The 104,621-nt window shown below is 40.6% G+C and overlaps 5 protein-coding genes across 6 annotated transcripts; 4 read left to right on the top strand and 1 right to left on the bottom strand.

Annotated features, from left to right (window-relative positions):
- The first annotated feature begins 6,490 nt into the window (after nucleotides 1-6,490).
- Nucleotides 6,491-7,417, top strand: LOC149318241 (G protein-coupled receptor 35-like). Its single transcript, XM_089508316.1, has one exon. It carries the CDS (start codon nucleotides 6,491-6,493, stop codon nucleotides 7,415-7,417), a length of 927 nt encoding a protein of 308 aa, XP_089364442.1.
- Nucleotides 7,418-15,996: 8,579 nt separating this feature from the next.
- On the top strand, nucleotides 15,997-19,954 carry LOC149318240 (G protein-coupled receptor 35-like). Its single transcript, XM_089507760.1, has 2 exons — nucleotides 15,997-16,043; nucleotides 19,006-19,954. The coding sequence occupies exons 1-2, from the start codon at nucleotides 16,015-16,017 to the stop codon at nucleotides 19,952-19,954; spliced, it is 978 nt and encodes a 325-aa protein (XP_089363886.1). The 5' UTR covers nucleotides 15,997-16,014.
- A 20,083-nt stretch (nucleotides 19,955-40,037) lies between these two features.
- On the top strand, nucleotides 40,038-49,249 carry LOC149318239 (tubulin alpha-3 chain). 2 transcript variants are annotated; one of them, XM_089509279.1, is made up of 5 exons: nucleotides 40,038-40,147; nucleotides 43,392-43,614; nucleotides 45,084-45,232; nucleotides 45,734-46,414; nucleotides 48,006-49,249. In XM_089509279.1, the coding sequence occupies exons 1-5, from the start codon at nucleotides 40,145-40,147 to the stop codon at nucleotides 48,300-48,302; spliced, it is 1,353 nt and encodes a 450-aa protein (XP_089365405.1). In that variant the 5' UTR covers nucleotides 40,038-40,144; the 3' UTR covers nucleotides 48,303-49,249. The 2 variants fall into 2 exon arrangements, with proteins under 2 accessions (XP_089365405.1, XP_089365406.1); XM_089509280.1 differs by lacking the exon at nucleotides 40,038-40,147 and adding an exon at nucleotides 40,388-40,463.
- A 2,815-nt stretch (nucleotides 49,250-52,064) lies between these two features.
- LOC149318238 (G protein-coupled receptor 55-like) lies at nucleotides 52,065-56,498 on the top strand. Its single transcript, XM_089508315.1, has 2 exons — nucleotides 52,065-52,089; nucleotides 55,392-56,498. Exons 1-2 carry the CDS (start codon nucleotides 52,065-52,067, stop codon nucleotides 56,153-56,155), a joined length of 789 nt encoding a protein of 262 aa, XP_089364441.1. The 3' UTR covers nucleotides 56,156-56,498.
- A 5,653-nt stretch (nucleotides 56,499-62,151) lies between these two features.
- On the bottom strand, nucleotides 62,152-95,541 carry LOC149318237 (integral membrane protein 2C-like). Its single transcript, XM_089509278.1, has 6 exons — nucleotides 95,244-95,541; nucleotides 81,202-81,357; nucleotides 69,788-69,982; nucleotides 67,540-67,650; nucleotides 64,774-64,924; nucleotides 62,152-63,634 (listed from the first exon to the last, which is right to left on the bottom strand). Exons 1-6 carry the CDS (start codon nucleotides 95,364-95,366, stop codon nucleotides 63,543-63,545), a joined length of 828 nt encoding a protein of 275 aa, XP_089365404.1. The 5' UTR covers nucleotides 95,367-95,541; the 3' UTR covers nucleotides 62,152-63,542.
- Between the last annotated feature and the right edge of the window lie 9,080 nt (nucleotides 95,542-104,621).

Raw genomic sequence — 104,621 nt, 5'->3', positions numbered from 1 at the left:
TGCACTTCCCAGGATTCCCAATTCAGCATGGCTATGTTGGCAGAAGGAAACTAAAAGCTGAATTCCCTCACCCCAAAAAGTGTATTTTTAAAGAGCTTTTTTATCTTTTGAATTGTATTTTATTCTTTTATTGAAGGTGAGTTGTTTGAACGCTGCAAAGTGTTTAATTCTATTTTAATACTTTCTTTTTGTATGTTTTTAATTGTATCATTCTTTTCAATTGTGAACCGCTTTGAGATCAAGTTCTGGGGGGAAAGCAGTTTGATGATTATTATTATAATAATAATGTTGTTGTTGTTGTTTCCTGACTTCTTATGACTTCTTATGATCAATCATAAGAATTCGGGAAACAACAACAACAATATAATAATTATTATTATAATCATCATCATCAAACTTTCAAGGTTACAATTATACAAAATTCCTTTTCGTCTAAATACATGGATCTTAAGGAGCACTTACCTGCTTTCCTCTCATCAAATATGAGAACAAATCCTACTGTGGTGGGTGGTGTACATTTTTTCAGAGCTTCTGAGTGTATCATATCTGAAAGCTACCTTGAATCCTCTTCTGGGAGAAAAATTGGATATAAGTAAAATACATAAATAAAAACCAAAATAAATATTTTTCTGTGACTTTCCTAAGGAAGAATGATCCAATTCACTTCACTTCCTCTAACTCAGGTGGTGGGAACTGACAAGATTATGGAGCTAAAACAGTACCATGAAGAGAAAGAAGATGGGATCAACCTAGAATAGAATCATAGAGTTGGAAGAGGCCACAAGGGCCATCCAGTCCAACCCCCTGCCATGCAGGAACTCACAATCAAAGCATCCCTGACAGATGGCCATCCAGCCTCTGTTTGAAGACCTCCAGGGAAGGAGACTCCACTACACTCCGAGGAAGGAGTGTGTTCCACTGTCGGGCAGCCCTTACTGTCAGAAAATTCTTCCTAATGTTGAGGTGGAATCTCTTTTCCTGTAGCTTGCATGAAAAGACCTGTTCATGGAAACCTTGACCTTACATTCTACTAGAGGTACTACTAATGTAATGGACAAAGCAAAACTGCTGAATCATTTATATAAAGGTATAAGGGTATGGATACTGTCAAAATTATCTAGAATGTTCCAAGTGGGAACTCCACAGGGACCATGATAAAGAAATATATGGTAAGGGGACAAACTTCACAGAAACAGAGTTTGTAGACAAACTCCACAACTATTTGCCACATTCATGAACAGGAGAGGTTGTCTATGTGATGGTGGTTGCATACACACACACACACACATATATATAGGTTTAGCTATATAGCCAAAGGTCAAATACACACATAACAAAATTCATATTCCTATCATTTTATTATTTAGGCATTTTCTTTTGTAATCCTCACTAGATTCATTTAATTTTGTACATGGTAACAAAAATTTAAGAAATAACATCTAGAGTTGGAAAATGAATGAGGTGGAACAGACTGAGGGAAAATTATTCCTCAGTGATGCAAGAGGAAATTACTGCAATCTCACATTTTAGTCATCTCTTAAGGAAGAGAAACTATACATTTACTTTTTTTTCTGCCCCCTGTGCCCCAGAAAAGCAACACTTTAGTTTTCTGAAATGCAAGCCTACTTGTGGTTTAAAACCACATCATTGTTCATTTGGAATTTTTAGGTCAAGATTAAACCCTTTTGTGTTACAGGGACAAACAGAATGCACAAATTGGGCAGACGGCTCACTGACTAATTTTTAAGCAGGCATTGATAATGATCTTTGTAGCTTCCTGTGGTCTCCCACTTTGCAAGCAACCTTTACATAAGTTACTTGCAGCTTTACAGAACATTATAGATATCTGCTGGAGTGTGCAAATGAATAGAAAAAGATGCTATTAAATGAGTTTCCATACTTCAGAGGGGTTTCCTGTTGTTATAAAAATCTTAATTTATTAAGTTGTTTGATTTCTAGTATTGACAAAGGGCAAACCTTCGGGGGAGAGCATGCACATTTAATGCAAATAATCCCAGGCAGTGGGAACTGAATCTGACATGGTTTTCAGTCTGAATTTTAAAGAAAATACCCATGGTGGTGAATCATATTCCCAAAATAGGTTCAGCTATTTTCAAGTTCAAGTTCAAACTAAACACCAAAATGTCTTCACCATCCCACTGACAAGAAAGTCACTATTTATCCCATATTTAATACCAAGCATCTTCAGGTAAGAAATGCTAAGTGGAAGAGTGAGGATAAGTCACAGAGAATCATCCAGTGAGAAGTTCTGTGACAAGAACAGACTTGGTCACTCCACCACACCTCCTTCATTGGGAAGGCAATAGCCACATTAAAAGGGGGACAGCTGTAGTTGAAACATGGGATTTGGAAAATGAGGGAAGACAAGTACCTTTAATCCACTTGACAGAGCTTTACAGCACCTCATCCTGCTCCAAGATCTGTGAAGAATTACAGTTACAAGAACTACATTTTGATCCAATCTGGCAAACCTAAAGATAGTTTGTTTTTGTTGTTGTGTGCCTTCAAGTGTCATTTCTGACTTATGACAACCCTAAAAAGAACCTATCATGGGTTTTCTGGGCTGAGAATCTGTGACTTGCCCATGGTCACCCAATCGATCCCTGATCTCCAGAGCCATAGTCTGATGCTCAACCCAGTTCACCACACTATAAATAATGGGAAATACTTACCATTTGGGACTATTTGAGAAACTCTGGGCCCGTACAGACAGGCCAAAATAAAGCTGCTTCGGGTCACTTTGGAGGTATGCTGCTTAAATGACACAAACATTTTAAGAGGTCAGAAGCTGCGTCAAAGTTGTGCTCCAGCCCTTAGGACTGGAGCGTGGCTTTGGTGTGGCTTCTGGCCTCTTAGGACACATGAATCACTTAAACAGCATACCTCCAAAGTGACCCAAAGCAGCTTTATTTTGGCCTGTCTGTGTGGGCTCTCTGTCTCTCCATATTAACCTACCAGAGCCCTAAGATCTTCAGGAGAATGCTTTCTCTCAGTCCCACCACCATCACAGGCTTGCCTGGTGAGGACACAAAGAGAGCCTTCTCGGTAGCTGCTCCCATCCTGTGGAATGCCCTTCTACAGGAAGCATGGCTGGTCCCCTCCTTGTTTGGCTTCCGTCGGCAAGCAAAACCAGCCTTATTCAGGCAGGCTTTTAATGTGTGATCACAGGACAGCTTTTTGTATGGGGTGTTTGTTATATGGGGTGGGTATCGTGTTTTTATTGTGGTTTGAATGTTTGTAATTTTGTATTGTTTTTACATGAAGTTTTAATTGTTTAATTGTAACAAGTTTTTAATGTGTTTTTGTTTGTGAGCTACCTTGGGTCCCTTCTGGGAGAAAGGCAGCATAGAGATTAAATAAATAAATAAATAAAATACACTCCTCTGCTTGAGAGTCTAAAAAGTCATTCACAGGGAGAACAGAGAACAGACTTCAGCTGTATGTGTCAATAGTTTGACCCACTATAGGGAAGTTTCTCATGTGAACATAATGACAGAAACGTCTTACAGGAAAATCAGTGTGTTCCCACTATGATTTAAAGTGAATCGCTGATCGGGTTTGAAACCAGTTCTGATCCTACTTTAACAGATTTCTGTCATGATAAAGCGAGACAAATACAAAACCCCTGGTTTTTCCAGACACTAGTTTCCTAGCGGTTCTTTTGAAAAGAATGATTCTGAAGCGTGTTCAACAAGTGGGAACGATGGATCTGAATCACATCATTCTGGAGGGGACGGGCTAATGGCAGAGGGGGTTTACCATCCCTCCTCAGTTTTTGGTAGATATATTATATATATATATAATTGATAGAAGATTTGATTCATTGATTTTGGAACTACTTGCAATCAGTGAGGCAAGTAGTTGCAAAACCAATGAATTGAATCTTCTATCAATTTATTTAATATATATATATATAGTTCCTAAGCCAGGCTGCCCAGGCTGCCACTTACATCACTGATGATGCACAGATGATTGATATGCATTTTGAAGCAGTGCAAACTAGTGGGGATGACAATTGTGCCAAAAAAGAAGCAATTACATGGTGATAAGGAAAAGATCAGCTTTCATAGTGGGAACGATGGATCTTTTGGGATTGATTTACCAACACAGAGTGAAGACAAATCGCAAACCAGTTTAAATGTAAGTGGGAATAAGCCCCTAGTTAGTATTCCCAGAACTACTCTTTTACTCAAAGGTCTCTTCCTTAACCTACTGCTTCTGTTTAATACTACAGGTGTACCATATATACTCGACTATAAGTCGGCCTCATATATAAATCGAGGGAAGGTTTGGGGCCAAAATTATTGATTTTGATATGACCCATGGATAAGTTGAGAGTAAAACTCAGCGGCATGTAACAGCAGCATGTAACAAAGGATGTAAAGGATGAACCAAAGGAAAACAACACTAAAAATCTTTTAAGAATTTTACAGGCATATCTGTTTGTGCTCATCCTAAAGGCTGGATGGATGTGATAGTAGAGGAGGTTGATTCTTCTTTTAGGGGCTCAGAGATGAGATTAAAATCTCACCTTTCACCAAAGCATGGCTCCCTTTTTGATAAGAGTTAAAGTCCAGGACTTACAGGGACCGGTGAATAAGTCGACCCAGGTTTTTGGGTCAATTTTTTGACTAAAATTTCTAGACTTATACATGTGTATATACAGTATCTTCATCAATTTCAGCATTACCTTGGGAGGACAAATTACAAAGGTTATTTTAATTAATATAATGAAACACACACACACACAACCAACATTTTCAGGGGAAATGATGGTTTTAAAAAAAAAGAAAATGTGAATTATGAAAACAATTCAAGGAAACAAGATTAAGAGAAATAAGATTCCTAGGAGGGAAATGCTTGTTTGAAGCTTATCACATTGTGGAAAAAACCTTTCCCTGAGTTTCCACCTCCTTTAGTAGTTTTGCACAATGTTATGTCCAATAAAGCCACAACAATTGGTTGCAGAACTGATGTTTACCCCCTTTCTGAAAAAGTAGGTGGGATCAAGTACTACTATGAAACGACATGGTCTATGAAATGTTTCCTGTGACATCCAGATAATTGCAGGACATTTCTTTACAGACTGAATTGCTAAAGATCCTGAAGAAAGATTGCTATCAAAACATCAGGTAATCATTCATGTTTCCTTCCATTTTGCTTTGCTCTGCTGTGCTGAAGTCTTTTGCAATTAAAAATTTCTTGCTTAAAGACAGTAACTTGATAGCCAACATGAGGAAGTTTAGAAGCACAAGCAGTTAAGTTCAAGTTCTGAGTGCCTTATCTCTGTTTCGTACTCTGTTTACTTCTTGGTTTATTGCTATTGGCATTATATTGTATAGTATGCATTGCACTAGTTTTATTATTACCAACTTCCAATAATGGAGGACCAAACTAGAAAATATGTAGGAAATAGATGAACAGTTTCCAAATTCTTAAAATTTGGACACAGTCAGCTGCAGAGAATACTTAAAGGAGCTGTTTAATAGGATACAGCTCTGCAGAGAATAGTAATGGAAGAAGGTGTAACCTGTCATGTTAATATCAAAAATCACTTCCCTCACCAGCTGCCTTTCCAGCCATAGGAGGAAGGATCAGTGCCCCCCCTTTTGCAAAAAGAAAAGCTACTGGTTGTTGTTTTTTAATTTTAAAAATTGTATTTTTTTTAAACTAGGCAAATTAGTCAAACAAACTATCCTCCCTCATAGAGTGGTGGAGTCTCCTTCTTTGGAGGTCTTTAAGCAGAGGCTGGATGGTCATCTGTCGGGGATGCTTTGATTGTGAGTTCCTGCATGGCAGAGGGTTGGACTGGATGGCCTTTTTGGTCTCTTCCAATTCTATGATTCTACAATTCTGTATCAGTAAACAGAACTAGAAAAAATACAGGGAAGCAAAGGGAAATTGCAGAGGAAAATAGGCATTTTTTCCCTTTCTGTAGCAGTTTGCAGAAGCATGGGCAGGTTGCAAACCTGAAAAGGGTGGTAAGTACAGGAGCAACTGAAGAAACTGAACAAAGAGTCCATTATGGATATTTACTCATCTTCACTCACATATCTGTGTATCATTTAGTTGGCTACAAATAAAAAGTTCTTCCAAATGTTTACAGGGTAGCATGTGTGCATAAGTATTGCCATACTGGATTTACATAGTAACCATGAGGTAAGAAGCATAAAATTTGGGGATAAGAGACTTAAGGCACAACAAAAATCTGAAACTGTCTAAACAATATATGGATGCCTTCTAATCAGTTCAGGGTGGAGAACATGCCACCCATTCTGGTGATGTGTGACCCCCAACTCTATTTTTGCAGCCCCCAAGGCCTCTGCAACCCAGTCCAGTACTCAGAAAGGTTCAGAAATAGAGAAACCAAGCCAGTTTCTGTTGTCAGAATAATCAAACTTTAGGGATGATTCAGTATTTTTTATTTTTGATACTTAAATTAAAATTCTCTTTACAGAAATGCCTCATGATGGCGAACTGCAGCCTTGTTGCCGATGAGAATCTCGTCTCCCTTGAAATAATTCTTTACAGCCTGCTCACTTTCTTTGGCATCATATTTAATACAGTTGCCTTGTGGGTATTTTGCTTCAGATTCAGCAAATGGACAGAGACTAGAGTTTACATGATCAGCTTAGCCCTGGCAGACTATACGCTAGTCCTTACCCTACCATTCATAATGTATTTTCACAAAACCAGCTGGCCTATTGATACTTTTTGCATGGTCATATTTGTAATACATTGTATCAACATGCCAATGAGCATCTGTATTATCACATTAATATCATTAGATAGATACATTGCAATCAAGCACCCTCTGAAAGCCAAAGTAATAAGGACTCCACAGAAGGCAGCCATGATCTGCTTATTTTTTTGGCTCTGTTGTATCATTTACGGACTCACAATCCTTCCTTTTTTTAATGTAAAAGGATTTTGCTTTTTAAAGCCTTCCAATGAGAATTTCTTGCCTCATATCCCTATCAAATTTATCATTTTCTTTTTCATACCACTGGTAATTTTGTTGTTTTGTTCCATACAAGTCATCCGATGCCTCAAGAAGAAACAGAATGCTAGTCTGCATGAAGAAAAGTTAACCCAGAAAGCAATCCGTGTGATCTCAGTGAACTTGGGCACCTTCATCGTATGCTTTCTTCCTTTCAACATAAGCCTTCTGCTTGGATATTTAGCAGATGTAGCTGGAACTGAATGCAAGTTGCACCAGACTCTCAGCAAAACCACACATGCAGCTTCATTTTTGGCAAACCTGAACTGCTGTTTGGATGCTATTTGCTATTATTTGGTTGCTAAGGAATTCCAGGAAGCTGCATCTCTCTTGCCCCCCTTTAAGTCAATGCAATCAAGGTCCAATTTAACTGAAGATTCACAACTTCAGAGCTAAATTCTTCAAATGATGCTGTCATTTGAAGATGCCTGCAGTCTTGTCTTTGGAGCACTATGTCCAGTCAAGACCAGCCAAAACTGATTCTTCAGAACAAGTAAATCCTGACAGATTTACCAATAAAGAACCTGGATGTTATATCCAGTTTAATTTATACCTTTTATTTTTATGATGCTCTTCTATGTTGTCAATGACCCAGATGACATCACATTCCCTCTTACAGCCTTTTTTGAAAGATAAATGTTTTCATACCTCAAGTCTTATTTTTGTGGTTAGTTTTTCTGTTCTCTTTTTATATAACTTCTCTGAGCAAGAGTAAGCTCTCTTCTGTCAGCTAAAAGAGACTATTGGCTTCTTGGTGTGACCAATAGGGAAAAAAATTACTGGTTCAACATGTGAAAAGTGATGTAGATGTTAGTTATTTTACATATTATTTAGTGGTGCATAATGTTTTCCTGTTGATATAATGTAACATCGACAGTCCTACCTCTGAAGTCCACCTCTAAAAAAAAAAAAAATTGTAAGTGACCAGCCAGAATAAAACAGCAGAAATCTGAGAGTGGAAAAATCTGAGACTTGGCTGAACACCCAAATGCTAATCTTAAACATTATTGTTTTTAGAACTTTTAGACATGACTTGAAGTGTGCTATTATTATTATTATTATTATTATTATTCATTTTTAATACAGATGTAAATCTGTGATGGCCAGTTATTTCTCTTCCAGTTTCTATACCAGAATTAACAATGACCATATCATATGGGGGTGATGTAGTGGTTACAGGAGGACAGGGAAACAGGTTGACCTGCAGATGTTGTTGGACTGCATTTCTCATCCACTGAAGCTCACTATCTCATGATTTGGGAGACTAGAACTGGGGAGACCTAGGTTCACATTCCTAGTCAGCTGAATGATCTTAGGTAGGTCTAACGCTCTCTCGCAAATAAAAAGACAGGCAAATTAAGCACTTGTCCTAAGAGAATTTACATACAAGTTATACAACTCATTTATTTAATATTCATCATGGGAATCTGAAACAAAATTTCAGCAAACACACTTTGTGCCTAGGGTTAATTATTAGGGTGAACAATAGTAAAAAAAAAAAAAAAAGCTTGAGCAGTTGTGGAACAGATTTTCTCATTCTGGATGCCTCCTAAGCCGAATGCACACCTAACGCATTGAGTTAGCCTTCCAATATGAAGTGTATCCTGTTCAAGCTTAGTATGGATACACTTTAGGATTTATGTGCAGTTTATAAGCTAAAATGTAGGTACAGACTACGGCTCACTTAAAAAACCCAGCATTGATTGCATTTTTCAAAACTAGAGTGTAAATTTAGCGAAATGCAAACAGCCATATTTACAGCCAACCAGACCCTTGAATTCCCAGAAGAGTTCAAATTGTTACATCTCCTCTTTAATACACCTTGGTTGTCCACCCTCTCTGTAAATATCACAGTTCCCAGAGAAGGGTCATCTAACCAAGAATCTCCTTTTAATATACATTCCTTAAATTTCTCTAAAAAGTTGAGTCCAACTTATGTTGACACTAAAGAAAACATATAATGGGTGTTATTTTTTGTGGGGGTTTGTTTGTTTGTTTTGCAAGATTTATTAAAAGGATATTTGCCATTGTCTTTCTCTAAGTCTAAAAAATGTGAGTTTCCCAAGGGCACACAGTGGGTTCCCATGATTTGAGTGAGGATACAAAACCTTGTCTCTTGGAATCCCAGTCCAACACTCAGACCATTACACCACATAGGTTTTTAAAATGATGCCTTACTAACTTGTAGGTTGTAACAAAATATGCAGGAAGCTACCCAACTGTGTGAATATATGTCTGTAGAAAAGATAAGTGTACAAAGAAGTTTGGCTGTATGAGTACAAGAGTCTCTTAGCCCAAGCACAAACTACTGAGATAAAACAAAGTAAGCAGAAATGTAGGCTAAACATCTTTGTTAGGTAAGCAACAGGTTGAGGGAACCTCAGCACTGAGCTCTCTCTCCAAAACATCATAGATAAACTTTGAAGGAAATGAAGGAAAAGAACCAGCCAAGGTATATCCAGTATATCGCACAGACTATCACACACAGTAAGCCCTTTGTCTCCATGGATTCTTTATCCACGGATTTGACCATCCATGGCTTGAAAATATTTTTTTTAAAAATAAATTTCAAAAAGCAAACCTTGATTTTTCCATTTTATATAAAGGACATCAGTCATTCAAAGGGGTGTCACATTGAGGATGGAAAAACATGTTTTCTGCAGCTCCAGAGACTAGAACACAGAACAATGGATGCAAGCAACAGGAAACAAGATTCCACCTCAACATTAAGAGGAACTTCAGGACAGTAGGAGTTGTTCAACAGTGGACTCCCTTAGAGTGTAGTGGAGTCTCCTTCCTTGGAGGTCTTTAAGCAGAGGCTGGATGGCCATCTATCAGGGAGGCTTTGATTGTGAGTTCCTGCATGGTTGGACTGGATGGCCCTTGTGGTCTCTTCCAACTGTATGATTCTATGGTTCTAAGACAAATGCTCTTATATCAGACTTGTGGGTTTCACACAGGCCAGTTTTTTTTCTGCTGTGGGAAGCAGAATGTGAAACAAATAGAGGTTTTTTTTTTGGTCTAGCCAGACTCTACTTACATTTTATGGAATTTCCAAATCCAATAGAGGTCAGTGGAGAGCCCCATATGACTACCTTCCTCCTCCTCCAACTCTGCCCAGGAAGTCTAGAATTCTGACTAACTCTGGAGTCAAAGGTCATTTCTATACAACCCTTTGTCAGGGGGGCACACAGACAAAAAGATAAATTTTGCAGGTACTTGTGACTCTGTTCTTCTGTCTATACAATTTAAAGCAGTGTTTTCCAAGCAATCTAATGCTGGGGAGTGACAATTATATTTTGTCAGTCTGGTACAGCATTTATGCCCATTGGATACAATTGTTTATTTCTTTTTTGGCAAATGACCAGGGATCAGCAGTCAATGGCTCATAGACTAGTACTTGTTCAAGGACCACCACTCTGTGTAACACTGGCTTAATGTACAAAACCTGCAACAACCCATATTTGTATCTGCACAATGATATAGTTCTTTATCCTGTGCCTCAGCTTTGCCTTCCTCTTTGCTGTGACAAACAAACAAACAAAAAATGCAGTGGGCGTTGTAAGTTAAGGAAAAAACAGTTCTGAGGAAAACAGCTGCTTCTAAGAAGGAAGGAAGCTGACAGACCACACTATGAAGAGGAATGCTATAAGCACCTAAAAGATGGCACAGTTTTCTTTGATGATCCTGAATGCTGGGCAAACTTTATGCTGCAGATCCCTTTTAAATGTTGGAAGGAAGATGTTCTTTGAAGGATTTATTGATGGCTTTGAAGATATGAGATTCAATGAAGGTAATGTTTATAGCTTCTTCTCTATTATTGTTTCATTGTTGTTCCATTTTACTACATGGCTGCTTATAGCTAGTTGACTGGTGCTGATGGCTGTAATTAAAGCAGCTGTAGGCTAACCACAGGCCATGGTTCACACACAACTCCCAAGTATTATTTTTTTGCAGTGGTTCCCCCATCCATGCAGCTTCATTAAGACCGGACCGTGAAGCCCTCCATTTCAAAAGGCAGTTCTCCCCACCCCATGACAAATTGTTGCTCCTGAGCAGCATTTTACCCTGAGTCAAAGCTCCAGTCCCACAGTCCCAAGGTCCCCAAAAACAGCCTTACTAGAAACTGGAGGTCACAACCAGAAGTGACTTCCAATTTCAGTTTTTAGCAGATGAAGCCAATGGGCACCTCATTGTTAGTGGAGATGTGAATCCACTCTGGATTTTAATCTAAACTTTAAATGAGCTAACCAAGGTATTGAACTTGATCCACAAAATAAATTCCATACTTTGAATATCTCTTTTAAAGTTTAGACTGAAACCCAGAGTGGATTCAGTGATTCACGGACATGAGAGCCACGAGATGCTGTTTATGCAACTGACTGCAGGGCTGAGGGTTGAAATGTAAAGTTGACTGCCCTTGAATTTAAATAAACAACGATACCACATGATGTGTGAACAGAAACATGTGTGAACACAAAACTAATGCACTCATTCCACATCCCTGGAATGATGTGTGAACAGAAACATGTGTGAACACAAAACTAATGCACTCATTCCACATCCCTGGAATGAGGGATGACTGTCAGGACCTTACTGCACAGGCTCCCCGGAACGGAATGAGAATGGAATGGAAGGGCCCGGGAAGGGAACAGAACGAGTGGGGGATGCATTTTACTGCACACAGAAGTCCCTCACTCATTCCGTTCCCTTCTCTTCCTTTCCCTTCCCAGTACATCCCAGCAGAGGTGATTTTTGAGAACTGTTCAGAACAGTTCTCAAAAAATCGTGTCCTCTGGGACGGATTGGGAATGGAATGGAAGGGAATGGAACAAGTGAGGGACTTCTGTGTGCAGTAAAATGCGCCCCCCACTCGTTCCTGGCCCCTTCTGTTCCATTCTCATTCCGTTCCAGGGAGCCCCTGTGCAGTAAGGTCCTCAATTTCACATTCAAAGAGTTGTGAAACTGGCAGTCATCCTTCATTCCAGCTTTACTCCTGGAGTGCATTAGCTTTCTATTCACACACTTTAAAGTGCATTGTAGTTGTGTTTGTAAATATCAAGTTATATATTCCACCTTTCCAAATAAAACACCCTGAGAGCATCTAATGATAATATACAGGACACAATCAGATAAAAGCTGGAATAAAGTCGGACAATGGCAGGCAGTTAAAACACAAAGAAGCAGAGGGCCCATTCACACTATGGAGATTATCGCACTGCGTTCTGAGAACGTTCCTATCATCACGTGATGAGAACTTTCCTGGAACAGATATTACTGCATTAGTAAACTAGAACGTGATCAGACCGTGATCAGAACTGCATTTTACTGCACAGCGATTCCTGAAACCGTTCCGAGAACATATTCCACCAAGGCCGCCTCCGTCTCCTGATTGGCTGAAAGAATGACAGGCAGGGAGGCAGGAAAGCAAGCAGGCGAGCGACTGCAGTGAGGGAAGGGGGGTGTGTGAGAGAGAGAGGGGGGAAAGGAGGAGGGAGGGAAGGGAGGGAAGAAGGAGGGATCGGGAGGAAGGCAGGGAGAAAGAGAAATGAGGAGAGATGAGCCTTGCAAGTTACATCCCAAACCTTTGCAAGGCTGGGAAGAAGGAGGAGCTCCATGCAGGTCTCTTCAAGCCGAAGAAAAGCAAGTTGCCAGGGAGGGACTGGGCCAATGGCAGAGCCCCAGCAGCCATAGCAGCTCTTTAAACCGGTTAGAAAAGAAGCTCTTTAAACCGGTTAGAAAAGAAGAGTCCTCTGCTGTCATCCCAATTCCCCATTTTGGCTGCTTGTCAGCCTTTTGCCTCCTGTGTGTGTGCGCATGTAATGTGTGCCTTCATAGAATCATAGAAACATAGAGTTGGAAGAGACCACAAGGGCCATCCAGTCCAACCCCATTCTGCCATGCAGGAAATCACAATCAAAGCATCCCCAACAGATGGCCATCCAGCCTCTGCTTAAAGACCTCCAAGGAAGGAGACTCCACTACACTCTGAGGAAAGAGTGTGTTCCACTGTCAAACAGCCCTTACTCTCAGGAAGTTCCTCCTAATATTGAAGTGGGATCTCTTTTCCTGGAGCTTGCATCCATTGCTCCGGGTCCTAGTCTCTGGAGCAGCAGAAAACAAGCTTGCTCCCTCATCAATGTGACATCCCTTCAAATATTTAAACAGGGCTATCATATCACCTCTTAGCCTTCTCTTCTCCAGGCTAAACATCCCCAGCTCCCTAAGTCGTTCCTTGTAGGGCATGGTTTCCAGACCTTTCACCATTTTAGTCGCCCTCCTTTGGACACGCTCCTTTTTGAATTGTGGTGCCCAGAACTGGACACAATATTCCAGGTGGGGCCTGTGAGCTTCCCTCCCCGCTTTAATTCTTGTCTGGCTCTTTGCTATGGAATTCTGGGAGTTGTTTGCTTGCTTTTGTGTGTTGCTCCAAACAGAGGAGCTTTTGTGGGTTCCTTCCTGGAGGGAAGGAGGAGAAGGTCCTGGGCATTCCTGCCATCCTTGCCTCCTGCAGGCTGCCAGCACAGGAGCCCCGCTGGACATGACACTAGAGGCCCCCCGCAGAAGCAGCCAGACCCTCTCCCTCTTGATCTCTGCTCTGGCCCCCCTGTTTCCCTCTCTCTTTCTCTCTCTTTCCCTTCTTTCCTCTTCTCTCACTTGTCCCAACTTTCCTCCCTTCCCTCCCTCCTTCTTTCCCCCCTCACACACACACAGCTTCCCTCACTGCAGTCGCTCGCCTGCCTGCCTCCCTCCCTGCCTGTCATTCTTTCAGCCAATCAGGAGACGGAGGAATGCGAGAACGGATTTGAGAACACATAAGAATACCGCACACACCTCTGTTGGAACGTTCTCATCCCGTTCCAGCTCTCTGGGAACACATTCATATCTGTACCCTCCTGGAACACATTTGGAACGCATTTAAGCGTTCTGAGAACCCGATTGGAACACATACTGTGCGGTATACTCAAATGCGTTCCGTTCTCATCACGTGATGAGAACGGTCTCAGAACGCAGTGCGATAAACTCCTATGTTTCACACTATGGGAGCCGCCAATGGGCACTCAAAGTCGATTCCATTTGGAGCGATCTGCCGCCTCCGCTCTTCTTGCTCTTCCTTCTGCTCCCCTCCCCCCACCGCTGCTTCTCTTTCTCTTCCTCCTACCTCCTCTTCCTCTGCTGCCCGCACCTGCCCTGGGTAAGAGGACAAGTCTGCATTTCAGAATTCCCTCCCAATCTACTTCTATCTAGTTGTTTCTAGTTTCTTCGCTAATTAATCTCACTTGACTTCTTCTACACTGTGAGGTCGAATAAAAACAGACATTGGAAGGAAAAGAGTAGGGAAAGATAAGAGGAAGAAAGAGATTTTGTGGGAGAGAGTGCTGATGCTGACAGCAATGGAAAGAGGAAGATGAAGATGAAGTTTGGGTGGGGTAACCTGTAACAAACAAGTAATAAAACAAGTCAACAAGACATGATATTTATTTCTGTACTGTATTCTTCCAGGGGAACTCATATTGATACTAATTATCATTATTAACTTTATTTATACCCTACCTTTTCCCCAGAACTGGAACCCAGGGCAGTTTAGAAATTAAAATACAACATAGTTAAAAACATGCAAAAATCAACATTGAAATGGAATTAAACAATCATTTTTTAAATAATTTAAAACAGAGAGTGAAAAATGATGAAAAGAAGTTTTTTAAACTACCTTTAAAACAGTACTACTCCGTCTTAATTTCTTTCACATGTTAACAACTATCAAGATCAAAGTTTGCATTATAAATATTCAACCAAATTTTGTAGATAACATACAGAACCTCAGATTATCCCATGTGGTTTAAAATCAATGTTAGAAAATGAAAATCGGGCACATCTGTTGAGATCCACAGAAGAAATAACAAACTGCTCAAAACGTGGTTGTTTCATTAGCAGAAAAACCTGATATATTTTTGGCTTTTGTGTAGTCTTGAAGCCTTCTTCAGGGGACTATATAAAAATCATAAAAGTAAATACATAATATCACGTTACATTAAATCATTATTACATTTGTATATTGCCTGTGACTTGTACCTATCCATTTAGAATCAAACTTCAGAAATTCCTGAGCCAGGAAATCTAAAACCATTTGTTGGACAAGTGAAAACATGTGAGCAAAAGACTAGAGTTTGGTACATCTTGTAAGCAGATGGCAGGGGAAAAAAACATTCAAGAGTACATGGCTGTATCTGAGCTGAAAGGAAAGGGTTTGTCAAAAGACCATTAAGATCAATGACAGACAAAGAAAAGAAAGAGATAGAAATGTGGAAGGACTGACAAATCAGGAAACCTCAGACACTTGAAAGCTGGGGGATCTTCAAGAACTTTGTTAAACAAACAGAACCTAGGGAGGGATCTCTGAAATTAGAAGAGCATTAAAGGTTATTAGTTATCTATAATATCAGAGGCTGTTAGCATCCAGTTCACTTGTACATTTAAGTTAGTGCAGAAGGGCACAGCCTACTCTCTCCTCAGCTTTTACCATATTATCAGTGCTGAAGTAGAGACTGTGCTATGATAATATCAAAGTGGTGGTTGCACTTTATAATCTACATAACCTGTAGCCCTGATGATGTATAAGGAACATACGCCATTGGTAACAGCTTTGATGCATCAGCCAGCAATAGTAGCATTTTGTACAAAGTAAGTACAATTGGTCAGGTTCTTCACACCAAATGATAAGAGAGATAATATCTGGCAATGAGTATATAAAAAGTCAAAAGCTTTTAAAGTTAAATAAGGATTGACATTTCGAGAACTGAGATCAGTATCAGTATATACTGTTTTTTGACACAGGAACCTGACAGACTAAGGCTGGCTGGTGAAGACACAAGAAGAAAGGACTGTGAGAACAAGATCTTCACAGGAGCAAGGTGGACAACCAGTCTCATCACTTTAATAAACCAAGACAAGATCCAGTAGATTTGAATTCATAAACACTTAAGTTCTGCTCTATGAAGATATCCCAGACTATTGTTTCCAGGTAGGGCATTTATTTTGCAATCACCTTGCCTTGTTCACATTTGCAGGTTTCCAGACCTTATTTCTTTCATTTGTAAACCTCCTGGGTTTTCCTGCCAGGTTTCCCTTTTTGTTGTTGTTTCCACCAAAACAAATGTTAAGAGGGAAAAGACTGGATAGCTTCACATTACCTGTTTTGATGGTACTATTAGGAGATATCTGTCCAGAAGACATTTTACTCAGATAGCTTGTCTCTGCTGTGGATGATTGCTATTTAGATTTGTTTCCATGTACCACAACTGCCCATTTTTCAAACAACTGCCAGATTTGACACAACTGCTATGTCTATACAGGAGTCTATAGTTGAAATTTACCAAAAAGGTGGTTCCCTGGTTTTTCAAGGGCTGCAAGGTAAATATTCAGGCTTTGCTTTTGATCTGGCTATTGTTGAAAATATGCAGTGTAAAGCTTAGGAAACCCTTTGCAAGCTACAGTGTTGGCTTGAGATGTTCTATTTCCTTTTAAAAAGACACTCCTGCTGAGGCAATGCTCTGAATCTGTGATTTAATTAATTATATTTATTTATTTGTGACATAGTGGTTTGAGTAGGATCAAGATTCAAAATGACCTGAAGAGACTAGAAAACTGGGCCAAAGCTAACAAACTGAAGTTCAACACAGAGAAATGTAAGGTACTGCACTTAGGGCAGAAAAATGAAATGCACAGATATAGGATGGGCGACACCTGGCTGAATAAGACTACATGTGAAAGGGATCTAGGAGTCCAAGTAGACCATAAGTTGAACATGTGTCAACAGTGCGATGCGGCAGCTAACAAGGCCAATGCGATTTTAGGCTGCATCAATAGAAGTATAGTGTCTAGATCAAGGGAAGTAATAGTGCCACTCTATTCTGCTTTTTTCAGGCCCCACCTGGGATACTGTGCCCAATTCTGGGCACCACAATTTAAAAAAGGACATTGAGAAACTGGAGCATGTCCAAAGGAGGGTGACTAAAATGGTGAAAGGTCTGGAAACAATACCCTATGAGGAACAACTTAGGGAGCTGGGGATGTTTAGCCTGGAGAAAAGAAGGTTAAGAGGTGATATGATAGCCCTGTTTAAATATTTGAAGGCATGTCACAGGTGTGCACCGTGGACACATGCTCCATTTAGTCTCCCTCCATTTGCCCACCACAGATATGTGAGGGGCACGGATTTCAAATCCGTGAAAATGGAGGGGCGACTGTAGGTTCAGTTTAAAGTACTGAAGGACACTCTTGTTGCATGTGGTATGTGTGATCTCATTCAGCACAATAATTAATAAGGAAGAAGAGACCATACATTTCTTTCTTCTTTTTTTAAAGAGTGTGTCAACATGGGAATGGGAAGCAGCAGCCCAAAGTGGCATTAAATGAAGCTGCTTGTATTACCACTAGCACATAAATTCTGGGATGGCCAATCTGGACCAGCTCAAGGATTATGGTACAGGCCTATGTATACAATGTTTTTGTAAAGAAACGATGTGCAAAACATAGATTATCACATGAGAGGAAAAGTGGGAAGTAAAATATATGTTTCTGGTATAATGGTGTGATTGCAGCGAGGTTTTTTGCATGATGTCACATTTATATGGGGATTCTCCCGTGAAGTCCCCGGAATCTTCCAGCAACTAGTCATTCATGAAGAAGTCCCATGAATGCCTTCTCAACCATGATAATGAAGTGCGATTGGGCAGTTGCGAAAGTCAATTGTGTTTCATTCTCAAGATTGGCGAAGCAATCTGGAACATTTATCCACAATGCATTTCACTGGCAGCAGTTCCTTCTCATGCTTACGATCGATGTTGCAGTGGATTTAGGTCTTATTTGCAAGGTATGGGACATGAATTTGTTTGCATTGGATGAAAGTAATGTGTAAATTTTAATTTGTTTTATACTGCGCCCTTCCCTTGCATGGGGGATCTGTTTTGGACACGCACACACACACCATGTAAGGGAAATACCACATATACTCAAGCCCCATTAAAAACAATGGAGCTCATACACACACACACACACACACACACTCCACGGGCATGCACACCATTGCCTCTTCCAGTGCACAACTTTCAGAGTAAGCTGAAAGCTGTGTATGGCACACCCATGTATGACACAGGCATACTGTATTTTATTGTGTGGGAGGGAAACATCTGGTGTAAGGGATGTGCCATTGTGCAAAATGGTGCATGCACAAAACAACCAAAGACAATGTAATAACACTTTATTAGTGGAGATGTGTGGAACACAATCATGAGATTATTTGGCTTTTATATTGCCATTATTGCACTATTGCTCTCAAGTGCAAAAATATCAACCGCTGTAGTAGTACTGTCATGTTCTCTTCTAATGCCATGATTGTTGATGAATTGGCTCTGGTGTGATAATCTCTGTAGCCTGTGACCACATAAGATCACCCTGGCTGTTTTAGTGAGCCTTGCCACTCTTCAGTTGCTGTCACCGCCAAACCATCCAAACAAAAATCCAAGCCAAAGCAAAACAATAACAAAAACATCTACTCTTCTGCCATTCCTTTCTGGGAAAAGGAAGAAGGGCTCTGCCCTGCCCTCTGCTAGGTTTCTTTGGTTCAAAAGGGCACTCTGGCACATTCCTGAACTTTCCTGAATATGTTCAGTAGTATGCCACCACTTTGCCCAAAATTCAACCAAGTATGTTTAGACCCAAGCCATGTAGGGCTTTAAAGGTGATAACCAATACCTGGAAGCCAATAGGCAGCCAGTAGAGTGACTTTAAGATGGGTGTGGTCTAGATTTTCCGGTGACCAACCTGGCTGCCATATTCTGTACTAACTGAAGCTTACAAACTAAACACAAGGGTAGTCTCATGTAGAGCATGTTACAGAAATCGAGTAGTGAGGTTACCAGTGCATGTACAACAGTATGTACAATGATGACATTAAAGAAACCATAACTATATTTCTTTCACAGAATCAGCGTACTAATGAGCCAAGACAAAGAGCATGACACACACTGCAGCAACAAGAGTGGAAGTGAAGCCATATATGACACTGAAAAATCTGTTTATCTACCGCTTTTCTTCTGTGGACTCATCTTAAATGTCTGGGCCTTAAGGGTGTTCTGTTGCAAACTGAACAAATGGACTGAAACCAGAGTATATATGACCAATTTGGCTGTTGCAGACTGCCTACTTGTCTTGACATTGCCTCTTAGGTTAGCTTATAAGAAACAAACTGTGGATACAGTGTGTTTAGTCTTGGAGTCTGCATACTTTGTTAACCGCTACATGAGCATCTTCCTCATTACTATAACAGCAATCGATCGATACATCGCCATAATATACCCCCTCAAAGCAAAGACTATAAGGTCCCCTCTCAAGTCAGCTTCTGTCTGTGGACTTCTCTGGACCTTACTCATAATGATACTATGTACAACTAAACTTGTAGAAAGACGATCTAAAACAGAAATTTGTTTTAGAAAAGTGTCCAGAGAACCATCAGTACATCTTTTTGCCTCTGTCATTTGGGGATTTTTAATACCTCTAACTATCTTGAGTTTCTGTTCCATTCAAACCACAAAAAAACTCATGAAGAAGAAAAACACTCATCCATGTGAAGCAAAGCTCATCCAAAAAGCAATCAATATAATTATTGCAAATATGACTGTGTTCATTGTATGCTTTTTACCTCTTAATGTTGCAATCCTCTCTCGGTTCATTGCTGATTCCACAAAAGCCAACTGCACTGAAACAGAAAAAATTGAAATCTTTGTAAACCTGGCAGCAATTCTTGCCAACACCAACTGCTGCTTGGACGCCATTTGCTTTTACTTTGTAAACAAGGAATTTCAGGAGGCTTCCTTGGGACCATCTACCAATGTTTATCAAGAATCTGAACAACAGGACTCTGTAATTATTTAGTAAAGAAGGTCAAATCATGCTGAGAACTCCAGAGTCATTCCCAGCTGCTGTTTTTACTGTCCAAAATGACTATTCCTTTCATTGCTGCCTCAATAGCTTTTATTATCCCATTGAAGTTGTATGCCCTGTGACACCAGTATGGAGTCAATGTGTACTATAAGATATTTCTACACACAAAATACATCTTGAGCCCTTTCATGATTCCACTTTAGCATGATGGAACCATGGTGGTTAACGCAAAACATAGTTCTATAACTGTCTAGTGTGAAAGGGCCACTTGTGACTCACAGGGCCCGATCCAATATGCAGATTATCCTTATACAGAAACTCTGCTAATCATTATAATTCAATCTTCTGTCCAAAGCCTTGTCATCTTAACTGAGTTTTTCAGAGATATCATCTAGGCTATATATCAAGCCAATAATCTCAGTCAGTGGTTCTTAATTTAACAATAACAAATGAATGTGAACTATGAAATTCAAAAGCCTAGCCAGCACTGGTCATGTTGGCTAGGGGCTTCCAGAATTGTAGTACAAAAATGTACAGTAACTTTTCCAAATACTGCTTTTACTACTTGGCAAATTGGGCATCTTTGGAAAGTGAAAGTGAGTAAGGAAGATATTTCCTTGAGACAGTGTCGTGGTTAGAAATGTATTGTAGTTTGTCTTCCCTGTTTTTCTCCCTGCTTTTCATACTTCAAGATTTCACTTTTATATTCCACGTTTTAAAGTATATTCTGAATGTTAAAGTTTATTTCTTAAGAGGCATTTGTCATGCTGTATTTGCATTGAAATAATTTTTAATATATAAATGAAATGTCAGTTTTGAGAGTGTTGAGGCCTTCTTTTTTTTAAATCTATAAGGACGATTTTTGATTAGAGACCTGATTTTTGAGGTGGATTCTTATGAATATGTGCTTGCCAGCCAACTTCAAGTGCTTTCTCTATGTTTAGCCTTTTAAAGAATTCTTTATGCTTATGTAGTTACAGTTCTAGGTAGGCTTGCCATTTCCCGCCTGGGGGCGGGACTTTCCCAGTTTGGGGCGGGTCCGCACGGTCCCGCCCCAGTTTGGCCCCGCTCCTGGGATTGCCCCCGCCCGCGGGCGAGATATGGCAAGCTAAGGGAGGCTTTCCCTCGCAGCTTGGGCTAAGGCCTGCAGGGAAAGCCTCCCTGAACGGGAGGAGTCCCTCCCCGTTTGGGCTCCGCCCCCGCCGAGGGCGGGGCCCAGGCCAAGAGGGAAAACCTCCCTGAAGGGGAGGAGTCCGTCCCTGCTTGGGCTCCGCCCCTGCCGAGGGCGGGGCCCAGGCTGAGAGGGAAAGCCTCTGAGGCTCCTATTCAAATGTAGGGCACCAAAAAATGTGTCCTACATTTGAAAATTTTGTCCTACATTTGTCCCGGTTTGGAGGTCCTGATGAATGGCAACCCTAGTTCTAGGGAGGTGGAAGGCCTGGTTCCTAATTTAATACACTGTCCATTACACAGTGACCCCAGAGGACTCAGAGCCTTGACAGACCGGCATCAAAGGCTTGTGCCAAGGCAGATTGGGGGCATGGCATCACACGGCAAGTTACCCCAGAGGACTCAGAGCCTTGAGGCGCTCCAGATGACACAGCACCAAAAGAGTGCCAAAAGGCCGTGGTGACAGCAGTTATGGTGCTCTTTTTGTGGCTCCTTTTTGTGCCGTGGAAAGGCCAGATCAGGGCCACAGCATGTAATTGCCACGGCCCCAATCTGGTAAAGACAGAGCCTGAGAGGCAGTCTGTTCACTGCTCACATCTTGGGAATTTGTCTGAGAAAAAGAGCTGGTTGGGTATTGCTTAATATTATCTATGACATGTTGGCAAATTACATTAAACCTATTACAATCAAGCTGGTCACATTTGCAGTAGCAGCCTGAAAGTTCTATTGCAAATTTCTAAAGAGATCAGCTGCAAATTGCACTAGGAATCTGATGTCTTTAGGCCCGAATAGACAGGCCAAAATAAAGCTGCTTCGGGTCACTTTGGAGGTATGCTGTTTCAATGACACACGCATCTTAAGAGGCCAGAAGCTGTGCCAAAGCTGCACTCCAGTCCTTAGTAGTAGAGCGTGGCTTTGGCGCAGCTTCTGGACTCTTAGGATGTATGTATCATTTAAACACCATACTTCCAAAGTGACCCGAAGCAGCTTTATTTTGGCCTGTCTGTTCAGGCCCTTAGTTGCCACTATCAGTGTTAGCCTGTAGTGATATATTATTGTATTATGGTTTTGTTCTTTTATTTCTTACCCTATATGTAATTGTTATACATGAATATGTGTTCTGGTCATCTTTGAATTTTTTTTAAAGTAGTTATATTGTATTAACATAAAGTTTTATAATGGGCAGTGTCTCAAATACAAATAAAACTAATTGATCAATATCAATCAAATTGTATAGTCACTGTTTATTAAGAAATATAGCTGTTATTGGGAAATGCTGTGCAGAACCTAAAAAGGACTAGAAAGAAAGATCTAATGATTAGCTCCAATTAAAATAATAGCTCCAAATTTAATAGCAATGATGATCAGATTTTACCCATATACATGTATTTTACTTGTGTTTACTGGGATGGATCTTGTGATGTAGGGCAGGATAGAAATGTTTTCATGCATAAATACATTCTTACACTGAGCAGGTTTCTTTTATTATTTTTTATAAACAAAGAACTGTGGGTTTTTTCTCTCTGAAGTTTCCATGCTCTGTGAAATGTATGATAAGTCTGAATCAAAGTGAATAAAGGATAATTCTTTATTTTTAATAAAGTGTGAAATTATAGCTAATAGGTGGCTTTATATTATAGGCTCAAAAAGCAATGCAACAAAAGACTTCATAGGCTTAAAGCTCCTATGGTGGGGCCAAATGGTCTCATTAAGAGTACTTTATGTACAGTTTCAGAACTGATGCAAAAGAAGAAGCATTTTTGCTGATTTTTAAAGAGTATATCAAAATTCATATGCCAGTAGTAGTGCTGGTGGGTTCCTTCTAATTTTATGTTGCTGTTGCATCAAAATGCAAAGCCTCCCTACTGAAAATGGTATAAATGGGCACCATTTTTCTTTCCCTGGATAGAGGTGGCCCCACTGATGTGCACAATTCTTTCTCTTAGGTCCAAACCACACTGTAGAAATAATCCAGTTTGAGACCACTTTAACTGCCCTGGCTCAATCCTGGGGATTGTAGTTTATTGTGGCACCAGAGCTCTCTGAGAAAGAAGGCTAAATGTGTCACAAAACTAAACTTCCCAGAATTCCCTAGCACTAAGCCAGGACAGTTAAAGCCATCTTAAACTGGATTATTTCTGCAGTGTGTTTTGGACCTTAGTTTCTCTCTCACACACATGCCTTTCAGGTGGCTAACAGCACAGCTTTGCCATTGGTCCTACTAGCTCTCATGGCAAAATTATATATTTTTATTTTCTCATTTATTTATTTATACTTAGCATCCTACCTAAGAAATAATTATTATTATTATTATTATTATTATTTGTATCCCACTTTTTTACAAAGGAATCAAAGCAGATCCCAACAGTTAAAAACAGTTCAAACAATTAAAAATTACAATTTAAAACCCCCAAAACCCCAACCCTCTCCCCCATCATAAAAACAGTGATCAACTCATAAAAAGAGATTAAACATCCAAATTTAAAACTGTCCAATAGGAATACACTAAAATTTCAGGCAGATTAGCACAAGAAATGAGGCAGGGATGGTATCACTCAATTTTGATATTGGAACATAGATGTACCATTAGAGGGGGGAGGCAATTGTAATGGCTCTAACCTAATCTGGAAAGGCCTGCTGGAAGAGATCCGTCTTAATAACCTTTTTAAAGAAAGACTCTAGAACAACTAAAAACCTTCATAAAGTGTATGCAATACACAAATAGCACTAAAATCATAATTCCAAAACTACAGACACATAATAAAATATGATAAAATCACCAGCCATGATCAGCAGACAGGCAAGCGCTTCATTCATTTATGTCATGAATGATACTTAAATGACAATAACAAAGGGAACAGAACTCCACTGCACTTTCATAGCCAGTTACCAGTACTGTGTGTTCCCTTTCTTTGGTAAATGCCTGTCTAGTGTTGTTTGAACATGAAGAGGTATTGTCTGGAAATGGAGTTCTAGGTTTATCGTAAGCTGATTTGAAAACAACAACACACCTTTCTTTGCAGTTCCACACTGGCTGGACCATATATTTGTGGCATCTATGTGCTGACTGTTGTTCCATTAACATAGTTTCAGCCATGTGCTGTAAATTGTAAAGTGAAAATTCCATCTCAATCAATATGAAATGAAATGAAAAGTATGCATCCCTTTAGGAATTAAAAATATGAGGAGTCTATATTAATTAATCAACAATATAAACGCCAATAAGACTATTAGCCTACATACAGTTGTAAATGGGAATACAAAGATATAATAAACCAGCACTTGGCCATTTTCCCATCTGTGTGCTCAGAGTATTCTGAAACATGCTCGTGGTGAAACCACTTCTACAGAAACTATTAGGCAATACCAGTTTATTCAGGCAATCTACTTCAGAAAAGGAGGAATCAAAAATAGCAAGGGTTTTGCAACATATGCTTCTTCCACTTAAAAACAGTGATGTGTCATCTGATCTGATTTCTCTTAGAATCATAGAATTGGAAAAGAACACAAGGGTCATGCAGAAATACACAAAGTCCCCCAACAGATGTTTAAAAACCTCCAAAAAGGATGTTCCACCACACTCAGAGGCAGCATATTCCACTGTTGAACAGCTCTTGCCTACCAGAAATGCTTCCTTAATGTTGAGGTGGAATCTCTTTTACTCTAGTTTGAATCTATTGTTCTTGGTCCTGTTCTCTGGAACTGCAGAAAACAAGCTTGCTCCATCCTCAGTATGACACCCCTTCAAATATTTAAACAGGGCTATCTTAACTGTCTCTTCTCCAGGCTGAACATGCTCAGCTCCTGAAGTCCCTCCTCATAGGGCATGATTTCCAGACTCTGCATCATTTTGGTTGTCTTCTTTTGTACACACTCCAGCTTCTCAACATCCTTTTTTAATTGTGGTGCCCAGAATTGGGCACAGTATTGAAGGTGAGGCTGTGTCCACTTCTGGGCACTACAATTTTAAAAAGATATTGACAAGCTGGAGTGTATTCAGAGGAGGGCAACCAAAATGGCGAAGGGTCTGAAAACCATGCCCTATGAGAAGAGATTTAGGAAGCTCGGGATGTTTAGCCTGGAGAAGGGATGGTTAAGATATGATATTATAGCCCTGTTTAAGTATGTGAAGACAGGTGCGTTATAAATTTAATTTAGAAAGTCAGTATAATAAACAAGTAGTGTATCCCATGGAAGTAAAGCATGACAAATGTCCAGCCCAGGACATTTTTAGTGGTACCACCCAACCTCATAAATGCCTTCTCCACATATGATTTCCTGGCACAACCTTGATGTTAATGCAATACCCATGAAATGCCTTATTTTCCCAGACTGTTTAATTTGCCCCTACTTTAATTTATCTTTATCTGGACTATGGTTCAAAGCTGGTGTGGTGTAGTGGTTTTTGAGCATTGGACCACAAGTCTGAAGATCAGGAGTGGATTCCCTGCCATGCCATGGAAACCCTATGGTGACCTGTGATGAGTCACACACTCTCAGCCCTAGAAAACCCTGTGATAGGTTTGCCTTAGTATTGCCATAAGTCAGAATCTGCTTGAAGTCATACCTCAACAAAAATGATTCATACACTACTTTTATGTTTTACTGATTTATTTTATCTCTCATTCTTTGTTTTAAACCAGTGTAAGAACATGGTGATCAATAAGATATGAAGCACGTATGAAAAACATTCATTTTGAAAATACAGGTATACCTCACTTAACTCAGTAGATGTGTTCCAGAGCATTATTTTGTTAACAGAAGATTTGATACCAGAGGGAGAAATAACATGGAATGTATAGTTTTATCCAAAGAACAGGCGATGGGGGGGGGGGGGGCTGGGCATTCCCCACAAGCTGTCAGTCATACTTCAAATGTTGGGGAAATTAGCTTTGCAAGAGGCTCGGGCAACCTATGGGCCAATGTGTACCAGTACTAACTGGAAGGACTCCTACGTTTTGAGTGAATTAAGGTTTTATATAGAAAAATGCAGAGTTCAATCTCACATGCAAGATATCAGTTTAAACAGACACAGCATACAGAGCTAACCTAAATGGAAATATGGAAATAGGATAGTGGAGTTTTAGGGATTTGCTGTGTGGTCATAATTACCTGTCTGATGAGAAAGCAGTGGAAAGCAGGAGTGGCTCAGACTACGAGGGGTGAGGGCAACACAGAGCATACACAGAGTTCAGGAGTGTATGCTGGCTGTGTGTGCAGAGGTTTGGTTTTGAAACCATATTTATACCTTAAAACTAGCCCTAGGCAATAGGCTATTTGGCTAGGTAACAAAGGTTGGATGACTTGTTCCAGAAATGTACAATGGGATTCCAAACTGTTGATAATTTTAATTTTAGTGTAACAAAAGCAATGATTGGATCAGGATATCCCTGAGATGAGTGGATGGAGAGATTTGGCTGGGGACACAACAGGGAGTAGACAGAGAGAGACTGGTTTACGGCTTTAGGTGCAAAGTGATCCTTTGTGTCAAGTTTCGAGAAGAAATGGAGACTACTTGGGAGAAGGAAGGAACACTTTAGATTTGATGGTTTTGCTCACCTGGATGTACACATTTCTCGGGAAAACTATCCTTTTCTCCTGGGAACCTAACCTAGTGTTCCTGAAAGGTCATTGATCTTTCAAAAACATGAGCTATAAAAATATGAGGACCCCAAAATACAGCATGGGGCATGAGAGGTGCTTAACGATAGGGACAGGTTCTTACACCACAAAAAAAGAAAGCAGAAAATATTCAAGTTTTCTGGATATGACATGAAGGCTTTTTGCAAAATGTATACATAGATGACTTTTATTTCACCAGTCTCGGTTTTCTCAAGATTTTCATTTTGGTGGTCAAATTTATAGATCTGTGTTTTGGTGATCTGCTTTCTCTCCCCCCCCCCCCCCTCTGTTTTGCTGTTCATGTACACTCAGCAAGGGATTCTGAAAGCAGCAGATGTTTACCTTACCTATTACTGGCAGGCACATAAAGCTCCTGTAGTTTTCAGCTAGAGCACAATTCCATTCTTTCCCATTTTATCTCTCATTCTTTGTTTTAATCCACTGTAAAAATGAGGTTATTACACAGGCTTTATTACACAATTTACTGCAGGCATGGTATTGTAGCCTGCCATTGAAAGTCTGTATTTCTCCAGCCCTAATGCTGCCAAAATACTCCCAGCTAGATAGAGGATGAGGAACAAAGAATGGGCTGAGTAAGCATAAAAACTTTGTAAAAAGCAACTTTACTGTCAGAAGTTTTGTTAATAGAGGTATGCTTATTAAATCGAATAATAGGGAGCCCACTGATGTTTTCTCAGACCCTTTATCTCTCATTCTTTATTTAGCACAGGAATATGGCCATTGTTCCTTGGACTCTAGCTTTCATGCTTAGAAAAATAAGTCAAGAATCTGAATAAAGATGTATTTTGTCTTTTTGCCATCAACATCCACAATCTTTTTTTTTAACGCACCCCAGCAAAATAGTACAATTTAGAAAACCCAAACGGGAACCCCAGTTCAGTTGCTTCCCTCTAAAAAGAGGAAATACAATATGTGGAAGAGAAGCTTTTTGTTTCAGGAACATCATTCTTCTCACGCATATCTTATTTAGTACTAAACAATAAAAACTATTATTTTCATTGGTGGCTGCTACTCACTGGTTTTGGTGGAGTAGACAATTATATCTGGTTTGCCTGCAAAACATGGCACGATGATGATGATGATGATGATGATGATGATGATGATGATGATGCCGGCAGCAATGATGATATTATTATTATTATTATTATTAAACTTTATTTCTACAGCGCTGTAATTATACACAGCACAGTACAAAGTCGGTAAACTTAAAGAGTATATAAAAGCCTGCCCAAGGCGTACACTCTAAGATAGTAACAATTAAAAAGAGGAATTGATAAAATTACCATATAGAAAAGAAAAAAACAAATTAAAAACATCAAATATAAAAACAAATCACATCACATCAAATATTATCAGACAGCCAGATGACTATCACAAATTCCCTGAGAACGCTTCCCTAAACAATATGGTTTTCAGCTCAGCCTTAAAGCTGGTTAGGGAAGTGATGAACCGTGCATGCAGAGGAAGAAGGTTCCAGGAATGAGGGGGCAGCAAGAGAGAAGGGACGGATCCGGGATGGGGCAGAGAAGATCCTGGGTTGAGAGAGGAGACTTTGGCTACCAGAGCGGAGAGTGCAAGTAGGGATATAGGGAGAGAGAAGATCGGTTAAATAAAGAGGGGCCAGCCCATGCAGGGCTTTAAAGGTGAGTAGCAAAAGTTTGTACCTGATGCAGAAAGGAAAAGGGAGCCAGTGAAGGGAGGACAACAGAGGGGAGACATGATCATAACAGCGAGCGAGTGAAATAATGCGCGCAGCTGAATGCTGAACAGAAATTAATGGGTGGAGATGAGAGAGGGGAAGCCCTGCCAAGAGGAGGTTACAGTAGTCTAGTCGTGAGACCACTAGGGCATGGACCAGTGTTTTTGCGGTAGAAGCTGAGAGATATGGACGGATTTTGGTGATATTATAGAGAAAAAATCTACAGACTTTGGCTGTAGTCTGGATCTGAGGGATAAATGACAAAGAGGAGTCAAAGATGAAACCAAGACTGCGGGCTTCCTGGACCGGCTGGATAGAGATGTTATTGAAAGAAATAGAAAAGGAGTAGTGAAGGGTGGGCTTAGGAGGGAAAACAAGAAGCTCAGCCTTGGACATATTGAGCTTCAGACGCTGATGGTGCATCAAGTGGGAGACAGCTGTTAAGCAGGATGATACTTGCTGCTCTAGCACTGGCGAAAGATTAGGGGTGGAAAGGTACAGTTGGGTATCATCGGCGTACAGATGGCAGGAGAAACCAAAAGAACTGATAAGTTTGCCAAGGGAGAGTGTGTATAAAGAGAACAGAAGGGGACCCAAAACAGAGCCCTGAGGAACTCCAACAGATAAGGGGACAGAAGATGAGGTCTGACCACCCGAGACCACTGAAAAAGATCTATCTGACAAGTAAGATGTGAACCAATCGAGAACAAAGCCCGAGAAACCAAGGTCAGAGAGTACATCTATTAGGAGACAGTGGTCCATGGTGTCGAAGGCCGCAGACAGATCGAGAAGGACAAGGATAGAATAAAGGCCATTCGCCTTGACCCGCAAAAGATCATTCGAGATCTTAGTAAGGGCCGTCTCTGTGGAGTGCCGTGGGCGAAAACCAGACTGGAAGGGATCCAGAATGGAGTTGGTTTCAAGAAACTCAAGACAGCGTGAATAGACAACTCGTTCCAACACCTTAGAGAGAAAAGGAAGAAGAGAGATCGGACGATAGCTAGCCAAGGAAGAGGGGTCGAGAGAGGGTTTTTTCAGGATAGGGGAAACTAAGGCATGTTTGAAGACTGAGGGGAAGGAACCCGAGGAGAGAGAGAAAGATTAAGATATAGAGGAGGGAGGGTAACAAAGAGGGGGCTATAGAGATTAGAAGACAAGAAGGAAGTGGGTCAAGAGAGCAGGTGGTGGGTTTTGATGAGTTCAGCAGCAAAGAGAGTTCTTCCAAAGAAACAGGAGGAAACACAGAGAGTTTATTAGTAGGAGGGGTGAGGAGATTAATGGTGGGAGCCAAATCATGAGGAGTTAACTCAGAACGAATGGTAGTGATCTTTGTAATGAAATAATTGGTGAAGTCGGAGGGAGAAAATAATGGAGAGATGGAAGGAGGAGAGGGTTTTAACAGTGTGTTGAAACAGGAGAACAAACGCTGCGAGTGCCTCTCGTTGGCGCAGATCAATGATTTGAAGTAGTCTTGTTTTGCGCATGAAAAAGATAAAAGAATGAATTTATAGTGGATAAAGTTGGCCCACTCCCTGGACTTTCTCCAGAGACGTTCGGCTGCTCAGGAGCAGGACCGGAGAAATCTAACAATGGGAGTGATCTAGGGCTAAGGCCTAGTCGTAGAGGAAGAGGAGGACACACGCGTAGATACTGGGGCAAAGCTGTCAAGAGTTGAAGAGAGAGTAGAATTCAGTAGAGACATAGCTGAATCAGCAGAGTCCCCAAGATTGAGAGAAGCGAAGGATGAGTCCAAGGACTGAGTGAGATGGTTAAGGTTAAGAGAATGAAGATGCAATTATCATCAGTCTGAAGCTGCTCCTGAAGGATGCCTTCCTCCTGAGGTCATGCGCTCCAGTTTTATCTTTAAGGCTGGCTGAGGTTCTTGGTTTCTGTGTTGCTCAGAGGATGAACAGGAAGAGAAGGATCTGGTCTGTAACATCTGTTTTAACAGTTAAAAACAACAGAATAGTTTAATGCTGAATGTAAAGAAAACAAAAATAATGACCATGGATTGTTAAGATAAGTTTAATGTAGACAACGAAGAAATGGAAACAGTTAATGATTTTCCATATCTTGGATCAGGCATTAATCATAATCGAGATTGCAGTCAAGAAATGAAAAGACTAGAACTTGGAATGACAACTTTGAAGAAACTAGACAAGATCTTGAAGTGCAAAGATTTCACTGAATTACTAAGAATTGTCTATGCTATTGTATTTCCAGTCATATGTACAAATGTGAGGGCTGGATGGTGAGGAAAGCTGATAGGAAGAAAATCAACTCATTTGAGACGTGTTGCCTGAGAAGAGTTCTGCAGATACTTTGAACTGTTAAAAATACACACCAAAAAAAAAGGTCCTAGAGAAAATGAATCCTGAACTCTCCCGAGAAACCAAAATGACTAAAATGTAGCTGTTATACTTTGGGTATGTATGCCACAACAAGGCATGGCTCACTAGAAAAGACAATAATGCTTGGTAAGATAGAAGGCAACAGGAGAAGGGGGGATAGTCTCAGTCAGGTCTGCAAGAACTGAACAGGGCTATTGAAATATAGGGTGTCTTGGAGATGTCTCATTCATAGGGTTGCCAAAAGTCAAGAGCGACTTGACATCAGTTAACATACATACTGTACAGTTTAATACTGTCACCAGTCCCTGAATCCTTTGGCTGTGTTATCCTACATGTATGAGACTAGTAGAGCTTCGATTATCAATTGCAATCTATCTGACTTAATTTGAGAAAAGACCCAGCTTGGCTATGCAAGAGGGGTAACATGATATGCACAATCCAGCACCAATTATACCAGTATTCACTATGGAGACCCCAGAATTGAAAAACTATACACAAGCTTATTAAGAAAAATAAAAAGTAGCACACACACTAAAGTAACACATGCAAATCACATCATACAGAGCTTACAGAATATAAAAAATTGAAAGGGGAAAGCAGAAACTGCAGGTGGGTTGAGGCAACAGATACCTGTGTTGAAGACAAAGCTCCACAGAAAGCCAGGAAGTATGACAACTCAAGCCGCAACGTCTGAGCATGCAGGTTTTGGGAGAGGATGGGAACAAAAGACTCAGACAAAAACCTGAGGAGCCATGCATGTGGGAGAAAACAGACTGCTGCAATTGTAACAAAAAGGTTTTGTTTTGGGGGTGATATTTATACCCTCAACCCATGAGAGTTCCGTGGGAAACCAAAAGTTTGATTATCTCTGAGGGAAGCTGAGGTTTCTAAACTGAAGAGTTTGTATTAAAGTTTGGGAGACTGCAGTCCTATACAGACCGGCATATTGTGCCGGCCTGTGGGCATAGTCAGGACTCAGCATCCGCACACTGGATGCCCTAACTCCACCCACGGGCTATCATGACACCCCTCTGGTGCTGCATCCACATGATGCAGCACCAAAAGGGCGTCATAAAGCCGCGCCACCATGGCTATGGTACCCTTTTGCCATATACGCTTTTGTGGCTCCTTTTTGCACTCTCCAGATGCCAAATCGGGTCTGCAGCATGGGGTTGCTGCGGCCCTGATCTGGCCAGGAAAGGGGTGGCTGCATGCCGCCCATCTGTACAGCCCCTGTGATTGATGATGCTTCATAGACTTTACAACACTTACACAAGGTCTGGATTCCCAAAATTAAGAGGATCGGAGTGCTGAGTGGAGTGCTGGGGAACACATAGAAGATTAAAGGGTTTTTTGTTCTTGTTTGATCTGGCAGAACTCGTCCTTTGGTTGTTGGTTACCTGTCAGAAAGTACAGTAGGTGTGTGTGCGAGGTTTTGTTCTTTCTTGTAAGCTTCCTTCCCATGTCGTTCCACATGCCTGCAGCTACATGCAGTTCTCACTCCCTATGTCCGGTGCTATGTGGGTCATTGTGGAGCACATCCACTCATGCGAGCACTTTTAATTTTGTATCAAATAATATCTGAATTGATAAATGCATTGAGGGATGTCTGGAGCATTACAGCTGCTAATTTGATGTACCATAGTGCTTCTATCATTTGTTTTCCTAATGTGCCAGGGATTGATACCAAATTTGTTCCCATTGACTAAAATAGTTTCTTTTTTCCTAAAATCTTTCAACAGACTATAAACCTTATCATAGTATATAAAACTCAGTCCCTGGCATATACACCAATATAGTGGCAAAATTATCTGAAATGGAAATAACTATAAATACTCCATAATTAGTTTCAACATTTAAAAGGTTAATTTCTCCTCTTTAAAAGAGGCAGGGTTTATTTTTTTATTTTTTTGGTTGCACTTATTTAATAATAATAATAGGTTTTATTTTGTCTGGGCTGGGAATCCGAGCGGTTTACAATAGAGGGGATAACAGACAGTTCCCTGCCCACAGGCTTACAATCTAAAAGACACGACACAAAAGGAGAAGGGAATGGTGAGGGGGGAGGGAATCAGGTCCAGCATTCTTCTCTCCCTCTGAGGCCTGGACCAAGGCAGATGGACCGGAGGGAGGGCTCTTCTTCTTCAGGCTAGCCCCTGATGGTACTGGGCCAGCCTTCTCTCTCCCTCAGAGGCCGAAATATGACAGTTAGGGAGGGAGGAGCCTCTTTCTTCAGGCCAGCCCTTGATGGTACTTATTTTATTTAAGATAAAACCTATTTCAAATGTTAAAATTGGCACGCTACTGACATATCTTTTCAAGCTCCATCAGTCATATCTCAACACATCAGTCATCACATTGTATTATCTAAACTGTTTCTTAGACAAGGTACTTAAACTGTTTAACCACAAACAGTTTGGGAACTGGCCTTTCCCTAGAAATTAGAAATGCATGCACTGTGCTGACATCAAAATTTCACTTCTTTTTTCTGTGAAAAGTGGTACAAATAAATGGTTGGGGGATTGGGGAAATGGATAGCCTTCAATCCAAAATGTATATTCAGCTTTAAAACTCCCAACTAACACATCTTTCCCCACCTTCCACATTCCAGTCTTTACAATTGTTTCTACATTACAGGTAATTTTAGGGCATGATAAGAAAAGTACAATTTATCCCTGCAAAGAACTACTCTTGCATCTGTGTAGATTTAAAACTCAGATCAGAGCACAGCCATGTGTATAAGATTAAAATAGAGTTTGCTTTGGTACCCTGATTCTGAACAAATTTACTTAGAAACAAACACTATTTCACTGTAGAAAAAGGTAACATTGCAGAACATAAAACATGTTATATTATAGTCGGATAGCCTATGGCTATAATTTAAAGACAGAAGAGCTAGCAGGCTTTAGTCCCTGTGGGCCTTAGCATGCCTACACCATCCAGGTGTTAAACCAAACATGTTTCCTTCTCTCTTCTGTTCTCTGAGTACCATTTGAGGAGCCCTGGGGTTATGGGCCCTGGATTTCAACCCAGAAGTCTAGCTACTGCTTGTCAATCATAATTTCTTATGTATGCAGTGTCCCTGGATCAATGTTATAAATGTTTATGGCATCGGGTATCCTATTTTACAATGGAAAGGGGAAAGAATCAGAATTGATCTCTGTGGATCTGCCTTCAAATTGCCTGCCAATTTATAGCAACCATATGAATTTCATAGGGTTTTGTTAGGCAAGGAATACTTAGAGGAAGTTTTCTCAGTTTCTTCCTCTGAAACATAGCCTACCCTACAGTGTCTGGCATTTGTTGGTAGTCTCCCATGCAAATACTAACCAGGGCTGACCCTGCTTAGCTTCCAACATCAGACATTTTCTGGTGCCTTTAGGGTATTTAGGCCATAGTTTTGCAAAGAAATTCTGATCATTTTTCTTACTGGGACAGTGGAGGATAACAGTCCCAAAATTGTTAGTCCCTGCTAGAGCTGACCCACTGATACTAACTAGTCATGTTCCTATTGATTCAATGGATCTACTCCAGAACGAATTAACAATTGGATATGGGGCTATGGAATAGTGACAGTTTACACAGAAATAATATTTTTGGTGGATTTCAAGCAGTGTTGTTGCAGTCAGGACTTGCAGGTCAAAGTGCAAGGCCTTTTCATTAGCAGATATGATAAAAGACACATATTCCCTCTCTCAGGGGTTATTCAGACATTGTTGTTTTTTAACGTGACTATCCGAATAATCTCACCCACGCATTCTGGCTTTGTTGTTCACACTATATTTTTTTTATCAGAACCACACTTAAGGCACATGTCTGCGAGTTCTGATGCTCACTGAAATAAAAATGGAGCCGATGATGCGGATGTATTCAAGGCATGCAGAGCTTTATTCCAGTTTATCCCGGGTCTTTTCGTATTGGTTATTCACGAAGTAAATGCAAATCTTTTAGGAAAATTGGGGTGGGGGGGAAGCAAAATAAATTATCCTGGTTTAAGTGGGGGGGGGGTGTTGGCAACATGTGAACTTTGTTCAATGCAGCATGTGAAGAAAGATCACATTCTACTAGGATTATTTTCAGTCTAAATAACCACTTAGTTGCATTCATCATAGTAACAGGGTTGTGGGGTTTGCTTGATGGCAAGTCCAGAGTATCTTATTTTGAACAATGTATGCTGCAATGCAGTGTTTTGGGGTTTGCGTGATCTTGGATGCATAATTAATTTCCACTAGCAGCTCCTGTTGGACATGGTAACAAGAACTCATCTTAGAATAGAATCATAGAATCATAGAGTTGGAAGAGACCACAAGGGCCATCCAGTCCAACCCCCTGCCATGCAGGAAATCCAAATCAAAGCATCCCCGACAGATGGCCATCCAGCCTCCGTTTGAAGACCTCCAAGGAGGGAGACTCCACTACACTCCGAGGAAGTGTGTTCCACTGTCGAACAGCCCTTACTGTCAGGAAGTTCCTCCTAATGTTGAGGTGGAATCTCTTTTCCTGCAGCTTGCATCCATTGCTCTGGGTCCTAGTCTCTGGAGCAGCAGAAAATAAGCTTGCTCCCTCCTCAATATGACATCCCTTCAAATATTTAAACAGAGCTATCATATCACCCCTTAACCTTCTTTTCTCCAGGCTAAACATCCCCAGCTCCCTAAGGCGTTCCTCATAGGGCAAGGTTTCCAGACCTTTCACCATTTTAGTCGCCCTCCTTTGGACACGCTCCAGTTTCTCAATGTCCTTTTTGAATTGTGGCGCCCAGAACTGGTCACAATATTCCAGGTGGGGCCTGACCAGAGCAGAATATAGTGGAACTATGACTTCCCTTGATCTAGACACTATACTTCTATTGATGCAGCCTAAAATTGCATTGGCCTTGTTAGCTGCCGCATCGCACTGTTGACTCATGTTCAACTTGTGATCTACTTGGACTCCTAGATCCCTTTCACATGTTGTCTCCTTAAGCCAGGTGTCCCCCATCCTATATCTGTGCATTTCATTTTTTCGCCCTAAGTGCAGTACCTTACATTTCTCCCTGTTGTATTTCATTTTGTTAGCTGTGGCCCAGCTTTCTAGTCTATTCAGGTCATTTTGAATTTTGATCCTGTCCTCTGGAGTATTAGCTATTCCTCCTAATTTGGTGTCATCTGCAAATTTGATAAGTATTCCCCCAATTTTTTCCTCCAAGTCATTGATAAAGATGTTGAGTATCTGCATTTTTGGACTCTGCTTTGGGTCATGGCTGTGGGGACTGTCCCCATAAGTCTATCCTGTTCAGAAAAACTTCCATGAGTGATTTTAAGCTGCCACTTTAAGGATTTTTCACTTACATTTAACACAGAAAATTGATCCCTGCCTGGCTTTGCCAGACATTTTGAAACTATAGGCTGGTTCACAATAAACATTTATTCTGTTTAGAAAAATTCATTTAAATTGAATCGTTTCCTTTATCTGAGTTCAACACATATCAGCAGACAGAGAAATTCCTTGACATGCCATGAAGTTCTACTGAAGTTGGAGATTTCTAGAAAACAGCAAATTGTAACTATCCCAGCCTTTTAAATTCTCTTTTATCTCAGACGGTAAAAGCATCTTTGCTTAAATCCCATGCAGTTTCTCTAAATGTGGGTTCTGCTTCCTCCTTGTGGCAGGAGCAAAAACTGTTCCAGATAAATTTAGCATTTTGAATATCAGCTCTGAATGTTATTCTCCACACTATTGTGCTACATAGGCAAAATAGGGTTTTGCTATGTATTTTGAAAGATGTACGTATTTTGAAACATTTTTTTCCATTTTAAATAAGAATATGAAATGTGATGTTTTACACTAGCAATGTATACTAAACATTCACGGCCTTTTTTTCTTTAGTAAACATAATTAATAGGATTAGGATTAAGATTGTATCAAAAATAAATAGAAAAAAGTGTTATAAATAGCAAGTATGTCTGATACAGACTTTGCAACCTGCAGTTTTTGGGCCACTTCACTTTGTTCACTGAAAGCCATACAGTTTCAATTAACAAACTGAAGCAGCCTGCAGTTGTGTTTTACCATCTGATTTCTGGACAGATTGAAAATCGGTTGAGTCTCCCTTATGCAAAATTCCAACATCTGAAATGCTCCAAAATCCAAAACTTTTTTTTTCATGGTCGGCTGAGATAGTGACATCTTTGCTTTCTGATGGTTCAACATACACAAACTTTGTTTCATGCACAAAGTTTTTTAATGGCAATGGAGAATGCCAGTTTAGGCTTTCTAGGAAGGAGAGTCTGGAGATTGGGAGGACCCACCAAGGAGGCCCACTCCCTCCATGTTTCCATCTGTATCTGAAAGTAGTGGGACAGAAATAAAAAATACTAACTTTTAAATCATTTCTTTCAACTTTTCCAACTGTATAATCTTTTTTAAAAAATAGTTTAGATACCAGAACTGACCACAGCATTCCCCGTGTGATTGTGCCATGGATTGTGCATGGCTGCAATAGCCTATGGCTATATGTGATTTTAAATAATAGTGCAGTAGTGTAAGGACAGCATGATACTGTTTCATTCTTTTATTCCTGTTCTAATTGTACCAGCATGATGTAGTGGTTTGAACATTGTACTAGGATACTGAGACCAGAGTTTGAATCCTTGCTCAGCCATGGAAACCCATTAGGTGACCCTGGATAAGTCACACTCTCTCAGCCTCAGAGGATGGCAATGGCAGACCCCCTCCAAAGAAACTTGTCAAGAAAACCTGATGGTAGGGTCATCTTAGGTTTGCCATAACTTGGAAATGACAAGGCACACAACAGTTACACCCAACAAGGAATCTGTTTTTGTTTTACACAAAAGAAGCTATACACAAGGCCAGTATTTTCATTGTCTGCCTATCACAACCTGAAGTTTCCTTACTTGAGCAACTGTTCATCAGCCCAGATTGCACATCAGTATGGTGCAAAACACATTGCAGAAATAATCTGGTTTGAGACCGCTTTAACTGTTCTGGCCTAGTGCTAGGGAATCCTGGGAACTGGAGTTTATTGTTGCACCAGAGCTCTCTGAGAAGGCTAATGGTCTCACAAAACTACAGTTCCCATAATTCTTTAGGATTGAGCCAGGGCAGTTAAAGTGGTCTCAAACTGGATTATTTCTGCAGTGTGTTTTTGACCTATGAAATCTGAGTATTGTTGGGTTTTTTAAAAACCCAACATGCATCACTTTACAGTTGTTTAAGCTGAATCTCATCCCCCATGTTAATGCCCCTTCTTCTCCCAGTCTGAGGAGATACATTCCGAGGTCTTAACAACCTTGGTTTAGTTCTAATGCTCGTGTTATTGTGTATTATTGAATTTATGGCAACCTTAAGGCAAACCTATCATGGGGTTGTCTTGGCAGGTTTCTTCAGAGGGACTTTGCCATTGCCATCCTCTGAGGCTGAGAGAGTGTGACTCCCCCAGCGTCACTCAGTGGGTTTCCATGGCCGGCCCATGTTCTAATAGCAATCTTAAATAAATTTGCATCACCAGACACAACAATTCCGGGGTTTTATTCTTAATCTCTGCAATGACTTTAAACTGTTTGGCATACATTTCTACGTTCCTCAGCCAAGTCATACTCTCTCAGCCTCAGGGAAAGGCAATGCCAACCCACCTCTGAAGCAAATCTCACAAAGAAAACCCCATGATAGCAATAGCGGCTTCATTTAGATACTGCTTCATGCCACCTAAGCAGTCTCTAAGTGTGAAGTCGAAGGCTTTCATGGCCAGCATCCATATTTTTTGTGGGTTTTTTGGCCATGTGGCTATGTTCTAGAAGAGTTTATTGCTGGCCAGCATCCGTGGCTGACATCTTCAAAGAAAGCTGACATGGAAGAGATTTGACATATATATATATATGTGTGTGTGTGTGTGTGTGTGTGTGTATACACACACATACATACACACACACACACATACATACACACACATATATATACACACACATACAAATACACACACATATACTGTGTGACCCTGGGTTGGGAGGGGTGGTCTCAATGTTAATCTGTGTGTTGTTTTGTTTGTTGAACAGTCTCTTAAGTGGTTTACAACTGTAAGTTAATTGCCCCCAACAAGCTGGGTCCTCATTTTAGCCACTTTGCAAGGATGCAAGCTTGAGTCGAGCCTGAGCCCTTGTCTGGTATTGAACTCGCAACCTTGTGGTTTGTGAGCGAATGGCTGCAAGTACAGACATTTAACCATTGCGTCACCAGGGCAGTGGCAATAGGTGAGGCTTAGGGTCGCCATAAGTCAGAAACGACTTGAAGGCACACAACAACAACAACAAAACCTCTTAGCTCCCTTAGCAGCCAATGGACTATCCTAATGACTACCCCACAATGTCCTGTTCTTGTGATTGTTATAATTAACTGTATTTTAACATAGTCATTGTTATGTTGTAATTATTATGTCAGTTGTTATTGATATGGTTTTAATTGATCTTGACTGAAGAGGCGGGAATAGCAATAAATTAATATTATTATTATTATTACTGATATGTTTTTATGGATCTTTACTGAAGAGACAGGATAGCAATAAATTATTATTATTATTATTATTATTATTATGTTTTTAATTGATCTTGACTGAAGAGGCGGGAATAGCAATTAATTATTATTATTATTATTATTACTAATATGTTTTATTGATCTTGACTGAAGAGACAGGATAGCAATAAATTATTATTATTGATATGGTTTTTATTGATCTTGACTGAGGAGATGGGATAATAAAATCAATCATCAAGATCAATAAAAACCATATCAATAATAATAATAACCAATAAAACATATCAATAATAATAAAGTATGTATACATATGTGTGTGTGTGTGTGTGTATATATATATATATATATATTACTATTGATATGGTTTTTAATTGACCTTGACAGGATAGCAATTAATAATAGGCAGGATCGAAATTAATAATAATAATAATAATGATATAATTATATTAATATAATTATATTAATAATTAATAATTTTTATTATCATTATTATTATTACTACCATTTCCCGCCCAAACTTCCCAACAAGGCCCTTCCACACTAGAGGCCACCGCCCCCTCAAGTAGAAGGACAACCCGCTCGACCAATCACCGTGCGGCCCCGCAGCCGGTCTGGCCAATAGGGCGCGAGGGGTTGGGCCTGGGAGGGGGGGGAAAGGGGGCGGGGCGCGAGGCAGGCAGTTGATCTCTAGTCTCCACTAGTCTCTAACGGTCGGTTAGTCGACGCCAATCCTCAATTAGAGTCGGACGTTGAGGGCGCGAGCAGGGAGCAGCCGATAGCCGAGGCACCATGGTGAGGGAGGGAGGGCTTGGTTAGCCTCAGGCTCTGGGACAGCGGAGTGTTTTGCTCTGTGTGTGGAGTCCAGGGGCGAAGAGGGAGGCTCGAAGCCAGTGCCCCGCCTCCCTTGTAAGCGCCAGGATAACGGCCGCCACCGTTTGGCGCCTTTCCGAGGCCGCGCGGGCGCACGCCATTGGCTGACGGGGAACGAGCGGCCTCCTCGGCCAATGGCGTGCGCCCGCGCGGCCTCGGAAAGGCGCCAAACGGTTGCGGCCGTTGCCCTCGAGACAGCAGCGCTTCGGGGAAGGCTGAAAGCCCCAGCCTCGCCATGGTAGGGGCTCCAGCCACAAAGGGAGTGGGATTAATCACACAGGGCTGTACTGAAAGCAAAGGACAGCGCTTGCCCCGTAGGGAAGCCATGCTTGCCCTTGCACAGCCATTGGAGAATAATACTTCCCTATGGGCAAGCAATCTCCACGATGCTCTATGGGCAACTAATCCTATGGACAAGCTATCTCCATGATTCTCTATGGGAAAGTATTCTCCAATGGTTCTCTATGAGGAAGCAATCCCCAGTGTCTCCCTATGAGCAAGTATTGCCCATGATTCTCCGTGGGAAAGTATTCTCCAATGACTGTCTGTGGGCAAGTACTGCCCTTTGTTTTAGTGCCTCCCTCTGGAGATCAGGGTTCGAGTCCGAGCTCAGCCATGAAACCCACTGGGTGGCCTTGGGCAAGTCACACTCTCTCAGCCTCTTGCCACTCCATGGCAAGCCTCTGGGCAAACCTTGCCAAGATTTAGGTTCGAGCAACGCCTTGGGGTCCCTGTGCTGGGAGGAAGGCGGGGCATAAAGAAACATAAGAAGAAGAAGAATTGAAGGCCCTCACAGCACACAGTTTTGAGGATGATAAAGAAAAAATCTAGCCAAGGAAACCCCATAATAGGTTCACCATAAGTCGGGAATGGCATGAAAGGCACCTAACACACATGCGCATGTGTGTGTGTACGAGGTGTATATGGTCCAAAACACACTGCAGAAATGATCCAGTTTGAGACTGCTTTAACTGCCCTGGCTCAGTGCTAGGGAATCCTGGGAACTGTAGTTTATTGTGGCACCAGAGCTCTCTGACAGAAGGCTCAACATCTCACAAAACTACAGTTCCCAGAATTCCCTAGCATTCAGCCAATGCAGTTACAGCACTCTCAAACTGGATTATTTCCGCAGTGTGTTTTGGACCTAAATGGGTTTCGTGAAGTTGAAGGCTTTCATGGCCAGCATTCATAGTTTTTTGTGGTTTTTTGGGGCTATGTGGGCATGTTCTATAAGAGTTTATTCCCTTCTATAAACTCTTCTAGAACATGGCCACGTAGCCCAAAAAACCCACAATAAACTATAAATGGATTTTGTGTTTAGGACAGGTCTCATCTCCCAAACTGAGGCATTCAAAAATCCACAAATCCAGGACACTTCTGGTCCCAAGCATTTTGGGAGAGTTCGACGCTCCCCTCGGCAATTCTAAAAAGATCGAAACTGGATCATTTTTTGTTTGTTTTATCTGACATTGTGGCACGTCTGAAGTGTTTTAAATTGGATGCCCTTTTAAAATTTCAAAGAGGAAACACCCCCCCCCCCCCCTAAACCTTTGCCTGCCTCTGGAATGACACCATGGAGGATGCCAATTTAGGGAGAGAAGCCAGGGTCCTGACTGCCAAGGAGGATAAGGCACCGTGAGATGGAGGACACCTGTTCCCAAGCTCTGGTTCTCCGGGTGTTTTGGACTTATGCTCCCAGAAACCTCAGCTATCTGGGCCCAATTTGGATCTAGGGTTTTTTGGAGCTGAAGTCTTTATCTTAAAGCACCATGAAAGCCAGAGTTTGGGAATAGCTGATCTGGGACGTTCAAGAAAAATTTAGGGCCTGACCCAAGAAAAGGTAAAGACACTCATATCGATGTCAATCCATGCTTCTTAGCCCTGCTCAAAATGGAGGGCGTTTTGGAATTCCTCCTGGACAGATTATTGAAAAGTAGGGCATGTCCTGGAAAAGTAGGGCAGCTGGTCACCCTGAACTAAAAACAGCCATATCAATGTCAGTTCAGGCTCCTTAGTTATGCTCAGAATGAAGGACATTTTCAAATGTTTCCCAGTCAGAAGGCTGAAATGTAGGCCATGTCCTGGAAAAGGAGGATGACTGGTCACCCTGACCAAAAATACCCAGAAAAGCGAATTCATGCTTCTTAGTCCTGCTCAAAATGGAGGGCATTTTGGAATTCCTCCTGGACAGAAGGCTGTAATGTAGGACAGGTCTTGGAAAAGGAGGACCTTTGGTCACCGGGTGGGAAGGTTGTCATTGGATAAACAAAATGTGGGGATGCTGTGGTGAAATCAAGGAGGGGGCTAATAGTGTGAGGGGACTTAGTATAATTTATAATTATTAATGAGGATTAAATAATTGCCAAAAAGACAACACAAATGGGTCCTAGAACAGATCAAGCCTGAAATCCCCTTGGAAGCCAAGATGACAAAACTGAGGCTGTCGTACTTTGACCACATCATAAGAAGGCATAACTCATTAGAAAAGGCAATAATGCCAAGTAATGTGGAAGGCAGTAGAAAGAGAGGAAGGCCCTGCACCAGATGGATAGGCTCAATCAGAGAGGTCACAGGCATGAATTTACAGCACCTAAGCAGAAAGGTTGCGAATAGGGAGGTTTGGAGAATTCTTTCATAGGGCCACTATAGGAAAGGACTCACTAGAAAAGACACTAATGCTGGGGAAAGGTAACCAAGGAAGATTACATGCCAGTTGGATAGACTAAATTAAGGGGGTCATGGGCATAGAATGTACAGGACCTGAGCAGAGTAGTGGAGGACAGGGATGGAAATGGAGGTGTCTCATCCACAGAGTCCCCATGAGTCAGGGTCTGTTTGAGGGCAGTTAACAACAAGAAGAAATAATTTTTGCAAGGCCTGACTTTGTAGCACCTGGTTAGGAGAATGTTGAGAGAAAATGTTAAGAAATTTGCGTGGTAGATATTGAGCGCTTGAGTTCAGATTGTAAGGAAAAAATGTTTATTAGAGCAAGAAGACTATATTTGAAAGGAATGATCAACTTTCAATATCTAAAGGGAATGTCATATTGTTAAATGCATGGTTTGTTCAACGGTTTGCTTTTTTGTGGTGCTATGTAATATGCATTTTTAAAATTGCTTGTTTTCTTTCTTCCCCCTCTCCCCCCAATTTTTTTTTAATTTAACAGCGTGAATGTATCTCTATCCATGTTGGACAGGCTGGAGTTCAGATTGGTAATGCTTGTTGGGAATTGTATTGTCTTGAACATGGAATCCAACCTGATGGTCAGATGCCGAGTGACAAAACCATAGGAGGTGGTGATGATTCCTTTAACACATTTTTTAGTGAAACGGGAGCTGGTAAACATGTGCCCAGGGCTGTCTTTGTGGACCTTGAACCAACTGTGGTTGGTATGTATATGAGTTTTAATTCATACAATCAAATTACAGTATATTTTCTGCTTTTATAGTGTCCAGCATTTTGGACACTATTAATACAATGGGTTTATCTAAGCAACACTCAGTATAATTTAACTAATCCATTTTATTAACATGGGTTGTGTTCACAAGTATTCAGAGTTAGTTTCCCAGTTTCATTTAGACAAGACTGTTTTACCTAACAAATAATGCGTACTTGGAAGTAGGCAAAAGGCTGTTTTGCAATGAGCTTCACTTTCTATATAACCATTTGCCCTCTTCTTTTGTTGTACATTATGCCAATATCTAAGAAATGCAGAAAGAAGCAAGAAAAAATTATTTACAGGCTGATTTGAAATAGCTAATTCTGGGCCACACTTTTTCTTTCGAACTTCAAAGTATTTTATTTTCCTTTGAAGTCATTCAAAAGAATGGTCTGATGAGGCAGGTCCAAGCCACATGGCAGAAATAATCCAGTTTGAGACTGCTTTAACTTCCCTGGCTCAATGCTAGGGAATTCAGGGAACTGTAGTGTTTGTGAGACATTAACCTTCTCTGTCAGAGAGCTCTGGGACCACAGTAGAATACAATTCCCAGGATTCTGTAGCACTGAGCCAGGGCAGTTAAAGCAGTCTCAAACTGGGTTATTTCAGCAGTTTGTTTTGGAACTAAGACAACTTGAAGCATTTACTGTCTAGCTATTGCAGGAAAAATTGTGATAGGTTTTCTAAGTTTAGCGGATTTTGCTGAACATAGGAGAGGAGTAAGTTCTGAAAAATCATGTTAAGGGTGGCACCGAATAAACATAAATCAGCTCTGCAAACAGACCTTGGACTACTTGTAATCTACAGACATCCTTTGAGTTTGCTTTTATTTGTGACAAAAACTGGTCCAAAACATACTGCAGAAATAATCTCGTTTGAGACAGCTTTAACTGCCCTGGTTCAGTGCTAGGAAATTCTAGGAACTGTAATTTTGTGAGACATTTGGCCTTCTCTATCAGAAAGCTCTGGTGCCACGATAAACTACAATTCCTGGGATTCCCTAGCACTGAGCCAGGGCAGTTAAGTGGTTTCAGACTGGATTATTTCTGCAGTGTGTTTTGGACCACTGGCTATTATTCTGTGCAGCAAAATCACAATTTATTCAAGTAAAAGCAGAATCTAGAAATACCTCATTATCTCCTCTCCCAGATTTTTATTTAAACTTTTGCAATGGAACTATCACATTTCCCACCTAACTGGGCATATATAATCTTTGTTTCATGAGACATTAGGCACAATAATACTATGTTAGTGGTAATCATAAAAAATAAAGGTCATATTAATTGACTAAGAGTAGTAATAGAGTGTGAAATAATATTGGTGTTATAATTGCACAAGGTGTCAAAATAAAAAATATATTGGGTAGAAGATTGGAATAGTTACAGTCAAGTAAACAGTTGCTTTTTAAAACTTTTGCAGATGAGGTGCGTACAGGCACTTACAGGCAGTTGTTCCATCCTGAGCAACTTATTACTGGAAAAGAAGATGCTGCTAACAATTACGCTAGAGGCCATTATACCATAGGAAAAGAGATTGTTGATCTAGTGCTGGATCGAATTCGCAAGTTGGTGAGTTCAACAGTGAGAGTGGGTGCAGATAATGCATTTTTATGTTAATGTAAAAATTGAAAAGACAATAAATATTTCTTAACAGTATTTTCAGAAAAAAATATGTTATGAGAGGGGTATTTTATTGGGTGAACTTTATGGGAAGTATATTACTTGGCCTCAAATTAACATTTCATATTTTTGCCATGAAAAGATCAGAATATTTAAACAAGGCATTAAAAAAACTATATCTAATCATTACACCCGATTTCTAAACACATCTTTATTTCAAGTGATGATTCTTCCAAGAACTAAGTGGGTAAAGGTGTTTATGGTTAATGGATTCTAATGCTAACTATTTTAATGAATAGATATATATTAATAATGAATGCATACATACATATATATTAATAAGTCACATTTTAAATGTATACTGTGCCAAATAAGAGTGATCTGTACTTCATATCTGCACAGTTGCAATACTACAGTTATGTTTTGCTTGTCTTCTCTTTTTGCTTCCAGGCTGATCTGTGCACAGGTCTCCAGGGTTTTCTCATTTTTCATAGTTTTGGAGGAGGTACTGGCTCTGGTTTTGCATCTCTGCTCATGGAAAGACTCTCGGTTGACTACGGCAAAAAGTCCAAGTTGGAGTTTGCAATTTACCCAGCCCCACAAGTGTCTACTGCTGTAGTGGAGCCTTATAATTCTATCCTCACTACACACACGACACTGGAGCATTCTGACTGTGCATTCATGGTAGATAATGAAGCCATTTATGATATTTGTCGACGTAATCTTGATATTGAACGTCCTACTTACACAAACCTAAACCGCCTCATTGGCCAGATTGTTTCATCCATCACAGCTTCACTTCGTTTTGATGGGGCTCTCAATGTAGATCTGACCGAATTTCAGACAAATCTTGTCCCATATCCACGAATCCATTTCCCTCTGGCAACCTATGCACCCGTCATTTCAGCTGAAAAGGCATACCATGAGCAGTTGTCTGTGGCTGAAATTACTAATGCCTGTTTTGAGCCCGCCAATCAGATGGTAAAGTGTGACCCTCGCCATGGTAAATACATGGCCTGTTGTATGCTGTACAGAGGTGATGTTGTCCCAAAAGATGTCAATGCAGCTATTGCAACTATCAAGACAAAGCGTACCATTCAGTTTGTGGATTGGTGCCCAACTGGATTCAAGGTATGAGCATACTATTAGGTTTTTGTATTAGCACAGCCTCCATAGCTGCCCCCTGTCCGCCTGGCAGGCATATTTTAGCACATCTCAACAAATCAGAAGTGAACAGAAATTAATCTGATTTAGCTTATTTTTGTGGATGCATTCAAAATTAGTACTTTGCCGATATTGTGCTGTCTATAATTGAACATTTGTTCATAGGCCATGCTTTGGAAATCAAGGTAATAGAAGTTGCTTTCATATGACAACAGCCAAAGTTATATAACTTGATTTTCATAGAAAATGCTTCCCTCATCACAATGAATTATTGAATAAGAATTGCCAACCAATGTCTCAAACCAGTAAAATATTGGGCTGCTTTTGGGGAAAAAATGGTAAATTTGTCATACCTGAATTAGATCCTTTTGTAGACCTGTTTTAATGCTCTTTCGAGGCATTTAGAAGTACTTAAAAGACAATGCATTCCAAGTTTTATATTGATATTGTTACCATCATGATTTATTTATGGGCATAGGCCAAAATAATTGATATTGTTCCTTCCAGAGAACAGAGAGTCTAGTAAGGTAGGTCAGGTTGAGACAGACAAGTGGCTTGAACTCAGAGAGCTTTATGAAATAGTGAAGGATTTCAGCTTCTGAATTAAAAACAAAACGGTCCGCTGTTTCCACCTATTAAAAATGTACCAGTATTTGCTAAATAAAAGTGGTACTTTATTCTCCAGAGTAACTTCCAGCTCTGCTCTCCAGACATGTTAAGACTACAAATCCCATCCTCCCCAGTCAGGATGGTCATGTGGCCTTATTGTCCAGCACATCTGTATAGCATGACATCAAAGAATACTATACTTCAAAATACTATATGTAGTCAATTTTATACCAAAGGTATTTCTCTTCCAGAGAACAGAGATAATCATAATTCAGTTCTATGTATAGTAGTTGTGGGGGGTAATAATGTCTACTTTTCATCATTTTCCTTATGTCATTAAAGCTAGCAGCACAAATCATGCTTTCAGGCAATAAAAACATCTGTTTGAGCCGAAATTAGTCTCCATCCCCCTTTGCGCAGCATATTTATGCATTCTTAGGGCAAGTTACACATAGTGCTGCAGACTTGTCAGTTAGATCCAGAGAAGTCCCTGGGATATTGATGGGTTACAGATTTAATTTATTGTTCAAATTATTTCACCATTAGGGAGTAGGAATGATGTCTGTAAAAAGCAAAAGGATATGTAGCCAGATCCTAAGGTATGAATACACTGATTTATGGGGAGGCAGTATGGAGTGAAATACAAGTACACCATTCAGAAGGGTGTAATCTATTGGTGTATAGATAATTTGTCCGCTGTGGCTCCCTCGCGCAGCAAAACAAGGCGCAGGCGGACCACCCTTTTTGGGCAGTCTGTATCCTGCCCAAGATTCCATATTTTAAGTTTTATCTCACATATTGTTACCTGCTTAATTTAGTTCAGAGTAAGGAAGAAATTGGATTCTCCTAAAAACGTTATGATTTCTTTCATGTATAAATGGCATTCCCTTGGATGATGGAGCATTGTATAATAGGAAGGCTTAATTCTGTTTAATTTTTTCCCTTCTAGGTAGGCATAAATTACCAACCACCCACTGTAGTACCAGGAGGGGATTTGGCCAAGGTGCAGCGTGCTGTTTGTATGTTGAGTAATACAACTGCCATTGCAGAAGCTTGGGCTCGTCTTGACCATAAGTTTGATCTGATGTATGCTAAGCGAGCATTTGTGCATTGGTATGTTGGGGAAGGAATGGAAGAAGGAGAATTTTCAGAAGCTCGTGAGGATCTAGCTGCCCTTGAGAAAGACTATGAAGAAGTGGGTGTTGATTCTGTGGAAGCTGAGGCTGAAGAAGGAGAAGAGTATTAAAAGAAACCCAGTAATATTGAATGATCAACATTTAAGAGTAATTTCATATTGTGGTTCTCTTGTTCAGTTTCAAATAAAAATCTAAATGTTTTAGCAGGTTTGGTTTAATAAGTGTTTCAAATAGATTAAACTTTTCTAGGATAAATAGTTACTATAAATCTTTTCTGAAAAACAATAATTTCTTCAGTTATTTCCCATTAGCATTGCTGTTAAATATATTATTTCCATCACTAGCTTTATCTAATAGAATCTTATCCAGGCTATTCTAGGATTTGATTGGAAATAATACCTGAAATATCATTAGAAATAAGAAATACATATTACATTCATTGGCTACCCATTAAAAATAATGAGAATTTAAACGAAAAAAGGAATATTTAGGAAAAGTATGTAAACCCATCATTTTGGTCTGTCAAGTTTCTTTCACAAAGGCATGTAATCTTGAACTAGATTAAAATAGTTATGTATGATAAGCCTGCAATGCAAGGATATAGATCTTTATTTGGAATTAAGTCACACTGTTCAGTGTCTATTCCAGAAAGCGAACATAGGATTATAAACTTGGACTTCAATGTTGTATTTGTTCATTTGAAATTAAACCACATGACTATCAAGACTTGGCTCCAAGTGAAGATCAGTAGCTTTGCAGAGAATATTTTATGCATTTGGTAGTTAGCAATTCATATATACTGTCCTGTCTCAGACTCAAAAACCCAAGTACCATTTGAGTAGAATGGGGATCATGATAGGTAATAGTAACCATAAGTCTCTAGTTCAAGTGAATAAAAACAAAACACTTAAACTATTTTCTTATGGATATAAGTTTTTTTTAATGACACAGTGGGATCTTTTATCAATAGGACATTGTTTTATTTACAGATAGAATACAGGCAGTGTCTGTGTGCATGTCTTAAAAGGATTTGTAAACCTTAATGGATTTAATTAAAATGCATATTAGTATAAAATCTTGTAGTTTTGTTCGTCATTTTCTGCAGTATATGAAAATCAGGCAGATACCATCAGCAATGTAAGTGTGTATGGCATTAGCGGGTGGCTACTGCAGTTAAACCTGGATTTCATTCAAAGCTCAGTCTCCAATTAGTGTGGTCAGTAACTTGCCAATTTCCATTATATAAAACAAACAAATCATGCCAGACCTGCCTTCTAGAAGATGGTCAGCATCTTTTGAAACCAGTGCCAAAAGATTACAGTTATCCAAAAGATGGTGTTGGTGGCATCTTGAACACAAATGACTCACATGGGAACACCAACTTGACAACCATTGCTGTCTATGTATTAAGATTCTTGTTAACTACCCTTGAGTTGGTGAACTGAGACAACTCCAAGCTTCCCTGTCCTGCCCTTTTCAGATCCTGCAGGCCCATGGCTGCAGAGTTCCTGAACTGAGTCTATCTAGGATGTGGTCTTCCTCTTTCTACTGCCTTCCACCTTTCCTAGCATTACCTTTTCTAGTGAGTCCTTGGAGGTATGACAGCTTCAATTTAGAAAGCATCCAGGAGTAGTCATGTTGGCCATGAAGCAAAGCCAGTCAAAAATCCACCAGTGATGCCTCTGTTGGCCAACCAAAGTGCACAATATACATGTTGCAAGCTTTCGAAGCTTCACTTGGCTTCTTCATCAGCCAAGGTGTTACAAACCAAACAGGAGGGGGAAAAATTAAAGTGTTTGTCATAGGCCTGCATTTTGCTGTTTCTCTTAGGTAAGATGGCATGGAGGGGCATATCTTGCAGGCTGGCACCTCCTGGCCATATGGCAGCGGAGATTTTGGAGGTCCAGCAAATGGATGTTAAATTTCCTAGTACTACCAGCCCTAATGCTACTGCAACCATTACTTAAAAGATGTTTTTTAAAAAAACCACAGAAGCCACCTCTAGTTCTAAAGACAATGGCATACAAGAAGGCCAACCTGATTTCTAGATGTCACAGCTGTGGTGCTACTGCAGAGAAAGCCCTGTCATGCATATTCACCAACCTGTCCTTTGGGTTATGGGTTGCACTTTCTTATTCTTAGGTATCAACAGATCACTTCTAAATCTCTGCCCTCTTTTCTTTGCCATCTGAAATACTTTTCATCTCCAAATCCAAGCCCTTGGTCAACTTTTCAACCATCACAGTGCTTCAGCCTCTAGCATACATTGACATTCTGCCACACACCCATGCTCTCATATTTAACCATTGTTGTGTATCACCAAGTTGCTTCTAACTTACAGCAACCCTAAGGCGAACCTATCACAGGCTTTTCTGGGGCCGAGTGTGTGTGACTTACCCAAGGTGACTGGCTTTCCATGGCCGAGCAGGGAGTCAAACCTTGATCTACAGCCATAGTCCAACACGGTATTCACTACATCTATTTAGTCTAAAATACCAAGCTAAAATAAACCATGCCTAAGCGGATCCAGTAATATAAAAATTCCACCAAACAGTGATACCTTTATTGGGCCAACCAAAGTGCTGAATATACATGTTGCAAGTTTTCGAAGCTCCTTTGGCTTCTTTGTCAGTTAAAAACCATACCGGGGGGTGGGGCGAATTGAAGATGTTAGTCCTAGGCCTTACATTTTGCTGTTTTTGTTCTTAGTACAAATAGTGTGGAGAGGTATCTCTTGCAAGCTAGCACCTCTTCCTTCTGGCCACATGACTACTGGGAGATTCTGAACGTCCAGTAAATTTAACATCCATTTGCAACACAAAAAGTTACTTCCTTTGCTATCCAGTATATCTCCATCCTTTGTGAGGCCACAGGCCCCTTTGTTGGCAGAGGATACAGTACTGTGCCTAAATGTTATTTGTGTGTGTTGTTTTTTCTTCTTTTTCTTTCTTTTCATCTCTTTGTTTTTGTTTTTGTTATTTGTATTGTGAATGATCTTCATATATTTTAAATTATGAAATATTAATCAAATAATTTTAATTGATAAAATAAACTGTACCATACTCATTTTATAAAACAGTGAGACAGAGTGGCAGACTAGTAAATAGTGGTGTGATGTGCTGTGAGAGTTATTAGGAATCCCTTTGGTCCCAGGGATCTTAGTTGTACCCTTGAATGTACAAAATATCTCCAGATCCCTTTGCAATTTTCTAGTCTTCCTCCTGGTTGATCTGGAAATATCGTAACTCATAGCTCTCCTTGCTATTGGCGACGACACGCCAGCATTGCCTCCCACCTCTCATCCTTAAGGATTAACTGGGGACAAAAAGTAGGTACTTTCTTTTTAAAGGACATTCCTGCATAACCATAAAGTGAGCCATAATTTCCCCATTCTTGTATTAGAGCAGTGGTTCCCAACCTTTTCATAGAATCATAGAGTTGGAAGGGCCATCCATACCAACCCCCTGCCATGCAGGAAATTTCAAACAAAACATACCCAACAGATGGCCATCAGCCTCTGTTTGAAGACCTCCAAGGAAGGAGACTCCATTACACTCCCTAGAAAATGGCATCCCAAGAAAATGTTTGATTAAGCATTTGCACCCCCTAAAAAAGTAATATCACATTTGAAGATGAAGAAGTTTAATTTCTACTTTTTGAACCACAAATGGAACACACATTATACTGCAAGTGAACAAACTGAACTTCAAAAAGTAAGCTTTTAAGTTTGAGGGGCAGGTTGCAACAGAATGCTGTGGCACTGATCTGGCCTTTTCATGGCTCAAAAAGGAGCCACAAAAAGGCTGCTGCTGTGGCGCCCTTTCACTGCTTCTTCAGTGCTGCTTATGTAAGCGCTGCACCAAAGGCGCAGCATGGTACCAACCGCTGTCTGGTCAGGTAGGTGGCATGGGGCAGTGTCCAGGTGGCCGGCAGGTGGTTGCCTTGCCCCCACTCTGCCCCACAGCCAGCTTTTTATTCTGGTCTGTTGTGGCAATCCGTGTATTAAATGCAAATCTAAACTGAACAATTCAATTCTAACTTAGGAAAAAAATGAGTTTGTTTCCTCATGATTCATCACTCAAGGACACAAGCAACTATGGGCAGCCCAGTTTGGGAACCCTTGTACTAGAAGGATGGTAAATTCCTAGTTAGCCATAGATAAAGATGTGATTACAAATAAGCCAAGTTCATGGTCTTGTGACCATTCACAGAACTCACATGAAAACATTGCATTTGGAGTGAGATAGAAGTTCTTTCTGGATTTATGTAACAGCTCAGTACCACAGTGATGAAAATGGCTACATAACCTGCCAATAACTGGCTAAAAGATGGCTACTAGAGGGAACCATTCACTCCTGAGATGTATATGTAGAACATGGTATCCAGAATAGGTTGAAACTTTTGCCTCATGAACACTGCTTAAAATAAGTTGCTTTTTATTTAAGGAATAGTAGGAGGCCTACCACCAAAGTATTAACAGTAACTACTGTGGTGAGTGGAAAATTTTCTCCCTGAGATACAGATATTTACATAACCCATCATGAGTACAGTTGCAGCTGGATTCAAATCTTAACATGTCTAGAAAAGTTAAAATTTATGAGATGTATATGCTTCTGTGTTCATACATTGCTGATGAAGAAATATAACACTGTGCTACTTGTTCACCACCTTATCTATCAATCCATAAGTACAGTAGCCCCTCTGTTTTTGCGGGACATCCATTCTGGAACCACCACCACCACCTCCCCGTGAAAACAGGAAACCACTGATATTCAAGCCCCATTGGCTTGAATGGCAGCACACACACCATTTTGTCCCTATCTGTTTGCGGCCCACAAATGGGTGAGGGATGCAGATTTGAAGTCCATGAAAATGGAGGGGCGACTGTATATGTGTTGGTATATTAATTGAGTTTGTCATTTTATTTCAATAAAGTGGATTGGAATGAAGTTTTTGAGTATTTTTTAGTTCTGATAGTTCTCTCCTTAAGAATATTCAAAACACATTTATGTATTTATTGATTTTGTCATAGTATGCTCTCTTGTATTTTCAGGGGGAAACATGAGTCATATATACCAGCTTTCTGTAAAAGGAGAGTGTGTTCAATAAATAACTTTAATCATTACTCAGATTAGTAATGTTTTGACCAGTTTTCTGCAGCAGCCTCTTCATGATGGGAGCAGATCTTTCCATTCATTGTTTGCCGCAAATACATCCAGACATTTCATTCTAGAAAAGTGCCTATTATCTGGGAATTTTATCATGAAAATGTGATCATATACTGTATGTTTACCTTTCTTTAGATGACTTGTAGCCTATTGGGAAAATTGGCAAAGCTGTTTAGAGATGCTTTTTTTCAAATGCTTTATGAATACACCGTACAACATAGATCTAATGTCATGCATCCGTACTTATTCCACAAACGAGTCAGACTGAACATATGCCAATAAATCACAAATCAGTTTTGTGATTTCCTCCAGAAGTGAGCATTATCCTGCAATAGCATAGGCGGGGTACATACCGCCACTTTGCGCCGCTCTGCCGCCGCCGCCAGTAGGTCCGCGGGGGAGCCGGAGCCTTCACACGGCCCGACTCCCGCGCGGACCGAAAAAGAAGCTCCAAAATGGAGCTTCTTTTTTCGTCGCGTTTGCGACGTAGCGAGGCGCCAGGGGCGCGCTCGCTACGTCACAAGCGGCGCGACACGTCTGGACGCTGTGCGTCCAGTACGTCATGATGGCGGCGCCCATGTGGAAGGGGCGCCGCCATCTTGTACGTATTCTATACGTACTAGGGTTAGGGGGGTGCGGAAGTATAGAAGACGTACTAAATGGCGGTATGTATCCCGCCATAGTCTCATTTGATTCATTACATGCAGCTTTTGCCCACTAATTCTTTGTCTAATTATTTTCACAAAGCTGAAGCATAGCTGTTTGGGTCTTAGGAAATATAACATTGTCTGGTTACACATTAGGTCCCTGGAGAAGACTCAAAAAGCATGCTTCCCACTGACTAATCAAGTTCAGGTTGAGAAGCTTGTCACTCACCTTTCAAGTGAAGTAAGTTAAGCACATCAAAAAACATTTTCTTTTCTGCTTTTCAGGTAAGTTAAGCTATATTTTGTAGAATAGGGGATGGTTGGTGGGGAGAACTGGTTGAAACAGTCATATGAAAATACCATTATGACTGCATCAGATATGAAAGCAAATGGAGATGTGATGTCAGTTGTGAAGAACATTAGAGCACAGCAGAGCAGAGCAGCAGCTTCCTGCAAATAATGGCACAGAGCTAATTAAATACTGTTCAACTTTGTTTGTTTTTGCTGTATTAATTGGAGGAGATTAGTGTTTACCTTTCAGATGCAGTGTTTAACCTGCTCCAGAAAAGGCAGAAAGGGCTTTATAAAGAACCTACTGTTGATTCTCTACATACTGCCCAAGAACACTCTGGCTGTATCTATGGAGAACAGTTTTGGGGTAAGAATTTTAACTAGTATTACTGTATCTAATTTATTTACCACTTTTAACTTATATATGGACTTACTATATATACTGTTTTATCTCCAGCTTTGCTAATGGCTGTTTTCATCCAGGAAGGGGACTTCATGGGTCTGAATACTAAATAGAAGAGCCTGCACCTGGGAAGCATATGCAGTATATAGCTTGTGAGTGTGAGAGTGCTGATGTGTAGAGGAAAGGGAGAAAGAGATCCTTTATGGGATATGTGTAGCATATGAAAGGATTCCTGTGCACTCGCATCTCTAGATAATGGTCCTTGGATGCTGTGAAGTCTCTCTAGGTGTACATAAATTTTATTAAAATAAATTCAGTCTCTGTGTGCATATGTGATAGGAAGACTATTTAGGTGTACATACTTTTTATTAAAATAAATTCAGTCTCTGCATACATTCATAATGCATACAACATTCTTAGTAACCATTTTAATTAGGCTTATCTGTGTTTTTACAAGGGTCTTTTGAGGCCTGAACTCCACAGTTTTGAAACATTACCCTTTTGTTTTTACCTTTCCAAGTAGAATCATAGAATCATAGAGTTGGAAGAGACTACAAGGGCCATCCAGTCCAACTCCCTGCCATGCAGGAACTCTCAATCAAAGCATCCCCGACAGATGGCCATCCAGCCTCTGTTTAAAGGAAGGAGATTCCACTACACTCCAAGGGAGTGTGTTCCACTGTCGAACAGCCCCCCAAACGGTCATACAAAATTTAAAATTTAACACACTTATGATTTTAGATATCTTTGTACTCTTTGCCCTACCCTTTTCCTATGATAAAAGAAAGTGGGATCTTGGACATGTCTTTTGTTCATTCCTAGAAAGCCTATACTTTGTGAACATGTATGGGAGTATCTTCATCTCCCTGGGTATATGTGTGGATAGATATCTTGCTATTCTGCACCCCTTTGTAGCTGTGAGCTTGAGGTCTCCCAGAAAAGCTGCTATAACTTGTGTGATCATTTCAGCAGGAGTCTGGGCAGGAACAGCATGTACCTACCAGCTGCATAAAGATGATAGTTTCAAATTCTGCTTCCATGGCTTTTCTGAAGATATTTGGAAAAACATAATTTTGCTCGTAACCTTGGAGACAGTCTTTCTTGCCAGCACAATAGCTATGATCCTCTGTACAGTTCAGATCATTTTGTGTCTGCAAAAGAGCCGAAAGCCAGACAGTCCTCTCACAATCAAAAGCAAGTCAGTCAAAATACTTGTAGTAAACCTAACTATGTTCCTGGTCTGCTTTGCTCCTTTCCACGTGGCCTTGGTATTGTATTACCTTGTGAAAAATTGTATTCTAAGTGATGGCCAGGAAGCCATTCGTACGTTTCTTCAGATCACCCTATGCTGGGCTAACCTCAACTGCTTTCTAGATGGAATCTGCTTTTATTTTGTTTTCAAGGAGTCTCTAAAACTGGTTTCGAATGAGAGTAATGCAATTAATGTTGATTAAGTCATTCTGTCAGTTCAGCCATGATGTTGTTCAGCCTCTGATAGAAGAGGAACACAAAGAAGCCACTATTCAAGCAAAAAGTTCTCCTTTTTTAATGCAGTGTGTATGTATGTCTGTGTGTGCACACCTCCAAGTCGCCTTTCACCTTATGGTGATCCCATGAATTTCATAGGGTTTTCTTAGGCAAAGAACACACTGAGGTGGTTTTTCCAGTGCCTCCCTCTTGGTGTTTGTTAATGGTCTCCTATCAAAGTACTAACCAAAGCTGACCCTCCTTAGTTTCCCAGATTAGAGCTATCTGATCTGGTGCCTTTATAGTCAGGTCAAAATTGAAACCTTTATTATTCTGGACAAAGAACTGGAGATTAAATATGAATTTCTTCCTCGATATATGATAAGAGTATCATTTGCTCATATTTGGACTGAAGCACTGATGGCGGAAGATTGTCAAGTTTGCTGAGTTAGCCCAAACTGACAGATTTACGAGGGTTCTAAAAGACAAACCAAGTGAGGATTTATTAATTTATTTGTTTGCTAAAAGATTAGAAGCCATTTATGGACTTTTTGAGCAATAAGAAATCTAATGATGTAATCTGTGGTTATAATTATTAGTAATTCTAGTAAGATTATTTAGTTGGATCAGAAATTGTAGAATAACATCTCTTCTCTCTCTTTTGTATTTTTCTTTGCAATACAGTAAGATTGGGAGCAGGGGTCATAGTCCTACTGTGTTTTAGTTATATATGGAGTTTTCCTTTTTCCTCTTCTCTTTCTTTTTTCCCTTTCCTTTCTGTATATATTTTTGAGTGTATATCAGTTCAATTTGGGTTGTATATTAGATTGTTATATTAAAACCATTCTCCTGTTGGAACAAACTGCCTGATGCTTTCTTAAATCCCCTTTAAATTCACTAAGTGACTGAAACACCCAAGCTTATCCTGGTCATTATGTCACATGAAGTGTTCTTATTTTCCCAGAAATCAAACTAGAGAATACATTTAGGAGACTGCTTGGGGAAGTTATTTTGAACTATAACTCTTAGGCAGTGGCCAAGCCAGCATTATATTCCAAATGCTGTAGTCCAAAAAAGTAACTTCATCAAACTCTGATTGCACAGGTTACTGTGGGCCCTATCATCTAACTTTTGTGATTACTTGTGACTGATTATTTCTGATGTTACTTGTGCCATTTTTGATCACCTAATAGTGGGGCAAACTCCCTTGGTCATAACAATATGAATCCTCACTTTTCTGACAGTAAAGTTGACAGAACAGTCAGTTCAGGCTCCATTTGCTACTGTTCACCCATCTCTTTCCTAATTTGCAAGACAAACATGATTTATATAGCAAAGTGGACTTTATACCTCCAGTGCCTATGTTCTATTCTGAAATAAAATGATGGTGTATCCGTTTCCATTTCCTTTTATTCCATTTACAATGAATTATACACTCTCAGAGATTTTCACATTCAAATCCTAGACAGAGGAAGTGGCTAGGCTGCTGGCGCCATTGGCTGTGAATATCCTGTCCTATTTAGAAGAGTCCATTGTTGATTTCCAATGGCAATGAAGAAACCACACTTAATTACGTCTGCACAGAGGCATCCAAATGAACATTTTAGAAGACCTTCTACAGTCCTTTTAAACATGTAGTCATTCCTACTTTAGGGATTTTGCACTTTGATATGTTCCTAGAGCTTACAAAATAATAACATTGGATCACAGTAACAACAATTGGTTCAATCCAGTGTTTAGTTCAACAAGGGCGAATAAGTGGATATAGAATTACAGCCTAAATCAGATAAACTGGTGTTTAGTGGTATGCATTTTCTGCCTCTGTCAGTCACAGTAGAACTTGTTGCTGTAGAATAAGTCCACTCTCCTCAACAGAGTTTAGCTTTAAAATATCTTGAATTTAGTAGAAAGTCCCAGACCAGCTTCAATTAATTCCAAACCCTGTGTGCTTTATTTTCATGCTACTATCATTAACAGGGAGTATAAGTGAAAAACCAAATCCTACTAGCAAAGCCTACTGCCTTTAAGAATAGGTCAACAATGTCCAGCAGATGAAGGTCCACTTTTCTCCCTCCCCAACACCCACTGCTGATCATACCATGTCTAAAAAAGTTAAGGGGGGACTGGAAGTGGTCCAATGTTTACTCCCAGTTTTGTTTTTTCCACTGATGAGAGCACTTGTGCTCCATAGCTAGGCTTGGAATTCTGTAGGACGGCTGGGCAGCGGTGGGAAGCTAGTGGACTGCATTAAACTGCTCAGCAGAACTTGCAAAAATTACATCCCATACTGATATGTTACCCCCATCCCACTGTTAAAATCAATTTTTTTGCACCCAAATGACCTCCCCAACAATCCCTATAGGCTGTGTGAGGCATTTCTGCCATGTTTAGCCTCACCACCACCACGACCACAATTTTAGGCCCAGGAGAGGCCTTTTCCCCCCAAAACAAGAGGTAGCTGAAAGTCATTACCTGCTTGCTTCCATATTGTTGTTTTTTTAAATTCCTTTCCCAGGACTAACCTTTGCCCACTCCTGCTCTAGGAGCATCAAAACCACTTTCTTCATCTTAAAAACTTTTCAGCAGTGAGCAGTAGGGGAAACTTACAGGCTCCCCTCCCGATAAAAACAAGCATGCGGGGTACACGCCCTTTGACCACCTCTGCTTTAGAAGTGTCGTTTTGAGAAATCCTTTTGTCAGATTTGAAGTCGAAGGCTTTCATGGCCGGAATCCAATAGTTTTTGTGGGGTTTTGGGGCTATGTGGCCGTGTTCTTCCATGTAGCCCAAAAACCCCACAAAAAACTTTTGTCAGATTGTTTGCTTTGCAAATTTGACACCATCTGGCAAAGCAAGATATTGGGGTATAGAGAACTTATATTACAAAAGTATGTTAACATGTAAATCCAAGGACTAAAATGTGCAATGTGCAAGTAACTGAAACGTCTATAGATGTGCATCGAGAGGGGGAGTGAGCAGGCAACAAAAAACAACAAAGAACTGAATGAAAGGGAAATTCAGCTTTTATCGCAGTGATAACAGAGTTTGGCACAAAGGTGATGAAAGGCAAGCCTGGTAGTGCCAAGCTCAGCTGTCAGGTATTGATTGATGCAAATAATAGAAACAACAAGCTAATGCAAAGCAATTACTGATGTACATGGACAGCATGGAGATGGAGTAGGGTGGCAGCACAGCTCTAAGGTTGATTTGTAAACCCAGATCATAGACAGATTTCTTTCAGCTAACCTTCCCTGTATCATGAAACAACATAATGTGGACAACATATGCACACTACAGTCACATGGGATCAATGCAAGGTAGAGAAAAAACTGGAATCTTTGGGGTGGTAAGGGTCTTATCACACTACATGGTTATAGCGCTATATTCCACTTTACCTGCCATGGCAACATCCTATGGAATCCCGGGAGTTGCAGTTTAGGGAGGGGCATTTTGAATTCTCAGCCAGATTGCTCTTACACCTCACTAAATTATGAATCCCAGAATTCCACAGGATGTTTTCATGGTAATTAAAGTGGAATACAGTGCTATAACAGTGTAGTATAATAAGGTTCCATCCCCCTTTATGGGCAGATGGTGTTGGTCCAGAGACAAATATCACAAATTGAATGCCTCAGAGGATGGTAATTGCAAACGCCCTCTAAAGAAACTTGCCAAGAAAACTCAATGATAGGTTTGCCTTAGGCAATGGCCTCACTAGGAGGTGCGGGGGTGCATACTGCACCAGGTGACACCCTAAGAGGGGGTGACACCACTACTCCACAAACATCTGCCTTGTGGCAGAAACAGGCTATGGTATTCACCTGTGTCCCATTAAAATGCTGAAAAGATGGGGTGGGTGGGGTGAGTCTCAGTGGGAAGAGAAAAGAGAGGCCTCAGATATTTTGTTAAAAATATAAAATTTCAAATTTCAAAAAATTAATTTTTAAATTAAAAATCATTTAAAATTTTATTTTAAAAATGCTTTAAAAACATCACATTTTACCATTTTTTTAACTTTAAGCACATGAAACTATGTATATGCAAATACATGCAGGCTGTGCGTATGATATTGTAATGTAAAAGTATAATTTTAATTGTGCTAAGTTGTTTATGTCAGAACTATTAGCATTATATTCAGTGATACATGGGAATTATGATTTATAGGTAACATTAGTACAAAAAACCATTACTAAGGATTTTGTATGGGTGTGGTATGGGAAGAGGTCAATGGGGGGATGACACCATGAATTACTGTACTGGTGACATCAACTCTAGTGATGCCACTGTCCTTAGGTATGCCCTAAGTTGGAAATGACTTGAAGGCACACAACAGCAACAACAACTCCTGTCATCAAAAGTCAGCCTTAAATGAAGACTTACAGAAGAGATAGGAAAAGTGTTGCCTTTGGGCTGCATTTAGCCCCCAACTAAATCAAACTGCAACATCAGACTCCTCCAACCTGCTCTCCTCTCATGCACACAAGCCAAAATTTTATACCAAGGAAGGACAAAGCAGAAATAGACTTCCAGTCACTTGCATGATGGATTTTTGGCAAATTTTCATTTGGAAATGTGGACCCATTTGTAAGTGTGCAGTTGGGGATATTGGCCCTGGTTATAGAAGGCAATGGCAAACCTCTAAACAAATTTTGTCAAGATAGGTTCATCTTAGGATCATCATAAGTCAGAAATGACTTGAAGGCACACAACAACAACATAGGCGTGGGACAGACCGCCAAGAAATGGTGGTGTGCCAGCGCCCATTTTTGCTTCTCAGGGACGGCGCAGCCCCCAAACAGCACGCTGCCACTGTGGAGCAAAAAGAACCCAGAATTTCCAGGTTCTTTGTGCGATGCCGCAGTGACTTTGCAAGTTCGCCATTGGCGCACTTGCGACATAAGTGATGCGTGGTGCCAGGCGGACACCATGTGTCACTTACATCACAATGGTGGTGCCTGTGTACATGGGGCACTGCCATTGTGACGCCGTTGCCACATAGTAGGGTTGCGGGGCGTGCAGTCACTCTGCCCCCGGGAAACCCTACTATGTGTCCAGGCCAGCGCAAAGCACTGGTCTGGATCAGGCCATAGTTGCCCATCAATCTTACAGGAAATAATCCCTCTGTATCCAGTTGAAGTATATATTTGATATTCATAAGGAAGAACTTCAAATATTTGCAAAGGACATGGGCAAATGTATCACTTTGTAATACAGTTGAGAGTTTGCACAATGCATATTTAATTGCTGCTTGCTTTGTGGGAGTAACCCTTGCCGTCTGAAGCAGTACAGTCCTCAGAAGACTAATGTATGCTTTTTAATGAATTTTGGAAGAGACTAGATTTAATCTACAAAGACTATAAGTGAAATATGGTTTAAAGGTTCTAATGAACTATTGTGGAAAAATGAGAAATTATCTTCTCTTTACTTTGACCAAGCGCCCCAGAAGTCCAGAAGCTATATCCAAGTGTTAGCCCAATTAGAATAGACCCATTGAATCAATCAGAATTTACTTATGTCAATTTCATTGACTGAACAGATCTATTTTAGGTGGGGATTAACAAATGAAATTTAGGCCCAACTCTAACAGTACCAATTAAATCCAGATAATATGGAGAGAAGGAATGGGAGAACTAGCTAGGCACTTCATTCCAGTTGACTCCCAAGTCCAATCCAATGACAATAATTCTAGATGTACTTAACTGCCAAATTAGATCATCATGCCCAATCTCAATTGAGTCAGACAGATCAAGAATTAATTTTTTTGGTCAGGAAGGATTCTCTCACTTATACACACAAAAAGTACTTACCTTTTATGCTCAAATGCCCAATGCTCTACACTAGAATAATTAGAGAATGGGTTTTAAAAAGTCAGAAGAAAATTACAGCACACTAGCTACCACCATAGCTAAGAAAAAACTGTCAATATTACTGAAATTGACATTTTCTTTTTAGAAAGAATATCACTCAGGAACACAGAGAGGCAACTTAAACCAGAAGTAAAATAATTTATTATGCTCATCATTTTTCTTAAAAGGTAGAATTTTTTCCCCAGACAAAATATGTAAAGCAGTTAATGATCACCCCATCCCCCAGAATACTGATTCTAAAATTTTCTGAACTAATTTCTGTTCCAACAGAAAACTACAGCCTTGTCCTTTAAACTGTAGTTTTATACAAAGTTAACAAGAGTAATGACTAGTTTAAAGCACGCAGAACCAAATAAGGAAATACTAACTTTATAACCTGAAGAAAAGTAGGTAGAAAATTCAGAAGAAAGGCATACATTTACCAGTTTGATGCAATAGTTACTAAATAACCTGAAAAATGCCCCTTTTCCTTTATAACCTCACACTTCCTGAGCTCTTTAGGTGAAATCAGACAAAAATTTGCAGAAATTTAAACATTGATGCTAACTTTGTTTTGGTGCATACACAAATGATTTGCAACTTCATATTAAAGTAGCATCAAGCATGGTTATAGATAATGAAATCTGTGTTATATGACAGCTATACATGGGGCCACACAATCTATTTCCACATGGCAAACTGAGATGTTATGATAAATTGTAAAGATTTTGAATCTGGTTTTTTTAAAGCATAAGTTAGCATTACCCATTCTAGGCAATCACTGCAAGCACCCTATTGTCTTTCTATGGAAATCAGAATGCAAGAGCTAGTCTGCTTTGGTTTATTACTTGTGCTGGAAGTACTGCTGGGGCTTAAGGTATTCTGATACTGTACAAAGACAGATTGTACATCTATATCTTGAAACATAGAACTGCATCAGTTGCAACCCAATCATGAACAACAAAGGCACCATCTACTACTCTGCAAAATTAAGCACCATCACAGATCCATGATGTTCTATTTAGGGCCAAAGACATCAGACAACATTAATCTAGCAGCACCTTCCTCTCTTATTAAAGAACTACCTTCACACTAGATTTCCACTATTGTTTCAGAACTGAAAGAGATCCCTAGACAAAGAGATGGAACCTGATTAGTGGGTGCTATTGTCAAAAGCCAAAGGCATTCATATACTCTTCTTGTGATTTAATTTCTTCTTTTGTTTCTACCCATAGGCATCTCAGTTAATCATCCTCCAGAAGGGAATAATGCATAAGTTTTCAATAGGAAAGCCTCTTATTTATATTTTGAAGTTAATGAGTAAACTTAAGCACAGCAAAGTATGAATATAAAAAGCAAATGCAATATAAACACACTGAAATCCTGTGATCATAAGTGACCTGAGAAGCTAGCAATGCACAAACAATGGAAGAAGAAGAAGAAGAAAAATAAGCCCATGTTTCTCTCAAGAAGAGAACAAGAGGGATGATGTGGTTGCTGGGATGGGTAGCTGCATCTAGAGAGTACCCCTCACAATCTCTGGCAAATCACTGTGTCAACCACAAAAGTATTTGCAAAATGGTGGATGTGATGACACTTCTTAGCATCTCGTCGATGGATATCTGAGGAGGAAAGAAACATGAAAAAGCCAGATTAAGCTAAGAGCAGCATGAACATTTCATGAAAGAAAGTGTGTTGTGATACACATACACTCAATAAGAGTCAGTTACATGGAAATAAAAGTATGAAGACAACCCTTAATGCAGAAAGCAATGCAAGCCCCTGCCCTGCCACTTGTTTGAAAAACACAAACTAAAAGGCCTTTCTACTATCTAAGATGTAGGAAATGTGGGGCCTACAGTCTGTATGTCATCCCCGTGAATGCTACTGTGAGCTCAAGAGCTGCATGCCATGGGAGAACTGCACTTTTAATCACATAAACTGTCATGTGGAAAGTCCTCTTGACTCATGGAGCTTGTCCACCTTTACTTTAACATCAAATGGTTCACAAAGAAAACAAATTAGAATATAATGAGCCCTCCATATTGGTGGGGATTCAGTTCTGCCTCCCACATAGATGTCAAACAACACGGACAGTTGCACTCCATATTGTTCAATGGCAGCAACATGGACACACACGCGCTGAAGCATGCATGTTTACATCACTGCCACTGAATAACACGGCAGTTGAATTTACATATGTGCATGCATCACAAGGGCCCATTATGTATCTTCAGGATATTTTTATTATTTATTACATAAACAACATTAATGTGATCTTTACAAGAAAAATATCTATAAGTGTAAAAATCACATAATGACAAATAAAATGGGGTTTAAGATTTAATTTTAAAATAATTGCTGACAATACTTTGAGTCATGCTGATTTGTAGAACAGAATTATTTTTGTTTTATTTCCAGCCTTAGCTACTTCACAGTTTTTATCTACAACTCCCCATTTCCTTTCAGAGGCTTATAACATTCCTTATTTACTTATAATGAATAATACAATTAGTTTGCACACAGCCATCAGTGCTGGCTAATTGCAAGCTATTTCCTTCCTTTCTGGAACCAAACTGAGGTACAGAGTAGCAGCCATTTTTAAAATAGTGTTATAGCATTCCAAAATTGTCATCAATGGTTAAAATACAATAATCAACTCTAGCCACACACCCTAAAATAGCTTCTCTAAATTCTAAGCCTACTTGAAGAGTGCAGTACAAATAGCAGCAAAGGCAAAAATAAACAAGGGTCTCCTTACGTCTCCTTGCAGTCCTGCGTTTCAGCCAATAAGCCTCTTTTCCATGGCACAGGAGATAAATAGAAGAACCAAGCTGGTACATGTCATTGACAGGTTCCATCACTATCATCTCCTCCTCGACAATGTAGGTTTGTGGCAGGTATCCTCCATTCTGAAACCACATAATTAACAATTCATAGAAATAATTTCATGAAATTTTTGGTATCGGGGATTCCTTCACACATATAAATAGCCATTATTTTCACTTATTAGAACACTATTTATTTATTTACACATTTGTATGTCCATATTACCTTTCTATAAGAACAATTAAGGAGGTGCATGCAGAACTTATTCTGGTCAGCAAAATCTAGAACATTATATATTTTCCTGACAGTGCAGTCCTAACTTTAAAATGTGTAAAATAGGAGATTAGAACTCATCTGAAAGATCTGCCACCAGAGCAATCTGCAGATACCATGGCTCTGCTGGGTAGCAGAAGCAGGGACGTAGCTAGGATTTTAGGAAGGGGGGGTGGGTTCCAGACTAAGTTTCACCACTATAATGGGGCTTGGGTGTGGCGGCGCAGCAGCACACACCATTCATTTTTCTAATGCAAGGGGGGGTCCGGACCCCAAGAACCCCCTCCCCTTGCCTACGTCCCTGGCAGAAGAGCCAGAAAAGGGGCAGAGAAGGGATGGGGCAACAAATGGAATTGAGTTAACACTGGATCTGAATTTACACTAGCCCTGGGACACAGCCACCATGCAAACACAATGTTAGGCCAGGACCAGGGTTGAGTTTCAAGTAATTTCCAATCCATATGCTAGAGAATCTTTGGATTTATCACAACTTCAGGAGCCTGCTGTTAGTGCAGCTATATATGGGGAGGGGCTTCTTGGGGTAGGTTTATGGGGATGGGGCCAAAGGGGCAGTCTCCCTCCCATGCCTTCCAAGTACAGCAGGGACTCAGAGGCAGGCTTCCCATCCCACCCCATACCTTCCAGCAGGGACTCAAAAGGCAGCTGGGGGTGACAGTGGCACACTGACCCTCCTTCTCTGTCTTGGGCTTTCTCCCCAGAGAGGAAGCCCTAGACAGAGCAAGCTGCAAGGGCACGTGTGCGACCCTCCTGTCCCAAAGGGAGGCCCCCCCAACTGGGTGTCACCCCGCTTCTGGGCATCACCCTGTGCGGTCCACGCCCACTGAACCCTCCCCCCCCAGTGACACTACTGATCTAGGTAACTGTTCCATATACTGTATAAGACTGCTACTAGTTATGATTGTGACAGGAACTAAATAGTGGACACATAATACTGTTGTATTTTTAATCAGCAAGCTACCCTGAAAAATCAGCAAGATACCCTGAAACAGTATAGAAGTATTTCAAATGAAAAAGCAGACACTCATCCGAATGTAAGGCCATGAATACATTAAGCAGCCTCTAATCAGCAACATGGCCCATGAAATCCAGAACACATATTTAGTTATGAGATTTATATCCTGCCTTTCTCCCAAAATGGGATTCAAGGTGGCTTGCTTGGCTTGCTTGCCACAATCACATAAAGCTACAATCACATAAAAGTGACACATTCATTCAACCAGCAGAATGGTCCCAGATGAAGAGAATGTACCTCAAAGAGTAAGCAAGCAAGCCAACTAATAAACACTTTCCTCTTCCACTTCCTGGTCTAATAATTGATTATCTTCTGACAGATTACAAAATTGAAGGAGAGCAGAACATTTTAATATACTATTATGTTGCTGTGCTAATGTGGCAAGCTGAATCAATAACCTCTGACAGAATACCGCTGTCTCAGACTATTATTGGGAATCCTTAGAGGCTAACATAACAGTTCTATAAAAATCAAATTGCCTACATTTAAGGAGGAGACAGATTGAAATTAATTGGCAATACAATTACTGGCAATATGTATGCTACAAATCCAAGGTTGGAGGGATCAAATGTATTGTATATCTGTTACAATACCAAGTGAGGAGGTGAGACAGTATTTTTATTCATCAGGCCTTTAGGTACAAGCATCTACACAAGCAACAGAATTTCACCATCATGACTCTGTGGCTGTAACTTGTGTTCATCTGACCCGTTAGTGTTAGCTCTATTGCTAGTGGCTCTTTATTGCTGTATCGTATTGTATTGCATGCATTGTATTACTTTATACTCTGCTCTCTTCCCAAAGCAAGAACTATAGGCAGCGTATATGATAAAAAGAAATGCAAATAAAAGCACGTGCATAAAATATGTTTTAAACATCATTAAACCAGCCCTCCCTGGAGAATTCTGGTATTCTCGATAGGCCTTACATTCAAGCCAGAAACCAGCTTAGCTTCTGACATCAGATGAGATCAAGTGTGTTCAGGGTGGTATATTGATTTGTGTGTATTTGACACACAAATACAATGGTGCTTGTGATGGAAGGAGGCCTATCACTGTCAGACAGGTTTCTTTAGAGAACTAATAGGAATGTGGTAAATTCAGTATTAGTGTTTTATCAAATGTATTTGTATTATTGTATTGTTTTATTGATGTGATCACACCTCGATCCTTGGGAGAGGTGGAAAATATAAATAAACATTATTATTATTATTAGTTGCAAAATAATTATTACCACAAATCCAGAGATCTGCCATAATGATTTTAAAGCAGAAGTGGACAGAGTGGACAACTTCCAGGAGCTGGTATGTATGTGTCTCTGTGTGTGGCACATCAGCTAAGTCCAAAGAATGTGGTGTTTAACAAGAAAGGCTAAAACGCATTACTCATGTACCTTCATATTAGTCAGCAGATCCTGGAAATCCTGAGGCGGCAACACATTGGTGGTATTCAACTCAATGACATAGCATTTATCCAGAAGTAGATCATGATAGGCAGTCATCCCCTGAAACCAAAGTAGACAAAATGGACTGAAAGCTAAAATAACAATCTGGGAATAGATATAGAATCATAGAATGATCAGAGTTGGAAGGCATTGCAAGGGCCATCAAGTCAAATCCCCTGCAATGTTAAAGCAGTCCTGAGAGATAGCCATCAAGCCCCTATTTAAAGACTTTCAATGATGGAGGGTCCACCACTTTCCATGTCAGTCCATTCCATTGTTCAACTGCACTTACTGTTGGGAAGTTCTAATGGGACCCACTGGACCTAAACAGAGTTAATGCTTCTTTGTCATTACCCTCCAATTTCTTCATATAACACAAAATTTTCATACTTGATGCAGTCTCTTCTTGAAGGCTCCCTTCATTTGGGATATTTTAATTATTATTTTTCTCTCATGCTGCTGTCTTCCATTAGGGTAACATGTTTTGGACTGTGTATCAAAAGTGAGTGGAGACAAAGCAGGTACAACCAAGACACCTCTGTTTCTCTCCTTTTCTCTCCTTCTGCCATGCCTTTTCTCCCTCAGGTGTCCTTTTTGAGTGGGAATGCCAGTGAAAAAGGTATGAGCCATATGCGCTGCAATAATAAGGGTACCTCATCCCAAGAAAAGAAATGGGAAATGGGCATGGGAAGAAAACCAACAGGTTCGCTTGACCTCCCAGGAATATGGCACCTTTTCACAGGATCAAGAAATCATAGTGTTGGAAGAGACCTCAAGGACCATCCAGTACAACCCCCTGCCATGCAGGATCTCACAATCAAAGCACCTCCAAACAGATAGCCTCCCAGCCTCTCTTTAAACACGTTACAAAGAAGGAGACACCACCACATTCTGCGGGAGTGTTTTCCACTGTTGAACAGCTTTTACTGTCAGGAAGTTCCTCCTAATGTTGAGGTGGAATCTCTTTTCCTGCAGTTTGCATCCATTGCTCTGTGTCTTAATCTCCGGATCAGCAGAAAATAAGCTTGTTCCATCTTCAGTATGATATCCCCTCAAATAGTTAAATGTATCGCCTCTAATCTTCTCTTTTTTTTCTTTTTTGTGTCTTTTGCCCCTGAAAACAATAGGAAAAAGGTATTTGGGGAAAAAGAGATATTTTGGCCTGCACTGGTCAAGGTGGCAATGGCAAAGTAATAGCAGGAGATAAAATGTCTGAAGACACTGTGATGGCAGTGAAAACAGCAGCAAAAACCATCTGCCTCAGAGGAGAAAATTATCTCTACCAACCCTCTATCACTACTATGTACCACTATAGAAAAATGCCTATGCTGCCATAACAGACTGTTATGCAGGCCTAGGTCACCAAGACAATCACAGCCACATTAATAAGGCCATCCACAGACAATAACCTGATGGCCCCAAAGGAATCTCACTGTTCTTTCAGAGGACCCCTTCCACCTGGACTTATGTCTATGGCCTGCATAATGATCGAGGAAGATCTGAAGATGTGACAATCCTAGATTTCTTCAGAAGGTTTTACTTGATTGTACACTTTGGGCTTACATTGTTTGCTCTTTTGGCAGCCACAAAGCAGGAGCATCATGTTGTTGACATCAAGGGTGCAGCTACAGTGAAGCATAATAAGGAGAGCATTGCCCCTCAAATAAGAAGTCTGCCCTCTCCCAGTTAAATTAGTCTTCAGTCCCCAAATTTCGAGCATTGCAAGAATTTAAAACTTCATGCAAGCATTTAGAAGTACACTGTAGTCACTCAAATAAAAATGGGAGGCAAAGTAACCAAGCAAATGAGAACTGAGCAAATATGAATTCTAGGTGTGAATGATCTTAAATATCTCATTCTCTGCAATGTTAGAAATTTGGAGACTGAATGCAATTTTCATTTGAAGAATAAGAATTCTTATTGTAGGAGGGAAAGCCTGATTTGCACCTCTCTAGCTACATTCTGGCTGACAGTGAACTCAGGTCATGGATTTAAAAGGCCATCTGTTCATATATTGTTGAATGCAGTTTAATATGGAGTCAAATTACACTTCTACTGTGTCGGTAAAGTATGTGATTTGAACTCTTCCCATAGATCTTTCCTTGTGATTAGGAGAGTTTTGTATTTTAGTTTACTGGTTGTTACTGGATTCGTCGTGGCTCAGCCCTTCCTCTGCAGCCAATTGCTCATTCCTTACCTGCTGAAAATCATGGATAATACTGGCAGGATCACTTTCATCCAAGGGTGGCACTGGAACATTGATCCATTCATAATGCTCCTCAAGATTAATTCTCACATCTTCACGTAGCTTCAACTGTCCCCCTAACTGTGAGGTGGAATAGTAGTCAGCGTAGATCGTCTGACATTCCCAAGGTATGTCATCTTCATCAATCTGTGAAGAGGTAAATAAAAAGATAGGCACAAAGATATAAATGCATGTCAGTACTCTGGCCTTAGTTACAAAAAGTCAGGGGGAAAGCTCTCCGGCAGAATTAACAATGCAAGAAGCTGCCTTTCACGTTGTCAGATTGTGGTCCCATCAATTTCAATGAGAATGAAGTCAAATTAATTTAACTGTCTTTTATGGTAAGGCTTCAAAAATCTAGCTTGACAGTGGTTGGACTATGTCAAATGAAGTCTCAAAGGAGGAAGGAAACAGAACTGTGCAAAACTTTCTGTATCTAGCAGTCCCAATGACTAATGATAGCAAAACGGTGAGCTATTTTACAAAATATGAGCAATTTGGAACAGGTAACAGAATCAAAGGCCTGTTACAGACTGCCAAAATAAAGCTGCTTCGAGTCTCTTTGGAGATATGCTATTTAAATGATGCATGCATCCTAAGAATCCGGAAGCTGCACCAAAGCTGCACTCCAGTGCTTAGGAATGGAGTGTGGCTTTGGCACGACCTCTGGACTCTTAGGACCCATGCATCATTTAAATAGCATACCTCCAGAGAGACCCGAAGCAGCTTCATTTTGGCAGCCTGTAACAGGCCATAGTTACTTTCATTTTCTCCATACAAGCCTGGCTTGGTTCTGAATTCCTCAAGAGAAGTTCTTCTCTCTAAACCGAAAACCAAAGTACCACCTCTTTCACGGAAATGTCTGCTGAGGATATGAGACAGGACGTTCTTGGCGATTGTCTCTAGACTCTGGAATTCTCTTTCTAAGGAGACTCTCTGGTGACTTTCTGTTGGCAAGCAAAGTATTCCAACAGCCATGTGAGAACTGAATAGTTTTAAAGAAAGAGCTTTATGAAAGAAAGGAACTGTTTTAATTGTAGTCTTTTCAAACTGCTTTCTATTTTTTTAAATGTATGGTTTGAGTTGTTTTTAATGTTATTAACAGAATCGTTCCATTTTTGTATGTTTTAACTGCATTGCATTTGTTTTAACTTGTAAAGTAGTTTGATTCCTAGAATAAAGGCATGACATACATAAAGAAGATGATAATGAAGATGAGGAGGAGAAAAGGGGGATAAGAATAAGACGATTATGTCATCTAGTTCTGGATCACAATCAACAGGTTGGATCCAGGTTAGGTTAATTTTATTTTATTCTCAGTGAAATCAATGAAATTGCACAACAACCCACTGATCTCAACTGGACTGAAATAAAATAAATTTAAGTTACAGCAGTTGGATACCCCTTTAACAGCCATGCCTCCATCCTATGTAATTTGTCTGGAATGCTTGAAAGCATCTATCTTTATCCCACACCTGTTTTTATGTTCATCATTTATTTTTCTCCCTGCAGATACTCTGTGCAAATGTTCACCTGGACCCCAACAGTGGAGAAAATCAGTTTGGCAAGGGATTATAAGTGCAAAAAAAATTAGCCTCTTCTCCCTCCACAAAACAGCAGCATTATCGACCTGATTAAAAAACAAAAAAGAAAAAGAAAACAGAGGTGGTGAACATTGGCCCTCCAGAGTTTTGAATCTTCAATTGTCACCAGTTCCATTCAACACAGCAAATGGCGAAACATTGTCCGCTGCTTTTTTCAAACATTGAACTGTTAGGAACTTTAGTATGTAGAGAGATCTTGTAGCACCTTTGAGTATAACTAAAAGAAAGAAGTTGGCAGCATGAGCTTCCGTAGACTTCAGTCTACTTCCTCAGATTTTTTTGTAGAGTGGAAGCCATGAACAGACATATATATGCCATGGGTATATGAGAATGTCAATTCAAATTCAAAATCCTTTGAGTATGGAAATGAAGTAGAAAGTCCAGTTTTAGTGATGGTCATTTATTAGGAGCTTGTTATACAAGTTTTAAAACTGTGTGCATATTGCTCCCGCTGCCAGTCAAGTATGTTTAAGAATGAGCTGCCTTTCAGTTTCATTTGAAAAGAATTATGTGTAATTTCCAAGTAGGCACATTCTTTATTCAACAAAGTTAGTGCAACAAAAAGTTTCATCTTACCTAATTTCCTGATTTCCTGCTTTTTAGGACCAAATGGGTACATCTCAAAACTTGGCCTCTCAACTACAGTGCGCCTGTGCCATACATGGGTGCAGTATACGTGGCTTCCAATTTACGTGAAAGCCATGCACCAATTAAAGCAATGGCACACATGCCCGTGGTGCACATGCTGCCCCTGAGCTTGCGCCCCATTGTTTTTAAATGGGGCATGAGCATACATGGATTTCCCCTTACACAGGGGGAGACGGAACGGATCCCCTGCATAAAGGGAGGGCCCACTGTATTTAGTTTATTGCTTCAATTTCTACACAGCCCTGTTCGTAATATAAGTGCAGAGCAATGTGGTATAGTGGTCTGAATCCTGAACTAGGGCTTGAATCCCCTATTCAGTTATGGAAACCCACCTTGGACAAGTGACACACTCTTAGTCTCGGAGAACGGCAATGGCAAATTGCCTCTGAATAAATGTTGTCAAGAAAATCCTAGAATAAAGACACCATAACTTGGAAGTGGCTTGAAGGAAAACGACAAAACTAGTCTCTAGTAATCAAATGGGAAGCTATGGATATTTGCCCAGGAATGTACTAAGAAGAGACCAAAGCCCACGTTCTTGAAAATTACCCTCACAAATTTATGCAATAGTTGGGAAATATATTGCACAAAGAAACCAACCAATTTGAGAAAAGAGGGTCAAATAGGCATAGTCACATCTGTTTTGAATTTGACTTATTAAATACTTTGTAGTCCTCCAAAAGGCAGATTACTGTCAACAAGAAACCATGCTATGCAGGCAACACAATCCCCATCCCTGGGTTAGTAGATTACAGTTTTCTCCTGGATAAACAAGGCTGTGTGGAGGAAGAAACAGATGTGTGGCCTAGTGATAACACTGGAGAGGAAACGAAAACAGGTCACAAGAGGGGACATGTACGGGCAGTGAGTTTGGAACAGACAAATAAACCTGTAGAAGACTCAGAGAGAGAAACCTGTTTTAAAAATATAATGAATTTATCAAAGGTTCCTATTCTGCTGTCTCATTACAACATGGGGGTGACCTACGTTCTAGAAAGTTATGTCAGCAAAGCTCAAACTCTGGTCTATAAAGCTGTCTGAGTACAGCCATGGCACCAAACTGTACACCTGCTATCCAAGGACAAGCTTAGATAAATATAGACAAACTATCACCAGAGGCTTGGCCAGCTGGAGATGAATTGGTGATTACATGTTGTGATGTGATGTGTTCGATCTTAACAGCGTATGTCTGCAGAACCATGTCCCACTCCTTTCCACTCTCCTCTGTTCCTCCTACCCTCATTCAAATTTCTGTCACATCTTACCCGAGACAGTGAAAGCTCACATGCATTTTATACCCTTTTAGTTGGCCTAATAAAATTATTACTCTAATACTGTATTGATTTCAGAATAACTATTATGACAGTTTAAAGAAAACTTTTTGACTAGTCGTCAGGAACATATAACAGGAACATATGAGTAAACAGTCCTGCCTTTCATACTAGGTCCAACTGTTTGCCCATCTATTCCAGAACTTGGAAAAGTTACTTTTTAGACTACACCTTCCAGAAGCCCCAAGCCAGAGGCTGGGAGCTGTAGTCCATGCTAGCTTTTCAGCAATTATATTCTGAGTGATAGTGACTCTCCAGAGTCTCAAGCAGAGATCTTTTCTGTCATCTGATCTTTTTAGCTGCAGAAGACAAGGATTAAGCCTGAGGCAAAATGTAGTTCCTCACCTTCACTCTTCACTGAGAGTCAGAGGAATTTCTGAGCACTGCTGAAAAAGAATGCTGGACCAGATGGACTTGGGATACAAAAATGGGGGGTTCTATGTTGTTGTGACTTAAAAGGAAGAAAGGTCACTAGCCTTAAGCATGATGGTAGGCGACAGAGAATTGCTTCAGGACCAGTACTGCAGCTGAGGGCAGTAACAATTCACATGAGGGGTATAGAGAGATATGGCAAATAGCAATTAATGATAAGTTAACTAGTGAAATTAAGTTTAGAAGAGGAATAATCAAGAGAAATGATTTCGAAGCAATATGGAAAACATTTGTACAAAAAGTTTTAGGAAAAGAAGGAGGTGTTTTACCACCAGAGGAAGAGTTACAATTCTGGAGATAGAGTAATAAGAAGATAGGCTCGGGTGATGGGGAGCACTTGGGGGAAGGGGGGAATTATGAAAAATATATGATGAAAAGAAATATGAATTAAAGTTAGATAAAGCAGTAAAGAATGGAATATAAAGGTATATATTATATGTATGGGGAATATAATGTAAAAGTTTTTTTTATATATTATTGTAAGGTGAATTTAATCAATATTTTGTTTTATCAATTTATTATAATAACATTTATTAATTAAAAAATTAAATAAAGAAAAAACAATTCACATGAGGAGGGAGCTAACTGAAGATGAAGAAGAAATGAGAGGTTTGAAGTTTATAAATATAAAATGGCTACGCTCATGCTAAGAAATAGGAACAGAGGCTAGAAATGCCACGTAGACAAGCTCTGCGTAAACAGCAATGCTTCACTTGAATAGTAAGACCATTGGCAATTCTGCTCTTTGCTCTCCCCCTCCCCTATCAGTTTCATGTAGCTTAATCACAAAGCTATTTTTGACAATTAGCAGTTTCTGCAGAGACACCTGGTTATCTCGCTAGCAAATTTTGAAATTAGCTCATGAACTTTTGAATCTTTTTTTGACAATTCTTGATCACCCCATGACTAGGTAGGAAGTATAACCCAAATTAGGAATTGGCTATTCTGCTTCTGTAATTGGCTTATGCTAAGGCACAGATAGACAGAGAAAATGTATAAGTATGTAACTCAAACAAGGGAGGTTGCGGCAGTCTTGGTATCGCCATTCAGGCGTGCTGTCGCCCTGCGCAGAAATAAAGCGTTTTAACCTGGACCATCTCGGACTCCTGACTTCTTCTTTGTGCCGGATAGCTCAAGGACCCCTCCCGGTCTGGTGGGGTTAGAGTCCCCGCTACATTTTATTGGTTCCCTGACCGGGAACCGAGCTGTCCTAGCCTAGATTTCAGGAGGAGGTTTTAGCCTCACCCCACCGACACGTCTTCGGCGGACGACAGTGATCTCTGTGCGACGAGAGGGGGCCCCTGATTTTAGACTGTTGGCAGTTCTCGTGCCGTCCTACGCAGTCGTCCCGGTGGAAGGTGCCGACTATTTTGGCCAGATTAACCGCTTCAAGGGATCGGTGCACCGAGGAGGAGGCAAGTATAAAAAGGAATATGTTGGATTTGTACTGGGGTGGAAAAGTTATTTACTAAGGAAGTCTAGACAATAATAGGGAAAATCCTAAGGTAAACAGCTGTTATAAGTCGGGACTGGTGAGGGTGCCCCAAGAACCAGTTTCCCGCAATGGGTTTAAGTCAGTCTAAGGGCAAAAACCCTTGGATTACAGGTTATTGAAATTCTGATACAGGTGTTAAGACAGACTAGTGAGGGTGCCCCAAGACCTAGTCTGTAAAGGGAGGAAAAAGTTCAAAAAACAAGACGTCTTTGGATTGTATGCTAGCAAACTTTGGAGAAAAACACATTTCGGCAGGCACCGAAAAACAGGGAAGTTGAAATAAACAAGAAAACCTTTTGTATGTTAGAGTGGCCACTTTTCCCTTTAGATTTCCCCTGGCCAGTTATTGTGTCCTTGGACCTAGAACTTAAAAAGAAAATGTTAGCCTTTACAAATACCATCCAGATCAATATTATTACTACACTAATACAGGGTACAATATTGTAAAAGAAAATCTGCCATGGACAATGTTGCATGGTAGTTAAAACAGAAAAACCTAAGGAGGAGGCTATAAAATAATTACCATACAATGAAGAAACACCACTAATCTGTTTTGATGAGGAAATGCCCCCATTGGAAGGGGAAGAAGAAGAAAGGTAAAAGAATAAAATTGTTACCAGATCCAGTTGTTGTTGATGAAAAGGACATTTCCAAATACGACAGCCGAGTCACATACCAGCATGTCCCCTTTACCAGTAGTGACCTTTTAAATTGGAAAACAAGCAGGCCACCATGGTCTGAGGACCCGACTGGCATGTCCACCCTAATTGAAGGGATCATGGGTACTCATATACCTATTTGGTTAGATATTCAACAATTGCTAAATGTCCTCCTAACCCCAGAAGAGAAAACCATGGCATTAACTCAAGCCAGAGAAGAAAATAACACCCCCTTTTGTCAACCTATTGGAAGAGACTAAAGTTTATACAATCCACTGAATAGATTATGAATTCTAAATGCTCCTGGATGCCCATGCCTTTGAAACAGACTTTGCCTGAAAACTAGAAATTGGTGATGAAATTTGAAAATGCCTCTCTGAGGACTGTGTTAAAGTTAAACAGAAGATAAATCCCAGGGGTGTGAGTAAAAGAAAGATTAAAAGCCTGGAGTGTTTAAAAGAAAAATGGGTATTAGAGTAATTTAAAAACACCCAAATGGACTGTGTGTATCATGTAAGAAGAAAAATCACATTAATAAAATACCAGTTTGTGTGAAAAACACTCTTGTTAAAGAAAAATATAATCCCAATCTGTGTAAATTTAAAGGAAGAATTATTATTATTATCATTATTATTAATTTTTATTTATAAAACACTGTAAATTTACATAGTGTTATACATATCATGTACAAACAACAAACTTCCACAGATTGAGTTAGGAAACAAATGAGTTTTGTTATCCTAAAGTAACAGAGAACCTGAATACAGAGCAAAACAAGCCAGAGGGACTTGAGACTTGCAGAACAACCATATTTAAAGAGTAAAGACAGGTTTGCAAAGTTATGCAGTCTACATGAAAGAATCAAGTAAAAGAAGAGAAGTTATTACTCACAAAAAGTCTTTGGATTGTGGAGATACAGGCTGAGGAAGGATGTATGTATGGAAATCCTGAGAGAGGAATCCTGGAGCACAGTCAGCCAGAAAAATAAGTAAATAAATAAATCCATTAAGTGGAGGACAATGAGGAAATAAATGAAATAGGATTGTTAACAGCTTTTTGGAAAACTTTGTTGAGCCGTTGAAAAGGAGAAGTTTCCTTCTAGAGAACGAAGCCTTCCCCTCCCCCCTCTTTTTCTTGCCAGTGGAGGATGAGAGATACTTTCACTTCCTCAAGGCCAGAGATAAGAGAATGTGTGTGCTACAGAGGGATACCCTGAAAGTGAACACTGGAGGCACTAGAGAGTTAACAAAGAGTTCCAGAGCATAACAAGAGTGCCATTTTAATGAAAAAGGAGATTAAGTTACCATTGCAGAATAAGAGATCAATTTTAACTGCATTTGATACAGCAGCAACAACAACAATAAAACTAAAGAGAGACATCTTGCTAAGTTGAAAGAGTCTGAGAAGGGTTTCTAACAAAGAAAAACATTTCCAGACTTTAAAGAGTTTTTCAGTTCTTGATGCAATTTTTTGCTTTTTAAACTTTTGTTGTTTATGAAAACTTGATATTCAACCACTTTTGAGAGTATTTGGGACTGTTTGAATTTTGAAGTTTGGAGAAAAGGATACTGTTTCATTATTTTAGCATTTTTGAGCTTTGGAGGTTGTGATCCTGAGTGAGTTTTGGGAGAAAGAGGAAATAATAGAAGTACGAGCTTTACCTAAAGGGACATCTGTTCAAAAGGGCAGAATTGATTGTACTAACACGAGTTTTAAAGTTGGGAGAAAAGAAGAAACAGTTAACATTTACACAGACTCAAAGTATGCATTTTTAATGCTTCAAGCACATGGGGCAATTTACAAAGAAAGAGGACTATTAACATCTTCAGGACATCCTATTAAGAATTCACAGGGGATCCTGGCTCTATTAGAAGCAGTATGGAAGCCTAAAAAGATAGCTGTGATGCATTGTAAAGGACATCAATATGGGGATGATCCAGTTACTAAAGGAAACAGAAAAGCTGACACAGAAGCCAGGTTGGCAACAAAACAAAACCCACCAGAACAGATATACTACATGGACATTCAGGATATAATCCCAGAAAAGGTGTCATACACAAAAGAAGAAAAGGAATGGGCAATGAAGGAAGGGGCAGCTGAACAAGGAGGATTACTTATTCTACCTAACAATAAGATATATGTACCAGCAATTCTAGGATGGTGTTTGGTGAATAGAACTTTAAAAGGGACAATCGGAAGAATGTGTAAAGAGACAGGATTGACATGGGTGCAGGTTTTGCCTATGGCCTTGTTTAAGGTCAGATGTATACCTACTAGGTTGTTGGGCCTGTCTCCCTATGAGTTGGTCTATGGTAGACCTCCATTGGGTGTAAAACAATTACAGGGAGATTTGACACAGTTGGGGAGACAAGGATTGATAAATGAAGTACAAGTGTTGGGGTCAGTGTTATAAAAATTGCATAAATATGTGGGAGAAGCAAGATACCCTTTCCCTTTTACTGCTCTGCATTCCTTCTCCCCAGGTGAATCTGTATGGTTAAAAGACTGGAAAGTTACCCCATTGGCACCAAGGTGGAAAGGACCTTATGTGATATTGCTGACCACTCCAACTGCTGTAAAATTTAAAGGTGTAAAACCCTGGGTTCACTATACCAGAATCAAAAAGGACCACACTTCAAAAGACCCTGAGTGGCAGGTGCAGTCCAACAAGGACAATCCCTTAAAGGTAAAATTCAAAAGGTTCCAGGTTCCAGATGGAGGAGAGGGCAGCATCGTGACGGGAGCCCCCTCTCCAGGGTCAGGGGACCACGCCCCGCCCTGAAGCAAGGGAGGGACCACTGGCCGAGAGTGGTCCTGAAAGAATGAAGGGACATTATAAAAATACTCAAGTCACAAGCTCACATGTTTCACAGTTCAGCACATGATTATGTATTGTTATGATGTTTGTATTTCCCATAGGGTGTGATGGAGGATGGGGACAAAACAGATTTCATCAAATAGTGAATAACATCTCTAAGGAATTCAACCAGAGCAGTTGTTGGATGTGTTCACATGGCCCCTCACACCATGGTCAGGGGTGGCCAGTTACCGTCTCAGCAACTCTAAATTTGACAGGATGGAATATAACCAGGGTATATTTTGGAGTAGGAGCTCCCTCGACACTCGATAAGGCACAATTTTTATTAGAACAAAATGATAGACCCCAGGCAGCTTTATGTGTTCGCCATTATCAGCAGTCAGAGATGGTAGGAAAAAAAAAAAACAATATGGATGGGGAACCTAAGTATGGGATATGGCTCCACTATGCTACTAAGACGTGCAAACTTGGGAGACTATGATAAATGCAATCTCACTGTTCATTTAAACAGTAGCAAAAGTTGCACAGGATTGTCCTATCCCTTGAATTGCTCCAGCCAAGGTAAACCCACTCTATTTGGACAGATCGGAAGTCGTACGCTTTTGGGGGCCCTGAGCAGACAAATGGGACCACTTGCCGATCCAGGTAATTGGATAGGAGGACTGCCCCCGGGTGTATATTGGGTCTGTGGACAATGGGCAGGTAAAATATTACCACCTGTGTGGAATGGTACCTGTACTGTTGGGACCCTTATGGCTGGTGAGCTAAGGTTCCATCCACAAGATCAACCCCTAAAAGCCTGGGATCGACAATTTAGTTGGCATAGACATATGTTAAGGAAAAGGGCATATGATGAAAAATATGGATATGACCCTGATAATACCTACCTCACTGGAGGAGAGAAATTTGCAGCCATTATAGCACCTCGGTTAGGGGTAGCTTGGAATATAAAACAGCTCAGAATATTGTCATACCAAATGGAAAGTCTAGCCAACCAATCTGCTGAAGGATTGGAGACTCTACAAAGAGAAGTAAACTCATTGGCAGAGGTTTTGGTCCAGCATAAAATTGCATTGGACTACTTACTGAGTCGAGAAGGAGGGTTATGTATGTGGCTAAATACTACTTGTTGCCATTTTATTAATGAAAGTGGAGAAATTGAGACGGATGTAGAAAAACTGCACAAGATAGCAGAAAATGTGAGAAAGACATACCAACCAACCAGTGATTGGTGGTCATGGATGACATCCTGGATACCAAATCTGGGATGGGTAAGAGGTATGGTTGTAACAGGATTGTTAATATTGCTAATAGGTATTGTCATTTGCATGTGCTTACCATGTTTAACGCAGTATGTTCAAAATGTGACAACAAAGATGATAAATACTTCTGTAGCTAAAGAAATGGTAATGTTAAGTTCCTACCAAAAGATCCCCAATACAGGTGATACTTATGGAGATGTAGAGAGAAATGTACCAGAGGAAAATGAATACAGAAACTCCAGCAGAAGGAATAAAGCTGTTACTTGTTAACACAAGTAACAAGAAAAAGGGGGGAATGAGAGGTTTGAAGTTTATAAATATAAAATGGCTACGCTCATGCTAAGAAATAGGAACAGAGGCTAGAAATGCCACGTAGACAAGCTCTGCTTAAACAGCAATGCTTCACTTGAATAGTAAGACCATTGGCAATTCTGCTCTTTGCTCTCCCCCTCCCCTATCAGTTTCATGTAGCTTAATCACAAAGCTATTTTTGACAATTAGCAGTTTCTGCAGAGACACCTGGTTATCTCGCTAGCAAATTTTGAAATTAGCTCATGAACTTTTGAATCTTTTTTTGACAATTCTTGATCACCCCATGACTAGGTAGGAAGTATAACCCAAATTAGGAATTGGCTATTCTGCTTCTGTAATTGGCTTATGCTAAGGCACAGATAGACAGAGAAAATGTATAAGTATGTAACTCAAACAAGGGAGGTTGCGGCAGTCTTGGTATCGCCATTCAGGCGTGCTGTCGCCCTGCGCAGAAATAAAGCGTTTTAACCTGGACCATCTCGGACTCCTGACTTCTTCTTTGTGCCGGATAGCTCAAGGACCCCTCCCGGTCTGGTGGGGTTAGAGTCCCCGCTACAGAAAGACAGCAAGAAAATTAGGATGAGACACATAATGAGATATACAAAGAAAAGGAAGAGGAAGAGTTTTACTTTTAAAGAACAGGTGTCTGACTTTGATGTGAGGAGAGATAAAAAAACTTGTTACAGGACAAGGGCGGAAGAAGAGGGCAAATAATGAAGGGATGGGACAATATGGTGGACCAACATGAATCTTGATAATCCCAGGAGCCAAAAGATTATGTATAATATTTCTGCTTCATACATACCATATCTAAAGCAGTAATGGAGTCAGTAAAAGAGAAATATCTGTAGATATACATGGATGTCAAAATCAGGCCAAGAAGTAACAGCATCAGGATCATAGTCAAGTAGAAGACACGGCTGAGAGATTTCTGGTTCTGCATTGGCAAGGCCTGCTGCTCCTGTTCAAAGCAAAGAGACAGGACTACCAGTCAAATGGGATAATGTGATAGCCACTTAAACACAGATAAAGATTTTTTTTAATCCTATTGGGAATGCAGGATTTCCAGAAGAAGAGGAATAGTTGTAAGTAAAACCTTCCAGAAAGTTTGCTTCATATGGTGAAGAACAGGCCCTTGAAGTTTTGATATGGGTGAATATGTGTACAGTGGTACCCCGGGATACGAAAGCACCGCCTTACGAAATTCCCGGGATACGAAAAAATCCCATAGGAAAAAACTGTTCTGGGTTACGTTTTTTTTTTCGGCTTACGAAAAAAATTTTTGGTGCTTTTCGGCGCTATTTCGCACGAAATCGCGGCTTTTAGCGCTAGCGCCTATGGCTTTTTCGGGTTGCGAAATCTTTCGGGTTACGAAGGGCTCCGCGGAACGGATTAATTTCGTAACCCGGGGTACCACTGTATATACTAAGCAGTGGGGAGGAAAAGGAGGGGGGGAGGAATTTGTTTGTTTGTTTAATGGACTGACTGATTTCTATGCTGCCTTTCTCCCAGAAAGGGACTCAAGGCAGCTCACAGATAAAATCATTTAAAATAATTTACAATTAAAAAAATATAAAAATAAAATAAGTAGCAGTCTGAAAAAAATTACACATATTCTCTGTACATATAATGACTAACCAGTTGCCTTTTATGGCAACCATACTATTTTGAATCTGTTTTAAAGTATGATTTTAATTGGTTTTAATTTTCTTGATATTTAATACTATTTTAATCTTTGTATATTTTTAACTATCTGTGTTTTATTGTATTCTGTCTTTTGTAAGCTGCCTTGAATCACAGCCTGAGAAAAAGGTGGGATATAAATAAGGGGTTGGACGAATGGATGGATGGAATGTTAGACTATAAAGGACAGCATAAGAAAGACCCATCCTGCCAGTCCCCCAAAGACCCTGAACACTCCCTTTGGGCGCTTTTTTCATGCAATTTTTACTAAATAAATATAATAATAAAATTTTTATTTATATACCGCCCTTCTATAAAATCAGGGCGGTGTACAGCAATCATAAAATACATAAAATACAATACAAATGCAAACAAAATCTGATAAAAACACTCCAGCCAGCTTGCCACTGCTGACATGGAGAAGAGGGAGAATTTAGTCGGGGCATACATCAGGGAATGCTTGTTTGAATAAAAAGGTCTTCAGCCCCTTTTTGAACTGGGCCAGGGAGGTGGCCGAGCGGAGCTCAATGGGCAGGGAGTTCCAGAGGGTAGGGACCGAGATGGTAAAGGTTCTCTTGGAAGTAGAGGCTAATATAGCCCCTGGAACCCTCAACAGCTGCTGCCCAGATGTTCTGAGAGTGCGGGGCGGATTGTATGGGGAGAGGCAGTCCTCAAGGTATCCTGGGCCCAAGCCATTTAGGGCTTTATAGGTAATGACCAACACCTTGTATTGCACCCGGAAGCGAATAGGCAGCCAGTGCAAATCTTTAAGCATAGGTGTTATATGACTGGCTCTGGATATGCCAGTAACCAGTCGGGCTGCCATATTCTGCACTAATTGTAGCTTCCGGGTATGGTACAAGGGTTGCCCCATGTAGAGCGCGTTGCAGAAATCCAAGCGAGAAGTTACCAGAGCGAAATGTATGCCACTCCCTCAGAAACGCAAAAATGCACATTAACTCCCTCCAACATACCCAACCCCTCCCCAGGACCCCTCCTCCAAATACATAAGTATGGCCATATTCTGGCAACCAGAAGTTATTGGGCAATGTTACTCCCAGTTGCCACTTTGGCCAAGATACAGAAACAAAGGGAGATCTCTTTGGCCATCAATTGGAGTGTGTGGCCTATGAGAGGATTAGAGGAACCAGTCCCCAACCACTGTGCAAGTTGGTCCTCACTGATACAATCCTTTGTTTAATCTTATGTTCTTAAGATATTAAGAGCAAATGTTTTATTCATGTAAGAACTAATTAAGAATTGTGAGAGAATGGTGCGGTACAAACCGCCATAAAGTAGTGTACCGGCGCCAATTCTAGGGTTAGGGAATGTGCACCAACTGCATACTACCTAACCCTAGTACGTTGGGCGGCGTAACCATGGCGGCGTCCCGTCCATACGGACGCTGCCATTGTGACGTAAGCGCCATGTGGCATCCGCACGTTGCTTACATTGCAAGTGTCCCACTGGCGCACTCGTCACGTTATTGCAGTACCCAAAAAAGAACCCGGAAATACCAGGTCCTTTTTCCTCCACAGTGACCCTGCAGAGGCAAATAGGCCACCAGCAGGCCACCCTTTGGGGGCGGTCTGTCCCAGGCCAATGAACCCTTAATTGGGAAGGGCCCAGTTCAAATCCTACGTATACAGTGGACCCTTGTTATACGCTGGGGTTTAGTTCCAAGAGCCCCCGTGTATAACAAAAGCTGTGTATGCTCAAGTCCCATTAAATATAATGACATAGCAAAATGGTCTCGCTTATAAAGAATGGAAAATCAAGGTTTGATATTTGAAATTTATACTTTTTTTGAACGTTTTCAAGCCATGTATGCTTGAATCCGTATATAAAAAATCTGTGTATAAGAAGGGCCGGCTGTACTATGAACTCAGTAGGTGGCTTTAGGCAAGTAACGCTCCACCAGTCTCAACACCTCCTTCAGCAATATGGATAAATTATTACTGAGTACTAAGAATTATGATAAAAAATTACTGACATAATGCTTTAAGCACTTTAAAATGCTGTATATAAGCTAAGTAACCCAAGAACATCTCTGGGATTCACTTTTAATGCTAAAAATATAGGCCAAGTCCAATTGTGAGTCCCAGTTACAGTTAGCCTCATTGGCCTACATGTTGGTGAGGCAATATATATCTGAGTTCCATTGATTCCATGGATCTAACCCTAGTTTGGATTAGCAATTGGATTTAGACTATAGTTTATTATTAAACTACAGCCTAAATTCAGTTGTTTCTTCCAATCAATGTTAGTACCATTGGATCACTGAAATTTACATACATGTTGACTTACAATAAGTATGTCTATTTCAGTAACTAGTATAGTGACAGTTTATAACACAGGACATAATTTACTGTAGTAACATGTATTAACCTGCTGTCCCCTCCCATTTCCCCCTCCAATATGATAGCCAGAAGCCTAACACACTTCACCGGAAATATTCAAACCTCCACCAACCGACAAATATTTGACAACTGCCAAATGCCTTAAATAACATAAAACATGTTGGAACCCAAATTTAGGCCATATACAGCAAGGAAGCAGCCATCTGAATCATCCGTCACTATAAGAATAACAACTCCTTTCAGTTTCTTAGAACTAGCACTTGCATAATTTTTTTCAATTTTCTCTTTACAATCTGATCATTTGTCTCCCACCAAATCGTGTAGCAGAGCAAAATCAGTCTTCGACATCTTCAATTTAAAAGGGACCCAAGGAATCAGAAACAAGTTTCATGGAATTTTCTACATCTCTCTACGATGTTTTATAATGTTTCTACAATGCAATTTGCAGGTGATGTTACTTGGAACAGATTTGAATTGGATAATGATAGCTCCTATTGCTTGTCCTGTATCTTCCACAAACTTTAAAATGTATTTTATGTATTAATTTTTATTAGAAACAAGCAACATATTCCTCAAATATCTTTAAAACTTTATTTTAAAGCCATGTTTAGTATGCAACATACTGTTATAAAAATAATCAAGAAATACATATAAAAATTGTTAATACATATTCAGGATTTCTCTTCATAGTTTGTCCAGATGTAATTTGTTATTTCTGACATTTCTGCATAATCCTGAAAACTGTTGCGGTTATTGGTTAGCTGCATCTTATGTTACCCGTATTTGGCATATAATGTTCTAGCTACCACAGCGCTCTTGTTGGAAGGTTTCAGGCATAAGAGGAACTCAATTTCTCTCTGTGTGTAGACCGAAATATGATACATGAAAAAGTGTTGTAGTAAAGTTTGGACTCACACATAACCCCAGGCTTTCCCCTGTCATATGAAACAGAAAGAGATTTGAAGCCCAGATCTTTAATAAAAATAAATCACAGTGTTGTGGTTTATTATGTCCATACTTGGGAAACTGGTTTATTATAACTATAGTTACTGCAAACAAAACAGAATCTAACTGGTTTCAGATTCTGATTGTTAGCCAATCTTTTCCAATTTAACTTTGTATGCTGCCTTTGAACAATTTTGTGGGAAAAGAATAAACACATTTTAAACAAAGAACCAGTATCTGGTGCATGTCATTACATCACTGTCCCAATGCCCATGAGATCAGCCTATATAATGCTAATGCTAATCCAACATCAAGCAGACAGCCTTACAATACAAAGAAGGGCCATGGTGGGTAGCCTCTGAACAATAAGGACACATGGGTTGAAAAAAATCTGGGCAGAAGCACTGCCATCAGGAGGAATGGAATCAAAATAATAGACTGATAAACAACATAGGCTGTGTGACTTTGCTGCACAAATCAGTGAGAAGGGAGCACGGCAGACTAGTGTGCTTGGAGGATCAGGGGTGAGAACACATTTGCTGTCTGTCTTGCAGGATGGATGTTCTGAAAGCCTCTCAGGAGGCAGGTTTCATCCCCCTTGGGAGACATGTTACTGGGATATACAGTCCAATTAAAAAGAGAAACAGTTCAGTTGTCTAAACAGCTCCAGAAAATGAAGAAGAAAAATAGAAGGCATGTACAGAAAAGAAGAATTAGCACCTGACATTCATCCAGTGGGGGTTTCCCAAACTGGTCATAAAACTAATTGAAAGTATTTTTTTTAAACTACACCTCCATTCCTGAGTGCTCAAGGTGATTTATAGTAAAGCCACTCAGTTTTTTTTTTAAAAAAACAGAACAAAAATTTGAATGTTATGTTAAAACAAGAGAATGCTCTGAGATCAGAGAGCACTGTTAACCTCTGAAGACTTGGCAAAATGAGGGAAATCTTAAAGAACAGTTCTTCCTGATGTTACTGTGTGCCTTCAAGTTGTTTCAGACTTATCGTGGTCCTAAGGGGAACCTATCATGGGCTTTTCTTAGCAAGATTTGTTCAGAGTGGGTTTGCCATTGCCTTCCCTTGAGGCTGAGAGAATGTGACTTGCCCAAGGTTACCTAATGGTTTTCATGGCTGAGCTGGGAGTTGAACCCTGGTCTCCAGAGCCATATGTCATGCTGGAGGGATGTAGTTTCTTCACCCATGGTTTGGCATGGTTGTGATTAGATACTGGCACTTCTAGATCCTTATTTAGAAACAATGTTCCTGCACTAAATTAGCACATGAGAGTTAGTGTAGTATAGTAAAGATTGTGGGATTGGGGCAATCTAGGTCTTAGTCCCCATTAAGCCATGAAACTCACTGGACTGATCTTGAACCAGTCACTTACTCTCAGTCTAACTCACCTTACAGAGGATAATGTGGGAAGGAAGAGACATGTGCACAACCTTGAGTTCATTGGAGGAAATTAGATATATAAATATCAATAAAATTAATGAGGGAAGCATGCTTCCATGAAGAGCCACTGTGGTATAATGGTTTCAGTGTTGGATTAAGAGATCGGGGTCTGACTCCCACCCAGCTATGGAAACCCAGTGGCTGACTATAGGCAAGCCACACAGTTCAGCCTAAAAGGAAGATCTTAGTAAATCTTGCTGATAAAACCCTATGATAATTTCATCATGAGTCAGAGGTGCAATGCACATAACAACAGCATGTTGCTGTGTCTCGCTTCAGTATCCATTTGTTCAACACAAATGTCTTCAACAAAGAAGGCTTTGCATTCACAACACAGGCATCCACAGAATTTGGAACTCTGTGTAGTAAAAGTTCCAATGGGATGAAACATTTAAAAGCTACTGTAGATGTTCCTAAAATCTTCATGGGAATCATGGATTCATATACATTATCCTTAAGTAATTCAGAGAGCGCTAAACCATACAACAATAAAACAAATAATAACAGCAAAGAATAATACAAGACAAAGAATGAAATAGCAAGTGAGAACAAGCCAATTAGGAGCCAGCATGGTATAGTTTCAGTGTTGGAATAGGACTCTGTTAGATCAGAGTTCGAATCCCTGCTCGGGTCACTGAGTGACCTTGGACAAGTCATACTCTCTCAGCCAAAGAGGAAGGCAGTGAATAAATCTTGACAAGAAAATAGTAGGATAGGGTTACCATAAATTGGAGCCAACTTGCTGGCATTTCGTATTATTAATATTAAAACAAATATTTCAAAAGAGGAAGTAGAAAAATCTTTGCTTAGCACCAAAAAAGACATCTATGGCCCGTTACAAACGGGCAAAAAGTACGTGCCGCGCACTTACTAGGGTTAGAAAGGGGCATCCTTTCCGGACGTCCCTAACCCTAGTATGTGCTTGGCACGTACAAAATGGCGGCGCCCATTCTACACAGGCACTGCCATCTTGACATTGTGGACGCCTAGCGTCCGCACGTCGCACAGCGGAAATGACGCCGCCAGTGTGCCATTGGCACTTTGGGGCGCCATTTCCGCGGTGCAAAAAGAAGCCGTTTTTTTCGGCTTCTTTTTGTTGCATCCGGGAATCACGCGGTTTGGCCACTGCAGTTCCCGGACGCAGCAACAAGCGGCGCCAGCAGACCGCCCTTTATGTGCCATAGTATGAAGCAACCTGGTGAGTTGCTTTATTGTTTTGCTTCTAGCCAAAAGCTGATAAAACTACAGACATCAGCACTGAGTTTTCCTAAGCCCTCACATACTGAGTCATCCCTTCTATGAAAAGCAATAAGCTGTTCATAAGAGGGGAAGGGAAGGGGGGGGAATGAGGAGAGGAAGTGGAAGAACAGAGGCCTAAGCAAGTTATCGATAAAGTTTCCTGCAGTTAAAAGAACTGTAATAACATTATCTTGTCCTTGTTGCTGCATATTGCATGCCTACTCTTTTTATCTGCATGACATCTTTCAAAAGTTGCATAACAAACAGATGATTCAGAGACATTCTATGTATGAAAAAACAGCAGGGCACAAGAACCATGTTTATCCATATTACCAAAACCTCGTTCCACCTCCAAAGAAATTGAGAAGATGGACTTCTCTAAGTGAATTTAGGTCAACATTTTTGCATCAAGGCTATGTAGCTTCCCTGTGATTGTCACATGGGAGGAAACAGAATTGGAATGTCTTATGTTTCTGAATCTGAAAAGTTGAATAACTTCCAATAGTTCTCCACTAAGTGAAAATTCTGTAATAGCCTTATATGTAAGAGCTGTTTGATCAAATGCATAAAACCTCCTGTAAAACAAAACAAAACCTTGGCTACAAATTCAGAAAATCAAGCCGGCCTTGAACTGTTTCAATTACAAGTGCTTCAGGGTTCTTTTCAAAAGATACATATCTTCCACCCAGTTCACATGGAGAGCTTGAAAGAATCACCTCTCACAGTTAGTTACTGATTATTCATTTCAAAGTTTAGAAAATGTACTTTTTAGTTCCACAAGTCCGAAAATCTCCCACCTTGTATGGCCATGCTGGCCAGGAGATTGTGGGATCTGTAGTTCAAAATGTAACTTTAACAAATTCTGGATTTTCTACTCTGGAGTTGCTCCTAAAATTTAAGGTCTAGCACAGGAGCTTTTCACCTTGGTCAATAAGCCAGTTTACCTATTCCGACTTCAATTCTGGATCCATAATTCCCCCAGATGTTATCATAACTGAATCGCCACCAATCTACATGGGATGCAGCTGCCCAGATGCATCCTGGGTCGAAGCTTAGCTCAGCTGGCCAATTTTTTAAGTCGGAAGCTTCCCAACTTTGAAAAAATGCAGGCTGAATGAGGCTCCGCGCAGGATGTATCCGGGCGGTGGCATCCCGTGTAGATCAGTGGCAATTTAGATAACATCCGGGGCCATCCCGGATCCAGAATTGAAGCCAGAAGAGGTAAACCGTCTTATTTGCCCAAGGGATAGGCTCCACACACTGCAGAGATAATCCAGTTTGAGACCACTTTAACTGCCCTAGCTCAGTGCTAGGGAATACTGGGATGCAGCTTATTGTGGCACCACAGCCAGAGAAGCCTAAATGTCTCACAAAACTACAGTTCCCAGAACTCTCTAGCATTGAGCCAGGGCAGTTTAAGCAGTCTCAAACTGGATTATTTCTGCAGTGTGTTTTGGACCTAAGTCTAATGCAAACTAACCCTATTTTTGCAGCTGCTGTGTGACCACTCCTTTGATTGCTGACTAGTAGCAGCCAACTGATATCTGATTAAAAGAAGCTAATGATAAAAGATGGCCTCCTGATGGCTGAGATACTCTTGCCAGATATTGGAATGTAATACACACCAGACTTGAGTCTCCAGTCAAGGAGGAGTTCAGACCTAATTTGTTCTTGTAATTGATCTGTCTTTTTGGCAGTCCATTGTATCAACAGAACTCTCTACCAACATCACATTTCAAATGAGTTGATCCTCTTCCTATCAGCTCTCTTCATTGTCCAGCTTTGACTCATGGAAACTGTTACAACCCTAACAAAGCAAGATACAGCCCAATAGGTACACTACTGGGTAATACAAACTAGGAAAATCTTTCAACTGGTATGAAATTCTTAATGTTGGATAGGGGACTCTAGGCGGTGTAGTGTGAAATCATAACATTTCCAAACTCTGGCCCTGGAAATAGGGGGAAGGAGCCTATTCTGTTCACTTCCTGAGCATATGTTTCAACCCAACAATATGGAAAACTATCATCCTGAACTCCTCCCTACCTCTGGGGGAAACAACATTTCTCCCCCCTAAGGTAAAGGAGAAATGCGTACTACCAAAGATAAGTTTAAATCAGTGTGGTACAATCCTCCACCATACACATCTCATCATTTCAATTTCCCATGTGTTACTTGAATCAGTGAAAGACTCTAAAAATATTTACAAATCTACTGAATAAGAACATTATCTGAAGAGTTTGGATGTCCTGCAAGCCATTCAAGGCGGCAAGGCAGGAGAAAGAGAAATTGTACTGTGTAAACAATGAGGAGGCACAATGCAGTTGGCAGAAAGCAAGCAGAGACCCCTGACATGTTGAAAACAGGACAGATATTATACAGCACATACAAACAACAAAGGATGAAGTCAAGCTCCCATTATTTTATAAGAGAACATGAGGACAGCATAACAACCCCTCGATAGGAGCTGATGTGTAGAGAAACACCAGCAGAGTTCCTGTGGTGATAAGGAACAGAGCTACTTGGCCACAATTCTCTGGCCCCTTTCCCCAGGCTTTGTAACTAAAGAATGCCAGCCATTCATTCTACTCGATGGGGCAGGAACGGGAAGGAACCATCAGCAAACACGAGGAACAGCAGATCAGCAGCCTGCCTGGCAAACTCCAGGCAAATGTGGGAGCCATCAGACAGAGGTTCAAAGAGCGGTTGACTTGTTCAAGAGGCACTAAGAGGAGGACCTTGTTCATAAGGACAAATAGGACAGAACTATAAAATGTTACTTTTTTTTTTACTACCTCTTGCAGATGTTCCCAGCCATCATAACCACTAGGACCAAAACAGAAAAGAGACAAGACATATCACACAGCGGAAAATGTGGAGTTTAAACATTGATTAACCCATGAAAATCATGCAATTGACACTGAAATGTAATTAAACTGAGATTAACACAAGAGCCATTATCCCATGAATAACCAGGCAATAAACAGCAAAAAGTCATTCATGGGAAAATTCCGTGATTTGTTGCTATTTATTGCTGGATTATTCATGGGATAATGGCACTTTAATCACATTTCATCTCGACATCGTGTGAAAACCATTAGCACAATTGTGGGATTATCAAGGGTTATTCACAGGATAAAAGCACTTTGAACATGACGTTGTGCAAAAACCATTAGCACAATTGTGGTCTTATCATGGGTTAATCACTGTTTATACTTCTAATTGTCCCCTGTGTGATAAACTCCCTACACCTTTCATCCTAGCATTGCTTGTCCCTGACTCTAAAAAGCTACGGTTCCAACTTTCACTTTTTAATTTCAGAGATTACACATCAACAGGATCTAACCTTGAGGGCAGCTAAATTCTGGTCTCCTGCATTCTGTTTCCATGTGGGACATTCAGAGCCAATTATTTTAAAAACATCAATTTTTATTTTTACCCCAGCAAAGCTTCATCTTCATTGGATCATATGTATGGGTTGCCTTCTGCCATCCTAATGAGAGGGTTCAGTATTAGCATTCTGTCATCAAAAAATCCCAGTCCATGCAGGCTAAGGAATCCTAAAGACTCTCCCATACTTCTTGCTTTATTGTCAAGCAGAAACTGGTTACCCTCAACACAGGCATGTACACACACACACACACACACACATTCTTTCTACATTTCTTGGCAGAGAAAATATATTTCATATATTTTATATGGCACAATTCCTTCTTGTTACTAAGTTGGTTGGAAAAATTTTAAGATGTAAAAAAGGAAAAAAGTTATTGCAAACTTGATCTACCTTAATTCTTCAGTTGTTATCTGGAACGGCTAAATTTGTACATGCTGCTGGTTTACACTGGCAGTAGTTCTCTGGGTTTTCAGGCAAGAAACCTTTCCTAGCCCTGTCTGGAAAGGGCAGAGATTGAACCTGGGGCCTTCTAAAGGCAAAACAAGTGCTCTCCTACTAAGCATCAACCCTTTCACCTACTTTATTAATTACAGTACAGTATATCTTTCTATGCATGTTTAGGAGCCACAGCACATACTTTTTACATATTCCAAAAGCTGAGTTTATTAAATTACATTTCTATCCTGCTTTTTCTTCGTTGGACTCAAAAGCTGTACACACAGGTCTCCTTATCACTAGTGTATCCTCACAACAATGCTGTGGGGTAAGCCACACTGTTAGAGAGCTCTGGTGGCACAAGAAACTACAAATCCCAGGATTCCACAGCACTGAGCCATGCCAGTTAAAGTGGTGTCAAACTGCCTGATTTCTGCAGTGTAGATGCAGTCTAAGAGACACTGACTTATGCAAGATTAACCAGAAGAGACATTCTGTAGCTCAGTAGAGACATTCGGCCTGGATCTCCCATGTCCCAATCCAAAACTCTAACCACTACATGACATTAGCTTTTGAAACAAATTTTAGGCCATGAATAGTTTAGGGAAGAGTACATAACTCAGTGTTAACCACAGCACATGCTTTTGTCTGTCACAGACAGCTAAAAAATAGGAGGCTTTGGGACTGGGAACAACTTGCCTATAACTGGGGAGACAGGCTTTTGGGTCTCATCCATCATGGATGGATCTTCTTGCAACAGCCAAATGTGGTTATCCTTCACTACACTGGGCCTGCTAGACATTAAGACAAGCTGAGGCTGTAAACCAAGTCAAATTTAAGAAGTTCTACAGTGTTCGCCTCTAAAATATGTACGGTTCTCTCAGACAAAGGTATTTTTAATATTCTTTTTATTAGTAAGGGATCATACAAATCCAATAAAAGAAAAACAAAAAAAATGATACCAACACAGTTAACAAACACGTGTCTAAATAAGGAATACAAAATAATAGTAGTAATAATTTATTATTATTATTATTATTTGCTTCTACTTCTATTGATTTGATTGCTAACTGTGTTCCCTATAATAATGAACCTTTGTTCCAAAACACACTGCAGAAATAATCTAGTATGAGATTGCTTTAATTGCCCTGGCTCAGTGCTAGGGAATCCTGGGAATCGTAGTCCATTTGTGGCACCTGAGCTCGCTGACAAAGTAGGCCAATTTTTTTTTTAAAACTACAGTTCCCAGAATAGTTAAAAGCAGTATCAAATTGGATTGTTTCTGCAGTCTGTTTTGGACCTGACTTGCCTTCCTTCCATCTCCGTGTCAAGTTATTTGTGAACTTTTACTCCTCCAGTTTTCTCTGTTGCTGCCAGAATATTTCTCATTTGATGTTTCTTGTTATTGTTTCACCTGGTTACAGCTTAATTAAGAAAGTATCCACTTATACAATATTTTACTGTATATTTAAACCATATCTATTTTTCAAAGATACATTTTTTCCCAAAGGTAGAAAGCTTCCATAAATGGAGGCCTTAAACTTAAGTGCCAGTTTGAGTGTTGGGCTACAGCTCTAGAGACCGGGGTTTGACTCCCAGCTCGGCCATGAAACCCACTGGGTGACTGACCTTGGGCAAATCACACTCTCTCAGCCTCAGGGAAAGGCGATGGCAAACCACCTCAGAAGAAATCTTGCCAAGAAAACCCCATGATAGCCTTTGGGTGTTATAAGCTGGAAGTGGCTTGAAGACACACAACAACAACATTATTTAATTGGCTTAAAATACAGTTTGCTTGGCAGGCATGTAAATCCAGCACTGCTGGCATACAGCTGAAGGTTTTTCTCTGTTGTGGCAGACATTCAAACTTGTGACTCTCCCAAAAATCCCACTTACTGCTAAATGAAGAGGGCTCTCAGACACTTCTGTATTCCTGCAATAGTCGGAGAAAGGAAGCCTTTCAAAGCTGACCAGGGGCCAAGGATGACCACAAGGACCCCTTTGAAACTGTATGATTTCCTACTTGCTCTGCCACCACCACTTTTGAAGATGTATCTGTTTCATCTGCACGGTAGAGATAATGCAGTTTGGTGCCACTTCAAGTGCTGTAGCTCTGTCCTATGCAACCCTGAGATCTGTAGTTTTACCAATAGTTGGGGAAAGGAAGCTTGCCCCTGAAGGCTGACCACAAGCACCCCTTTTAAAGCGCTATGATTTCCTGTCCCACCACCACCACTTTTGAAGATATGGTTCATCTACACTGTAGAAATAATGCTGTTTGGTGCCACTTTAAGTGCTGTAGCTCCGTCCTATGCAACCCTGGGATCTGTAGTTTTACCAGTCGTCAGGGAAAAGAAGCTTGTCCCTGAAGACTGACTAGTGGATGAGACTGAGTGCAAGCACCTCTTTCAAAGTCCTATGCTTTCCTGACCCACCACCACCATCTTCGAAGATGTGTCTGATGCATTCTACACTGTAGAAATAATGCAGTTGGGTGCCACCTTAAGTGCTGTATGTAGCTCCGTCCTATGCAATCCTGGGATTTATAGTGCTATTCGGTCTTCAGCCTTCTTGGCCCAAGAGTGCTGGTGCCTCGCCAAACTACAAATCCCAGGGTTTTGTAGGCAGTTAAAGCGGTGTCAAACTGAATGGTTTCCACCGTGCAGATGCTCCTAACCTCCGTCGGGGTTTGGAAACGCTCTTGCCTGGGAAGGCAGAAATAAAGCCCATCCGCAGGAACCCCTGAAGGGGGAGTGAGGAATGCCTTAAACTGCATTTAAACCGGGATGAAGTCGGATGTAACATTCCACGGGACCTTTTCCCCGGGCTTTGCAGACCAACGGAGGACAAGGCAGCATGAACTGTAGGGCATTCGAGAAAAATGGTAGGACATGACTCACTAAACTCTAAAAAGAGTCCTGCAAACATCAACCCATGCTCCTTAATGTCCACCCAGGCTTCTTAGCCCTGCTCAAAAGGGAGGCGATTTTGGAATTCCTCCTGGAGAGGAGGCTGGAATGGAGGACGAGTCTTGGAAAAAGGAGGACACCTGAAAGCTACGTTTGAAAAGGGCCCCGATCTCTCGCACCCAAGACTTGTTGGGGGGGGGGGGGGAGGATGCTGGCATCTTGTGGTTGTGGCTGTGTGCCTTCGAGTCCCTTCCGACTTGGGGCTAAGTGTGTGTCAGAAGCGACTTGCCCTTGCCTCCCTCTGAGGCTGAGAGAGTGTGACTCTCTCAGTGAGTGGGTTTTATGCTCCAGGGGAGGAGGACTCGAACCCTGATCTTCCCCAGGGCCAGCTCTTTCTTTGCTTTTTTCCCTTTGGCTCTTACTCACCTCATCCAAGAGGAGTTGGGCTTTGAGGCCATGGCTGGGCAAGAGGGATGGGAGTGCCCCCCCTGCCTCCTTCTCCGCCTTGGGACCCGATGCCTGCTGCTGCTGGGCCAAGATTTTCCCCATGGCTCCCCCAAGGACCCAGGAGGGCTGCTCCGATCCTCTCCTCTCCAGCTGCTGCTTCTGCTCCCTCCTCTCTTGGCAGCTGTTGATGCCTCTCTGACTGCAGCCTCCCAGCGCTGATGCCTTCCTGCCTGCACTCGCCTTCCTCTTCCTCCTCTTCCTCTTCCTTCCACCCCCTTCTTCCCTCTGCTCTGCTTTGCTCTTGGGGCAGGCTGACCACACAGAGCCTCCTTTCTCAGGATCTGGCTGGCCTCCATTTCAAGCCTCTCTCCAGGAGGAATGGCAAAATCTCCCCCATTTTGAGCAGGGCTAAGAAGCGTGGATTGACATTTCTAGGAGTGTTTTTAGCTCAGGGCGACCAGGTGTCCTCCTTTTCCAGGGCCTCTTCATTTCAGCCTTCTCTCTTGGTGGAATTACAGAATCTCCTCCATTTTGAACAGGACTAAAAAAGCATGCACTGACACTGATATGTTAGCTCAGGGCGACCAGGCATCCTCTTTTTCCAGGTTATGTCCTCTATTTCAAGCTTCTCTCCAGGAGGAATTCCAAAATTGCCTCCATTTTGGGCAGGGTTAAGAGGCATGGATTGACATTGATACAAGTGTTTTTGGCCTCCATTTTGAGCAGGGTTAAGAAGCATGGACTGACATTGATACAAGTGTTTTTAGCTCAGGGTAACCAGGTGTCCTCCTTTTCCAGGACATGTCCATTTTAGCCTTGTCTCCAGGAGGAACTGCAAAATCTCCTCCATTTACAGCAGGACTCGGAAGCACACACTGACATCAATATGAGGTGACCAGGCGTCCTCCACTTTGCAGGACGTGTCCTCTATTTCAAACTTCTCTCCAGGAGGAACTGCAAAATCTCCTCCATTTTGAGCAGGGCTAAGAAGTATGCACTGACATTGATACAAGTGTTTTTAGTTCAGGGTGACCAGGCATCCTCCTTTTCCAGGTCATGTCCTCCGTTTCAGCCTTCTTTCTAGGAGGAATTCCAAAATCTCCTCCATTTTGAGCAGGGCTAAAAAGCATGAATTGCTTTTTAAATTGGAGAAAACCTGGGAATGCCCAAAGTTTATCACACGACGTCACAGTTAACTTGAAATAATATGAAGTTAATCCAAACGCAAAGCAGAGAAAACCGGCAGCTTTTTACTTTCAGAACAACCCAAAAGTAAGAAAGCTGCAGTCCCCTAGTGTGATAAACTACCCGAATTTGCAAGTTTTGTTTAAATTTGAATGTACTTTAAATCTCGTTTAACTCCCATTTTTCTGTGGGATCTTACTAGCATGATAAAGCTCTATGTTTTTACCTGAGAGAACACCTCTCTAGGAATCTCTAGGTCCTCCAGTGCAACTCTATTGTCAACATCTGCCAGACACTGGCCATAGAATAACACTGGAGGAGCTACAAATGCTTAGTGGAGTGTTCTCTCTAGGAATCTCTAGGTCCTTCAGTGTGGCTTTTGGTTAAAGTTGACCATAGAGTTGTGCTGGAGGACCTAGATATTCCTAGAGAGAACATATTAATAAAACCTGTGAATAATCAAATCCGAAAAAGTCAAAGCTGCAAATGTGAAGGGACGAGTGTACAGTATATAGAGCAATTCCTCAGAAATACTGATGAAGGGCAGTTTCAGGTGTGTGTGTGTGTGTGTGTGTTTGCGTAGTTACATCGTTCTGGGAGTGGGCAACTGCATAAGGTTTCAGTTGTTCACAATATCTGGATTCCCATTCCTTAATAATTCCATGGCCTCTTCTATAGAGAGTGTGCTCCCTTTTCTGAGTAGGTTTCACTCAGTAATGAATCAAACTCAGTAATGCAGATGACACCAAATTAGGAGGAATAGCTAATACTCCAGAGGACAGGATCAAGATCCAAAATGACCTGAATAGACTAGAAAGCTGGGCCAAAGCTAACAAAATGAAATTCAACACGGAGAAATGTAAGGTATTGCACTTAGGGCGGAAAAATAAAATGCACAGATATAGGATGGGGGACACCTGGCTGAATGAAACTACGTGTGAAAGGGATCTAGGAGTCCAAGTAGACCACAAGCTGAACATGAGTGAACAGTGTGATACGGCAGCTAAAAAGGCCAATGCAATTTTAGGCTGCATCAATAAAAGTATAGTGTCTAGATCAAGAGAAGTAATAGTGCCACTGTATTCTGCTTTGGTCAGGCCCCACCTAGAATATTGTGTCCAGTTCTGGGCACCACAATTCAGAAAGGACATTGAGAAACTGGAGCGTGTCCAAAGGAGGGCGACAAAAATGGTGAAAGGTCTGGAAACCATGCCCTATGAGGAACGACTCAGGGAGCTGGGGATGTTTAGCCTGGAGAAAAGAAGGTTAAGAGGTGATATGATAGCCCTGTTTAAATATTTGAAAGGATGTCATATTGAGGAGGGAGCAAGCTTGTTTTCTGCTGCTCCAGAGAACAGGACCTGGAACAATGGATGCAAGCTACAGGAAAAGAGACTCCACTTGAACATTAGGAGGAACTTCCTGACAGTAATGGCTGTTCGACAGTGGAATGCACTCCCTCAGAGGGTGATAGAGTCTCCTTCCTTGGAGGTCTTTAAACAGAGGCTGGATGGACACCTGTCAGGGATGCTTTGATTTGGATTTCCTGCAGGGCAGGGGGTTGGACTGGATGGCCCTAGTGGTCTCTTCCAACTCTACGATTCTATGATTCTATGATTCTAGTCAAGCCAATTGTTTTGCACACTAGTAAATCAGATATGCTTCTAATTTCTGATTTACCTTCCACGAGGTACATGCAACTTCTGTACATAAGCGTACTTTGTAGTCCACAAGCAAAGCATGAGTCAACAGTGTGATGCAGTAGCAAAAAGAAAAGAAAAGAAAAGAAAAAGCAATGCAACTTTGGGCAACAGGGGAAGTAGTCATTTGTTTACTATTTCTATTTCTTTAAATAATGCTTGTTGCTACTTTTCATTTTAAAAAATTTTAAATGGTGATTTTTAAAACTAAGCACCAGTTAGTTGGAACACATTTGAAATGTGGTGCTGAAAGAGAGTTTTCTGGATACTGTACACTCAATGGGTCTGAGAGCAAATTAGATCCGAACTCTCTCTAGAAGCAAGGATGACTAAATTGTCATACTTTGGATATATCACAAGATGGTATGATTCACTAGAAGAGACAGGGCAAGATGTAGACCTTTAGAGGCCCTAAACACTTAAAATATTTTGGTGCCCCCATATATATCTAATTCAAAATATAAATAACAAACCATAAAATAGTATGTAGAGAGATCTTGTAGCACTGTTGAGACTAACTGAAAGAAAGAAGTTGGCAGCATGATCGTTCATAGAATAAAGAATGTACACATACCAATGGCATATATATGTCTGTTCCTGGCTTCCACTCCATCATATGCATCTGAGGATGTAGACTTTAGTCTGCCAACTTCTTGCTTTCAGTTACCAGTAGTCTCAAAGGTGCCACAAGATCTCTCTACATATTGATCCTAAAGACGGACTAGGCTATATCTTTGAAAACCATAAAATAAAATTTTATTTTTCAAAATGAACCAAAACTTACAGTAAGCTGGAAAATAATGTTTATTTTTTGTATATTTCTACTTTAACCTCTATTAAGGCTCCCTGTTATTTTTTATTTTCAGATGCTCCAGTCAAATGACTCAAACTTCAAGGACAACATCATAGACAGTATTTTATAGCCCTGAAACATTACTATTCTTGATGAAAAGGCAGTATAAATAAATACTTCTGCTTTTTTGGCCACATCCAAAGAGGTAATAGGTACATTTCCCCAGAAGGGAGAGTTTCCCCACCAGAAAGATTATATAATAGTGGTTAACAACAGCAAGTACAGCAACCATAATAATGGTTAATGATATATTAAAGTAGAAATATAAAAAATAAACATTATTTTCCATCTTAGTGTAGGTTTTGGTTCATTTGGCTTTGATTTGCAGCTTCACCACGAAACTCACTGGGTGACCTTGGAATAGTCACATGCTCTCAGCCTCAAGGGAAGGCAATGGCAAACCTTCTCTGAGTAAATCTTGCCAAGAAAGCCCCAAGATAGGTTCACCTTAGGGTTGTCATAAGTCAGAAATGACTTGAAGGCACACAACAACAACAATGAATATGTACAAATGGCCTTTTGTATCTGCAGGGGCTCCATTCTGGGCCCCTGGGGATGCCAAAAATTGCAATACCTCAATTCCAGTTGTTTTTAATGGTGCTGCACCTAACATGCACCAGCGTTAGCATGGCTGTGTGCATGCACTACTATTGGGGAGAACTGGTGGGGCCATCCATGGATGCACCAATTTGTAGATGGCAAGCCAGCACATACCAAGAGCCAGCTGTATGTATGTAATTTTTTTCATTTATTGTGGGAGCCTTTTTTGTGGAACTTGTTTCAGCTGCACCATTTGCAGTTTTGTACCATATTGTCCATGGTAAATCAAGCAATGGAAATTTTCTGAAGTGTCCCCTCTTCCCTTGATGTCCTAAACATTTTGCTTAATGGTTAATCCAGCCCTGAGAGAGTAATACTTCTGAATATGGAAGGCAGCAGAAAAAGGAATAAGCAGCACTGAATACAATGGGACTTAACCTCTGATTAAAAATGCATAGGATCACATGGGGACAGTGTTACCTATCCCGAAACCACAGGAAGAGGTGGGACACAACACAGAATAAATTCATCTAAAAGATGGGCAAGGTGGTCTCATGAAGAATAGCATCCGTAGTTGCAAGTATCTGCTTGCTATGAAATCCAGGTGATAAGTAATTCTGCCTACATGTTACTATGGCAGCAAGTTTCATTGCCTAGGTAATGGAGTGTGTGTGTGTTGACTGAACTGAACTGATAGACTATGAAAGCAGGATTAGCCTACAGACATTTCCGAGAAAAAGAGCAGGTTTTGTTTGAAAACTCTAAATGTAGAATCTTTGTCCTTTTGAACCAGGACATTTCATTATCATATTAATGCTCTTCTTTAAACATCCTCAGTGTGTGCTAGCTGGCTGGTTCTTGTAACTTGGAATTGTAGACCAAAAGAGCAAAGTTTCTCAGTTCTGCCCAAATGCTATTGTTACTGGATGACACCCTGTCAGGCTGCCTGACCATTAAGCAGAACAAGGCCGATGATTTAGAGCACCATGAGAGGGCAGCAAATGGTTAGCTATGAAATTTATATTGAAGTATTTTAACTCAGGGGGAAAGTGCTTCTTGACTTTTATGCCTTGGTGATCAGATCAGACCAGAATAGATCAAATCAAATCAATTTATTGAAATTGTTTACTGACCATTTCAAACAATTACAAACATTTGTGTTGTTAACTGCCTTAAAGTCAGATTTGACTCATGGCAACCCTGAATGAGACATCTCCAAGATGCCCTGTCCTCAACCGCTCAGCTCAGGTCTTGCACTCAGGGCCATGGCTTCCTTGATTGAGTCTATCCATCTGGCATGTGGTCTTCCTCTCTTTCTACTGCCCTCCACCTTTTCTAGCACTATGGTCTTCTCTTTTCTTTTGTGGCTAATGTATGACAGCCTCAATTTAGTCATGATTTGTTCTTGTTAAGTGCCTTTAAGTTGACTCCAACTCATGGTGACCCTGTATATGAGTTATCTCCAAGACTCGCTATCTTCCATTGCTCTGCTTAGTTCAATACCATTATAATTACTACAATACTGTTACAATAAGAAAAACACTGCCATATCAGATTATGTTAAAATTACATTGAGCCACAATGAAAGTATGCTAAACACTTTCCCTCTTTCCACCTCTTTCTTTCCTTAGGTTAGCAGCCTTGGTTACAAAGAGGGCAATCTTCTGGGACACAAAATGGTTAGAAGCACTCAAAAAGAATCCGAGTTTGCTTGTTGGACTCAGACTCGTTCTTGTCAGAATCCTTGTTTCTCATGCAAGCCAGAAAATGGCCCAGATAATGCTCCCTACAGATAGAATTTAAATGGCAATTGAGTAGATAATGTTCCAGGTCCTATATTTCTTCGCAAGATTTGTTCACAGGCGGGCACCATATATACACAGCCTACCTGGGAGTGGAAAAATTATTTTGAATTGGTTATCAGAATAACCAATTATGAAAAAATAATTGGAAAAGGTTTTTTGGTTATCAAGGTAACTGGGCCAAACTTGTATAAGTACTTCAGTAGTGTTTTAATATGGTAGTCTATTTTTTAAAACTAGATTTTAATTCATGGACCTTGTTTTATGTTGTAAGCTGCCTTGGGCCCTGCTTGGGGGAAAAAAGCAGTTCATACATTAACTAATTAAAAATACATTTCCCCTATTGGTTACAATGGAGAGAATTAAGTATGCCAGGTCCAGGCCTGGGATATATTTTCAACCTTGCCTATTTGAGAGAACAGGGAGGAGGCTATGGATCCAGGGCACATTCTTTTTCCTCTATTACCATTGTAGAGCTGATGAAGGAGGGATGGCTGTGGAAATTTGTGTCACAATAATGAACAGGCTCCTCTCTACGCCCACTTTGAGGGGTATGTGGAGAATCCAACTGTCTTTTTGTCGCCATTCTCAGGAACTTAAATTTGCCCCATTAAAGTTTTGGTCAATACAGATTGGGTTTGGGGTATTATTATTTTTTGCAACATATAGATCTTTCTTTTGACATCCCAAAATTTCTTTTATTATTAAAGACTTGTGATCAATTCATTTTTATCAAATGACCTGCATCAAAAAGAGCAAGAGACAACTGACTCAGTTATTAGCAACCCAAATGCGCTCTGCAGTTTAGATGTGTTGGTGTCATTCTAAATCATAAGCTCGACCAGGCTCTTTAAGCCCCAGGATTTTAAATAGCCAAGGTCAGTGTGTTCTCTTCCACATCAGAATGCCTTTAATGAATATAACTGAATTTTAAATAGCAAGTGCAATTAAAATCTGTCACTTTGTTAGATGAAACATTCAATAAGGGAAGCATCGGGCAAGGTGGACTGTCTTCTATGCAAGGGCACATGAGAATGTTCAGCGACTTCCTGGAACATATGGTTACTTCAAATTGTTTTAGCTCCCTACTCAATGTCTCAAGTATCTGAAGTCAAGCTCTGGACTCACTAGGGCTAAATATTTTCACTGCCATTGTTTTATATATCTATTTAATGTTTTATGATGTTTTATAAGGAAGCCACAACCCTGAGTTTGCAAGACTGGAGCAGGGCTGTTGATGACAGGGTGCCTTGGAGGTCTCTCATTCATAGGGTTACCATAAGTCAAAGCCAACTTGATGGCAGTTAACAAGAACAAAAGAGTGTTCTTTCCTGACCTAGAGATAAATTTGCCATGCTTTATGGCAACTGTCCTCAAATAATTTGAACTGGAGATAGAGTTCCTTTCTTTGAACCAAAGAGAGAATTCATTGTCCATCTAGATATAATTTGCACCAATTAAGTTTTCTCCTTTAAACCTTTTCTTGTGAGCACTTTTCTAATCCCTCCCTCAATAAATGTTAGTACAGTTGTCCCTCCATATTTGCTAGGATTAGGGGAACAAGACCCCTGTGGATATGGAAAAACTGCAAATAACAAAAACACTGTTTTTACCTGAGAGGACACCTCTCTAGGAATCTCCAGGTCCTCCAGTGCAACTCTGTGGTCAATGTCCAACATACACTGACCATAGAATGACACTGGAGTAGCTACAAATGGTCTTTCAATGCAACTTTTAAAGTTGACCACAGAGTTGCACTGGAGGACCTAGACAGTCCTAGAGAGAACATATTAATGAAATCCGTGAATAATCAAATCCACAAATATCAACGCCGCAAATAGGGGAGGGATGACTGTATTGATATCAAATTAATGCTAGACAGCTCTATACCAATAGATCATGACTGGGGAACATGTGGCCCTTCAGATGTAGTTCAACTACTACCCTCATGATGCTACACTATAGCCATCATACTGTTACAGGTAGTGTGTTGTACGTTGCTTCTGTCCCAAGGAATTCCAGGATTAGAGCAATCCCTTTCCAAGATCTCTGGGTTTTGGACTTGAGTGAAGACTGGTATACATACATGCCATCTTAAGAAAGATAGAAGTGTGAAACAGAATCTGCATACTGTGCTGTCTGGTGACTTCCATGTCAGCAGGGTGGTAAATCTGCTCAAGGGTTTTGGTCAGAATTTTAAATATACTAAGCCTCATCCCTAAATTATAGATGGAGCACCTTGAATAGTTCCTTTAAGCTTTGGACTACAATGCGGAGCAGATTCACCATCCACTGTGCCCAGTTCTCCAGAGCCCCACTGAAATAAATATGCAATATGCAGGTTTTTAGAAAGTTCCATTCGTTTCAATAGGTCTTGTGTATTGTACTTCAGAGATCAATTCTTCTCATCACAAAAGCCAAACATCCTAAATTTTATATGATGGCCACTAACCTAGATGACTTTAAAAGGGTATACTCATGCTTACTGTGGATAGTGCTACTGATGGCTAAGTCATGATGGCCACATATTACCTCCACAAGACCAGTATGCTTCTTTGTACCAAATTAGTGTAGAACATCTGTAGGATAGTGGCATTGTGTTTTTATACTTTCTGTAAGCATCATGTAAGGAAACAGAATGCTGGACTTTTGTGTTTGATCCATAAATGCTTTTACGGCAGGTTACAGACCGCCCATTTGGGGCAGGCTGTACCCGCCCCTTTCCCCGGTGTATCGGGGCCTCAGCGGCCAGAATGGCAGACGCTGAGGCCCTGATCCGCTGCTTTTCAGGCTGCGGGGAAGCGGCAAAACGCCGCTTCCCCGCAGCCTGAAAAGGGGTGTCCCTGGGGCAAGCCCCAAGGACACCCCGCAGCGGCGGGGAGGAGAAAGGGGCCGCTTGGCCCCTTTCTCCTTTGGTCTGCTGGGCACAGCCATGTGAAGGCTGCGCCCAGCGGACCAAACCAGGAAGGAGCTCCGAAACGGAGCTCTTTCCTGCTCCACACTAAGCGCGCACCATGCGCCCTGGTGCGGAGCGAGGACGTCACATCTGTGCTGCCCCGTATAGAGGCAGCGCGGCCATGACAGCCACCGCCATTTTGTGCGTGCAGAGCGTGCACTAGGGTTAGGGGGGTGCGGAAGCACCGCCCCTTTCTAACCCTAGTACACACTCCGTGCATACTAAAGTGCCCGTATGTAACGGGCCAACATTCTTACAGCAGCCTCTGAAATCCCTTCTCACACAGTTGTACATCAGATGAATCTTGTCTTCTCCACATCA

Source organism: Sceloporus occidentalis, unplaced genomic scaffold, assembly GCF_023333645.1.
Source record: "Sceloporus occidentalis isolate IW3139 unplaced genomic scaffold, rSceOcc1.0.p SCAF_2, whole genome shotgun sequence".
NCBI lineage: Eukaryota > Metazoa > Chordata > Lepidosauria > Squamata > Phrynosomatidae > Sceloporus > Sceloporus occidentalis.
Note: the sequence above shows the minus strand (reverse complement) of the source record. Positions and strands in the feature narration are given on the sequence as shown.

What these genes read in the sequence shown, in the direction of transcription:
- LOC149318241 (XM_089508316.1), top strand. Translation starts at nt 6,491, where the DNA reads ATGGCGAACTGCAGCCTTGTTGCCGATGAGAATCTCGTCTCCCTTGAA.
- LOC149318240 (XM_089507760.1), top strand. Translation starts at nt 16,015, where the DNA reads ATGAAGATATCCCAGACTATTGTTTCCAG. An exon ending in TCCCAGACTATTGTTTCCAG is followed by an intron (nt 16,044 to 19,005) that starts GTAGGGCATTTA and finishes TTTCTTTCACAG; the next exon opens with AATCAGCGTACTAATGAGCC.
- LOC149318239 (XM_089509279.1), top strand. An exon ending in CCTTGAACCAACTGTGGTTG is followed by an intron (nt 43,615 to 45,083) that starts GTATGTATATGA and finishes AAACTTTTGCAG; the next exon opens with ATGAGGTGCGTACAGGCACT. An exon ending in GGTGCCCAACTGGATTCAAG is followed by an intron (nt 46,415 to 48,005) that starts GTATGAGCATAC and finishes TTTCCCTTCTAG; the next exon opens with GTAGGCATAAATTACCAACC.
- LOC149318238 (XM_089508315.1), top strand. Translation starts at nt 52,065, where the DNA reads ATGGTACCAACCGCTGTCTGGTCAG. An exon ending in ACCAACCGCTGTCTGGTCAG is followed by an intron (nt 52,090 to 55,391) that starts GTAGGTGGCATG and finishes ACTGTCGAACAG; the next exon opens with CCCCCCAAACGGTCATACAA.
- LOC149318237 (XM_089509278.1), bottom strand. Translation starts at nt 95,366, where the DNA reads ATGGGGAAAATCTTGGCCCAGCAGCAGCAGGCATCGGGTCCCAAGGCG. An exon ending in CCCAACTCCTCTTGGATGAG is followed by an intron (nt 81,358 to 95,243) that starts GTGAGTAAGAGC and finishes TGCTTTGAACAG; the next exon opens with GAGCAGCAGGCCTTGCCAAT. An exon ending in TTATCCATGATTTTCAGCAG is followed by an intron (nt 67,651 to 69,787) that starts GTAAGGAATGAG and finishes CTTTGGTTTCAG; the next exon opens with GGGATGACTGCCTATCATGA.